The sequence below is a fragment of the Gracilinanus agilis genome, chromosome 1, assembly GCF_016433145.1.
Source record: "Gracilinanus agilis isolate LMUSP501 chromosome 1, AgileGrace, whole genome shotgun sequence".
Taxonomy (NCBI): domain Eukaryota; kingdom Metazoa; phylum Chordata; class Mammalia; order Didelphimorphia; family Didelphidae; genus Gracilinanus; species Gracilinanus agilis.
Genome location: NC_058130.1, coordinates 695,030,658 through 695,174,836, shown reverse-complemented (window position 1 = coordinate 695,174,836; position 144,179 = coordinate 695,030,658). Strand labels below are relative to the sequence as shown.

Genomic DNA, 144,179 nt, shown 5'->3' with positions numbered 1-144,179 from the left:
CTAGTTTATTTTACAGATGAGGAAACTGAGACAAACAGGTAAGTGACTTGCCCAGAGTCATACAGCTGGTGTCTGAGACCAGATATGAACTCAGAAAGGTGAATTGTCCGACTCCAGGCCCCCATCCCTCTATCTAGTGTGCCATCTAGCTGCCCTACTAAGTATGGCAAGCAACAAACAGTTATGACCAAATTTAGGAAAAATTAAATTGTAGCTTCTTCTAGCCTCATTGTATACAGAGTTAGAGTCGCCACAGATAGTTAAGAGTATTGTGTGTATTCCAGAACACTTTGAAACAATAAATAGGAAACTGATGCTCTGTTGTTGTTTTTTGCTACATAATAACATTTATGTAACTTTCCTTTTGGAACTGTTGCTATTACTTTTTTTAAAATTTATTTATTTTAAAATATTTTTCCAAGGTTACATGGTTCATGTTCTCTCCCTCCCCTTTTCCTCCCTCCCCCACTCCTGGAGATGACAAGCAATTCCACTGGGTTATACATATATTAGCACTCAATATCTATTTCCATATTACTCATTTTTTGTAAGAGAGTAATCTTTTAAAACCAAAACCTCAAATACTCTACCTATATAAACAAATGATAAATCATATATTTTCTTCTGGATTTCTACTCCCACAGTGCTTTCTCTCAATGTTTCTTTCTCAAATCCCTCGGGATTGTCCTGGATCATTGCATTGCTATTAGTTGTTGCTATTACTTTTGCTATATCTCCCTAGTACGAATTGAAGTTATTCTTTTAGAATGAGTCCTATGTGTCCAATTTGTGAGATAACAGGAATTATTATTCTGCAAGGTCAGGAGGGTTAGTTTTGGCCTATGTTGCTTTCAGAAAATAAGATCTCCATTTAAACCTCTCTTTTCTCCATCAATAATTACTTCTATATACTTGATATGCATTAATAAAAAAAAAACAACAACAGTGGAAAGCATCATTGAGACCCAGAAACTTTGATTTAAAAGTGATAAAATAATTGAAATGTAGCAACATTGTATGCACTTATTTAAATCATTCTTCCCTTCTTTGAACTATTTAAGTATATTATACCTCTGTTGCACTTAAACATTTTCTCCTATGTCACAGCTTCCCTTGAACTGGGAGCTTCAAGAAGGCAAAAAAAAAAAAAACCAAAAAAACTCTCCTATTTAATGGTTACCTGTATAACCTTGAATAAGTCACTGAGCCCTCTTCAACTTTAGATCCTTTATCTATAAAATTGAAAGAATTGGGTGAGTTAGCCCCAGAGGTCTTTTCCAAGTCTATATCTAGAATTCTTCAAAGAAACACCACAGAATCAAACCCAAAGTAATCAGAATTATTTACAGCTAAGCTCGTCTGACAGGTCTCTTATCTCCTGTGAAGCGTTACATACCAAGAGTAGACAATTCTGAACATAAATGTATTTTTTCTAAAGTGTGCCATTAATGTACTATTCTTCAATATAAACACATTTTACTTTTTTTTTTTTTAATGTATCCTCCACACTGTCTAGTCACAGTGCCATGTACATATTTGGTATTATCAAAGTTGATTAGTAAATGTACGTTGAGTGGAACTGATGCTTTGAGGATATCTCTCTCTCTCTCTCTCTCTCTCTCTTTCTCTCTCTCTCTCTCTCTCTCTCTCTCTCTCACACACACACACACACACACACACACACACACACACACACACACACACACTATCCCAAAAGTCTTAGTAAGTATAGTTGGTGTTTGGGGTTTGTTTTGGTTTGTTTTGGACTTGTGATTTCTCTGCTATAGGAATCTCCTTATGTTACTGTAGTTTTGCCAATATTCAGCGACTTTAAAGTCTCAGTTGCTTAGGACACAGAGATTCAATGACTTGCCCAAGATCATATAGCCAGTTTATGTCAGAGGTGTTACTTAGACTTAGGGCTTCCTGACTCCTAGCTAGAACCTGTAGCCTCTACTCTGAGTTACTTCTCACTTTAAAGAAAGAGAGATTGTGTGTGTATGTGTGTGTAGCTCTTTATCTAGTGAAGCCTTTGTCCCAGCTTCAGTTAGTACTATTCAATAAAAGGTAGACCCCTCTTCCAAGGATGTTTAGTTACTAGAGTACCAAAAGAATTTTGTGTATATAAGCATAGCACTTAATGTTGAATTCCTTCTAAATACTGATCTCAAAGTCTACCTAATTCAAATATTAAAATAAAATTATCACAATTTAAAAAATGTTTATGGCTCAGACCTTTAAAAAAACTACTAAGTGGTTTTCTTTGTATGAGAAAGCATTATTCTAAATAAAATATCAGTAGTTCTTTTTTTTTTTTTAAACCCTTACCTTCCGTCTAGGAGTCAATACTGTGTATTGGCTCCAAGGCAGAAGAGTGGTAAGGGTAGGCAATGGGAGTCAAGTGACTTGCCCAGGGTCACACAGCTGGGAAGTGTCTGAGGTCAGATTTGAACCTAGGACCTCCCATCTCTAGGCCTGGCTCTCAATCCACTGAGCTACCCAGCTGCCCCCAGTAGTTCTCCTTTTAAATGATTTCTGGTGGATTCTTTTTGAAGGTCTGAGTTATAACTTGAATTGGGGTATTGTTATAGTCAACTCAAATACTAAACAATTAGCCTAGAGAAACAAAGCAGACATCAGGCACCATCATGCTGAAATTCAATATTAAATGTTAATTCAAAACAGATGATAATGTATGGATGAGATTCATAACACAAGGCAGGGAAAAACACCCACAGCTAGACATGCACAAGAGAAGCTGTTGAGTATAGTGGGAAAAGCTCTGCATACAGGAGAACTATAAAGGTTTCAGCTACAAGTCAGATGGAAAAGCCCTATGGTTCTAGTCCCAAGAGTATAGTGGCAAAGCAGATAGCAATGCATCTTCTTTCATGTCATTTCCATTTATAAAAGCATATCCATTTCAGATGTTCAACTCCTTGATAGTGCCAAGGACTTTGGTGGTAAGAATTTTCTTTTCAGGGTCTTCAAAAGCTGTGACTACTAAGGAAGCAAGTGGACTCTAGCCCTGGGCTTAGAAACAGGGCCAGTGGTTTTCAGGGGGAAATTTAGATTGCCAGGAATCTTGGCATAAGCTAGCTAGACTCTCCCTTTCAGGATTCAAAGGGAAATGATGGTACTTACCCTCACCTTGTACATACTGCTTCCTCTTTCTCCCTTGGGGTCTCCTATTGCTTCAGTTAAGCTGATCTGAGGTAGTTGGTAGTAACCCCTGTTTTTTTCACCAGACTGTGTGCCATATTTCAAACTGAAAGAGACTGGGGTTGCTAACTCACACATAGGGATCCCAGTGGGCTGCATATTGACTTCAAAAATGTGTGTGTGTGTGTGTGTGTGTGTATAAAATTCAAAATCTATTTTTGAATTACAGAATATCAGAATTAGAAACAGGACCTTAGAAGATATCTAGTCCAAATCTTTTTGTATTAATGAGACTGTTGTACTTAAATCTGTATTGTTTTAATTATGCTGAAAGTGGTCTGACCTTCTGTATATGAGGAACTGAGGTATCAGTTGGCCAAACTTTTTGGTTATTAAAGTTTGCATTAAAGTTCAAACATTTATTAAGCACCTACTTTGTGTAAGGCACCAGGGATACAAAGACAAATAATTAGTTTAATATATATATTTAATTTAATCTATATATGTATATGGCCACATGAATCATAGTATCCAAATAGTGACATTTAAAATTGCATATTCAGGTAACTTGACTTAACATCTAATCACATTTCTTATTAGAGGCCTTTTCCTCAATTAATTTTGTATAGCACTTTTTTTTACTTTCCGATCTACCATTGCTTTCAGAGTTATTGTAACCTCTTTCCCTACTGATAAAACAAAGAAAAAGGCAGGGGAAAGCAAAATCTCACCTTGCAGGCAATTAATTTGGAGTTTTTAGGGAAAGAATGGAGGCAGGAGTCACATGATATTCTAGGCTATGTGTTATTGGGTAACTGGATTTTGTTTCCTATCTTTTCTTTGGAAGCACTCATTTCATGAGTAGTTGGGAATGAGATATAGAAGGGATCCAGGCCTCTCTGCCCTGCCTCATCTGAATTGAGTCTCTCCTTTTCAGATGGTAGAAATTCAAGGCAAGAAATTTGGAGTAAGCAGGTTGTAGAACAGTGGTGTCAAACTGAGATAGAGATAGGGGCCACCAAACTACATGTAAGAAGCCCAGTGTGCTGCATATTGATTTAAAAACCATAGTTTATATATTTGAGGTTTTAAAAAATTAACATTAACACATCAAAATCAGATAGGAACCTTTTTTTAAATCTTCACTTTTCATCTTAAAATCCATATTGTATATTGGTTTTAAGGCAGAAGAGTGGAACTAGCTAGGCAGTGGGGGTTAAGTGACTTGCCCAGGACCACATAGCCAGGAAGTGTCTTGAGTCCAGATTTGAACCCAGGACCACTCTAGGCCTGGTTCTCAATTGACTGAGCCACCTAGCTTCCACCAGAACTACATATTAAATTAGTTTGGCTTCACTCAATGTTATAGACTGCATGTAGCCTACATAATGGAGAGAAAGTAGGAAAGGAAGAATGGTGTCACCTTGGTCTTAGAGATGCCATTTCACTAGGATGCTATAATCCTGCCCAAGTCTCTTTAAGTTTGCTGCTTTCCATTTTCTTCCATTTGTGAAATGATGTGAACTTCATAGTTGACTTTATGATTATCTGAAAGACAGTGTGCTTCTGATCTAGAATATTATAATTTAATAGAAAAAGTCATATAGGCAAATATGTTTCTATTTAATAATTACGTTACATGTGTATATATGGCTTTCTAGTTTTATAGCACTTTTTTTGCTAATCTGTTAGTTTTTCTAATGACTCGCAAAAAGCTATTATTATTATTATTATTACTTTTTTTTTTCCAGAAGAGAAATTTGAGGCTGTAAGATTACTTGCCCAGGCTTACATGTCTAATAAGTGGAATTGCCCCAGACCCAGCTTTACTGATGTTGAGTCCAAGGCTATAATATAAACACACAAGTCCTTTGAAACAGAGGGGTGATAAATGGGCATCATTAGTGGGGGAGAATTTTTGGAGAGAGTAGACCTTTTGCTATAGCTTAGTGGGAGTCGGGGTATATATTAGCCACTGATCTAATAATTTCCTGTATGGTGATCTCCACTAGAGCTGCCAGAATTCCATTTCCCTGCTGACAGATACTGGGTAAGATTAGGATCCCATGCCTTTCCTTTAAATGCTGAAAATCATTCAGGTGATGCCCCTTCACCAAAACCCTAAAATTGATAAATAAGCCCTTACCCTTTCACTGTCCTCCCTACTCTAGGCAGAATCCTGGAAGATCCATTGTTTGAGCTGGATGACCCTGTGAGTGCTTGCTTTAGTGGGTGATCATATATTCTTGGTGTTCCAGGATGGAACTTAGAATGAGTTTTCACATAAAATAAATACTATTCATAAGTTAAGAGTCTGTACTTTACCTTAGCTACATTGTATATAGAGTAGCCTTTTGTAGGTTACCAAAAAAATTCCCAAAACAACCCAACCTTTACTTACGATACTGGAGAAATGCATTCCAACTTCCAGGAAATTCTAGAGGTCATCTAGTCCGCCTCTAAATCCTTCATTTTATAGATTTGAGCCAAGGTTAAGTGATTTGCCCAAATAGTAAGTAGCATAGCTTCTATTTAAACCCCAATCCTCTATTCTAAATATAAGACTCTTTCAGAATATTTTGGTGAAATACATTCTTTCCCCTCCCCCTATGTTCCATTTTAAACTTGAGGAAACTGAGGCCCCAAATGGGGAAGCTTGTCTCTTTGTAATTTCACATAAGTTAATCCATGGCTAATTCAAAGAAAATGTATTCGAACCATCTGGTTCAACTTTTCCTCACTGTGCCTCCCAACATGACTTAGGAGGAGGAATATAAGCATGTTGGAATTTCTGATCCAATCCTTGGCCCTTGCCCAGGAGAGGACCAGAGAAGTAGGGGGGAAAAACACCAACCACACATGCCCTGAATAATTGGATAGAGTAGAATAGTCTGAAACAAGAATCTTCTGCCCTGTATCTACTCCAACCCCTGCAATCAGTTCCTCGGAGGTATAGGTAATCTGTCCTGACTACAGGACAATTCTATCCTAATACTTCCATTCCCTAATATTCCATCTTTCCTTATCTACTGACTCCTTCCCTGCTGCATATAATTTTCTCCTATCCTAAAACAAAACCATTTCATTTGACCATATCATCCCTTCAGTATGTCCTCCTAGGTTGTCTTGTGTCTTTTATCTCTCCTCCCTCTCACTATTTACATTCATATATTACATTCATTGCCTCCCTTTCTCTCACTTCTAAACCTTTTGCACTCTGGGTTTTGGCCTCATCATCTAACTAAAACCGTTTCCTCTCAAGGTACTAATGACCTTTTCATTTCCAAATCCAGTGGCCTTTTTTGTCAGTTCTTATCTTTTTGGACTTCCATAACATTCCATATTCCTAATTATCCTGTACTCCTGCAAACTCTTTGCAGATCACTGTTCCTTCTTGGTTCTTCCTTAATGATTTGGCTACTCTTGCATCGGGTCACCCATGTTCTACACCCTACTCCTTCAAACTGTGGGTTTGCCCCCAAGGCATACCTGGGTTCTCTTTTTTTCTTTTCCTCATCCCTGAATCAAAAAGATATCCTGACGGTGAGACAAGGGGTCATGCACTTGGCAGATCAAACCACTTCCATAATTTCAACAACTGTCTTTTCTTAGACCCTAGTGGAGTGCAAGATGCTAAGCCCAAGAGCTCTGAGAATAGTAGTGCGATCACTGGTTCTACATGCAGCTTAGTCTCTTCTATAAAGAGGAAAGGTGGCTTGTCATCCTTGCCTTCACCCACATCAGTTGATGGTCAGGTAGGCCCCGTAGCTCTAGCAAGTGTCTCTTTAGGCAGTGTAGCTCCTATTTTTCTCAGCAGCTCCAAAAAAGAAAATTCTTGACCAAAAAAGGTACTTTGCACTGTCCAGTAGTTCATTAAATATAATAAGCTGATATGGTTTTGTTAGTGGAAATGACATTAAAGAAGAGACATTATGATCTTCTTTACTGCTATACTATATGAACCAAGGGATTTTTCCATCTGCTTTGCAGCTGAAACCTTCCATATATGTTGCCTCTCCTTTGAGAGCAGGGTTATCTTTTCTGTTTGTGTCTTCAATATACTTAGCACAATGCTATGTACATAGTAAGCATTTCCAAGGTGCTTTTTTCATTAATTTATTCATTCAGAGACTGTCTTTTCTGGTTTTTATCCTCAGTGCTTAAAAATGTTTTGGTTTTTTTTTTCAGAGTAATTCGCATAGCTTTTTCCATAAAGTTCATTCTACTCTGGATTAGGCAAGATTTCTTGGAAACACAAGGACAGTTTATATAGATAGAGTAAGTATAGGTTGTGGTGTGGCAGACATTCCAGGCTCTTTTGGTAGAGGTGGCTTGAAGATAATGTCCATAAATTTATATTTATTCCAGGAGGTAATATTTTGTTTCTTGATTGCTTTGAGTTGGAGATGAAACTAGATCAGAGGTTCTTAACCTGGAGTCCAAGGAACCCCTAAGAGGAGGATGAATAGATTTCAAATAGTCTGACTTTTGGAATGGGGAAACATTTGCATCATTATTTTTACTAATGTCTAACTGAAATTTAGCATTTCCTTCAATTACTTGAAAACATTATTTTGAAACCGGCTCCATTGGCTTCACCTTTATAAACTACCAAAGTGGTCTGTGATGCAAAAGAGGTGAAGAACCTCTGAGTTAGTTCATCCCTAATGTCCTTTCCAGCTTGGCAGTTCCACTGGTTCTATAATTCTAAGCTTTATTAGTTCAAGGAATGAAGATGCCCTGAATGAGGGTAGCAGGGAAGGAGCCAATAGATAAGGAGAGGTAGAAGATTAGGGAATGGAGGTTTAAGGCAGCATCTTTCTGTAGTCAGGGCAGATTTCACTGAGAAACTGAGGGCATCCCAATGCCCCCATTTCTACAGAGGTTGTTTGGGAAAACAGGAGTAGAATATTCATTAAGATGTTAAATGTTATCTATATGACAAGCACTGTGCTAAGTCCTAGGGTAGGGATAGGGATGAGATCTGCAATTTATTTTGTTGCATAGGACACTCCCAGTTGAGGAAAGTCCTTTACCTATGCCAGTCTATGCTTTCTCTACAACTTACAGACTTGGTTGCTTAGAACCAATGAGAGATTAAGATAATTGCCAGGTTCACAAGGCCAATAGGTGGAACTTAAACCTCTATTTTCCTTAGTCTAAGCTCAGCTTTTTATCTAATACCAATCTATGGTTCCTCTTTAGGGAAACAAAAACAAATTTAATAGTCTCTCCAGGAACCCAAGTACTGTAGGGAGTGTGGGGGTGGGCAGAAGGTAGAACAATGTGAACCCTTTGGTAAAATTCAAAGTAATTTTATGGGGAAAGGGCACTAGTAGATTAGGTGTGATAGTGGTGGTGAAACAGACTTAATCTAGGGGATAGATGGTGATTGACCGGAACCTTAAAGGAAGCTAGGGATTCTTAACTTGGAGTTAGGAAGGCGTGACACAGGACACCCTATGCAAAGACTTTCATAGTTAATGGGGGATAATAACACTAGAATCTTTTCCAGTAAATATGGGAGTGAAGCAAGGATGCACATTTTCCTCACTATTATTTGATAGAATGCAGGAAATGCTAGCAACAGCAATAAGCCAAGAGAAAGAAATGAAAGAGATTTAATGATGTGTATGAAGAAGAGCAGAGAAGCCAGTTTTACTGGAATTTAAAATAGGTGAAGAAAAGTAATATGCAATAACCCTGGAAAGGTAGAGTGGAGTCAGATTTTAAAGAGCTTTAAATGTAAAACAAAAGAATTTGTAATTTTTCCTAGGTCAGTAGAAGTGAACATAGTTGGACCTATGTATTAAAATTATCAAATTTAAAGCTGTATAGAAGAATGGCTCGGAGAAGAGAAAGAATGAATATAAGTGGACTAGGTAGGAAGATACTATGTCATTATCTTCAAATTCCCAAAAGTCTATTGAAAGAGGTCTTCATTTTTCATTTATTATTTTTTTTGCTTGGACCTAGAGAGAGTAGAACTGCCGAATTTGGAGTTAGAGGACTTGGATTTGAATCCCTAACTAAGCCATTTCCTATCTGTGTGGCACTGGGCAAATCATTTAACCTCTCTGGATCAGTGTCCACAACTATCACATTTTGAGGACTGGGTGACCACCTCTAAGATGTGATCTCCTCTAGTTATAAAATTGACAATCCTCTAAACTAGTATTAATGGATGGGAAGGAGCTTTAGGGAAGCAGATTTCAGTTTTAGTATTAACATTTCCTAATGCTACAAGGTAAATGGACAACTAGGTGGCAGAGTGGATAGAGTTCCAGGCTTGCAGTCAGGAAGATCTAAGATCAAATTCAGTCTCAGATATTAGCTGTGGAGCCCTAGGCAAGTAACTTAACCCCGTTTGCCTTGGTTTCCTCATCTGCAAAATGAGCTGAAGAAGGAAATGGCAAGCTACTCCAATATCTTTGCCAACAAAACCTTGAATGGGGTCACAAAGAGTTGGACATGACTGAGAAAAAGACTAAACAACCACAAAACAAGGTAAATAGACTGCATTGTGTAAAGGTGAAAATTAATGGTTGGACAATAATTTTATGAAATTATGCGGTCTCCAATATTATATCTTGAGTCAGAAATTTATTTTCAAAATAGAGGGGAAATAATAAAGTAGAGAAATATGAAAGAGGTTAGAGAAAATGCCTTTACTAATCCTCAACCAGAAGGGGTTGGTGGTGAGTAACTACTGTGGCCTCTCCTCTAAGATGAAACTAGTCTCTAAAATTCATCTTCTGGAGAGGTGAATACTCATCCTGGCTGATTGAGTTTCTGAGGGTGTGAATTCACTAAGTGGTTTGCAGCACCACTGCCTAGTTCAAGCTTATGTGGATTCAATCAAAAGGTGGGAAAAGGAGAGTTAATCTTGTCTTCACAATCTAGTGAGGTACTTAAGTTTGTGTTAACTCAGGGTAGACAATAAAGTAAAGAATTGTCTTTCACATTTGGTAGGTAGTGATTTCTGAGTCATTGGAGATGGTCAAGTAGAGTTTGGATGACCCCTTTTTGAGATGATATAAATGGATTAATGCTTCAGATACAAGTTGATGAAAAGGCTTTAATCTGAGAGTCTTATGAACCTACCAGAGGGCTATGATAAAGGGGTGTGACATGGTTCTAGTCATAGGCTATGGAAAATGAACTGCAGTGTGACAAATGTTTTGAATTGAGGAGAAGCTGAGATAATTCAGTCACAAGCTAGCCAAGTAGATAAACTTTCTTGGCTACCAAAAGAACACTTCTGATAGGACAGAAGATTGCTTTTCAGATATTTTTTCTTAATTACTCCAGTCTAGAAACCTGTTTGAATAATTCTTTGAAGTTTAAGAAAAGATGTATCACAGAGCTGAAAAAAAAAATAGCAGGATTAACTTGGCTTTGTATTACCTAATATTTTAATTAAGGAATAATAGTCAGGGGAATAGTTTATTTGAATTATATGCTATTTTGAACAAAACCTATGTTGGTTTAAGGTTTTATGTTCTATGTTACAGAGCTCATCTCTCTTTGAGTCTGGTATGTATTATAGAACTGACACTGCAGAACTTTTAACCTACTATGGGAATTGCCATTAATAATGCCTTTGCTCTCAAGTCTTACATTTTCTTAAGAGAGTCGTCCTTACCACCGATGGCTTAGAGAATATCTTCATACTGAAGGATAATGACAAAAAATTGTTCAGAGTGAGAAGAAAGAAAATAATGGCTCCTCTCAGGCTATTGGCTACCCTCTTACCACTTAACTCCTTCCCCTGTGTTGGAACAGAGAGGGTTACTTCTATTCTGGAAATGGCTTGGCAAGAAAAGATTTTTGAGAGCTTTATTTGAGGATGTTTTTTCCTCCATGGTTTAACCTTCTTTCCAAATTTCTTTCCTGTTTTATATAAAGCATGGGTTCTTAATCTTTTTGTCATAGATCCTTTTCATTCAGTATATTTTTAAATTATAAAATACATAAGATCACAGATGAAGCAGTTATCAAAATAAGTTCATTGACTCCAAGTAAATAACTATAGGCACAAGGGATTTTATTCATAAGTCCAGCTGTTGTCAGAGAAGGAAGAGACCATTTGTTTTTACCCTTAGAGTACACAAACAGGGAAACAGGTCCTTGGAGCTGAAATGACTTATCTTTTGTTTTCTGGTAGTAAGATAACTAAACTAAGACTAGAACCTAGGTTCAAATCTAACTTCAGATACTTAATGTGTGTCCTTAGGCAAATTACTTAATCTCCTTGTGCCTCCATATCCTCATCTGTAAAATGAGGCTATTGGACTCCATGATGTCTAAAAATTCCTTCCAAGACTAAATCTATGTTCTTGGGATTCTTTAAAGAAAACCACATTAATTTCAGTATGTTATTCAATGCTAAGAGCATTGTTGGTGATACTTCAGTTTATATGGCAAGCTCTGGTGAATACAATATTTTGAATTCAATGAGAGTTCTGTTCAGATTCTTTACCTTTGAATGGGTGGTGTAAGATGGATAGCTTGAACTTGAGGCTTAAAAAAAAAACAAACCTAAATAATGGTTTTGCTTGCTGCTTTCTTCATATCCTGGACTTCTGGGATTGATAAAAATATGTTCTTATCAATTATTTACTTCTGAAGGAGAAATTTGCTGTCCTATTGAAAGTGGTTTGTTTCCTCAGCTTTAGGCTTTGTTTATTTTGAAGACAGAGAATTTTTAAGCATTTGATTAAGGAGACTCTCTTTTAGACCAAGATAAGATATGTAAAGAATCTGATCTATCTGCAGAATCTCAAAATGCAGAACTAAGGGGGAGGGGTTACAAGATAGCATGTGTATGTATATATATATATACTCTTAAGTTTCTTAATTCAAGTCATGTGTCTGCATTAGATCTACTTTGAAACCACATGTTTTTTGCTTTACGATTTTATCACAGTATTATCTAGATTAACATTTTGTGGGGACTTGACAACTGTTTTGGAGTATTTGAAAGGCTGTCAGAAGGAAGAATTATGAAACATGTATTTGAAATTGTAAAAAGGTGAACAGATTTGATATTAGGAAAGGCTTCATAACAATTAGAACTTTCCAAAAGTGCCTCTCACCAGGACTGCTTTTTATGGGGTAGAAAGAATTGATGCTCAGATATTGGTTGGATTAAAATGTCCTCTGAGATTTTTAGTTGTAATCTTACGCAAAGTAAATCCATATCATCATCTGTTTGTAGCATCAGATGGAAGGAAATCTGGAATTCCTATGGTGATTTACTAAGCATGGTCTCTGTGGCTTAATAAGTCAAGTCCTACTTTAAGAAAACCCTACTATATGTAGATATACCCCTGAGGCTCTTCATTCTGATTGGATAGTAGACAGCCCTTCCCAGAACTTCCATTTAGGGAGAGTATCCTAGGCCAGACATGTCTTAATTTCCTACCTGGATGCACTCCTCTCTATCTTGGCCGAGAAGGCTCTTCATCCTGGAAGATCACTTCTGTGATAGAACTTATACCATATCAGTTTCCTATGTCCCTAGAGCCCATCCCTCTGATTGGAAAGTGAAGAGCTCCTTCCAGAACTTCCATTTAAAGAGAGTACCCAAGGCCAGACATCTCTTCATTTCCTGCCTGGGTGGTAGAAAACTCCTCCTGGAACCTCCATTTAAAGAGGGCATCCCAGGCCAACATTTATTCATTTCTCCCCTGGCTATAATCCTGGAGTTTTCCACTTCCTTTCCAGCTTCCTTTTGCTTGTTGTCTTCCATCTAATATCAGAATGACTTTTCCTTTTTTGTATCTATAATCTTAGGCTTAGCACAATGCCTGCTACATAGTAAGTGTTCAATAAATATCTGTTGAATATGAAGATCTTTGTAGGAGTTTGAAAAATATTGTTTTACAAGGTCGGGGGGAAACAAAATTGTCCATTGTCATTGCTACTATATAAAATAATCTTAGAAATGCTACCTTTAGCAATAAGTCTTAAAAAGAAATTGAGGGATAGACAAAGAACAAACTGTTATGAATAATATTGATATAGATGGATATATTCAAAAGTATTAATAGTTTTTTAAAAGCATATTGGCAATTAAGAAGGCCACTTGCCTGCTAAGATCTAATTCAAATCGCCTGCCATTATCTTCTGCCCACCTGGCTGCTTCCATATGAAAAGAGAGCTTACCAATCAAGTTCTCTCTATTTAAGCTTTGCTTTACATTGGCTCACATCACCACGTAAGAAGGAAGCCCGTTGAATCATGGGAAATGTAGTTGAAATGAGATCCAAATGTCCACAGGAAGTTTTTAGACCAGGACCTCAAAATCAGTTCGAGGGTCCCCAAATTTCCACTAACACAAAACAAAATCATAACTTTTTTTGCAGAGGATATGATATTCTTAGAGAAGCCTGAAGAGTCAATTAGAAATTAATTGAAACAATAACTTAAGTAAATTTGCAACATATATAATAAATATCAGGGTTTTTACAAATTACCACATGAATGCAAGAGGAAGAGAAATTTCATTTAATGTTACTACAGCATATAAAAAATATTCGGAAGTCTTTCTACCAAGACATCCAGAAGAATTCTGAATACAACTACAAAACACTATTTGTAAAAATGAAAACAAATGGAAATAATTGGAGAAATATTAAGTGCTCTTTGGTTAGCTGAACCAAAGTAATAAAAATTGCATTATTACCTCAGTTTACTTACTCAGGGCCATATTAATCAAACTACCATGGGATTGCTTTATAGAAAAATAATAAAATTCACCTAGAGGAATAAAAAATTGATAGATTTGAAGAAATTAGTGAAGGAAGTAGATAAAAGGTGATGTAGCACTATAAGATTTCATATTATACTACAAAGCAATAATTATCAAAACAATTTGGTTTTGATCTGGTTAAGAAAGATAGAATTGCTCATTGAAACTATAGGTTTACACTACATAAAAGCAAATGAATCTAGTATAATATGATAAACTCAAAGACTCGAACTATTTAGGTAAAGACTATTTGACAAAAATTGCTGGGATTACTGGACACAAGTCTGAAATAAAATTAAGTTTAGTTCAACACCTAATACCACATACCAAACAGGTACCAAATGTATACATCGCACAGCTATGAAAAGAGTCACTAAAGGAACAAATTTTAGGAATAAGAACAAATTATGCTTCAGCTCTGAGAAAGAGAAGAGTTCATGACAAAACAAGGGATGAAGAGGATCACAAAAGATAAAATAGAACATTTTGATATAAAATTTAATGGTGTTTGCACAAATATCTTATTGTAGTTAAGATTAAGAGGGAAACAGTAAGCTGAGGGGAAAATCTTTGTAGCAAGTTTTTCTGAAAAAGTTCACCCCCCCCAATTAATTAATTAAGAGTATTTTTCCATGGTTACATGATTCACGTTCTTTCCCCTCTCCTACCCTCCCCCTCCCAGAGCTGACAAGCAATTCTACTGGGTTATACATGTATTGTTGTTCAAAAAAAGGTCACATTTCTAAAATATACAGGGAAACAAGTAGAAAGAATAAGCCATACTCCAATTGAAAAATTGTCTCCAAGGGAAGAAATCTAAACTATAGCCTTATTATATAGCCTTATGAAAAAATGCTCCAAATTGTCAATAATGAGAAATGGAAAATATGATCATTGTACTTTTACCTCAACCTATCAGATTGGCAAAGTTGACAGTAAAAGAAAATGACAGATGCTGGAAGGGCTAGGGGAAAGCAGGTACATTGAATTATTGTTTGTAGAGCTGTAATTGTTACAGCCATTCTGGAAAACAGTTTTGAACTGTACCCAAAGTTACTAAACCTGAATACCCTTTAACCCAGTAATAACATTCATAGGCATACACTCCAGAGAGATCACAGAAAAAAGAATAGGAAACACACGATATTTGTATCAGCTCTTTTTGTGGTGGCAAAGATTTGGAAACTAAGGGGATTCTATCCATTAAATGAGAAATGTGTGTATACATCATAGTATATGAATGCAATGGAATAAAATTGTGCTAGGTAACAGTAGATAGAGAGAATGGTGGACTTGGAACCAGACCCAATTTCAAATACTGCCATAGAAACTTAATGGATATGACTGAGAAAGTCACTTAACTGCTTTTTTCCTTAGTTTCTCAATGTAAAATGAAAGTGATAATCACACTTTTTTGTCAGGGTTGTGAAGATCAAATGTAAAGTGCTTTGCAAACAGCCTAATATAAATGCTAGCTGTTCTTGTTAAGAACTGATAACCCTAAACATAACTGTTAATCTGTAAAAACTGATGTAAAGTATAAATTGATGCAGAAGGGGGTAGCTGGGTGGCTCAGTGGTTTGAGAGCTAGGCCTAGAGACCAGAGGTTCTAGGTTCAAATCTGGCCTCAGACATTTCTTAGCTGTGTGACCCTGGACAATACCACTCTTCTGCCTTGGAGTCAATTGCAGACTCTAAGAGGAGAAAGTAAGGGTTAAAAAAAAAAAGTGATAGCTAAACAAACAAACAAATGAATGAATAAGTAAGTGAACGGATGCAGGGGGAAGTTTCCAGAACTTGTTGAACAATTGATATCATTTTTTTGCTGGCAACAACAGTTATTATGGTCAGTGCATTAATCAGCTATTGGTGATGAACTAACATGAAGAATGTGAAACACATTTTGAGGATGATGCTAATGTATGGATTTGTTTTGCTTGACTGTATTTACTTGTGGGAGAGAAAAAATTCTTGATAATTGAAAAAAACAAAAGAGATTTAGTAAATTATTTCCCTCCTTACTTATGGAAATATGATCTATTGTTTGAGTGGAGCTATTTCTTCAAGATGCTCTGTCAAATAAACGTATCTTTAAAGGTCACACTGATAAGAGTGGCAATTTATTTTAATCCTGATAATTTAAGTCCTGATTGCTATTGAGAGGATAAGCATTGTGTTGTGCTTTGTTTGTATTGGACAGAGCATTTCAGTGGGAATTAATGTTCCAGTCCTGTCCTTGCCATTTGTGACAAGTTGTGTAACAAATTTGGGCTTTTAGTTCTTCTTAAATAAAATGAGAGGATTGGACTAGTTCAGATAGATAAATAGATAAAGCATTTATTAAATGCTTACTGTGTGACTGGTACTAGGCTAAGAGCAGGGGACATTAATGCAGAAAAGCAAGATGGCCCTTACTTTCATGGAGGCTATTTCCCAATTAGAGCTGGAATTCCAATCAGAGCTGTTTCTAATAAAGAGGAGCTGGAAGTGAAGTAGTTTGGAGAGGATGTTGAGCAGGGAGTGAAGTGAGCATGGCTCAAGCCTCTCATGAAATGGCTATCTGTAGATGAATAAGCAGCTCAAAGGACTTATCCATCTAAATGTATAAATCTTGGACAAATGCTGCATGAATTAGATTCATAATTGAACAGAAAGAGAGAAGACTTTTGGACAATTGCCATGTTGTCTTGAAGAGCTAATAATAACAACAAATATTTTTATAGCACTTAACTATGTGCCAGGCACTGTGTTAAGAGATTTACAGTTATTATTTCATTTTATTCTCATAACAACCTGGAAGGTAGATACTATTTTGACTTCCATTTTACATTAGAGGAAACTGGAGCAGATAGAGATAAAGTGACTTGCTTAGGGTCATAAAGCTAGTGAGTGTCTGAGAACAAATTTAACTCGGGTCTTTCAGATTCCATACCCATTGTTCTGTTTACTATGCTACCTATTTGCCCTAAACCTTCTTCCATCTTTTTAACACCATTATTCTTCCAGTAATGCATGACTACATGTAATGGAATATGATAGTCTTCAAAAAAATTAAAGATAAGGATCATCCAAAAGGCAATGGAGAGGTGGTATGTTGGATTAGCAGACTTAAATATATTACAAACAAGAAATTATTAAGGAAAGCAAGAGTAAAAGATATAAAAAGACTTTTTGATTAACAAAGTAGATGAGCCATTAATATATGTAGAGTGAGGGAATAACTCATGGACAGCTGGAATACTACCTCTGTACTTTCTGGGTATCAAAGAGAACTGAAATAGGGGTCTCAGATTTTTTTGCAAGTATTTATATGAGCACTATGATACAAGATGACTAAGGGTCTCATGAAATGTTTCTTGTTGTCTTTGAATGCACACAAAATTCTTTTTTTTTTAAACTTGTGAACAATCCTTCCATTTTTCTTCCAATTCTTTTCCATTAATATTAGATAAGGTTATCTTGTTTAGAGTAACAATAGTTACTCTAAAATTGATAGACAATCTCAAGACTGTGATTTATAGCTCCTTCTGCCCCATTTTTTTTCAGCCATCCTTACTGAAGAAGGGACCACACCAGTATTGCCTCATAAGGCCATTATGTATTTTTCTTTGTTGCATGGGTTACTTCCAAAGAATTCACCAAATGTCCAGTGTATAAGTGAGGAACCTCTTTATATTTTCTAGTCTGGTCCTTAAAAAGAAGGCAGAGTTTTTGGGATCATATGATGAAACAAAATGTTTTATCTTCTTGACAGAACAAAATAAACAAACAAAAATCCTCTATATACTCAAGATGTCCTGATGCTTTTGTGCAGATAAATATCATTTTGGCTCTATTTTTAAATTTTCATTTTTGTACTTTAAAAATGCAAATTTTAACTCAGGCATGGAAAATATAAATGGGCTGTTCTTCATATATGAAAAAGATGTAATAGGGCAGGGTTTCTTAACACTTTGCTGTGTTTTAAATTCCTTTGGCAACTTGAACCCATTCTCAGAATAATGTTTTTAAGCACATGAAAGAAAACACACAGAAAACTAATTATGTCAAAACACAGTTAACTAATTTTTAAAAAAGTTGTGGTCCTCATGTAACCATGGAAAAATATCCTAAATTAATTAATTAAATTAACTAAAAAAAAAAAGTTGTGGACCCCTTATCAGGAACCCTGAGTAGAGAGACAGGGGTCTGTGTGGCAAAAGCATATATTTACGTAATGTCTTAGGATCTCAGATTTAGAGGGGGAAAGGAAGGAACCTGATCATCTAACAATAACTAGCATTTATACAGTACTTCAAAATTTGCAAAGCAAATTTTTATTTATTTTAACTTCATAAATATCCAGTTTTATGGTCCCAACAATGCTAGGAAGTAGGTGCTATTACTGCCCGCGGGGGGTAAAAGACTCCCACAGGTCCAGGAAAATCTCAGAGGCAGGACAGATCAAATGAGACCTGCAAGAGACAGTTTGAATTTTGGCCAGGCAGGCAGCCATCATGAATACTGCTCTGTTTTGCCTTGATTAAGGTTTATTTCATATGCTTTTAGATCACACAAAATCTTGGCATGGAAATCCATTCTCACCATACATCTTTTCTTAGAGACAATGTGTTAGGTGTGTTTGACATATCTCTTGGGCTACAGTGGTGAGACAGTACAGGCTTTTTCATGGGAGACATTTTCTCCGTATTTTATTCATTGTTCTTTTATGTGTACTGTACTGAATCAGGGAAGAGGGAAACTTGGAGACTATTCTGGCCTGTTTTTGCAGGCACCTATGTATGGGAATCTAAGTTAGAGTTTTAAAATCTTTAACATTAACTCACTATATTCTGGTTTGTTGTGAAGTGGCTTCTAGGGGAATTTCTGTATTACTGTATGTAAGGGTGGGAATTTCCTAGGAGTTATAGGGTGCCTGTGGGGGGCTCTGCTATTAGCCTGTATTTTTCTGTGTTTCCCTGTGGCTGAGAAAGGACATTGATTACAATAATTCCAATAAAAGGGAATGTGAGAAAAGAGTCACAGGGGAATTTGAGTGGAATTACCATCCTTCTGTCACCTGCTGTGCAGATTCCAGAGCTCATGTTGGGTTGTGCGAACGTCATAAGCTTTGATGGCTTCCTGCAGTTGCCCCCATTTTACAGATGAGGAAACTGAGGCCAAGAGATTAAGTGACTTGACTTGTCAGCAGTACCATAGATAGTAAATATCTGAGATAGGATTTGAATTCAGGTCTGCTTGACTCTAGGTCAAGTGTTCTATCTAGCTTTGTGATACCAATGAGGGAACTAAGGCCCGAGAGTTTAAATAACTTCACTGATCCTAGATAGTAAGTGGCAAAGCTGTGATTCAAATAGGGATCCTTTGGCTACAAGTCCTGAGCTTTTTCCACACTGTATTATATTGCCTCTGTTTGGAATATGGATACAATCCATGGTCATGGGACAGGGCCAAGAGAACTAACTTTTGCAAGCCATTGCCTTGGCTGAACTAACACTTTAGATAGAATTAATATAGTTTTGGTAATACGTTTTTATTGATAATTCAAAGCCCTAAGCATTTATTAAGCACTAAGCATAGGGAATACATAGACTAAAACCCAAATAGTCTTTTCCATTTAGGAACTTACATTTTACTGAAAGGAACAACTATGAAGATAAGCAAGTATAAAATATGTACAAAGTAATTTTGTGGTGGGGAGAGAAGTTAGGAAGGATCATTAATAACTAAGTGAAGAATAAAAAGGGTACTTGTAAGAGATGGCATTTGAGCTGAGCCTTGAAGGGAGCTAGGGATTCAAAATGGTAGAGAGGAGAGGGAGTAGTACTCTAGGTTTGGAGGTGGCAGGTGTAGCCAATCAATCAATATTTGATGTAGTGTCATGTGTAAGGAAATACCAAGAAGGTCAGTTGAGGTGTAATATAGAGTATAAACCTAGAAAAGTAGATGAAAGATTTTAAATAACAAAGAAAACTTGGCAATTTGATCATTGTGAACATCAGAGCTGCTTAACTGAGGTAGAGATAGGATGCAACCTGTCTTTTAAGAATGCCACTCTGTGAGGACAAAAGATTGGAGAGAAAAGTAACAGTAAAATCAGTGAGAGAGTTGGAAAGGATCTCAGTGGTCATCTAATCAATCCTTTGGCCCAAAGGACCTCTTCCTGTAATATATCCAAGAAGTGGTCATCAAGCTTCAATTTGAAGACCCCAAGGATCCACCACTTTTGGAAGCAGTCCATATTCCTTTCGGCCAATTGAAATAGTTTTTCTTGTTATCAACCTTAAATTCTCTGATTGACCATTTCTACCCATTGCTTCTGGGTTCTACCATCTAAGGGCCAATTTAAGAAATCTAATCTCTTCTACATGACTATCCTTCAAATTCTTGAACATAGTTATCTCTTGCGCCCCACCCCCCCATCAAGTCTTTTTTTTTTTTTTTTTTCCAGTTAAAACATACCCAGTTCCTATAATGGATTCTCATTTGGCAATGACTCGTACGTGGTCCTTTTCACCAACTTCTTGCCCTTCTAGATGTACTTCAGTTTCTTTATCCTTCCTTAAGCAATATGCTAACAAGGGGCATGTAGATACTTCAATGGATTGAGAGCCAGACTTAGAATTCTGTATGTCCTGGGTTCAAATCTGACCCCAGACACTTCCTAACCTGTGTGACTCTGAACAAGTCACTTAATCCTCATTGCAGCTCTTTTGCCTTGGAACCAAGAACTTGGATTCTAAGATGGAAGGTAAGGGTTATCGTTTTTCAAAACAAAAAGCTTTATGCTAACTGTTGAACACAATGGGTGTAGATGATTGCAACGATGGTGGTTCCTTCAACAGAAATAAGGAAATTGTGTAGAGAGATCAGAGAAGGTTAAGGACTTCTCTTATGAGATAAATTTAGCTTGAGATGCTTTTGGGACATCCAGGTGGAAATATCCAATAGGCAAGTGGTAAGATAGTCTGGGATTGAGGCTAAAAGAAAAAGACTAAGGCTCTTTATCAATAGGAGTTTCATCTACATAGAAGATTACTGAACCACTGAAGGCCAATGAGAAAGTTAATAAGAAAGAGAGTATACAGATTTGAAAAAGGCTTTGGATGGAGCCTTAGGGTACTTTCTTGCAAGAGAAAGTGTTCTTAAAACCTAGAGGCAATTTTCTCTCAGTGATGGGATTAAGAAAGGCTATCACATGTAAAACCCAGTAGAATTGCTGGTGAAGGGAGGGAAAGAACATGAATCATAATCAGGGGAAAACACCCTAAATTAATTAATTAAATGAATGAATTTAAAAAAGAAAAAAGCTATCAGTTTTGGAAATTAGGAGATTTGTAATTAGGAGAAGCAGTAAATGTTGGAAAACATTTCAAGTGAATGAGAGGAGAGGAAACAGAGGCAAGGATGGTAGGTAGTTTGTTGTTTTTTTTTTTTCCCCTAGTAGTTTGCTTGTGAGGTTTTCTTGTTTTTATGAATGAGCATGGGGGACATCTAGGTAGCTCAGTGGATTGAGAGCCAGGCCTAGAGAAGGGAGGTCCTGGGTTTTAATTTTGCCTCAGACACTTCCTAGCTGTGTGACCCTGGACAGCTCACTTAAACTCCCATCACCTAGCCCAACATTGACAAAATATTGGCATGGGTGCCCCACCCCTGGCATGGTGGAGCTGCTCTGTTCCCCCACTTCCCAGCCCCTCCACCCCCACATCTTTTGCATAATCTGCCCCTTTGTCCAGCCACCCAAAGCAATCTCTGGGTATTGGGGGGTGGGGTGGGGCTCACAGACCTCTTGAAGTTGTCCTTTGGATATAGGAACCTTCTGCCAATGCTGACCTAGTCCATACTGCTCTTCTGCCTTGGAACCAATGCACTATATTGATTTTAAGATGGAAGGGTTTTAAAAAGAAAGAATTTGATTCTAGGCAGCTAGGAATGAACCAGTAAATAGGGAAGAGATTAATAGTTACATGGACAATGGATGATGGGGAGAGAGCCAACCTAGAGGAGATAGCAGGGTGTGTTGGATCAAAGTAACAAGTTGTGAGGAGTTGGCCTTGGAGAGAAGGTTCACCCTTTCAACACATATTAGAGTAAAAAAAAAAAAGAATAAAGAATAGTTTTAAAAGGTTAAACACTACAACTACCTCCACCCCTCTTCCTCTACTACTCCTCTTCCTTCTCCTTAACTGGGCTACCTAGCTGCCCCTAGAAGGACCAGGTACATCAGCTGATGCAAAAATATTTTACTTAGAAATAAAATTTTTCATCCTATTTCTTTTTTCTTTGCTTTACAAATGTAAGAATTGTAGTTGATTGAAGCAGCCTAGTGCTTTGAGGTATTCATAAATTTCTGGCCATTTGTTAAGATGCATTATTGGTTACTTTTTGTTTGTTTTTGTTGTGAATTTCTGTATATCTTAATTACTATTTTCCTTATGTTATAGCTATTCTATGTATGGTATCTAGCTTGGTCTTCATATAGGAGACAGTTTTCTTCCTCCCCAATCTTTTCCATTTAAAGCCCTTCTATTTACATTGTGAAACTCCAAGGTAATACCTTTATACCTGTGCTTCTTAGGTGCATTCCCTTTGTGGCTTGGAACTTATCATTTCTATATTTTAAAATGTGGTCCAGAAATCCAAATTCTGAAAGACCTTAGCTTCCCATGGGCACAAACAAGAATGCTTGAAGAAAGTGATAATGCATGAAGAAATGAGAAAATTAAAGTTTATGAGGTCCTCAGAAACATTTGTAGTATTCTATTAATGTGCTTTACATTTATTATTTTTAACATTTGATCCTTATAACAGTCCTGATAAGGAGAATGAATTTTCACCATCTACCTGATGTGGGAGGAATAAAGCTCACCATTATTCAACATTCTGGAGGTCACAGAATTACTACAGTTACAGTAGAAACTCAAGTTCAGGTCTATTGCCTTTGTTGCCCTGGTAACCAAGGGCATGCATTTATATGGTGAATTTGAATGAAATCCATTGGTTCTTTGCCACCATATGACACTATCTGTTACAATACCATGTTGAAGTCTTAAATTATGTGTGTGTGGGTGTATGTGTGTGTTAATATTTTAATAAAGCAATACAAAAATTTGCCATTATTGTACAAATGTAGATAAATATGTACAATAATTTCTTCAACAGACATTTGTTAAATGCCTACTATATTCAGATAATTGTACTAGGTATTTGGAGAGAAGTAATAAGATATAGTTGCCTTCATGGAGTTTACAGTTTAGTGGGGGTGATTAGGTTCCTCTTCAGCCAGATGTGATATGATAGAGTATAAGTGCAGAAGAAGAGTATCAAGTGCTCTCTTCCATCTTGGTTGGGGTGGAGGGATTGGTAAAGGCTTCTTGTAGTGTGTAGCATTTAAGTATCTTTGGTAGCTTAACTTCATTAAAGAATTATTGAGAATAAAGAGATGGCAAGGAAAGATGGAAAGAGTCATTTTTTAAAAAGAAATGTGAATGTGTGGCTAAAAAACACTGCTGAAGGAGATTTAAATTGTACATACTCTCCGACTTTGCCCAGGTTCACACAGCTAGGAAGTACCTAAGGCCAGATTTCAACCCAGGACCTCCCATCTCTGGGCCTGGCTCTCAATCCACTGAGCCACCCAGCTGCCCCCCTTTTTTTAATTTTCAAAAGTTGCTCATGATTGTACTTAGATTTGAAGTATTTAGTAGGAATATAATAACTAGTCTTTAACTCCAGCTGTATCTTTAACTGTGAAGAATACTGGAATTAGTTACATGGCTGTTGTTAAAAACTGAATGTGATATATAAATACTTTGTATCAATAAAGTTTATGTTGTTTATTATTGGTGTAATGTGCTATTGACACTGTTTTGTTTAACATTTTAATTTCATTTTTCAACATGGTACAGGGTATCCTGAAAGTCTTACTGAAGTTTTAAGAAGACTGGGAATTATTTAAACTTTAGAAATGATATCTATATTTAGGCATATCTTAGAAATGATATTGATAAATATAAATAATATATATTTAGGCATGTAAACTGTAGAAATAAAAGAATAGAAAAAATTTAAAAGCACACTTAACCTTTTTATTAAAACAAAATTTCTAATTAATTTCTAGAAATAATATTTAACAACAACACTACTGAAGTGACTTGGCATAGAAGATAAAAACTAGCTATAAAGTCAGGAAAGAAAGGGTCTTATCTCAGATACACTCCTTGGATAAGTCACAGGTATTTAGTAATCCAGATAACTCTTTAAAACAATATATTATAACTAACCCCCCCCCCCAAATAAAGGTCTGGTCAATAATAATAATGGCTGCCATTTATATGTTAGTTTATAGTCTGAAGCTTAACACTCTAAAATAGGTAATAGGAAGATTTTTGCAAATTAGAGAAGTGAAGTTTAGAGAAATGTCATTTATATAACGTCATTCAATTATAATTGGTAGAACCAGAACACACGACTTTCCACTATATTGTTTGCCTTCCATCATATATAAATGAAAATTTTATCTTCTTCAACCTTGGTATTTGATAGATCTGAGTTATTTAGCTAAGTTAACAACTCAACATGAACTCTACCTGGTACATGGGTCCCAGCCCAGTCTCCATGCTGGAAGGCTCTGCAAGGGCTTTCCAGTCTGGACTCCTCCCCTCAGTGCCCATAGACCTCTGGCTGTTTTCCCTTTGTAGACCTGGGGTGGAACAATGACTCACTGTGGTTTTTCTTTGGATTTTCCTATCACTATGTGGTCTGTTGCTTTTCATTGAGTTTTATTGGAGTAGCTGTGGGAGAGAGATCATTTATACTGCTTTTTCTACTCCATCATCTGTGCTGGTCCCTGGTATTTTGTCTGTGTAAAAATATTGACAACAAACTTTGACTTGAAAACCTAGTAAGAAGGAGACTATTTTTGGAGGCAGCTCATTTCACTTTTTGATTTCTCTGATTGTTCAAAATTAATTCCTTACATCATACTTAAACCTGCTTCTCTCCACTTTCTGCCCATTGTTCCTAGTTCTGCTTTCTGGGATTTAGGAGAAAAGTCCATGCCCTTTTTTCAAGTGATAGCCTTTCAAATACTCTAAGATAGCAATGTGGTACTCAGAACTAAATGCAAACTTCTAATGCTATAATGCTAGCTACTTAGCTAGGCTGATTCTTGGAGCCAGCCTGTAATCTACTAGTACTGTACTCAAAGCCTTTTTAGCCTGGTAGAATCTGCCAGAACTTGTGATCCTTGGGCATAGCCTTCAGGAGCCCAGGATCACTTTCATGTCAAGATGAAGCATCAGAATAGAACCTTTGGAAATAGTTAATGCAGAATTATGAAATTCATATGCCTATACACTCTATTTTCCCCCTTAATGTAGCTAATATGAAACCTGATTATAACCTATAAATAATATTAGTCAAAGAAATCTCATTTTGACTGAATTTAGACAAAAATGATATTTATTCTCTTAAATGATTACTATTTTTTTTAAAGAACTAGAATATAGTTAATACTCAGTATCTGTAACTATGCTGAAAATAACTTTTTTCATTTTAGAAGGCAGTACAGAAACCTGAGTTGACTCAATATCACCATTATATTAAATAATTATTATACTCCTAAAATTCCAATCAGTAGAAAACTTAGATGAGTATGAGATTAGATAATAATTTATTGTGATATGATACAAGTAAATTATAATATATTTCTTCTCTAAATCAAGACTATTGAAATCATTACCCAGAGCTATAACATAATTGTATACAAAAGAAAAGTAATACAAATAGGAGATACTTTGAAGATATTTCTTTGTAATTACATTGATAAATCAGTGCCCTAAATAACAGGGGCAGACTATGATCTATCTATACCTTCCCAGCAGTTTTCTCAGTGCATTTCCCATGAACCTTAAATAGAAGATTCAATAAATATGCTGAAGGCTGCCTTCTGGTTCTTTTAATATTTTGTGGAAACCTTGAAAATGGAGCCTTGGACTGTATATCTCATTGCTTACTATAACTACATTTATTTTATTCAATAAATCCAACAACTTATTAACTCCCATCTATTTGTCTAGTAGTGTGCTAGGCTTTTGGAATGTGAAGACAAAAATGAAACAGCCCTACCTTCAAAGATTTTACATTCATTAGACATATTGGACATATCTTATACAATTAGACATATCCTACATGACTTCTTTTTATTTGAATACTTGATGTATTTCTTGCCTCTTATGTGCAAGTCATTATTGGTAATAAGTTGTCAGCATTATTTAGACCCAACACTTTTGTTCACCTAGAATTTTGATTGTTTTAAGATTTTGTTATTCTTTCATTTGTTGACACTTGGCATCATTTTTCTATTTTATTTATATTCCTATCTTCTTGATATAATAAGATACATTATTTTATTAAGTCCATCATTGAATTGTGTATCAATCAGATCTATTGTGAAATGCTGTTTTGAGATCTGGGTGCCACCATTTAGTAAAAACATTGAGGAATTTGTATATCCTAAGGATAGTGACATGTTTAGGAAGCTTGAAATTCTATCCTAAACACTCATTGAAGAATCTGAGATATTTGGCTTGGAGAAGACTGAGGTAAGAATATAACTTGCTTTCAAGTATTAGTATTTGAAGAACCCTTGTGTGGAGTGGCATTAAACTTATTTTCCCTGTGTCCAGGAGGAAAAATTAGGACAGATGGCCGGCTACCAGGTACTGTGAGACACATTTTGACTCACTTAAAAAAAAATTAGAGAGAGCTCTTTACAAGTGGAATAGATTGCTTTCTGAGATGGTCACCTCTCAGTCATTTTAAGGTAGTTGATCAGAGGCTATATTTGTCATTGATATATTTAAATTTCCCATTGGAACAAAAAAGATTCCATACCTTATTTTAAGTACTTGAGTTCAAAGAGATGTGGTCCTGAAAGGTTTTTTTCTGTGGGGTGGTTAGGATGGGGAGAGGGAAAATGTACTTCTACTGTTTGATTAAGAAAATCCATTATTCATTTCTAGGGCATGAAGACATCATATCTTCATTATTATTCTTTGTATATTTAATGGTGTAACCTTAGGCAAGTAATTTAACCCTACTCAGGATTTTGCCTCAGCTGTAAAATGGGGATAATAATGGCACCTACTTCACAAGATACCAAATGAAATATGATTTATCTTTTTAAGTCAGAGGGGAACAACAAAAATAATGTGAATTAGAGTTCGTGTAAAGAAATTGAGGGAGAAAGAAAGACTGGCGCCATAAAGAGAAGGAAATAAAAATAGCAAGGTTTAGTCTTTCATCTGTTAGGAAGGTAAAAGTACAGGCTAACAGCTGAAAAAACGAATGATCACTTGTTAGGAATATTATAAAAGGGATTTTTGGTCAGGTATTAGTTGAATTAGATGGCCTTTGAGGTCCCTTCTAATTCAGCCTCTGAAGTAAATGGGGTTATCATTTATTGTCAGTGGCCTTATCCCTATATCTCACTAAAAAGCATTCAGTGAATGACTCTTGACCTGACCAAGCAACCATTACTATACATTGACATTTAAATTGAGACCATCTTGTGCCCTCTCTGAGATGCTATAAACTAGAAAACATATGTATTAAAAGGTATACATCTGCATAGAGTGAAACAAGCATACACTAGAGAAAGTACTCTGCCAAGAATGATAAAACCAGATTCAGTAGTAATTATTTCTAATTAATCTTTAGACTTCTAAGATTTTGATGTGTTTAAATGTGCTACTTCTGGGTAATTATGGGTTCAGGCATTCTGATAGAGAGCCTTATATTTTAGAGTTTGGTCATTGTGAAATTGTGCTTCAGTAGCTACTTAAAAATCTGAAGGAATAACCTATGCCTATAATTCTCCTATTCTCTTCTACCCTTCACCAGTTTTCTGTTGAAATCCTATAAGTTCTTTAGGATCCATCTTAAATACTGTCATCTCCCTTTCTATGGACAAAGAATACTTAAAATATATGCTGGGTGTTACCATTTTTCAGATCAAGAATCAAATTTGCTGATCATTTTAGCCAGATTGAACTATTCTTCCTCTTATACCTCTTCATTTTTTTTTTTTTTTTGCCTTTTAGTTGAAATTATTATTTTGCTACTTAACATCTTTGTTGGGGAGGGCTTTGAACTCTTGGTGTATTGAAACAATATTAATCAATAATCCATTCTATGAAGACTTAATTCTAGGTATCTTTGGCTATAACATTCTGAGATTCCAAAGATAGTAGTCTGAGAAATCACTACATAGGAGACTGATTGACTCTCTTTTCTCTCTGTCTCTCTGTCTCTGTCTCTGTCTCCTCCCTTTCCCTTTCCCTCTCCCTCTCCTCTACCCCTACCCTCCCACCCCCTGTCCCCTCTTTAACTAAATTTGTCTTTTGGAGCATCAGGCTGGTATATTTGCCAGAAGACAGTAGTAAGGTGCTTCTAATTCTTTCTCAATTCCTTTCCTCCTTCATTCTTCATTTTGATGGTAATGATGGCAGTATAGACTTCACTTAGCTACAATAGGGTTTATGTATACATGTATAAGCACAATTTATTAAATAATCACTGGGTAGTCCATCTCTCTCTTAAGGGCATATGCTTCTCTTATTTTCCTTCCTGGCTAGCCTTCCCCTTATTTTAGGGGCAATAACCCAGGCCAGCCTACCAGTTGCCTAACTTTTAGGATTTGGGGCAATTGGTTACTTGCTTTTTCTCCAAAATTGAGAGATAATTCAATGCAGTGATGTGAAACCTGGTGGGGTTACCAACTTAAGCAGATAAGGAGATAGATGCCTTCTGTACCATCCAGATAGTAACTTGAAATATGGATAATTTTCAGGTTAGGTAGAAAGGGTAATGCTCTACTTTGACCTGAAGCCACGCTCACATACACACATTCATTCTTTCCTTAATCTTTCTTTTACGAGGCTCTCATAATTTAAAAATGATCAATCCCTATAAGCTTAAGAATATTACCATAAGAGTGGTTTCAAATCGGTTTGAACTAGCTAAAGGAGCAGCAATGTAGTAAGGGAGGAGATTTGTATGATGACTGTGGAATTTATTAGTTATATGACTATAGTAAAATAATTTCCCCTCTAAGCCCCAGTCTCCTCAATTCTAAAATGGGCATAGTAAAATTTGTATTATTTAGCTCATAACAAGCACTGGAAATGGAAATTTATTGGTTTAGAGACAGAGATCTCCAAGTGTTTTGTCCTTTCTTTATGTCTTTCTAACCTATAAAATTTTCCCTGACCTGGAAAAGGAATAGAAGGGGACTAATATGACTCAGAACTGCCTTGAGCTAAGAAATAGTAGGCAGCTGAAGTTCTGGAATCTGGAAGACCCACCTCTTGTCCAGACCAAGGTCTCTCTCTAATCAGAGGCTTAGGAAAGGGATGTCAGGAAGACTATGAATTGGAGTAGTGGAAGGAGTAGGGCTTTTTCCTTGGAATCCCAGACTGAGGAGGCTGTTGGTCTGGCTCAGGGCTGGCGCAGATAGGTTTGGGGAGTGGTTGGTCATATGTGGTTATTAACTTTTCTTTCTGTGCCCGATTTTTATTATTTAATAAGTCATTATAAAGATAGAGTCTCAAAGAATTTGTGATCAGGACAATCTGATTTTGCTACTTACTCAAGAGCTTGAGCAGATCACTTCCTCTCCACACCTCAGTTTCCTCCTCTCTTAAAATTAGTAGATTGAACTAGATTAGACCTCTGAGGTCCCTTTCAGCTTTCAGGTATGATGCTATTCGTATTACTTTGCACAAGTAATCTCTTTGAGCCTCAGTTTCCTGACTTGTAAAAGTAGTTTAGTACTACCCAGCTCTGTGGGTTTTTGTGAGGAGATAATTTATGTGAAAACACTTTGCAACCATAAAGTACTCTCTGAATGTAAGCTAAGCTCTTAGAGAAAGTGTGGGCTCTTTCAAATTGAATCATTTCCCCAGTGCTGTCAAGAGATTGAGGTGGTGTAAGTAAATGGAATGGTTTTAATGTCTCAGAAAATGATTCAACCATGTATTCTTTAGGGAAAGAAAGATGTCATTGTGAATCAGCTATTTTAATATGGAAGGAAGGTGTCCCACATGCAATATAAATCATATTTTAATTCTACAGAATTTCAAGAACCAAGAGGACTTTAGTAATGTGAAGACACCTTTCTTTCACCAATGATAACTGTATCTTATATGTAACTTAACAGGTGGTCTTTGTGAGTTACTGCGGCAGAAAAGAATTTATCATCCAGTGACCAAATTCTTTTTTTTTTTTTAAGCCCTTAACTTCTATGTATTGGCTCATAGGTGGAAGAGTGGTAAGGGTGGGCAATGGGGGTCAAGTGACTTGCCCAGGGTCACACAGCTGGGAAGTGTCTGAGGTTGGATTTGAACCTAGGACCTCCCGTCTCTAGGCCTGACTCTCAATCCACTGAGCTACCCAGCTGCCCCCCAACCAAATCTCTTGATGAGCCTCTGCACACTTAGCTAGGCTAATTTTTGGATGGCAGTTTGCCAGACTTTTACTTGAAACCTTTCCATTTTGATAGACCATTTGAGAACTCAGGGTCAGCTCTACCCTATGGCTTAGTCGTCAAGGTATAATTTTAGGAGAAAGACATTTTGATAACAAATAATACCTTATATTTATTAGGGCTTTCTTATTTAGAAAGTGCTTTGATACCTGTTAACTGGTTTGCTCATCACAGAACCCTTAGTTGAGTAGGTAGGGCAAATATAATGGCCATTTTTCAGATAAGCAGACTGAGGATCTGAGAGTTTGTGATTTGTCCAAGGTCACATAATTTCTAAGTAGTGGAACTAGGATATAATACAAATGTTGTGGCTCCTAGCCAAATAGGCTACAAACACTGTTTGGTTGCAAATGAATTAATCATGTAGCTTAAGATAATTTCATTTTCCCCCTCCTGCACACAGTTCTTGTATATTAATTTTCTTTCGTTGTAGTATAAAGCCACGTGGTTTTCTTCAGTTGCCATATTAGTAATATGTTAATTTTTATTCCAGTTTGCTTAAATAAGGAACATTATGAATATATTATTTTGTAGCTCTCTTAATGCTTTGCAGTTCCAAACAGTAATTGAGGACCACTTTCCAAAGATTTTTTTGATTGTTTGGAATTTGGAATGCATTTTCCAATGGAAATAATGTTAACAATAGGACAGTTAGGGAGTTAAACCTGTCCTCAAGCCTATTTAATCCACAACAAACAATTACAGTGAAGAATATGAGGGAAACAATGCAGTGGTAATATTGGTAATAAAACAAAAATACATTGAATAGGGGATTTTTTTCCCATTTTATTTTGAATGCTGGTGCTTGTGTAGGTTTAATTAGATAACGTAGAAAGAGACTTATAGGAAGTTTAAAGGGTACTTGTGGGCACTATCAGGGGCTTTAGAGGATAAAGGCATCAGGTCACTGGTCTAATTTCATTTCAGAGTCCATACCAGTGATGGTGAACCTTTTAGAGATGGAGTGCTACTCTCTCCCACCCCCCTTGCCCCACACAGAGGGAGAAAGCATTCCCATTGGGCTGCTGGATGGAGGGATAGATGAAGTGAGGAATGTCCTCAGCAAGTGTAGAGAGGGGAAGGGGAGTGGCTATAGCACTCTGCTCCCCTCCAGCTCTGCCACCTGTGAGACACCCACCTTACCCTCCATTTACTCCCATTGGCCTGCTGGGCAGAGGAGTGGGTGATGTGAAAAAATGTCATCAGGCATGGTGGAGGGAGGGAGAGGAGCAACTCTACCCTTTGCCTTTTTAGTAACAAACTCTGGGGGAGAGGGGAAGGGTGGCAGTATGTCCACAGAGAGTGCTCTGTGTGCCATCTTTGGCACCTGTGCCATAGGTTCACCATCATTGGTCTATACCATTGATGGGCAATCTGTGGCCCCCTGAAATGTTCTATCCAGCCAGGCAACATTATTCCTAATCTGATGAATACAATAAGTAGGATACAATACAATGAAACTTCGAAAGAGTTGCCTTAGAAACAGACTGACAGATGGGCATTTCCTTTCCTTTGGCCCCCTCTTTAAAAAGTTTGACCATCACTGGTCTATACTATTCCTTGTTTTCCATATGCCACATATCATTTTACTAATTTTACACTTGTTGGCTATGATTAAGATGGATCTTTCACAAATGTAAGGGAGAAGAGTTATTATTAAAGGAACTGGGTAGGACTTTGAAAGGATGTATCAGTTTGGCACAAGTAAATTAGATTTAGTTGAAGAGGGTAAAGTATAAAATATGTACTATCTCCCAGAGAAGGAGCCACCTGTGTTAACCACTAAGTTTAATCACTGACTCACTTAAACTTGTTTCTTAGCTTCAGATATTTGTTTGCTAGGGTCATTTGAAAGTTAGGGATTTATAATTAGGAAAAAGTGATTATATTCATAATTGCAATATTGGTGCCTTCCCAGAGCCTCCTTTTTGTGAAGAGGCCCAGCACAGCTAGCCTTCTTTTCCTTCCTAATTCTGCTCTGACTTACAAACTATGGACTGCTTTCCTTTTAGCTCCTTTTTGTGTGTTGTTTTCACCTGTTAGAATGTATTTTCTTTAAGGGAAGGAACCATTTCTTTTTGCTTGAATTTTTGTATCTTTAGTATCTATTGCACATAGTAAGCACTTAATAGGTCTTTCTCTTTTATTCTTCCTATCTTCCATAATATTTTATAAATATAATAATTACTCTCATAATTTTTAAAGGTAAAAATACCAGTGTTGTTGGAAGTGGGATCTATGCATCAAATAACTGATGCATATCAGTGCATATGATGCACATATAAATGTGTCTGATATATAGGGGATTAAAACTTAAAAAAAGTCAATCCACAATTGATAAGCATTCAAAGCTTATGAACAGTTTTTCAAAATAAGAATTACAAACTGTCAACAGCTATATGAGCAGCTGTTTGCACATCATTAGAAATAAGAGAAATATAATTCAGAGCAACTCACCTTTTACCTCTGACTCAGCAAATTAGCAAAGATGGAAAAAAAATATGGGATTAGTCAAATGTTGGAGGGGTTGTGGAAGGACAGGCAGCACTAAAACATTGGTGGTGCTACACACTCTTTCAAGCATTCTGAAAGGCAATTTATAATTGTAACCTCCAAAAAAAGTGAGTAAAGCTTATATACCCTTTGACATAGAGCTTTCACTTCTTTGGATCTCTCTACCCCCAAAATGTCAAAGACAAAAAGAAAGGTTCTGATTTTGACCACAGCATTTTTGGTGGCAGAAAAAAAAAAACTAGAAATATGGGCTGAAGGGAAGCTAAACAAATTGTGGCATATGAATGTATGCAATGTCACTGAGTCATAAGAAATAATGGATATGAAAAATTCAGAAAAGCATTGGAAGACTTATGAATAATCAAGTGAATTAATCAGAGCCAGTAAAATAGTATACACAATGACTGCAGCAATGCAAATGGAAAGAACCTAAATGAAATGTAACACTGTTTAATTCTAATAACCAAGCTTAATTCCAGAGAGCATTTGAAAAAACAAATGTTCTCACTTAATTACAGAGGTGTAGTTGGTGTGGGGGAGAGTAGATTATGAATATTGCATATTCTGTCAGACTGTTGATAGTTGAGTTTGCAATTTTTTTCTTCTTATTTTGTTGTTGTAAGGGATGGCTTTCTTTGTAGGTTAGAAAAGAGGGATATATCCAGAAATGAATGTGATATACTTAAAAAAAAAAAAACCAACACACAACTTTTACCTTCTGTTTTAGAGTCAATACTGTGTATTGGTTCCAAGGCAGAATAGCAGTGAGGGATGGACATTTGGGTTTAAGTGACTTGCTTATGGTCATACAGCTAGGAATCATTTGAGGCCAGACATTTTGAAACCAAGACCTCCCATCTCTAGTCCTGGCTCTCAAAACGCTGAATCATCTAACGGTTCCCATGAACACTTTCTTTTTTAAAGGTGATACCAAAAGACTGAATATTAACAGCTAGATAGGATCCTTGGTTTTGCATGTATTCGTTGTCTCTCATTTTATAGATGAAGAACTGAGATCCAGGGAAATGGTGAGTTATTTGTTCCAGGGTCACACAGTATATTATTACCATAATTGAGATTGGAATAAAGTCTTTTGACCTTATAGTAATTTTTCTATCATTGTTCTTTGAAAAGCTTTGCTAGCAAAGCTATAAAAGTAGTAAGTATTAAGTTTAGAATAAAATCAATTTAATATAGATCCAAACAGAGAGTAATTGAAAGAGTTTGTTTGTTATCTTTCTGCATCTCTTCTTCCATCTTTCCAGACTGTCATACTTACCCCTTCTGAATATAGAAAAAGGCCTCTTTGATTTCAAATTTGGGACAAAACATGGAATTCTAAGAATTCCTGAAAAGTTATTGCTGTTTTGGATTCCATTACATAATTCAGAGTAATGATGAAAATTTGTTATAGGAACTTTTGTTTGAAAGTCATTGGAAAGTAGCCAATCTAAAAATTTAGTTATTTGTGATTTCAGTTTTTAGTTTGTTTTTCTTTCAGTTGACTTGGTAGATTTTACCATCTACAGGTTTCTCTGTAGACACTGTTGAATTCTCTTAATGGTATTTCCAGCTGACATAGGCAGATGTTTTATAAGTGTTCTTTTAGATACATACTGAGAATATTCCTGTTAATTATTTTACTAAACAGCTTGCTCTGATTATATGTGATATAGAGTGGGACTTGTAGTATAATAACAGTTTGAGGAGCCAGATGAATTTATACATATTAGATGAATAGGCCAGTGTTTCTCAGTTAGGGGAAATGGATTTCTGAAGTCCTTTTCAGTTCTGAAATTATTTGTGATGTGTGGTATAGCTGAACACAACTGGTGTTATAGACTTCTTTAAGGTTAGCAATTATTTATTTTTATGATTTTGTACAATGTAGGGAAAAATAATTAAATTAATTCAGTCAAATTGAGTGGACTCATGACTTCTTTTGTGTGGCAGATAAATGTCAATAGAGGTGTTAGTATAAAATTTATCAACCTTATGATTTATATCATCTTTTAAAATTTGTTTCTTTTCCCCTAATAATTTCCAGGTATAATTTTTAAAAATCAACTGAAATTGTTGATTTTTATGAGTAAAGTAGGCAATGTTTTAGACCAGTGGTTCCCAAACTTTTTGGCCTACCGCCCCCTTTCCAGAAAAAAATATTACTTAGCTCCCTGGAAATTAATTTTTTAAAAATTTTAATAGGAAAGATAAATGCACCTGTGGCCATCACCATCCCCCTGGATCGCTGCATCACCCACCAGGGGGTGGTGGCGCCCACTTTGGGAATCACTGTTTTAGACACTGTATGAATTTTCCCTACTCTTTTGGAGGGAGAAAGGAGTGCATTATAGGCATGAGAGAACTTGTAAAGACAAGTGACTTGCGAGGGATTGCTTTTACTTTTGTTGTTTTTGTTGTTCATTAATTTCAGTTGTGTCTGACTATTCTTGATCTTTTTGGGGATTTTCTTGGCAAAGATGCTGGAGTGATTTGCTATTCATTTGACAGATGTTGAAATTGGGGTAAACAGGGCTAATGTGACTTGCCCAAGACCACAAAGCTGGTGAGTATCTGAGTCAAGATTTTAATTCAGGTCTTTCTCAGTGCAGTTCTGGCACACTATTCACTTGACCACCTAGCTGCCCTTGCCTTGCACTGAAAATAGCAAGCAGGCCAATTTGCCTGAAGGGTAGAGTGGGTTCACTGGAGCCAGTCTGTGATGATCTTTCAACTACAGAGAAATTTGTAGCTTACATTAGGGGTAATAGGGAGCCACTGGAGCTTCTTGGTCATGGGAAAGACATGGTCAGTTCAGTTGATGTTTTAAGAATGCCATATTGGCTGTTGTGTAAAGGGTGGATTAAAAATGGGAGTGTTTGCAGTCAGGAAGTCCAATTCAACTCATCAATCACAGCATTTAAGCTAATGAGGCTTTTGGAAATGGTCTAAATAAGAGGTAATGGAGATCCAAACTTGGGTGCTTATGTTTAGAATGGAGATATTGGGATGGATATAAAGACATGGAAGTAAAATCATCAAGACTTGGAAAGTGATTGAATGTACATAGGTAGTGAAAACAGTAGAGAGGATCATTGTTAGATTGTGAATCAGTGTAAGTAGAAAGATAGCGATGCTCTCAATAGGGATATAAAAGTCAGGGGAAAGGTAAGGAAAGCTAATGAGCTCTGTTCTGGACTTATGTTTGTGGTATCTACTGGACATCCAGTTATAAATGTGTACAACCTTCCAGCAAAGAATATGTCACATTAGGAAGCTTTGCTTCATAAATAAAGGTATTGAGTTTGAAAATAACCTGTTGTGTTGAAGTATTTGGTGATTCTAAATCTGAACCACAGATATGTTAATGTTGATATTTTCAAGCCCCTTTGCTTTATACTTCTTATATAAAGTGCCTATATTTTAAAAAGTGAATGTTGTATGAAGAGCATAGTTTTCTTTTTTGCTTTGCTACCTCCCCCTCACACTGTATTTTTGGTTTTTAAAGAATACAAATTAAATTCATAAAATACTGGGATGCTTTGTCTTAAAGTTTAAAAATCATTTTGGAGAAACTTTATCTGATTCTACCAGGTATTACCTCCACTTTTGGCCCATGTCAGCATCCATACCAGTCTCCTTTGTTGCTAGTCCTCCCATTACTTTATTATTTGCTGTTGCTCTAGTTGTTTTCTTCATACTACCCAATTTCTCCACAATAAATATTTGTAGCCTCATTGATTTATGTATGCCCTGAGCTATCTGGGAATTGTTTTCTCCACTCCTTGCTTTCTCTGAACTCTTTTCTTGCATTTTTAGACTTAAAGGGTTTGATATCAACCTTCTGGGTTTTGCCTATTGGTATCATCCTTTAAGCAGAGTGTAAGTCCCAAGCTTTTCCTTGACACAATCTTTTGACCTTCCCTCAGGTCACAATGAGCTCTGTCTTCTCTGAATTTCAATTACATTTATTATAATTAAATTCAACAAACATATATTGAGCTCTTGGTCTGTAAGACTGTGCTGTAGGAGGATGTAAAAATTTAAGACATAGTCTTTGCCCTCAAAAAACTTATTAATTTCTGTATAGACATGCACACAAGTAATACATTACTATATGTTGAGGGGGTAGGAAGTGCTCTGAGTTCACAGGAAGGAAAGATTACTTTTTGTGAAATTAAGAAAAGGCTTCATGGAAAAAGCATCTGAAAAGGACTTTGATGGGCAGAATTTACTTTCGAATATAGTTTTTATAAATTTAACATTAAAAAAAGTTGAGTATATGTTCAGAACTATGTGACATAGTGAAACATCTGGGTTCCATTCTTAACTGTTAAAACATTGATTGTCACTTGACTTCAGTCAGCCTCAGCTTTCTCATCTATTAAATGAGGTTTTTAGTAGTGGAAGCACATATTTGCTCCTTCACATTGTGTTTCACTCTTCTGTTCTCTCTCTCCTGGAGTATACACTTGCTTCTTTTGCTCTCCAGATGCCTTTGTTCTCCAGGAATTATTCTACTGTCTCGTTTCTGCTACAGCCTTTGGTGGAGAGTTATGGCAGTACACAGGGTCATCATCCCCAGAGACCTAAATTTATTCGCTTTTTGTAGTTCCCTGTCTTTGGTCTTTGTCTGTGGTGAGCTCTCTCGGCTCTGATTCTTTCATCTTTGTCAGATCTTTCTATTTCTTTTTAAAGGACAAGTCCAAAAGTGCAGCTCAACCATAAGTTAATCATACCAAATGCCATAGATGAGTTAATCATCCCTTCAGCTGTCATGACTCAGTCATCTTGAATGGGTTAATACCTAGTACAAGAGTACTTCCTAATACCACAAAAAGCCCCAAATGAGGTGTTCATGAGAACACTGTCAGCTTGTGTAGGAAGATGTCTTCAAGGCCTGAGCAAATTAAGTTGATTTTTAGCTACTCCTGCTTACATACATCCTTGGGGAAACCCTTGTGCCCTGGTGGCAATAGCCTTTAGGAACCCAGGATCACCTTTTATCTTCACAAATTGATAAGGTATAAGAGGAAGACTTAGTAAAGTTGTGATACTCATAATTAAATATAAATTGACTAGATATCTTTTCATATAGGTCACAGCTGGATAGCACAGTGGATAGAGTGCCAGAACTCCAGGCAGGAAGACCTGCCTTCAAATCCAGCTTTATAAACCATCCCCTAAGGTTATTATAGGGATCAAATAAGATTATTTGTAAAGTGCTTAGCACAGTGCCTCGAACATATTAAATGCTTATTGCCTTCTTTCCTTATCCCTCTTGGTGTCTTATAGAATAGACACTTTACAAACATTTGTTACTTAAAGGGGGAATAGACTGGGAGAATAGAATGGGGAGGAAGTGAAGAGAGGAAGAAAGCTATAGACACTATAACACTAACAGTCCTCTTATGAAGGGGAGGGAAGTAATGGGAAGAGGGATAGAGAAGAGAATGAATACAAGGTATAAAGATTTAAAAGTTTCTTGCTTCAACACTTGCCAGCCTAAGGGCTGATAAAATATTTTTGTGAATTGGCAGTTGACATGCTGTTTTTAAAAATCTGATATAGAAATCAAAACTTTTGTGTATTTTGATGAGGCAAGTAAAACAGTGGCTTGGAATAATAAGAGTACCAGCCTAGGTTTCAGTCCTGTTGTTGGCAGGGTTATTATGGGATAGCTAGTCCCCCTTTTCTGAACCTCAGCCTCCTCATTTATAACAATGGCGATTATCCTTCTTGCCCCCACCAACTCAAGGGTAGTTGTGGATACCATGCTTTGTAAATTGTGATTTCCATACGCTATAGAGTATAGAAAAAAACAGCTCCTGCTCACTAGAGGTGGAATGGTCTACCTCAGAAAATAGTCTTCACTAATTCCCTTGAGGATTTTGAGCAGTGACTGCTGGTCAGTTTTGTTGTAGAAGGGTATTAAATAAATGTGAGTTGATTTATATTATGAACTGCAATTCATAGTAGTTAATGTATTATCTTTTAAATGTGCGTGATCTAAAATAAAAGCTGAAGAGGAGGCCATGCCTATCTTTATAGGTGTTGCTATATTGGTGCTGAGCTGATGTGGTAGAGAACTAGACCTACATAGGACTAAGTAAGTTGTATTGGTTTGATGCTGGCATCTTTGCATTTCATGCTTTCAGGAAATGGAGTACACTACAACGGTTGTACAGAGTGTTATTATGAGTGTCCCATTTCTGATTCCAGACTCAGAAACCAAGTCCATTGTAAGCCTGCTTATGTGATGAGCCAGAAATCAGGAAACAGGCCCCTCGTTGTCATGACGACCAGTAAATGCTGAACTGCTTCCTCAGAGCCAGAATCCACATTGAGATGGAAGCTACCCAGAACAGTAATTTGAAGAAGTAGTCTTATGTCAAGCTGGACAAGTAACCTTGTCAGACACATACTGAGGGGCACATAACCCCCTAACTATTACTTCCTCTTATCCAAGGCCTTTTTTTTTTTTAAATATGCTCACATTCAGGCATGTACATATACTTTTTTCTCATGTCTCCTGGTAAATCTAAAATGTGTCAGATGTTTTCCTTTGGTACAGAAGCAGGACAGACAAAATATAAAGGAAATGTATATAAAATTTTTTGTTTCCTGTTTTTGACTGGACCTGTCATTCATTTGCCTAAGGAAACTCCCACCTATACATATTAGTAGGTGAGTATAATCTTGGAGAATTTCTTATCTTTTGAGACCTGACTCACCATTTCCTTTATAAAGCACAAAACATCACAGGACTGGCTATGTGTTCGACTGTGTCTAAACTCTTGTAGGACCATGAACATTTTTGAGAATCTGGCCAGAGCCCAAGAGTGGGTGCATAAAGGTGAACAGCTTGTCTCCTAGCAAAGCATAACTACCTAACCATACCTTAATAGATAATCCTGGCCTGTCTCCAGTTCCCTAAGTATATCAGTTGATCTTGACCTTACTTTGACTTTCCTCTGACAACTGTGCCTTTAGTTTTCCCTTAGATATTTTAATTGATTCCCAACTTACATTCCAGTCTCCCTGACATTTTTAGAGCCCTGGTATAGATACCATTATTTTTCTGACTCCACTGACCCAACAATGCCTCTTTCCATGCCAGGACCTGCTCCTTCCTATTTCTGACAAACTGAGTCTTTGGGAATCTCTTTTCCTTACCTTAAAACACTAGGAACAGAGCCATTTTGATTATTGGGTTTTCAAAGATATATTCTAGACTGGAGTGCTTTTGAGATCTCTTGTGTAAAGGAACTCATGGGTCATACTGCTCTTAAGGAGGATGAATTCCAGGATCCTCATGAGGAATTAGTATTGATCTAGAAGCACAATTTAGGAGATCATATTATGAAGCATGCCTGTGACCCTCAAAATTCTTACTGTCCTTTAGGAACTCACATTGTATAGAAGAGGCAGCAGGCAAATAATTAGGGACATGGGAAGAGAACAAAAAAGAGGGAGAATATTGAATGAGAATGGGAAATAATTCCATGGGGAAGGCAGTAGCAGCTGAGAAGACTAGGAAAGAATACCTGCCAAACATGGGATTTAAAAAGTATCTTACAGGAAGCCAAGGGAACCAAGAGGTGGAGATAAGAATGCCAGAAATGGAGAGGCAGCACAAAGGTGCTGAAATGGTAGATAACTTGAGGAAAAACAAGTCACCCAGTGAAGATACATCTGGGAAGGAAGGGATTAGACTGAAAAAGTGAGAAGGGCTTAGTTATGGAGAGTTTTAAATGGCAGGGGAGTTTATATTTGATTCTGTTAACAGAGAACAGCTCTAGGTTAATTAGCAGGTAGGATGGAGATGGGCAGGGAAGGAGACATAGACCCATGCCTTGGAAAGAATTACCTTTGCAGCCTACTAGAGGGTATTTTGCAGAATGAAAAGACTGGAGAGACCTTTAAGTTTTGCATTAGACCTGTCAGGAGGTTTTGAGAGGGACTGGGTGACTAGGAGGATGATGTGTTCTGGATAGTAATATGGAAGTTTGAAAGAGGAGGGGAAGAAACTGAGTTCTGTTTTGGATATATTAAGTTTGAAGTAGCTACAGGACATTCTGTTCAAGATGTTAAAAAGGCAGTTGGTGATGTGAGACTGTAGTTCATTAGAGACCACACAACTGGACATACAGATCTAGGAATTATCTGTATAGAGATAGTAATTCAACATAGGAGAGCTGGCAAGATCATCAAGTAAGATAATATAGCATCAAAACAGGAGGCCTAGGACAGAACCTTAAGAGAAACTAGTTGCTTGGGGGGACATGGATGAAGAATCAGCAAAAGGAGATTGAGGAACAATCAGATGGATGGGGGAGAATGAGGAAAGAATAGTGTGGCAAAAATCTATAGAAGAGTATCCAGGGGGAAATGGTGAGCCACAGGGCCAAATGCTACAGAGGTAAAAAAAGAATAGGGATTGAGAAAAACTTGGCAATTAATTAATTAGATTTTGCAATTAAGATATCACTGATAATTCTGGAGAGGGCAGTTTTGTTGTATGATAAGATTGTAAGCCAGAGTGCAAAGGGGTTTCAGGAGAGAACAAGAGAAGTAAAAGCACTATATAGGTGGTTTTCTCAAGGTTAACCAAAAGAATAGGGAGTGGGTATCAAGTGAAGTTTCTTGTAGTTTTTTTTTTTTTTTTTTTTTTAAGAAAGGAGACACAGGAGTGATTGTAGGCATCAGGGAAGGAGCTGATATATAGAGAATGAAGAAAAGAGAATGGACATAATAGTAGGGGGCAATCGCCTGTATTGGAGAAATTTGCTGTAGTGGGTAAGGTTTTATGTTTATTCCCTTTTCACAGTACTATTTGTGCTAGTTTCCTCCTTTCTTGCTTCCTTCCCACCTCTGTCCTCTAAAGGCTGAAGGTCCTCTTGGCTCTTTTGTCTTCTTTTTGCTTGCATTTCCATAGATAGACCAAGGATGCCAGAGCCACAGGAAACTAGGATTCATCTAGACAATACCCTTAAAAAAAAAAAAAGATGTAGGAACTCACATTGTTATGGAAAGACAGGACCTAAATAATTAGGGAAATGGGGATTGACAGAAAAGAAATAAAGCTGCATGACCTTGACAAAGTTATTTCTTTCTTGGGGGGGGGGTGTCTGAGTATAGACTAGAGTGCCCATAGTCAGTTAATAAAAATTTATTTAGCGTGTACAAAGTGCCAAGGGGTGTATGAGGTGTTCAGAAAAGACTAGCACCTTTGGTGTGAGGGCTTGCCATGCCCTTTTCAGAGCTGCTCATCCATCTTTGGTGTCTACTTTTCACCTAGCTCTTACTTGGTTGCTCCAAGAAATTGTGCATGTGCAACAGCTACACCTCAGTAAATGCAGATGGTCTAAATCAGGTTGAGGGTAACCACAGACCTTAGGGTGAATGCCTACCCCAAGCATTCAAAAGCTTTCCCCAGCAAGATGGACGGATGAGAATAATTTGTACAAACAGCCACGAAGGCAGCTGAAGTATGTGCTGTGGATCACTTAGAACTTGGTCATACATTGAAGAATCTAATGTCATCCACTGCATCCCAGGCCACTTGTATTCACCTTGACTTTTGTCCTGCCACTGATGTTTCTGGAAGAGAGAGTTAGGCTGATGACTTTGTGCAATTGCCTCACTTAAATCCAGTTCCCATGCAAGTCAAGACATCATCGTATGGACAAATAGTAACAACAATTTGCCAGACGCTATGATAAGTGCTGAGGATACAAATAGAAAGACAGTTCCAGATTATAAAGAGATTATAATCTGATGAGGGAAAACAATATACACATAAAAGCTGAAGAGTGGCAGAGGAAGAAGGTACCAAGGTCATGATGGAAAAGGCCAGAAGCACAAAAGAATGCAGCCATTAGAAAATGAAGAGATAACTCACCCAAGTCCTTTCCTTAAATGGAGGTCTTAGAATTCTTGATTTCACTCTCCAATCAAAGGGGGAACCCCTTCCTCCCAGGGTCATGAACTTTCTGCTGAGCCAGCTCATTAGCATGGCTGGAATGCTCCAAAGAGAGACTTTGATTGGCTCCTGAGATGTGATAGACCAGTGCACAGGGAAAGGATGTAATGTGGAGAAGGAGGACTATAAAAATGAGACCATAGAGGAGATCAGGGTCTTCTCTGGAGGTCTTTGGCTGCAGGTCTTTCTGCAATTCAGCATTGGTGGCCATGGTGGAAGACACTCTTGTGGGCTGGTAACATTAGGGTGGTGACTAGGAGGAAATATGTTTATTTCCTTCCCTCCTTATTTCTTTCTTAGACTATATTTATATTAAAATTAAATTATTAAAAGCTACTTTCATCCTCATGACTTAAGGGTTATTTTATAAATGTTGACCACAACAATCTTTTTTAAAACTAATATTACATTTAGCATATTACATTTGGCATATTATTAATTTTCAATATTACACAAGGCTGATCTGAAGTTTTAAGATGATGAGACTTCCCAATAATATGGTTCCTGAAGGTATGACTAGATAAGACTAAAAGAATACAGTCAATTGGGAAATTAACATTAAGAAATGATGAGGAGAATGGTTTCAGATAAACCTAGTAAGACATATGAATTGAATACAGAGTGAAGTTTGTAGAACTAGGTGAGCAATTTATATTATAACATCATTATCGCAAAAAAGAACAATTGAGAAAGACTGAAGATCAGTTTAGATCAACCACGAATAATGAATGCACCTCAATTCATAAAAGAATTGAGGAACTAAAATGCAGAATAAAACATGTTTTTTGGATTTTTGTAGGAATATTTTTGTTTGACTTATGCTTACTTGTGGGAGAGAAAAATGAGAATGACCAAGCCTTTTATTTTTTCCCCCTTAAACTCTTATATTCTGTCTTAGAATTGATAACGAGTATTGATTCCAAGGCAGAAGAGTGGTACGGGCTAGGCAAATGGGATTAAACTGTTTGCCCAGGTCATACGGCTAGGAAGTATCTGAGGTCATATTTTAATGTAGGACCTCTCATTTCCAAGCTTGGCTCTCTCTGTCTACTGAGCCTGTTAACTGCCCACCCCTCCAATTCACTTTCAGTCATGATTGTTAACTATATATTTCCTTCCTTCCATCCTATTCTAGCTGCTCCTGGCAGGAAATACGCTGATTCATTTGTATCTGAATAGGAATCCCTTCTTCATTATCTCCAACAATTCCTTGTTCAGAGGAAATTCCCTATGTTATTGGGACCCACTGGATAGACCCCAACCTATTCTATTGGACTTCAACTCAGTAGGAATTTTTTTCTTCAGATTATGTCTATCTTAGACCTTGCAATATCTACCTGATTCCACCATATAGTTTCAAACACAACTAGCCTATTCATTTATCTATGTAACAGCTTTTCATACACTTGAATAGTTTTGTGATGTTTTCTCCCCATCCCCAAATTTTTATCCAGGAAGACTAAGTTAAATTTGATCTCCATAATATCTTGGTCTATCTTTCCCACTGTTAATACCATAACACAAGTATTCTTTTTCTCTCATCTGGAAAATTGCAATGGCCTGCAACTAAGCTCCTTGCTTCCATCCGATGTTTCACCTCATCCATCCTTTGTATCACTCCCCAACATATAACCTTGCATTCCAAAAAAAGGAGAAAGTATTTAATAAACACTGGCAATTTTCATGTCATTGTGCTATGTGCTTTGGGAAGACAAAGAAAAATATTTTAAAAAGCAGCCCGTCAGGATTTTAGGTTCTATCTATAGACTCCTTAGCCTAGCATTCAGAGACTACAAGTTTTCTTTTTTCAGTCTTATCACATGACCTCCTCATCTACTAAACATTTCCTCCTTTCTTTTTGGTCACATTATTTTCTAAAGCTATAATGCTCTCTTTCATAATCCATCTTACTAGAATCTGGTGCCATCTAATTCATCCTTCAAGATGAAGGTTGAATGGAGCCACCATTCATGAAATCTTTCCTACTCCCTTCAGTTATCATTGATTTTCTCCTTACCCGTTCATATGCAGACAAATTTGTGTTATTCTAAGGTCCATATTATTTTCTATTATGATGAACATAGTTTATCTTCCTGTCAATCAGCAGTATATATAGTATATAATAAGTAGATGTTCAATACTGCAAATCAGGCAGAGGCTTTAATCTTATATTGAGAGTTTTTATTCAGTTATATGTTTACTTAAAAGAATTCTGAGGTCCTTCTCAAATTTGAAATTCTATGATCCCCATTTGAAGATCATCTAATAAGGGCTAAGAAGATAAAAGCATTTACTGATAGGTTCTTGGTGAAATAAAGATGAATAATAAGGTATAATTCATGCCTATGGGGAGGTCATGATGTCTTTTGTTTATTATACCACAGTGATTTCCTAATATTAACTTCTCCTCCCAGAAGAGCCCTCTCTTTGGATTTGCTTTTTAACTTACATATAGTGTTTGCATCATTCTCTACTCCAAAAATGTTTTTTTTAAAAAGGAAATAAAAGAGTAAATTTTTACTTGGAGGGAAATCTGTTTTATCATCTGTCCTTGAGGCTCATATGATTGTTTATTGTATCCAGTTTGTGTTTTTCTCCACTTCTCTACTTTTACTCAGAGTACAAATACTGAAGATAATTTTTTAAATGTCTTTCATTCTATTGGGTTCACACCTCTGTTTTTGGCTAGAATCTAGTTTTTAAATTTCCTAAATCCAGGAAGTGCTATCTATAGACTGATCATGGTACCATCAAATTCCAGCACTCACTTGGTTGCAGTTATCTCTTCTCTAGATATTTGCTACACCCAGGCCACCCTATGCAACCAAGAGGTAATATAGTTTATGCTTTTTTAAAAATCTCAACCTCTTCTTTAATTTGTGTAGCTAACTTCTCTTTCTCATCTTAAGTATAGAGTGTTTATATTTCTTAGTTATTACTTAAATTTTTTTATTGCGCTTTAAAAAATCCACCTATTTCCTAGTAATATAGTGGAACTCTCCCTTCCACTATTGATTAATATTGTTTGCAGTATCCTTACGCCTATAGTTTTCCACCTTTCTGTGGAAAGAAGTTTATTTTACAGATTGCTAGTATTGCTTTTTTGCTTTTATATGTGTTTCTCTGAATTAGTTTTTAAAAAATGTTTATTAAATTTTTCTTTTCTAGATTACATGGAGATACTTTTTCTTTTTAATGTCCCAAAATCTGTCTTATCTCTTTTCTCTTCCCTCCCATCCTTTTCTCCTCCCCCCAAATATGATATAGGTTGTATATGTATTATAATATGATATTTCCCTGTTCATCATGTTCTGAAACAAGATACCTGTTGCTTACAATAGAAAAGTGGACAGAAAGGTGGCCCAGAGATATGAAGTCCTGGGTTCAAATTCGGCATCAAACACTTTCTTGCTGTGACATTGCACAAGTCACTTAAACCCCATTGCCTGGCCATTAACTTCTCTTCTGCTTTAGAACCAATATATAATATTGATTCTAAGGTAAGGGTTAGAAAAAAAGAGAATTATGTAGTGGCTTTTCTTGAATAAATCCAAATTATTAGCTTATTTAGGTCCTGTTTGTAAAGAATCAAATTCTTAGTATTGTTTCAGATAGATAGGGGAAGGTATTTTGGGGCACTGATGATGGTCTAGAATCCTTTAAATACATCATACAGATGCCTATCTACATGAATTGGTTAGAGGCCCCTTTTGGTGTAGGTTATGGAAAAACTTGAGTACTGATTATTCTATTTCCCATTATTCTGTCTCCTCTTCTTAATGACATTCTGTCCCTTTGTTTCCATCTGTCTCCTCTTATCTGGATGGAAGGGCTGGTAAATGCTTCTAGCTCTACTAATTTAGTTATTTGTATTGGACTGACTGCTGAAAACTAATGAGTTAAGAGAGCATGGCCTGGAAGAGTAAACAAAGCTTTTTTTCTGTTTCCTTTTAAAATGTTGGTAATTTTAACATATATCAAATGGATTTAATGAGGATCAACTACTGGTTATTTTTTCAGAAGACTCATCATTCAGAATTATAATGATAAATCTCCTTTTCATTTGTTAAAAATCCTGAAAAATCTCTTCATTTGACTATGGCCAGTTATGTAGTATCATTTGTGAATTACTTAGGCTTTACCTTTCCCTCTTTTACTCCACCATTTATCAGTATAAAGTAATAGATGATGTTCCTCCACATCAAATATACAAGTATTCATATATTCATATAGAAACATTGTGATCACTTTTGAAACAGTGCCCTTGTGAATTAACAGAATATGATTCTATGTTCTTACGAATTAACAGACTACTTTGTTCTATTGTTGTCTTGCTTGTTGTTTAAAATGTTTCTACAAATCCTCTAAAAATAATTGCCTTCATAGGCAATTTGAGCCACACGTGAAAATCAGGCTCATTACTTTATAGTCATATCTCCGTTTTTAGAAGTCTAGAATTCTTTTACCTACATTATTCATCACATTTTGCTCTGAATGGTGGTCAGATTTAAAAAATCATGCTTAACCTCAAAGGATGAAGATTTGTCCCTAAGGGAGAGACTTTCTGTAAGATCTGACTGCAAACTCCCTTCTTTCCACTAGGACTGCTCCATTCTGGTTCAGGCCCTTTGTAATTTTCATTAACTTTCCCTGGGGCTATTGTAGTTGCCTTCAAAATGATTCTCTTCCTCTCAAAATGAGAGAGAGGAAAGATTCCACATACCCTTGCTTTCCAATACAAATCTATGATCATGTCAACTGCCATTGCACTCTGTGCAATTCTTATGACACTTGTTGAATAAATTATTTTTATGATGTCTTTTCTATTATATTCGTTCACCACCACCCCCATTTTTGTGTATGTGCACACACCCCCACCCCAATTAGTCATTTATTGAGATTGTGAAGTTAAGACTTGGAGTAGAACAGAAAGGAAGAGAGAAGTTTACAATGACATGAGTTTTCAAGCATGGATAATTGGAAGAAGTACTGCTATTAATAGAAAAGGAGAGTTAGAAGGGGAAACAATTTAGTGATAACCGTGTTAAATTTGAGATGCCAGTGGGACACCTAGATGTAAATGATCTAAAAAGAAGAGAAAGCAAGGCTCTGACATCAGGGCTTAGGTTCAAATCCTGTCCCTGGTGCTCTTTAACTGTGTGACCTTAAATCACTTAAACTCAGTCCTCAATTTACTCAACTAAAATAAGTGTTGGACTAGATTACTTCCAAGGTCTCCTCCTGCTCTTGTTCTGTTATCCTTTGATTTTATGTTAGTTCTCAGTTCAAGAAATTTCCGTGACTGTTTATTTTCTATTGAATCAAGTACCAACTACAGAGAAGGGAAGGAGGGAGGGAGATAGGAAATGTATGAGCTGATAGACTTTAGTAGGAAGAAGATATTCTTAGATCCAGCAGGTATGGTTTTAAGTTCTGATTCTCATACTTAAAAACAAAAACAAAATCCTTACCTTCTCATTTTCAAACTTATACTGGGTATCTGTTCCAAGGCAGAAGAGAGGTAAGGGCTAGGCAAGTGAAGTTAAGTGACTTGCCCAGGATCACACAGCTAGGAAGTATCTGAGGCCAGATTTGAACCTAGGACCTCCTTTCTCCAGACCTAGCAATCTATCCACTGAGCTACCTATCTGACCCTTGGCTTTCATCTGTCACTAAACAACTTGCTGTGGTTATATGTGGTATAGAGTGGGGCATATAATAACAGTCTGAGGAGCCAGATGAATTAACACATGTTAGATGAATAGGCCAGTGTTTCTCAGTCAGAGGAAACTGATTTCTAAAGTCCTTTTCAGTTCTGAAATTATTTGTGATCTGTGTGAAATAGCTGAACACAACTGGTACTGTAGTGTAGACTACTTCAAGGTTAGCAATTATCTATCTTTATATATATATATATATATACACATATATATATGGTTTTGTACAGTGTAGATAATAAATATTGAATTAGGTCAGTCAAATTGAGTGGACTCATGACACTTGTTTGGCAGATAAATGTCAATAGAGGTATAAATATGAAATTTATCAATCCTATGTTTTTCCTTTTTTTTCCCCTAAGTTTTTTTAATCAGAAAATCTTTAATTAATTTAGAATGTTTTCCCATGGTTACCTCCCTCCCAGAGCCAATGAGCAATTCCATGTTTTTCATGTTTTTACTGCAACCATATGTTTTTCAATTGTTTTTCATTGCTTTCTTTTCCCCTAATAACTTTCAAATATAATTTTTTAAAATTAGCTAAAATTGATTTTTAAAAATAATTAATTTTATTTATGATTACTACTTGATTGTAAGTCTGTTTCTTCATCTGTAATATGAGAGTGATAATCCTGCAACCTATAAAAAACTTGAATAATTGCCACATGACAGAAGGAAGAAAGTTGTTCTCTTCCCATTGTGCAAAATAAGGAGCTATCAATAAAAGCTGTAAAGGTACAGATTTAGGCTTTAGGGGCCACTCCTAATGGTGAGGGCTAATCAAAGGTAGAATGGGTTGCCTCTGGGATAGTACTTCATAGGATATTTATGATTGGATAACCAATGATCTGATAAGTTGTATATAGGATATTTTTGTTCAAGTATTAGTGAAATGGGAAAGTTTCCCTGCTACCTTTTAACTCTTTTAAGAGTTGATTTCATGAAATATTTTTGTTAAAACTGTCAGTTATTAACTAAATGTGAATTATCTCCCACAGTCTAATGTTAATTAAATTGGGTTTGTAAGGCACACTAATATTTGTTTAGTTGGAGAAGAGGTGAGAAGGTATCTCTTAGAGGGAGAGGGTAGCATGTAAAAAGACATGGAAGACAGGAATTAGGACACTGATCTCTAAAATGGAGATAGTCTCTAGGAAGTAATGGAAGATGATATTACAGGGTCAAAGGAAGGTCATATTATATATGACTATAAAAGATAGGCTAAGAAATTTATACTTGCTTCTGTAGGCAGTCCATCTGTTGAAGGAAATGACATGTATTTTGTTTTTGTTTTTTTTACATCAACTCTTGTGCTTTTTTTCTTAAATTCATGTCTCTCAATTAGGTATGCCTATTCTTCCTCTTGTACTGTTTAGACATTTAATTTTTATCTTTGAAATTTTATGTCAATCATCACCTAATATTCTTATACACTGAGAAGATTCATAGCTGGAAGGGATAGTAAAAACTATGCCAGTAGTTCATGTTATTTTTTGTGTTATCAGTTCCTCTGGCAATCTGAAATTTGTAGACTTTTTTAGAATAATGCATAGGATTACCAAGGAAATCAATAATTTTGAAATGAAGATATAAACTTTTTTTCATCCAAGTTCTTAGAACCCCTGATGTCTCTCCATGTCCTTGTGGACTCTAGGCTTTATCAGCTTTTACAATTGAGGAGACCGAGGCCCAAAGACATGAAATGACTTAGCTAAGGATATAACTCATTACTGCAAATTTGAACCCATGTCTTCTCCCTCTGTATCTGGTGTTTTGCTATTCACTTTCTGAGGGCTGCTTCCATTTTTGTGTACCAAGCCTCCTTGTTATTCCATGAATTTCTGCTAGATTTTTTTTTATATTGATGTTTCATTGCTGTTCACATCTTGAGTTCTATTCATTCTTGTACTGTTGTTCAGTCTAGTATTTTGTTTTCCAATCTTCTTGCTTGTTTTGAGCTTTACTCTGGGGACTTTCCCTATGAAGTATAAAAATAGAACTCTTGGCTCCAAAGACCAATTTTTGGTTTTAGTATTCCCATAGTAGCACATGGAAAGTTCCCATCCTCCAGATTTAATATCTGTGGTGATCTCATATTCCTAATGTTTCTTAATAACATACATTGGGCCCATCTTATGCTAAACTGCAAGAACATGGTAAAGAATTAAATATTAGGCAAAACTTGAATATTGTAAATATGAATGTGGCCCCACGTTGAGACTAGAGATTATTAATAGGTCAGTTCCCCCCCCCCCAATTTGGTGAATATTATAGAATATTCAGGTCAAGTTGCATACTAAATTTAATTTTTTTCTGCTACATTAAATAAATGTGTACCTTTCTGTCAGATACATGCTATATAATGCCTTTGTGTTCCAATTAAAGACAACTAAGATTTTTAGAAAATAAAGTATCATCCTAAAACAGGGATTATGTGTCCTGGATTCCTTTGCATTGTGGTATAGGCTGTGGATTATTTCTCAGAATGTTGGTAAATGCCTAAAATAAAATATATAGGACCACATAGGAAATTAATCTTACTGAAATATGGTTTTCAGAATATCTTTTTAAAAAGAGTTTGTAGATCCCAGTTTAAGAAATCTTATTCTAAGGGCATTATCTAATCTAGAGTCCCTCAAAATACAATGGGAAAGCCTGTTAAGATAGTTTTTATTGCCATTTTGTGGAAGGCATTATTTAACTTTTCATATTTTTTTCTTATCTCCAATAAGTAGTACAAGGGAGGAATTTTAGAATCATAAATATTTTAGACCTTTTTTATTTCAAAATGTTAGAGATACCAACCTCTTCCTTTTACGGATATGTAAAGTGAGTCCCAGAAAACTTAAGCAACATTACTTAAATGTTTTAAATGTATAAATCATGAGAAATGTAAAATGTAAAAGAACATACATGTTTTAGATCATTTTTCTGGCCCAGTGTATTTAGTATACATATATCATTGTAGTCACATAACTAGTCATTGGTAGAGGCAGGCCTAAGAATTTTGCTCTTCCCAACACATTTCACTAGGAATTATCTGACAATAGTATCTACATAGATTCATGTAAAGTACTAGAAGACTTGAATGAAGAAAGAATGAGTGAGTGAATGCATGAATCTGTTGGTGTTAGTATCATCTAATGCAGTGTCCTTGACTGATCATCAATAAGATTGAATCATTTTTCCTTGTTAAAATTCATTTTTGAGAGAGAAATTTTACCTAGTTTTGCAACTTTCATTTCTAAGCAAATTTTTATTATAAAAAAAAGGTGACCATTGAAGAGACATGAGTTTCATTAAGACATTCACAAATGTTGTACAGTCAGTGATTCTTATAGCAAGTTTGTTCATGAACTGTAGTTTCTGGATGTCCTGTATTTGGCCAAGTCAGAACTACTGTGAGAACAGCATGTGTTATTTTTAGTACATAACTTTTGTTTCCTGTGAATACCAAGAATGCAAATGTATGAAATTAGTCTTTTCCTTAAGGCTGTTTTATTTTAAAACAGATTTCCTTAGGTTGGTTTTACTTGGTAAATTTAATTATTTGATTTACTTTCTTTTCCTTTGGAACACTGTGAAAAGTGATCAATTTAAGGTCGTCTAATTTGTATTTCATAAAACTTAGCCTGGGCTTTAGTTATGTATAGCTTCTGTATATTAGATATTAAAAAGGCTTGATGATGCAAACTAATAGTTGAAAATATGGCTATAGGACATGTGATAAAACAAGAGGTTTTTAAAAGTTAAAAAGTTTAAAGAGTTTGTTAATGTTATGAAAATGAGCTTGCTGGTAGAAAATATTACTGTAGCATTGATTTTTTTTTTAAAGTTAAAATGAACAATGAAAAGAATTAAAAGGTTTAGTATTTATGATAACCAGTGACTCTGGATATTAACTAGTAAATTAAAACCCTAAAATCTGTTATATAAGAAAGCTTTAGATACTTAACCTGGAGAAGATAAGAATTAGAGGGTGAATTTAATTACTTCCTTCTAATATTTAAAAGTTTTGTCATATTAAAAAAAAGAAAGATTTGAGTCTATGGGGTTGCTAGCTAGCTCAGTAGATAGAGAGCCAGGCCTGGAATCAGGTGGACCTGGGTTCAAATATGGCCACAGACACTTCCTAGCTGTAAAACCCTGAGCAAGTCACTTAACCCCAATTGTGTAGCCCTTATCACTCTTCTAGTTGACTCATACTAAGAAGAAAGTGGAGGTGGGAGGGAGAAGAAAGTGTCTGTATAGTTCTAGAGAAGTGATCACATTTTTTTGCTTATATATCCTGGTCAGTTAAAAAAAAAAAAGATTGAGCAGTCACCTTCCATTGTGATTATCAGTTGTGTGCATAAATTATTACTAATTACATTGTAAAACTTATAGACATTTAAAGAGGAAGAGATTAATATGATATGCTATTTTATCCTATCTTCATTTCAATATAATTGAATTCATTTGTAATATATTTGATTTTGTGCATTTAGCAACATTATTTCACTGAGGAAAGTGGTTCATTCTCTCTCTCCCTTCCCTTCTCCCTTTCTCTTTCTCTCTCTCCTCTCCCTCTATTTATGGTAATCAGTAAATTGTAACTTTGACCAAGCTGCTTCCCTTTTCTTAAAACATCTTTGGACTTCAAACCTGAGAATTCCTTGTTCAGATAAGAATTGAACTAGATAATAAATGACCCTTTCAACCCTTGAGATTGTAGAATGCTGTGAAATCAAGGATGTTATCTTTCCTTCTTTCACAAATGCGTTGATATAAATGAATTTTATATTACTAATTTGTTTTAAAAAATAATCTTATGTTAAACTTTTCCTTAATTATTTTTGTTTTTCTTTTTCTCAGCGCTTACGGCTCCTCCAACACCCCCCTCACCAATGCAGGCAACGTATACCTTTAAGCCTCCACCTAGACCGGACTTTGGGACTTCTGGAAGAACAATCAAGCTACAGGCTAATTTCTTTGAAATGGACATTCCAAAAATTGACATCTATCATTATGAATTAGATATCAAGCCAGAGAAATGCCCTAGAAGAGTTAACAGGTATTGCCATTATTAGTTTTAAAAGCAAGTGCTATAGAAATGGAGTGTGTTATATTTTTAACCAAAGCATTCTATGTAATGGGAGCAATTTCTTAGAAGACACTTCTGCTCCTTTACCAGAAAGTTTGAGTCATTCTTATAATTCCAAAATATTTCCTCATTTGTGGAAGTCCCTTTTCAATTGAATGTCTTCAGCTTTGATGATTTTTCAGTGATAAAGTATTTTGTGAAACATGTTTTAGAGGGTCCACACTGATATGATGGAACAGGACCGACCTACTTAGCAGAATTTTTCATGTAACAACACCTTAAAATTAGGAGATAAATAGTCGACAAGCATTCATTAATCAATTGTTATTTACCATTCAAGGAAAGGGAAAAAGAGTCCTCTCCTCATTCTAATAGAGTGACAAATATGAAATTAAATAGGTATATACAAGATATGTATGTCACACATGGAAAATAATCTCAGAAAAGGCGTTATTATTTGGGGTAACTGGGAATGCTCTCACCTATAGAAAGTGGGATTGAGATGGGTATTGAAGAAAATCAGAAAATAAGGGCAGTAGAGAGTGGGTTAGGCATTATAGGCAATAGGTATGGCAGAATAGTTGATACAGTCACAGAAACGGGACATACGATATCCTGTTTAAGGAGCCACAAGTAAATTAGTGTAACTGGATAGAAGAGTTTGTAGAAAAGAAGGAAGTGTAAAAAGATTAGAAAGATAGGAGGGGGCCAAATTATGAAGGGATTTATAAGCCAAACAGATGCTTTTGTATTTGGTCCTGGAAGTAATAGCAGACTGCTGGAATAACGTTTTAGTAAAATCACTTTGGCAGCTATGGGGAGAATGCATTGGATTAGGAGAAAGAATTGAATGAGAATCCTGTACTAGGCTGGTATCCATGGGACTGGAGAAAAGAGGACAAGAGATATTAGAAATGACAAGATCAAGCAATAAATTTGATATGTAGGATGTGTCAGTCAAAGTTGACACATGGGAGATATGAGCCTAGGTAATTTGGAAGGGGTGAGGAAAGCTGAGGAGTTCTGTTTGGAATATGTTGAGTTTAATATCATTACTTTCAATTTGAGATGACCAAAAGTCAGCAGGACTATAGTTCAGATAAGAAGCTACAGCTGGATATATAGATCTTGAAATCATCTGCATTTAATTGATTGTTTAACCTTATGAAATCAGCAAGTAAATATATTGGGATAAGAGAAAAAATGCGGGATAGAACTTTGAGGGACACTTGAGTTAGTGGGCATAATTGCAGATGTTATATGTGACCCAACAAAGGAGTTAAGAGGACAAGTGTTAGAGAACAGGAAAAAGGAGATCTAGGAAACAATAGTGTCAAAAAAAATTGGAAGAGAGAGTATCCGAGAAGAAATGGTGATGATGTCTGTTTTCTACCCTTTTGGATAACTTGGGCCAATTTTCCAAGACTTTATCCCTGATCATTAAAGTTCTAGATTTGCAGAACTTAGAAACCAAATCTTCTAAGAATCTAGTGTTAATGCAGCCCTGGGCAAAGAGATAAACGAGCAAAACAAAGATGAAGAACACTAACTTAATATTAGCTTTCTTACCTCACTCATTTGACAATTGGTACTTCCTACTTAAGTCATCCTTATAATTATTTGTGGAAATAGATTGAAGCCTTTCCATATAATACCTGAGTGGTGGATCTTTCTATCTTTCTCCTCTTTTTGTCTTCCTCTTTCCCTTCATTTCTTTCTCCCCTCCCTACTCCCTCTTCTTTTAATCCTCTTTTCCTCTTCTTTCTCTCCCTTTTCTTCTCTTTCTCTTCTTCCTCTATAACTTGTAAGGTAGCACACTTTTTGGTGCAAAGGAACTCATTTAATGTTGTTAAGACACTGGATATTTTGTCAATGTTCCTTCACCAAAAGCCTTTCTATGTAGGACATGTAAGCATTCTTATTTCTCTGGCTTAGTCTTTGAAATCTCAAGGCCATGACCATATCTAATAAAGAAACGTGATATACTAAATGCTTGTTGACTGATCTAAAGTCCTACTATCCTATTAGGATTTTAAAGAAGGAAAAAAAATGAAAATGACTTTAAATTGTTCTCACTTTTCTCTGCCAAATTGAGCAATATAAATAGTGTCCCATTATTACATGCATGTGTGTAATTCTTTCAATTCCTAGGACTGATACTTAGTATCAATGCTAAGACAGAAGCTAAGGGTTTTAAAAAAAAAAGGAAGATAATTGATTAGTCTTGAAGTGAATTTTTTTTCATTATTCTATCAATTCATGTTTGACCTTTCTGCCAGGAGGTTTTTTGAAAGAGTGTAGAATATAAAAAGAGTTTAGAATATAGTATCCAGGAGTTAATCTCCTTTTTAAGAAGACAGTGGAACAGTAGTTAAAAGTATATCCTTATCCCAGTCTTGTTTCTACTACTACCTGACACTCTTAAACTGAGATGCTTAGAAGAGGTGATCTCTAAGGTTCATTTAATTCTCATTTCCTGTTAATCTATTCAGCACTTCCTGTGATAAGAACTGTGGGTGATACAGAATTTATATATGATATGGTTCCTATACTCATGGATCTTACACATGGGATAAGAAACCAAATGGTTATGTGGTCTTTAACAAATCATTTACCTCTTGACTGCCTCAGTTTCCTCATATGTAAAATGGAAATAATAATAGCACTTCCTTCCAATGTTCTTGTGAGGATAAAATGAGATTTTTGCAAATCTCAAAGCATTATATAAATGCTTACTATTATTATTGTTGTTATTATTATGAATTATAATAATGATAAGTTGACTCTTATTGGAATATATCTGTATCTGAGCTTTGATTCGGTTTTATAATAAACTCTTATACACCTACTCTGAATAATTTAACATATTAGGTGATGGGGAAGACTGTGAAGATTGTTTAGACAGAGCATTGTTCCTGGCCTCAGATGTAGTAATAATAATAAAATGATGTAGTAATAATAATAAAAACAGCAACTGTCAGTTACATATTGCTTCAAGGTTTCGAAAGCATTTTACAAATAATCTAATTGTATCCTCACAACAACCCTGTAGATGTTATTACATTTTCTGCTTTATAGATGAAAGAAACTGAGACTAAGAGGTTGTGATCTGCCCAGGGTTCTACAGCTTGTATGTACCTGAAGATTTGAACTCTCAGGTTTTCCTGACTCCAGGCCTGGCACTCTTTCCATTGTGCCTTCTAGCTCCTTTAATGACATTTCCTATTTGTTCTTTAGGGAGAAAAATATTGGGATAACTATATACTGGAGTTAACATCATCAGATTTTGTTTAATATAAATTTCAAATTAGCATTTTAATCAACATTAAAATTCTTCTTTTTGGTATATAAATCTGAAAAAGTTCAATCAAGTTAGAATTTTTTTCTTTAATAAAAGAATGAACAAACATAAAGAGCTTTTGATGGAAATACAAAAAAAATTATACTTGCCCTTAAAGAGCTTATTTTCTTCTAGAAGAGAGAGACAGGGTCAGAGAGAGAGACAGACAGAGACACAGAGAGAGAGACGGAGAGAGAGAATAGTTTCCAGAAAATTATATTTTGGTTTGGAAAGTTACTGGAATAAAAGTCATTAAAAATGCATTTCTGTCAGGACTCAAAAAGGGGCAGGAGGCAGTGAAAGTGTCTGCTTAATTCCAATTCATCACTCTAAAGTTCAAAATTAAGATGGTGGAAAGAGCAAAGTTAGGTCCAAAGACTTAGTTCAGGGCTTTGAACTCAACAGTCTTTCAAAAATTGATTACTTACTGGAGTAGGTGTGAGACTGGGAAAGGGGCCAAGGGTAGGAGTAAAGCTGAAATAAATTTAGGATTTGAAGTTTAGACTAGAGCCACTACCTTAACTTGTTTGAATAGTGAGCAGAGTGTGACTCATCAGGATTCTGATTATTTTATTTCTCTACCTTTTGTTAAAAATTCATATGGACCCAGGTCACAGGCAACTCCGTGGCACAGTGAATGGAATCAGGATGAATTGAGTTCAAATCCCATCTCAGGCACTTACTAGAAGAGTAACTCTAAACAAATTATTTAACTTCTATTTGAATCCATTTCCTTTCCTACATAATGGGGATGATAATAGCATTTACCTGACAGGGTTATTGTAAGAACCAAGAAGGCTAGGAATTGGGAAGAATAGTCAAGGAATGTTTGGAGAACTGGGAATATCTATAGGCAACAGGGAAGGAGTCAATCAGTAGAGAGAGATTAGAAAGGGAAAGTGATTGTAGGGCTAAGCTGCTAAAAGAGGCAGTAGAAGAGAATAGGATCAAACATATGAGTAGAGGGGTTTTGGCCTTAGAGAGGTGGAGGACAAATGCTTAATCCAAGGATGAAGCTATGGAGAGATAGTTAAACAGGGTGTTGGACCTGAAGTCAGGAACACCCAAATTCAAAACTAGTCTCAGACTACGGTCTATATAACTAATATAACTATTGTGTGATCCTGGGTAAATTACTTACTCTGTCTGCCTTATTTTTCTCAATTATAAAATGGGGGTCATAATAGCACCTCGCTCACAGAGTGTAAAGCACTTAGCACAGTGCTTGCCACATAGTAAGCACTCATTAAATGTATCCTTCCTTCCTTTCTTCCATTCTTCCCCCCTCCCATAATGATGAAGTGTTCTAAGATAAAGAATAGAAGAGAAAATAGGGCAAATAGCCTCTATGTTCATAGTGACCTTTGAAACTAGGTCTTTTACTGAGAGTGGGAAGAAGGAATGATAAAAGAAAAATTGACCGAAGGAATGGTCAGGGGGCAGCTGAGTGGCTCAGTGGATTAAGAGCCAAGCCTAGAGACAAGAGGTCCTGGGTTTACATCTAGCCTCAGACACTCCTCTTTGACCCTGGGCGAGTCATTTATCCCCCATTGCCTCGCCCTTACTACTCTTCTGCCTTGGAACCAATACATGGTTTTGATTCTAAGATTGAAGGTAAGGGTTTTGAAGGGGAAAAAAGAAGGATTGATCAGTGAGGATTGGAGTTTGGCAAAACATGGGACAGGTTTGGAACCTATTCTAAAATAAGAGTAAATCTGAACTGGTTAATTATAGGATCAAAATTTGGAAGGGAAGAAAATAAAGTCAAACAGAAGTAATGATATGGGGAAACTTTAAGGTTGTAGAGGGATTAGTGGTCACATTGAGGAAGAGAATGACTTTGTCTACTCCTATCCCTTAAAAAAATCCTCAAAATTTTGATTAAAGCTGTTACCTATCTTGGATTTTTTTCTTCCTATTTTCAAACAAAAATGCTTCTTTTCCTCTACCTTTCCCTTCCCATCCACAAAGGGGGGGGGTGTCCTTTTAATAAATTTCCATAGTCAAAGCACAACAAGCTTCTACATTGGTTTGGTATAAAAAAATATATATATATATCTCAAGCTGTACCTTGAATCCATCTCTTCTGTAAGTTTTAATATTCTTCATTATATGTCCTCTAGAATCATAATTGTTTATTGTGTTGATTAGTATTTCTAAGTTTAGTATTTCATAGTTGTTTATCTTTAAATTTTAATTCTATAAATTATTCTTCTGGTTCTGTACCACCTCACTCTGCATCAGTTCAAAGAAGTCTTCCAAGTTTCTCTGAAACTAGTCTTTCATTGTTTTTAATGCACAAAAGTGGTCCATCACATTTCATGTGTCATAATTTCTTTAGCCATTCCCCAATTAATGAATACCTTCTCAGCCACCATAAAAAGAGCTGCTTCAAGTATATTTTGTGCATATAGATCGCTTTTCCTCTTTCTTTGATCTCTGAATTGTAAACCTAGAAGTAGGATCTTAATCAAAATATATGCATAATTTAATAGCTTTCAGGAATAATTCCTAATTGCTTTCCAGAATGGCTGAACCAGTTCACAGCTTCATCAACAGTATATTGATGTCCCTATTTTCCTATAGTCCTTCCATTATTTGTCACTTTTGACAGTCAGACTGTGATGTGAGATCCAAGAGTTGTCTTAATTTACATTTCTCTAAGAGTGATTTAGAGCAATTTTCTTAAGGCTATTGCTATCTTAGGTTTTTTTTTTCCTCTATAAACTTCTTGTTCACATTCTGAGCAATTATAAATTGGTGAATAGTTCTCATTATTTTAAATCAGTTCCCTATATATCTTAGAAATGTCTCATTGGAGATGACTCCCAGATCTGTCTTTCCAGTCACTTCACACATTAATTGTCCCTTATCATCAATTGCCTATTGAGCTTTTCAAAGTGAATGTATGATTCTCTTAAGGATTCTATTTCTATAATTTTGGATGTCAGTGGTCTAGGTCTTGTATTGGTTCAAAAACCCCTCTAGTAATCTAAACATATCTACTTATCTCAACCATTTATTTGATACTTCTTTGTTGACTTGTTATTGATTGAGCTTGTGGGCATGTCTAACCTATGGAGGAGCTTTTGGTTACACTTTTAGATCTTGGCATTTTCTTAGATTCCCTCTTTTGTGGTTTACACATGGTAAATCACTTCCACTTGTTTGACAGATCAATGCTGTTTACCTGTTGGTTTGCCTTTATTCTTACTCAGTGAAGTGATACATCTGCTTGTTGTATAAATATTTCTGTGTTTTTTGTCTGTTATGTGCTCTTAGAACATCTACTTACGCTCATTTTTTATAGAGAATGGGGAAGTGATGTTTTTTCTACAGTGACTGTAGAGTGATGGGCTTTGTGTTTCACTAATGCTATATGGTTTTTTATTAAGAAATTTTCCAAGTCAGTTATATTTTATTTTACTTTATACTTCTGAAAATGTACATTTTTTATTATTGTTACCATCATTAGTAAGTATCTGCCATGGAACAGGGAGAATGAAAAGTTAAGACTAGAATGAGTCATGGTTAGAAATCAGATCAAAGAATCAAGAATAGAACTCAAAGAATTTATTTAAAACATCGGCTGATTGCTTTCATAAGGTCTTTACTGCCTGCAGCCGTGGCATCAAGGAAATCATTTGGGGCCTGACAAGTATGTGTAGATATGTGTTTGTAAAACACAGATGACTTTAATATTCCAACACCTCCCATACTTCTACGTGGCTACAAGGCTTTGATGCTTACAAAATGGGAGACTTATCTTTTCCAAATTACTGTATAATATGACTAGCAAAGTTCATTCAGCCTTCATGCCATTTTAAGGAATCTCTCATAGGCTGGATTGCAGACAGTGAGACTTTTTAATAATACTTGCTCTTCATTGTGGAACACAATGCCTGTGGTGGAAGATATATAGAAAAGAAATTAAGGCAAGTAGCCATATTAGCTTCATTGGACTGAAAGGAAGTAGGGTGGCCATGAGCATTGTAGGTAGAATAAATTGATTTGAAGCTTTCCTGAAGCTCAACTCAAAATGTCACAGAGTCACCATGGACTTGTGAAGAAATACCTGCCTCTCTATTATTGACATTGTTTTTGTGCCACATATTCCTTTCTAAATATGTTCCTGCAATACCACCATTGCCCAGAGGGCCATTTCTTGTAATAAAGTACAAAAAGTTGGGATAGGGGTAATGATAATTCAGCAAAAGTAATGAACACATCCCCCTATATCTAACAATATGTGCAGTCTTTGGGGTAAAATATGTAATTTTTTCCCCTCAGTAATGTACATTTATAAAGTCAGTATCTTTCAAAGGCATAAAGAAGTGTTTATATTCCTAGAAGGCTGGCACTTTTCAAACTTCCTGATTCTCACCCCCAACAAATGAACTCAAATAATACCCCTTTAAAGCTATTCATTGTACTCTGTGGAATGTTTGTTCCATAAGTAATGAACTAGCTTTCATCTTTTCTTTTGTTGCTCTCTCCAACTTCTTGCACTGTGATAACAAGATTTTTTTAAGCCTACTCTCCCAGAAATTGTGGTACTTTGACTTATATTGCCAAGAACATGGTAAGAGAGATGGGAGAGTACTTGCTCCCCATTGCTGCTTCCAAGCTCTCTCTCTTACCACTGCCATTTCATAATTATTCTCCTTTGAGATTCATTCAATGAAGATTGATCAAATGAGATAATATTTATAAAGTACTTAGCACATTGACAAAGTAGACACTACATAAATACTCGGGTGACTATTGTCTACTTTCAGGACATTCTTCTTCTTTCTTCAACAAGTTCAGTTCCTGACTCATCATCTTTCTCTTTTTTCTTTTTCTAACTCTGACCTCTCTGATGACCTCCAGCATCACTTCTCCTACTGTCTATCCATCATATATTGGCTGTCCATAAAAATCTTAAATTCTACGTGTCTATAACTGAACACATTCTCCCCCTGCCTCCCAAATTCTTCTTTCTTCATTACTTGTCTTTTACTCTCAAGAGTACCATTATCTTCTCAGTTATCCAGCCTGGCAATCTAGGGCCACCCTAAACTCTATATTTACAATTTGCTGCCAAATAGTCTTGATTTTATCTTCTTAATATATCTTGTATAACCCTCCCATCTTCTCTCCACTGCCACTGCCACTTGGTGCAAGCCTTCATCATCAAATTCCTGGATTGTTGACATAGCTTATTGTGTCTTACAAGACTATCCCCTACTATAGTCCATACTCTATTCATCTATCAAATTGATCTTCCTAAAATATGTATCTTACCCTGTCACCCACTTCCTCATTCAATTCCAGTGGTTCCCTGTTAGCCCTAAGATTGAATATAAAATCCTCTGTTTGTTTTTTTATGTCTTTCATAACATTTTCTCTAGCTACCTTTCAATCTTCTTACATCTTATTATCACCCACATTCATTGCAATCCAATGACATTGGCCTTCTTGCTGTTTCCTTACCAAGACACTCCATAGGCATTTTCTCTGACTATTGCCATTCATGGAATGCTGTCCATCCTTGTCCCTACCTCCCTGAAGGAAGCTTCCCTAGCTTCCTTCAAGACTCAGCTAATGTCATGCTTTTTAAAAGAAGTCTTTTCCTCAAGTCCTCTCTAATCTAAGTTCTTCACCTCTTGCACTAGCTTCCATTTTTGTCTATTGTTATTTTCATATTGACTGTAACACTTAACCATGACCTCCTTGAGAGTAGGAATTGTGTTTTTTTGCCTTTCTCTGTAACCAACAGTGCCCAGCACATAATTGGTACTGAACAAGTGTTTGCTAACTGACTGACATTAAAACAGTACTGGCCAATTGAAGAGGTTTGTTTGGTTTTTTAAAATAACAAAATTGTAATTATAAGAAGATGTCACTTTACTTTGCTATTGGGAGTGAGAGGGCATGCTACTCATATTTTTATTGACATTTTACCTGAATTCTGTTTTTGTTTCAGAGAAATTGTGGAGCATATGGTCCAGCACTTTAAAACACAGATCTTTGGGGATCGTAAACCAGTATTTGATGGAAGAAAAAACCTCTATACAGCAATGCCTCTTCCCATTGGGAGGGATAAAGTAAGTTTTCTTAAAAGTGAGTTTTTAATAAATAGCTAAATGACATTATGAAATCAATCAATCAATAAGCATTTATTAAGGTCCTATTATGTACTTAGAATTGGGGATGCAAAAAAAAGGCAAACACAGTCTCTGTTCTTAAGGAGATCATAAAATGGAAATATTTTGAAGTAGGGATAGATTTGCTTTTAATAGTTTCTGTAGAATGGAATGGTATACCCAACTTCTATGCTAATAATATTGACAAATTTTCATTGTTTTTTAATGCTTTAAAACATCCTAGATTTTGATGAGCTCCCACATTTTTATTGTGTTATATGTTGTGCCTTGTCCCATTCTCCATTGAACACATAAAATGTTCTAACTGGAGATATAAGCACTAGTACTTTCTGATAAGGTCATGCTTTGTACTTGAACTAACTTCTTTAAGGTGAAGGCTTTGTCTTAGTTATAGGGCTTTACATGTCATGTGTCCTTCATTAACAATTAGTGAGAGGCAACTAGGTAGCTCAGTGGATAAAGAGTCAGGCCTGGATTTGGGAGGACTTGAGTTTAAATTTGACCTCCAACACTTCCTAGCTGTGTGACCCTGGTCAAATCATTTAACCCTAATTGCCTAGTCCTTCTGCTCTTTTGTCTTGGAACTGATACTTAGTATTGCTTCTAAGACAGAAGCTAAGGGTTGGGTTTTGTTGTTATTTGTTTGTTTTTTAAACAAATAGTGGATTGGGTTGAATTGCACTGGGAACATGTAAGTAGACCATGACAATGTAGCTAGAGTGAATATGAACGTATGTTTTAGGATGAGGAGGAGTGAAGTGTTCACCAAATTGATATTTCCATACAGAAACTAAAAGCATTAAAAAAAAAAAAAAAGTTCCTCAAATGCAGAAAGCAAGCATTTATACAGAAGACAATTTGAAATGCCCAGCCCAAAGGGATGCCTAGCCAACTAAAATTTTTTTTCAGGGTAGCATTATCCCAATTAAAATTTCGAAGCCCTTTAGAGTTTCTGTGAGGGACATAGTAAACAGAATAGCTAATGGAAAGAGAATCAAGTTGGAACCTGTAGACTAGGATTCCAGTCTTACTCCATATCATACATGGTGATGGATAAATTCTGAGCTTCCATTTCCTTATTTATAAAATGATGATAATAAAGTGTGTACATCTACCTTACAGCATATTGATGAATATCAAGTGAGAAAATATGTATCCTTTTTTAAAAATGACAATCCACCTTTTCTCCTTCCTCACCTTTGCTCCCATTTCCCACTGAAAAGGCAAGAAAACAAGTACTCAAATTACCAGCTTGTATAGTCAAGCAAAGGATATTCTGAAATCATTCATATTTTAATCTGTACTCTCAAATCCATCCCTTTTCTATCAGGAGGTGGGTAACTTTGTTTCATGAGTCTTCTGGAATCACGGTCAGTTTATTGTTGCAAAGATTTTCAAAGTTGTCTTTACAGTGTTGTTGTTACTACATTAATTATTCTTGTGCTCAGTTATCTTGGCATCATTTTATGCAGTTCTTCCTAGGTTTCTCTGAAATGCCATGCCTTTCATTTCTTTTATTATAATAAAAAATACATATATTTAAAAGGAAATAAAAACAGTGATGTGCAATACAGTTGTAAGATTGTAGTTATTTTCTAAGAACTGCTGAGAGACCCACCTGATTAGAGAGATGCAGATTAAAACAGCTCTGAGGTCCCATCTCACACCTAGCAGATTGGCCAATATGACAGCAAAGGAAAGCAATAAATGTTGGAAGGAGTGTGGCAAAATTGGGACATTACTGCATTGCTGGTGGAGTTATGAATTGGTCCAACCATTCTGGAAGGCAATTTGGAACTATGCACAAAAGGCTTTAAATGAATGCCTGCCCTTTGATCCAGCCATACCACTCCTAGGTTTGTACCCCAAAGAGATAATAAGGAAAAAGACTTGTAAAAAAATATTTATAGCTGCACACTTTGTGGTGGCAAAAAATTGGAAAATGAGGGGGTGTCCATCGATTGGGGAATGGCTGAACAAATTGTGGTATATGTTGGTGATGGAATACTATTGTGCTAAAAGGAATAAAGAACTGGAGGAATTCCATGTGAACTGGAATAACCTCTAGGAATTGATGCAGAGCGAAAGGAGCAGAACCAGGAGAACTTTGAACACAGAGACTGATATTTTATGGCACAATCGAATGTAATGGACTTTTCTACCAGTAGCAATGTAATGACCCAGGACAATCCAGAGGAACTCAGGAGAAAGAATGCTATCCATATCTAGAGAAAGAACTGTAGAACCAGAAATGCACTAGAAAAATATAAGATTGACTACATAGTGTGATAGGGATGTGATTAGGGTTTTGATGTTAAAGAATCGTTCTACTGCAAATATGAATAACACGAAAATAGGTTTTGAACAACAAGACTGTATAACCCAGTGGAACTGCTTGTTTGCTTTGCGGGGGAAGTGGAGGGGTCATGAATCATGTAACGATGGAAAAATATTCTAAACAAAAAGTAACAAAAAAAAAAAACTACTGAGAGGGCAGGGAAAAACTGATGAGAGGGAGAGAAAAGCAGTTTTATTTCAGATTTAACAATAATAATAATAATAATAGCTAATGTTTATATAGCACTTACTATATGCCAGGAACTATGCTATGGGATTTATACTTATTATCTTATTTGGTCTTCACACCAATCCTGGGAGTAGGTACTATTTATTGATCCCATTTTACATATGAGGAAACTAAGGGGAAAAGACATTAGTTCACATAGCTAGCAAGTATCTACAGTCATAGTTGAACTCAAATCTTCCTAAGTCCATATTTGATGTTTTATCCACTGTACCACATGGGTCTAGAAAAAAATGTAGGTTTCAGTACTGGAGACTGTTGGAGACTGATAGCCTTCTTCTCTTAACTCTACCTGGAGGAGGGAGGGTAGATATCTGGGAGCTCCTCCTAAAGTTTCCATTTGACAAGGGCACTCAGGGCACTTAATTATTTCCTAACCAGCTGCTCTCTCTTGAATTCTGTAATTCATTTCCTAGGACTTTTTCCTGCCCCTATACTGGTTATCCTCTCCCCTTTCCTTTTCAGCTTCTTTTTAGGAATTGTCTTGGTCTATCAGATTATAAGTTCCATGAGGACAGGGACTGTCTTATTCCTTTTTTTATATTCCCAATGCTTAGTACAGTGCCTGGCACATAGCATATGCTTAATTTTTTTGACTGACTCTGATTCACTCTACTTCATCTTGCTACCATAAGAGCTTTTAAAACCTATAAACTGCTGTTAAGTCAACAAGCATTTATTCAGAACCTACTGTGTACCAGGCACTGATAAATACTGGGCTACAAAGAAAGGCACAAAACTGTTCCTGCTGTGAGGGAACTCTAAGTCTGATGTGAATAAATGTGAGTTGCTATTGTTGTAGGAGAAATATACCCAAGTTTGTAGCAGGGTCTCACCCCAAGAATAAGAGGCTCAAACTCTGTTCAATCTAGAAGTAAGAAAAGTTTTATTTGAAGAAGAGGTTTTTGGTGGTATAATCGCCTAATAGCTGGTAGAATTGTCTTTTGGCTAATCAGATAGCTTTAGGGCTGATGGTAGAGTAGCCTCTTTGGAGCTAATAGAATAGTAGCTCTTCAGTGTGGAGTATCAGCTTTTTCTGTATAGTAACAGCTTCCATGCTCTGTGGATCAGGTTTGATATATTTATTAGGGTCTAAGGATTTCCAGAGAAATCTTCACATCTTCTGAAAACCCTGGAAAATAGGCATGACCAAATTCAGGTAGAGGCATGTTTTTCGGTTTGACATATATATCATAAGGAGCATGTGTTGTGCATGTCCCCTGTTCCCTGTTGTCCTTGTCATTATTAGTCAATGTAGGAATGGTCTTGCTGCCCTTCTAGAATGTGGTGGGGGGAGAATGTGGTACATTGGAGGACCACTATAGGTAATTAATCATACCTTAGAGTTCTGGCTAGCTCTAATCTAAAGTAAGTATAGAACAATCTAAGTAATTAATAAAACAGACAAAGCACAAAGCTGATGCCCAGTATAGAATATTACAGATCCAGTACACAGAATGGGTAAGATTGATCAATCTATAATTAACGCTTGACTAATGCCAAAACTGCAGCTTATGTTTAACCAGTGCTAACTGGTGAAAAATGCAAGATTTCAGAGTATGAAGGTCTTGTTCCTATTATGACTCCTCCCCTGTCTCCATCACTTATCTCTAGGCTAATGGGGAGGCATAGTCTATCTCTATCATCCTGGTACTATCTTGAAAGTACAGGTAAAAATCCCAGAGGACTCAAGGGACCTATATTTCCATACTCTTTGGAAAGCACTTTATTGTAAAGGACAATCCAAATGTAAGATATTATTCTTATTATTTATATTTTGGGACAATGTAGATAATCTTGGGGTTGGGGAATATAATTGGTTTGCAATACCCATAAACATAAGATTATTAGGGCACAGGACAACCAGGAAGCTTAGTGTTCTTTGATCTGGGTGGTAATAATGTATTTGATTTCTAGTTAATCTTCAAGTATAACTTCTTTTTTGGATTGGAGCAATATATATGCTAGTTCTCAGTTGTATACCACTCCTAAGATAATCACATTTTAAAAATAAGAACCTTTAATTCTAGTTACCTTAAATCTGAGATTTGAAACCTGGAGTCTACCCTAAAGGGATCCAGAGATGGATGGGAAGAGGGATGTCTGAGGACTTAGATGAGGGGGAAAATGACTATTTCAATATAATTGGCTTTCTTTGTAGTCCTATGTATTTTATGCATTAAATAAATGCATGCATATTTATTTATATGTACATATAAATATGTGCAATATAAAAAAAAACTATTCAAAGAAGGAGTCCATAAGTTTTACCAGATGGCCCTAGGGGCCCATGATACCCAAAAAAGGGCAGATGGTTTTCAGATGAGAGGAGAATTGGGTTCTTTTCTGTGCTATAGTGATTGAATTTTTTGCATGGACCTTTTCCTACATTTTTCAATCCTAAAGCTAAATCCTATTTGTCACTATTGTTAATGAACTCTCTTTTAAAATAGACTTATCACGTCATAGAATGAGATGACATGAATTAATTAATGAATAGAATGCCACCACTGTTACCCCCAGCCTTCTCCTCTTCCTAACTTTCCTTCTGGTATCCTCCATTCACCCAAGCTTACACCTAAAGAATAATCATCCTCAACTTTGTACTATCTCACTACCCCACAATATTCAGTCTGTTGCCAATTTTTGTCAATTTCTAGCTTAGTAGCATCTCTCATGGCAGTTAGGTGGCACAGTTCTGGACTTGTAGATAAGAAGACCTGAGTTCAACTATACCATGGATATTTATTAGTTATGTGGCCCTGTGCAAGTTACTTAAGGTCCCACCTTGTTTCCTTGTCTGGATCTCTTCCTACCTTTTTAACTACTTATCAGTTTCCTTTGATGAAGCTTGAATCATGTCAGTTGCCCACTGATACACTGGTGGACACTCACAGTTAACTATCATTGTCTATCAAGGCTCTGTCCTAGGCTTTCTTCTCTTCTCCCTCCATACTGTTTTATTTAGTGATTTCATTAGTTCCCATAGATTCAACGTTCATCTCAATGCAAATGATTTTTAGATCTATTCTTGCAACCTCTGCTGACCTCCATTTTTACATCTCCTACTGCCTATCCATCATAAATTAGACATCCCATAACCTTTTAAAAGGATCTTATCATGCCTTCAAACTATTGTCTTGGGTTATTCTTTTTCAAGGACAGCTAGGTGGAGCAGGATAGAGTGCCTGGGCTAGTCAAGAAGACTTAAGTTCAAGTCCAGCCTCAAATACTTATTAGCTCTGCAATTGGGCAAGTCACTTGATCGAGAAAACACTGTAGAAGGAAAAAGCAAACCACTCTGGTATCTTTATCAAGAAAATGCCTAATGGGCCATGAAAAGTTGGACACAACTGAATAACAGCCTTCTTTTTCATCTCCAACTTCCTAGAAAAAAAAACTTATCTGTTTCCTGATCCTATCATTGAACTGAACCTTCTGTCTTGTTCTGAAAACAAAATGTAAAATGAATAAAAGAACAGAAAGCAAGTTGGGAAGGAAAAACAAATCAGTTTTGAAAGTAACTTGCAGAATTAAATACTTTTTTAAGAAAATGATATGAAAGGGAGACAGTTTCTTGTATAAATCTATTTTTTGTATGTGTGGCAATGATTGTGTATGTATATGTGTTAAAGAACAGAATAACTTGTTTCTCAAGAAAAAAACCAAATATTTTGCTAAAAGAAAAACATTCTAGGAATAATTTAAAAAATTTTAATTGAAATTCTTTAATCCTAGGTAACTCAACTCCACTCCCCCCTCCTTAAACCAAAGGGTACTCAATAAAAAAGTATATATAAATTATGTCTTTCATATTTTTGTTTGTCAGTTCTTTCTCTAGAGGTGGACATTCACACCTCTTCAAATTATTCTTCAAATATTAATTTTGTAGCTGTATATATTGTTCTCTGGGTGCCTTCCTATTTTGCTCTTTATTGTTTCATGTAGGTCTTTCCAAGTTTTTAAAAGATTTACCTGCTCATCATTTCTTGTGATGTAGTATTATTCCATCACAATCAGATACCACAACTTATTCAGCCATTTCCTAGTTGGAAATAATTTATTTTTAAAAATATAGTGCAGTCTTTTATAGTTATTCAAATGATTTTATAAACATTAACCTAGTGTTTCTGTTACATGGAATGAAATCTGATAAAACTTTTGGGTCAATTAAATTCTGCAGCTTAAACCAAATAACTATAAAATTAGCAAAAAAATCATATATCTAGAACTGAAAAGGAACTCAAAACCCATTTAGTCCAAATCTCGAGCTCCAGAGAGATTAGATGAATTGTCTAAGGTTATAGGGACAATAAGTAGCAAAGCCCAATTTTTGAACTGAGTTACTTTGACTCCAACTGTGTAGCATGCTTTCTTTTGTACCATGCTGCTCTTCATTTCAATTGGACAGCTCAGTAGTACAATGGATAGAGTTCAGGACCTAGAGTCCTGAGTTCCAATCCTACTTCTGACACTTACTAACTCCTGTGATTCTGGGCAAATTATTTCATGTCTCTCAGCCTTGACTTCCTAATCATAAAATAGTGATGACCACCACCTACCTAAAAGGATAGTTGTGAAGATTAAATTACACAATATATGTAAAGCTCTTTACAAACCTTAAAGTATTATGTAAATGCTAGCAAATGTTGTTATTTATTGTCATCATTTATATTATTATGTTTAATTTGGATATTTCTCCCCATCTTGCATTTCTCCTTTTCAAATTCTACACAGCTAGTATGTGACAAGGATGGAATTTAAATCCAGGTTCCCTGACTCCAAATATTGTACTTTCTCCCACTGGTTCATACTATTTCTTAAGCAGCTATATTATAAGTGCTTAATAAATACATGCCAGTTGATTCACATAAGGGGTGGCATGTGAGCTAGACTGGGATTTAAAGCAGCAGAACTTAGGAAAAAATCAAAGAAAACAACATAAAAACAGTATATAGGCAAGAAGCTCAGGATTATTTCTAGGCAATAATTTGACTAACCTTATTGTTTAAATTTTTTTAATTCACCCCTGATATCTATATATTTATTATACATTGTACTTTTGTGCTAATTTATTTAAAACATATACAAATACATTTTTTAATGATACAAAATGTTTTGTGAGATTAATATTGAGCATTTTTGGTTTTGTTTTTTAAATCTTAGTTTAATACAATTTGTTTAGAAAATTTCTAAATGGGTTAGATAATTATAAAGTGGCACATCATTTCTGGCAACAAAAGTTAAAATGTCTTGCTAATCATAATGACTCCATACCATCATTACCTAATATGTCATGACCCAATTTATGTTCAGAGCAAGATTCATTGTTAACAGTTATGACTATAAACCCACATTTCAAGTAATCTTGATAATTGTGTATTTTTTTTGCTGTCTTACTATTTGATTAGAACTTCATTTTTTCCTTAGAATAAAGCTGACAGAGAACTCATACTGAAATTACTAAAATAGTATAGTTCAATTGTCAGCTCTGCCATTTTTTTATTATTCACTTGTGCCTGCATTATTAATAATATCCTTAATTCATGGTTTCTTTGCAAGAATGTTTTTAGGCCACTTCTCCATGTTTTAGTTAAAATGAGATAATGCAATCCAAAATCCACTGAATCAATAACATACATATAAGCTGTAATATATCACAATAGGCTAAAAGAAAATCAAATAAGAGAACTATCATTTCTTATGGAATTCTCTTTTTTCAGCATACTTTGTATATCATAAGTGATGTGTGACGTGATATGAGTGAAGGTTTCAGCATCAAACTACATATCAAAGTTTATAAATTGTAATTTATTATTTTAGATAAAAATAAATAGCTACAATATTTTCTTCTTGTACCTTGATCAATATCTTGTCTGCCTTGTTGTGCATATTCACCCCAATATGGAGAACACTGGGTATATGAAGATTGGACATATAGATTAAACAGTGCACAAATTGTGAAGGACATTGAATATTCAGCAAAAGGACATCATCATGTTTTCCTTTCCTCATTTGGAAATAGTTTGAGATGAGCAAGAATCACTTATCAACTTAATTATATTTCATTTTTCACATTTAAATTCTTAGCATCATATATTTAGAAGTAGAAGACCTCAGGCTTTCTAATCCACTTATTTTACAGATGAGGAAACTGAGGTTCATTGAGTTATTTGTTCTAAGGTTACACAAGTAATTAGTAGTAGAGCTGGGATTCGAGTCAAAATATTCTTAACTATAAATCCAACATTTGTTCCATGACACCACACTAACTCTTGAATTTGTCCTTGTATCTTTCTTAAATGAAGATCTTATTAACCAAGTTAATCTTTCAGTCACTGTCCACACAGCCTATGTTAGACTGCATAAGACCATAGAACACAATTTAAAAGAAAGTATCTATATAAGTTCTTTTAAACTTAAGAATTTTCTTTTGAAACTCTATCCTAGCCAAGGGAAGATTGCTTCATATATCAATGGCAGACAAAAGCCCCCTGTTGGTTGTTATACTTCATTTGCAGATTTGAGGTTTCTAATATTTTCCCAAATAGAAAATCCTAAATTAATTAAAATCAACCACAGAATTAACCCTGCCCTGCATTTTCATGTTCCATTGGGCTTAAAACAGCACTGTTTAGATAAAGAGTGCACCAAGTGTTCCTGGAAAAGTTTAAATAAGAAATGAGTCAGTATCTTTTTCAAAAGCCTTCTCCAGTCCACCTTTAAACAGAAGCATGATCAGTGCTGGTTGGCAATATTATAGGTAGTCTTAGTATTTTGCATGAGGTTTGAACCAGATGACTTCCTGATTATTTTTCTAATCTCCACATTCCTAGATGTGATGGAGAAAAATATCAGAATCACAAGAACTATGCATTATTAACTGCATTAGAAGTTTATATTTACTGATCAAGAAATCAAATATCACTAGTTTGCTTCCACTAAGTGACCCTTCTTCCACAATCACCTAAGGAGTTGGGCTTTCTTTTCATTCTTAGCCTTCTTATTCTTTAATCAACAGCTAAGTTTTATGCTTTTGACGGGATTCAGAAATGCCTTAAAAGTGAATTCCATCTGCAGGCCCTATTCTACAGCCTCCTTATAGACTTCAGACAATTCTCAAGCTATAGGGGCTCAAATTTTGCTGTCTTATGATTACATTGTAAGAGCTCTCTTGGAAATATTATTAAAAATATATTCTCTTGAGCTTGAAATGTCTTCAACTGTTCTCTCTTTTATCTAGAAGTTATCCCACATATCCAAAGCAGTGGGGGATGATAGAAGAGGACCAGATTTGTAGTCAGGAGACAAATTAGGTATATCAGGGAAATGCTAGACATGCTATATATATATATGAACTATTTGGATGATTAGACCCCATAACTTCTCATGACTTTTTTAAAATTAAAAAAAAATTTTAAATTTGGGTCTAACATTTTTGCAACCCACCTCACTGATTTATTGTGCAGGTAGTATTGAATTACTCAGCAGTTCAGTGGAATCGAGTTTTAGGCTTGGAGTTGGGAAGACAAGTGCAAATCCAACTTTAGATACTTCTCAACTGTTTGAGTCACTTCGTTCTTAGCCTCAGTTTCTTTAGAATGTGGATAATTAGAGTATCTTCAAGAATCAAATAAGATAACATCTAAACCTTAAAATTGTATGAGACCTGTGGGGAGGGTCATCATATTCTTGTGAAAGTTCACTTTTATGGATCTGTAAAGTGTTTTGCAAACCTCAAAGCCCTATAAAATGTTAACCAAAGCCACAAATGAGATGAGGTGCATAAAACACTTTGTTAATTACAAAACCCTTTAGATCAGTGGTCTCTAATCCAAAAGAAAGGGGGCTACATATTAACTTAGAAAAGCATAAAATAACATTATATGTTTTCTTGTATTTTTAAATTTGTGTTAAATATTTCTCAATTACATTTTAATGTGATTCTGACTTACTTGGGCAACATCTGTGGGTTGTGTATTTGAAACCTCTTTGGTAGATGCTGCTGCTGTTATGATCATTAAGCATTTCTAAGCACTGTGCCTGACACACAGTGGGCACTTAATAAATATTTGTTGACTGATTACTGTAAATCACATCAATATCTCGCTCCTTTCTCTGAATTTAGAAATGTAAAGATGCTAGTTTTATTCCCTCCCTTTAAGGTCCCATGAGAAAGTAATGGCTCCTATTATATATGTTGTCCATTTTAGTATATAATCATTATCTTCATCAGATCACTGTTTTCCCAGTGATGTTATAAATTCTCTTCGGACTCTGCTCATTTTTTTACTATCTCCTGAAAGGTGAGTACAGTGTCAGGAAGGCCTGTTATGGCCACTCAGTAAAGATGTATCCCAGTTGAATTTAGTTACCTTAATTCTGGATTCAAATCTAGCGTGCTTCCTTCAGTAGCTTCAACTACCATCACTATTTTGATATGGAAAGAATCATCTTGTCTGATTTTAATATTGTTGCAGGTGGAGTTGGAGGTCACATTGCCTGGAGAAGGAAAAGACAGGATATTTAAGGTGGCCATAAAGTGGATGTCATGTGTGAGTCTCCAGGCTTTGCATGATGCACTCTCTGGTCGCCTGCCAAGCGTCCCTTTTGAAACCATCCAGGCTCTGGATGTAGTGATGAGGCATTTACCATCCATGAGGTAAGGAGACCTAGTGGGACTTTGTATATTAACCAGTTGATCAGTACCTGAAAGAAATCCATCTCCAAACTAGAATGTTGCCCAAGAATTTTCAAACTGAAAAAAATTGCAAATTAGATGAAATATTTATTTGTCTAGTCTAATTAGTCTGGATACCTTTGAAGTACTTAGAACTTGGTCAGACCTTGAGATTGCCTTTACTTGTCATCCTGATTTTTGTCTTGCCACTGTATTTCCATGGCTCTGGAAGAGAGAGTGAAGCTGAGAACTTTATGCAACTCTTTCTCATGTAAGTCCAGTTTACCCACAAGTCAAGCCATCAGCCCATGATATCATTGGTCCTCTTCAAAAAATGAATGGACAAATGAATGGACAAAAAATGAAGGACAAGCAACATCACTTTTGTTCATTCCAACAACTAAAACTAGAGAGATCTTCCCTTATGAAAATTCTTTTTAATGCTTCTCAACAGGAAGAGTGGATGAATGAAAGCTTTGGTTATACAGAAAGGTACTTTTTAGGAATTAGGGATTACTCTTTCATCTAAACATCTCTTATTTATCTTTAAAGGCCAAATAAAGCCATGATCTCTACCCCCTAAAGGGCATTTGATAATAAGAGTATATTGATATCTTAAATATATACTCCAAATGATAGATTATCTACAAATATATGGAAAGAATAATAATCACTGGAACTTCAACCCTCCATCTTACACACACTACAAACACAGAACCAATACTGCAATTCAAGTGAGTATTTGACAACAGATAGCCTTGGATATGCTTAAGGAGATAAACCATCTTACACTTCTACATATATGAAAGAATGGTGTTTTTTAAAATTTCCACATCTACATTCTGTTTGTCCTTTGGTTTAGTAGATTGCTGGCAGATGGTCCTTGTGTGTTGCTTCAGGAAGGGTAACCATGGTTCCAACAAGTGTGATGCATCTAAGACATACAGTCAAAACTGATATCAAAAGCTGTGAGCTTTTATTATTCCCTGAAAATTTTTCATATGCAAGTGGTTGTCACCAGGCAGTGTAACAAGTCATGATTGGAATTGATATTGTCATAAAGACCTGGCATAATCTTAAAATAGAAGACTGCTTTATATCAAACTTTTCAACCCCAAAAATGTTAATATGAAGAACTTATGTTCAAACACATTCAGTCCTGATTAGTGCAAATAATGAATCCTAGGAAGTGTTCAAATTCACACAGCATATTTCCTTTAACGTGTGTTGTCAGTGACTCTGTGAATGGAATCTACTCATTGGGGCTGTACTTGAAAATGCTCTCAAAGTACCTATCATGATTTCATTTGAGAGTTACAGTAATTCTGAAGTAGGCATTACAAGTATTATCCCCATTTTACCAATGAGGATATAAGTTTAAAGAACTTGCCCTTTTTCACAGAGTATCACAAGTGGGATTTGAACCATGGTCTTCCTACTATAAATCTTATTACTTTTCTTCCTTAATTCAATTTGGAGAATGTTTCCTGTTCTTTCCTTTAACTCAGCTGTACCCTTTTCTTCTCTACTCTACCAGAGGTGCTTAATGGTTTGAGATCTAGGTACTAGAGGCTCCTATATATAGTACAAGTATCCCAAGATAGAGATAGGCTGCCTTGATGAGTTCTTCAGTGATTAGAGATCTCTAAACGGAGGCATTTTAGGGTGAACATTGCTTGGAGAGATTGAAGAGGGGAATCTGTTGTCGAGTATGTATTGATCCCTGATTTCAAACATTTTCCACTATGATTCTTAATCATTCAGTCATCTATAGGCTATTCATACTGGCTCATAATATGCAACTGTTAAGATTACAGTATTAACATTTATACTTTGGAAATCAACACATGGCTACAAATTAGGACTTTTGTCATTTTACTAAATTATTTGTTGATTGCCTAGACTTAAAAAAGTAATGAGAAGATATGAATAATATAGATTATACTTAAAAGTGTGTTGCATTTTTACATTTTTGGGAGCTATTTGTCAAATGTTTATTAGCATATCGTCTCTAGTCTCCTCTATAATATTTCCAACAAGTAAATAGATATTTATTAAGTGACTACTCAATGCCTATCCCATGGTGAGAGCTAATTCTTTAGGAATTTACATATTCCGGCTATGACGGAAAAATAATAATAAAAAAATAAGTCTTTTGGGGAGATAGTTTTACATGGTGGATAAAATTGCAGGTCTTGGAGTCAAAGACTTGCATTTAGATTCCTTCTAACTCACTAGTGGTGTTACCTTGGGTAAGTCGCTGTTTCTAAACTCCAGATTTCCCCTTTTTAAAGTAAAAAATAATAATAGGACTTACCTCACAGGATTGTTCAATTGAGATAATATATGAGGTGCTTTGCAAACCTTAAAGCAATATCTCAATATGTGCTATTAACTGTTAGATTATATTTTGTCAGTCAGGGAGTCCTTGAAGTGTTTTATATCTGAGGTTACCTTTGATTATCCCTCATGATTCTGCACATGAAATTGCTAGAAAATAATACAAGGAGCTATCCAAAAGCAGATGTGTGCATGGACTTTAGGTGCTGGAGGGAATTGCCAAGTGGAAAAAGGATAGGTTGTTTTGCTTGATTCCAGAGTATAGCTTTAGGTTGAAGGGCTGTGTTAGTTTCAGAGAGACTGATTTTAAAAACTCAATATAACAAAAGCCAATTAAAGCTTTCTAGAAATGGAAGGAGCTACCTCTTGGAGGATTTCAAGGAAAGGATTAAGACACATAATAGATTCCCACATCAGAAAGGTATTGTAATTCTTGACTCCTGGGGACTCTTCCTTCTTGGAAGATTCTTATGATCTGATTCTGTGATATCAGTGCAGGCAGAAGTAGTTTCATGGCTTCTTGGAGAATATAGGATTTGAATATGTTGGACCTACTGCCATTTTTATCCAATTCTCTACTTCCTCCTAGAGCTTGCCTTTCCTGTTAGTGTGGCCAATAGAGAGTCTCCCCATTTCCCAGTTTTTAGTCATTTGTAGCTACTTAAGTCAGTCTCAGTTCCATTAAGAGGAATACTGAGATAATTTGTCATGTTAACTCAACTCAAACACTTGAAAATTTAAACAGCCAAAATTCTTGGAGTCTTCATAATGCCAGGTATCCCAGTATGCCTATCCATAACTTTCCACTCCAACAAAATTGGTTGTTAAGTAGATATTGTCACGTAGGAGTCAGAGGAATAAAGCTAAGATTCTTCCTTTGTCAAATGACTATTCATTGGAAGAGCATGCCTTTGAACTTCATTTTTCTGATGCTGATTCCATCTTTCTTTCATGCTCCTTGTCTTTTATCATCTCTGCAGGTTAATTTGACTTCTATTGATTCTATGCTGTAGCTTGGCGTAAGGTACAACTTAGGGGTGCTGTGTACTAGCCATGGTTCTAGTATTTTAAAGAAAAATTATGATAGCACTTGATTATCTTTACATTCACTACATAAGAACTATCTTGAGGTGAGGGATCATGTCTTATTAAAGTTTAAGACCCAAAATTAATCTGCGCCACAGGCTGGCTTCATAGAACATGCTAAATAAATACTTGTTGACAGATAATTATTTTGCTTTTTTATACTTTTTAAAGTTGGTGTTGTCAAATTATTTGACAAGTAATTTGTACTTAGTAATGACTTGATTTCTTGAATCTAGGTACACACCTGTGGGGCGATCATTTTTTACTGCATCAGAGGGATGCTCAAACCCTCTTGGTGGGGGAAGGGAAGTTTGGTTTGGATTTCATCAATCAGTCCGACCATCACTTTGGAAAATGATGTTGAACATTGATGGTAAGGGTTTCTTTTTGGTTTTCATGGAGTGTTGATTACCAAAGTGCTCACCAAACATGGTTTTGTGTGTTGAAAAGGCATTGTTGCTCAAATTGGACCATTTAGCTTCTAGTGCTGGTTCTGTAGGGAACATGTTGAATGACCTGGACTAGATGATCTCCATATACCTTCTAGACTTAAATTGTATAGTGAACTAGGTGGAGCAATACATAACAGCAGAGGACTTGGACTCAATAGAATCTCATTACCCTTTAAAAAAAACCCTTATATTCTGTCTTAGAATCAATACTTTGTATTGGTTCCAATGCAGAAGAGCAAAAAGGGTTAGGCAATGGGAATTAATTGTCCAGGGTCACACATTTAGGAAGTATCTGAGGCCAAATATGAACCCAGGACCTTCCATCTCTAGGCTTGGCTTTCAGTCCACTGAGTCACATAGCTCCTATCCTCTCATTAGCTTTTGACCTTAGGCAAGTCATTTAACCTTTATCTTCCCCAGTATCCTTATCTACAGAGTAAGAATGATAGCATCCTCCTCTCAGGATTATTATGAAAATATGAGATACCATATGTACAACAAGTTTGAAATCTTGAAGCACTATTTGAATACTATATTATTATTATAAATGAGGTTATGGTTATAGTATGGTTGTAGGTTTGATCTCCACAGTGTTTTTTAAAATTAAATTTTATTTTTTGAAATATTTTTCCATGGTTATATGATTCATGTTCTCTCCCTTCCCTCTTCTTCTCCCCCCTCCCAGAACTGATAAGCAATTCCACCTCTAATAGTATGTTAAATGCAATATTATTTGTGACTTATTAATTGGTTCTCTTCTTCATGACTCAATTGAACAAATATTTCTATAATACCTAATATATGCAATGCACTATGAGAGTATAAAGGTGAATAAGAGTAGATTCCTAACCAAGAGTATAAGGAGTTTACTATCTAGTATGAGAGTTAAGACATAAACATCTTCCTCTTTCCACATTATGTGTTCTAGTTATATGCCATAAAAAAGCTAATCTTAATATACAGATATGACATTATTATGAAATGTTAAGAGCTGAAGACCTTAGAGATCTTAAAGACCTGGTGTTCTGCTATCCACCAGTCCCATAGATGTTGGGGGTGGGTAATCTCTGAGTTTAAAGAGAAAAAATGTTACATTTTTGTTTTTACGAACTTTTAATTGAAATTTAACATTTCCTTCAGTTACTTTTTTTAAAAGATCTTTTAGTATGAGAAGAGGTTCTTAGAATTCACTAGAATGTCAGAGGAACTCATGACACAAAAAAACCTGTTAAGAATCCTTGGTCTAAACTAGTAAAGGTGAACCTTTTAGAGGGGAGAGTGATGTGAGAAGCGTCCCTTAGGTGCCTATGGAGAGGGGGAGGGTAGCAGTCTGGCCCCACATCCCTCTGACTTTCTAGTAATGAACCCTGGTGAACTTTGTGCTGGGGTGACAGTGCATGTGCCCTGAGTCCCCCTCCTCTGGCATGCGTGCCGTAGGTTTGCCACCAGGGGGTCTACACCAACCCATTCTATTCAGGGCAATGAAACAAAGAGAGAAATAAATAACTTGCCCAAAATGGCACAACTATTATTACCTCCTTTATATAAAGTGAAGGTTTTTGTGGTATAGAAAAACACCAATTAGGAATTTCATTACATTTTTGTATAAATATCCAGTTAACACTATAACCTAGGCCATGCCTTTCATATTTCTTTCTCTATAGTCTCAGCAACGGCCTTTTACAAGGCACAGCCAGTTATTGAATTTGTTTGTGAAGTTTTGGATTTCAAAAGTATTGAAGAGCAACAGAAACCTCTGACAGATTCCCAAAGGGTAAAGTTTACCAAAGAAATCAAAGGTAAGGGTTCATATATGGAGAGTACAATGCTCTTGGGAAGTGTCACTTTTATCTTTTGTTGGGATTTTGGTCTTATTCTGCTGAATTAGAATGTGAGGCATGTTCTCTATTGTGTTGAGGTTAAAATGTTCTAATTCTGCCAAACTTGACAGGCTCTGCTTATCACTACTTTATGCAAGCTATTATTCATTTATATGTTTTTACAGGGAAGTGGGGGTGGCAGTAGGAATTAATTGCCTTTCCTTGAAGATTAAATGAAATGCATTTCACAGGTTATGAGAGCTATGTACCCAGTCATTTTCTGAATAATCAAGTCTTTTGGGGCAGGCAACTGAGAGATAGAGGACTTTCCAACTTCCTTGACAATGACCTACAAACCAGTCATTTAGGGAGAAAATGTATTTCTATATGAGTTAATAGATTGTAAGTCTTCCCTTTAGAACTAAGTCTCTTCATGGCAATCTTTTGTGGTTGCGGTTCAATTCTTATGATATTAACAATTTGTTTTTGTTTTATGTCTACAAGACAAAGAGTATGAGACATCCATACTGTAGTTAGAGATCAGATAATATAGGCAGACTTTATATCTCCCCTCATTTTTTTCCATTTCTTTTTGTAATAGTTCTTTACTTGATGTTTTCATATTTACGTGGTCATCTGTTGGGCAAAGAGAAGTGAGAAAGAAATTTAAAGTAAGTTATAATATAGAGCATCTTAAGACTGGATAGTAAATTGATATTACTTAGTTTCAGCCTATCATTGAGGGTTTGCCCTATTTTTCACAGTGGAAAAGCAACTCATCCAATCCCTGAAAATATTTTTTGCTTGTTTCTAAAGTCATCACAACTGAATTTCTATTCCAATTTCCATTTTGGTATGAAAGGTGACCATGAGTTCTTGAATGATTTGTGTTTCTAAAGTACAATCTCTAGCAGGTTCTTATGCTGGAAAGTTTTAAGTACAGGCATGCTGATACATGGTGTGTGTATTGCCTGGGGGCCCTTCAAAGTGGCAGATCATATCTCAAACAGAATCTCTGCACTTATAAAGAAAAATGGTTTCTCTCTCTCTCTGCAGAGGGGTCACCACAAAAACATGAATATGCCTTGTAGACTGGGAATAATTTCAAAGGGACCTAGAAGTATGGAATTTTTGTTTTATTAGGTCTAAAGGTAGAGATAACACACTGTGGGCAGATGAAGAGAAAGTACCGGGTGTGTAATGTCACCAGAAGACCAGCAAGTCACCAAACGTAAGACTTATTCCTTTTATCTCTACAGATCTTAAAATGAAAGGTGATTATTATTGCATAGATTTAGGAGTGCTTCTGAAATTAAAAAATTCTGCTTGTTTTTACTCATAGCATACTTTGACCATGCCTAATATTCATCATAGATTCCAAATTTTGGATAATAAATCCATGTGAAACAAAAGACCAATGTATATATGTGTTTATACACATACATGGAAGGAAAATTTCCTAAACCTTATAAAATTAATAAAACATAATAGACACATTAAGACTTTGCTTTAAATGAACTCAACACTTTAGAATTCAGGTGTCAGCAGTCAAAAAAATTTAAGACAGAATAATACATAAAATAAAATTGTTTAATTATGTGCTAAGTCCATGCAATTTTCTCAGGCAGCATAAAGACTCACTACAGTTTGCCTAATCATGTTCATTCTCACTCAGAGTAGCATTAGTGTGAGTCATTACATTGTCCTCCACCAAACATTAGCTCCTGCAACAGCCTTTGTCACAAGCAAGTGGTGTTCATGTTGTAGCAGTGCTCTTTGTTTCATTAACACTAGTTATTAATATTTCCCCAAAGTATAAGAGTAATGATGCAGATTACTCTGACAAGCCTAAGAAAAGTTGTAAAGTGCATAGGTATATTCATATAAGAAATAATCTATTAAATAATGGAGTTCACTATTAAGCACAATTTTCAACTTAGTGAAGGATTTTGGAACATATATTGATCATGTAAAACAAGGTACCCTACTTGCATGTGTTTATTCAGTATAAGTATATAATATTACATATTTATCTCCATTTTCCTTTTTGTCGATTTTATAGATGTAATGAATTTTCTTCATTGGCAAAATGAAAAGGTTATTACTAGTGCCCTTTAATAGCATTAGTGTTGCCATAAAGGCCATACACTCTTATATCAAGCTTTTAGGCTCTGTAGTAAGGTTCATGTTATAATCTGAGTTTTGAATATTGAGTATTTGAGTTTTGAAGTATTGAGGTGTGTGTATGTGTGTGTGTGTGTGTGTGTGTGTGTGTGTTTCCATTGTAAATTTTGCCTTTGATGTTGACCTTAAGCATTTTCTGTCCATCCATTACACAATATTTATGCCAGTATTGGGGAGCTTGTCTTCATTTTGAGACAGCCCAGTTCATTGTTCAAAAGCTCTGATTAAGAATTTCTTCCTTATATTGAACTGACTTACCTCCCTGTAATTTTCACCTATGATTCCTAGTTTGCCTTTAAGTTAAGCAGAATAAATTGTATCTGTATCTTTTAGGTATTTGAAAATACAATGTTTATCATTTTTGGCTAAAAGTTCCTCAACTGATCTTTATATGTGATGACATCTAGGCCCGCACTACTGAGGTAGCTAGGTTGTGTAGTGGGCATCTAGGTGCTATAGTGCATCAAGCCCTGGACCTAGAGTCTGGAAGAATCATCTTCCTAAATTCTAATCTGAGTGTAGACACTTAGTAGTTGTGTAGGACCCTGGGCAAGTCACTTAACCCTGTTTGCCACAGTTTCCTCAACTGTTATATGGATTGGGGAAGGAAATGGCAAACTGCCCCAGTATTTTTGCCAAGAAAACTCCAAGTGGGATAACAGAGTCAGACTCTACTGAGCAACAAAAGATTACATGGTGGTTAATGAGTTGGATTTGAGAGTCAGGAAGGATCTGAGTCTGAAATCTGCCTTTCATACATACATACCAGATTATAACTTTGAGCAAGTCACTTAATCTCTCTCACCCTTAGTTTCCAAATCTATAAAATGGAACTCCTATCTGAATAGCACCTACCTGAAAGGACTATTAATATCAAATGAGATGTGATATTAATATATATATTTCTTTATAAGCTTTAAAGTACTAAATAAATGCTAGCCATTGTTGTTATTGTTATTACTTATTCATTATTATCCTGATTAGTTAACTGGATGATATATGACTTGCTAATGAAGAGCTCAAAATTAGACACAATTCCCAATATTTAGCTTGACCAAGAAACAGTATCATGGGACTATCACCTCTCTCATTCTGGCCATAGGATATGACCTTTCATGTATTCTAAAATCCTATCAAATCTCTTGCCATTATGGGAACATTCTCAAGGTTGAAGAGTGTAGAAATAAAAGATATTCAAGTAGGTCTAGTTCATTTTGTTGTCTTTGAATCTCCAAAAATTAGCACAATGCTTGGTATGTAGTAAATACTTATTGATTAACTTGTTGATTGAAAACTACTGTGGCCTTGGAGCAAGAAGACCTTGTTTTGAATCCCAGTTCTGCCACTCTTAGCTCTGTGACCCAGCACAAGTTGCTGTGATATGGTGGAAGAGCCTTAGTTTTGAATCTACTTACCATTCAGTCAGTCAATCAGCAGGTATTTTGTCCTTGGGCACATGATACAACATCTCTGGGCTTTAGTTTATTCATAAAATGAAGTGTACTGGATAATCTCCAATTCTCTGTCTTTCTCTAAATCTGATTATAAGGTATGATGAATCATTTAGTTTCTGGAAAATCATAATATACTTTGCTACATGCCTCCTAAAGTCACTCTGAAAGACCCTTTTTATAGACTTCTTATATATGCTCCTAAAATAGGATTTGTTTAGCTTTTGTTGTTGAGTCATTCAAACATGTCCAACTTTTCATGACATTGTGGACTAACTATTCATGGGGTCTTCTTGGCAAAGATAGTAGAGTGGCTTACCATTTCCATGTCCAGTTTTATGCAGGCAGGGATTGAGTGACTTGCCCAGGTTCACACAGCTAGTCAGTGTCTGAGGTCAGATCCAAACTCTGGTCTCTTTGGTACCAGGCCCAGTGTTCTATCCACTTTGGCAGCACTGAGCTCAACAATAAGCCTCTATATCCCCTCAGCTCTTACTGGTTCTCTTTTCCTTGTTACCACATTTTAAGCAACATAAGAGTTGAAAGGTACTTTGGTAGCCATTTAGCTCAACTTTTTCATTTTACTGATAAGGAAACTTGAAGGAAGTTAGATTACTTGCTCAGGCCTATGGCTGAAGTCAAAAGTGGGATTTGAACTCAGGTCCTCTGCTTCCAGAGCGAGTATTCTTTGCACTGTGCACCATATCATGCAATGAACCTACTCCAAAAAGACACTACAATCCTTGTTTTTTCTTCACCCTGTTATTCTTTCTTTGATCTAAGATTTCAATGCCAAGAATTTTCTAGTATTCTGGCTGCAATGAATGAATGGTTGAAATAAAAGTAATCTTTACTCAGCAATAGTAACTATTCTACTAAGAAGTAACTTCCAGTGGCACAACTTTGTTACAGCCACACTATAAACAGTGCCTCCCTTCTTGGCTCTTTTTCACTTGTGTCTGAATAGGACACAGTGTTATACCCTTTGCAGTATATTGGATGACGTTTTTTTCCTTTGGCTGGGAAACACTGCACCTCAAATACAGTTGTCTGCTACCATAAAATTCATTGGGATCATGGTTTTTTACCCGAGGCATATTAGATCCTCCTTTCACAGGAACCATCTTAGTTATTTTAATTATTTCTTGTTGTTGGAACTAGAGGTCCTGTATAAAAATATTTCCCCAATAAATGATTTACAAGACTATAAAGTATTTCCTACTAGAAAAATTAATGAAGTTTCCAATGTGGCTTCCTTATGTAGTTCCATCTGCCCTGGATCTCTGTGTGTATATTAGTGATTTCCCTAGCTCATAAGGCCTGAGATCTGTCAGTCTAATCCAAAGGCCTAATTCCAGAATAGTTTGCTTAAGATGTTTTATCCCCATTTGTGACTTCCCAACTCTTTCTTGTCTTAATCTTCCAATCCCTACCTTTTTAAAAAAATTAGAAAGTAGTTCATCAATGCCTAGAACATAGGAGACCCTTAATAAGTTTTTATTGAATTATTGCCTTGAATGTCAGTAAAATATTTTCTCACAAGCCAATTTTAATTCATCCAGGGAATCATGTGTAAGTTTATAACATGAACCTCTATATTCTCTAGATTCCCACTTCAGCAAGAGAGTGGCCAGACTGTTGAATGTACGGTGGCACAGTATTTTAAAGACAGGCATAAGTTGGTTCTACGTTATCCTCACCTTCCATGTTTACAAGTTGGACAGGAGCAAAAGCATACATACCTTCCCCTTGAGGCAAGTAATTTCCCAATTTACTTACACATATTGTTCTCTAGAGTCTACAGCAACTAGTTATTCTTTTAGATATCAAAAAATACAGGTCTTTCCATTTTTTGTTTCAACCTCTGACTTGACTTTGCAGTACATCAAAATCTTTGACCTAAGACACAGTAAATATTGAAAATGAAAAATGGAGTGGGGTTGGGGGGTGTTGACTTGTTTTATGATTTTAGTTGTTCTTTTTCAGGGCTGGGCAGAAACTTCAGATTCCTAGAGTTCCTAGAGCCTTAGGCCTTTGGAGATGATGGTCCAAAGGAAGGATATAAATATTTATTGAGATAGCAACTATTTATTGAGCTTCAATGTACTTTATATTATACCAAATGCCAAGATAAGCTCTAGAAAAGTAGAGAGATTTCAGTGTAAGAGAATTAGACTACAAACCCAGCAGAAATAACATGAAGGAAACTTAGGTGAACTGCTATAAGCAATTTATATATTCCTGGAAAATGAGTCAAAATTTATAGATCGGCTCAGTTTTAAAATGTACTAGGAAAATTATTATAATTTAAATTTCTTAACAACAGACCTGTGGTTTTATATTTATGCACCTCATAGTGCTTCATGAGAATGTTTATTGAGCATAATTAGTTTGTAATAGAATCTCAGTGCTAGAACCACTTTGACACTGTGTTCCCCTTCTCAGAATTATGTTCTAAAATACATAGAACTACAAAGGAAATCAATTCTTCAAAATACAGTAATTAAATCTGGGTTCACAAATTCCAGGTTAAGAGGCCCTAGAATTATACTAACTCACTTATTTTAAAGGTGGACAAATGGGCTCAGAGTTCTAAAGAAATAGATGGAGCCTAGGACTAATCTCATAAAATTCCTAGAATTAAGTAAATTAGTCTCATCCAATTAAGGTATGAATTTGAAGCACCCAACCCCTCTCTATCATCTTCCTGACAGGTGGTCATCTGTTCCCTGCTCGACCTCCTCTGAGAGGAAATTCACTATTTTATATAGTAGCTCATTTAATTTGGGGAAAACGCTGATTGTTAAAATTCTTCCTTATTTTGAAGTTTCTCAAGTTTGATACCCCATACACTCCAGAAATAGACTGAATGCCTGTACTGTTGTTTTGTTTTAATTTTTAAAAAACCTTCATAGGTATGCAACATAGTGGCAGGACAGAGATGTATAAAGAAACTGACTGACAATCAAACTTCTACTATGATTCGGGCAACTGCAAGATCAGCACCTGATCGGCAAGAAGAGATCAGCAAATTGGTGAGTGATTATTTGCTTGCTACATGGGTCCAGAGTAGGGCCCTGTCAACTCTGTCTAGTTATTCAGTCTGCTGCAACAAAACCCTCTGTACAGTTATGCATGGACATGCTCTCAAGAAGAAATTTAAGCCCACATTTGACCCTTTGTTTACTGTTTTCTTTTTAAGATGCGAAGTGCAAGTTTCAATACAGACCCTTATGTTCGTGAGTTTGGCATAATGGTTAAAGATGAAATGACAGATGTCACTGGCCGGGTCTTGCAGCCACCATCAATCCTCTATGGAGGCAGGGTATGTGACAGAACATAACTTGTGCATTATCTGGTCTTATTGGTATTTTAAGTGCATGCTTCAGGGCTCTTGGAGGTTATGATAGCATAGTTTGACCTCTAATATAATTCTGTCTCTCCTAGCAAAGAAATGAATCTGACCACCATCAATGATGACTAGTGTCTTTTCTCATAGTTAAAGTAATGCTTCCAAATTTTTGAGCCAATCCATGAAGTTGGAAATTAGAAATGCCTCTATGGAACATTACCAAGAAAGAAGGGATTTTTCTTTGCAATGTGAATATTAAATTTCAGAAAAGGCTTTTGTGGGAGAGAAAGTTCTGTAGTATATCAGGTTAATTTTGATCCTCTTCCCCAAAATACAAAATTGAAAAGTATCTCGTATTGTCCAATTTGTCCTCTTCCTAGGTAGAAGCGTATTCTTCAGAAGTATAAATGCTTTCATCTTTATTCTTCCAAGAACTCATTTTGTCACTTCAGAATATGGGTTCAAATTATTCCACCAGTATTTAAAAGCTGTGTGAATATGGAAACATCTAAGCCTCAGTTTCCCCATACAGGATAATTCCTATCCTTATAGTGATGTTGTAATGATTGCTATGAAAGTCCTTAATAAAGTGTAAATGATGAGATTTCTGTTTCATTATGCTTAAATATAAGGTTTAGGAACAGTAGTGTTCTCTTGCTCTAATAATTTACTTCACATCCGATACCACTTTAATACTTTAAAATTTTACAAAGCTTTATAAAACCATGTAACTAAGAAAAGCATTGGTGGGGGTCTTTTTTCTTTCTCTTTTACAAACTTCCTCCCACCTTTTCCTTGACAGAATAAAGCAATTGCTACACCTGTCCAGGGGGTTTGGGATATGAGGAATAAGCAGTTCCACACTGGAATTGAAATCAAGGTCTGGGCGATTGCTTGCTTTGCTCCTCAACGGCAGTGTACTGAAGTCCATCTAAAGTAAGTCTCCTTGACAGAACTAAAGTGATGATCACTCATTATTCATGCTCAAGGGATGCAGAGCTAACTTGGTCAATTTTCTCTGTGTGTTTCTTGGTCCTTATCAAGGGTGGTCAGAGGTGAGTCAGAGAAGCACACTAAACCACTTTGTGTAGACTGTGAGGGAAGCCTTTCTTTTAAGGGTTGTTATCACAGAGGGGAGTAGAAAGCATGTGTAGGCCATTTGATTAAGGAGCAATTTTCATTGAAGTCACCAATTTTATATAGTTAGCAGTTAGGTTTGAAATGGGCTTTTTTTCTTTAAGCAACCTGAAGGGTAAATGGAAAATAAGTTATAAATAATTAAGAAGGAAAAAAATACAATTTTATTCCTTAAGCAGAGAATGAGGGTAAAGCGTTGATAGAAAATAAGGGAAAAACAATGAAGACTGAAGCAACAGAGAAAGACATTCTTCTACTATTAGCCAAAATTTTTTATTTCATCTAAATTTGGCCTTATTTCACTTTTATCCTTCTATCAATTGGGCAAGGTCTCTTGTAACCCCACCATGTTCTGACAAAACTATCTATAGGGAAACTAGCACTGGCCACCTGCCTAGATGATCTAGCCCTCCTATGGTGAAACTTCCTAAGGCAAGCTCCCACCTTGATGTCAAACATAAGGGCCACCATCTTATTTGACTCTTTCAGGTACACAGTTTGGCTGCCTTTAATGGCATGTTTTGAAAAGTAGAGTAATTATTTCTTAAGACATTTTATCAACTCAAACTAGCTTCTTATTCATCTACTGACTAGTGATTGTGATAATCAGAATTTTAAAGCACTCTGAAGAAGATAAAAATTTTGTTGTCTAAAATGGTTTTTTAAAATTTTTAATTTAATTAATTAATTTAGAATGTTTTTCCATGGTTACATGATTCATGTTCTTTCCCTTCCCCCCTCCTGTAGTCAATGTGCAATTCATCTGGGTTTTGCAAGTGTCTCAAATGGTTTGCAGCTGAGCAGAATAAATCTAGAAATCCTGACCTACCAACCCTGGTTGAATACCAGTATTCAATAGACTGATATGTATTTCAAAAACTACTTCTGATATTTTCAGAGAAAATTTTTCCTTTAAGACTATGTTCTAGTCCTTAGCTATATCTCAGAAATTCTAGGCTATTCTCATTGTTATTCTCTCTCACATGCTTATTGTTTCTATTTATTCTTTGACACAGTCCCAGACATTTATTCAATATGTAATTAAATCATTTAAGTCTGTACTTCTTGCCTAAATTCATACTACTCTTTAAAGAGTATGTTGAATAGTTCACTTTTTTATATTTTTTCTAAATTTCTTTGACCCTAGCACATGGTCTGTTTTTGTAAAGGTGCCATTTGTTCCTGGAAAATATGTATATTCTTTAATGCTCCTATTCAGAAAACATGTCTTTAGCTCTAAATTCTCCCATAAAAGTTTTTTTGTATTTCATTTAACTTGTGTGTTGAACAGGGATTTTTTAAAAAGACTTTAAAAGTTGTTGTTTTTTTCTACTTGTGCTCATTTTGCTCTGCATCGATTAATAGAAAAACTTCCCAGTGTCCTCTAAAACACTTCCTTTTTATAATTTCGTATAGCACAACAATATCCCACATCACTGGGACTTGAGTCAGAAGCTAAATTTGTTGAGGTTATAAAGTTGAATTTCTAGTTTAGATAGCACTAGACTTTGGGGCCTCTGTGTCCCTTCCCACTCTGTGAGTATGTAATATGATAATTAGGCAGATCAAAGAGTGAGATAATAATTTTTTTTAAGTTAGATAATATAATTTACAAAGTTATTTTTAATCCCTGGGTTGGTCAAAACTTAAGTACCCTCAAGTGGATACTGTTTAGGGTGGATGCTTCCGTCTTCTCAAACTACTGTCCCAGCTAGGTCTTTCTAAAAAGAAATTGCTTGGTGTTTAATGAAACGTGAAAGGAAATACCTTTGATTTTAAAACTATATATCATCATTTTGATCTAGTTTTTAAGTATTATTCTTCTCCTTTAGGTCCTTCACAGAACAACTCAGAAAGATTTCAAGAGACGCAGGAATGCCAATCCAGGGTCAACCATGTTTCTGCAAATATGCCCAAGGAGCTGATAGTGTTGAGCCTATGTTCAGGCACTTAAAGAACACATATGCTGGGCTGCAGCTAGTAGTGGTCATTCTGCCTGGAAAAACCCCTGTTTATGGTGAGTATTTAGGGATCATCCACCCTTGCCTTTCAAAAATATTTTACCTGTTTTAACTATCCTCTAAAGCAGTGGTTCCCAAACTTTTTTGGCCTACTGCTCCCTTTCCAGAAAAAAAAAGTTACTTAGTACCCCCTGTCACATACTATCACCGCCCCCTTAAAGTTATTCACCACCCCCAAATGCACTTGTGGCCATCACCGCTCTCCTGGATTGCTGCAGCACCCACCAGGGGGCAGTGGCGCCCACTTTGGGAATCACTGCTTTAAAGCAATAACTTGTTGCTATGTATTTCTAAAGGGACGTGGTGTTGGTTAAAGGAAAAGGTCATAAAATCATTCAATTTCAAATCCTATGATAATATACGTTAATATGGGGTAAGAGAGGATTAATAAAGTGAATATGCATTTTTTTTTAAATTAAGAACCCAATAAACGCAAAATAAACACAAAAGATGTAATCTTGAAAATTAAAGGAAATAAAAATTTGGCAACCAAAAACAATACAAATGATAAACAACTAAAAGCTTTGACTAAAGACTGGAAGTCTTTCAAGACTAACAAAATTGATAAAACTTTAGCCAACATGATTAAAAAGAAGACAGCAGGAAATCACATCAATAAAATAAATAAGCCTGGTAAAATCACAAACTAGAAAACATAAAAAAAAAATTTATCAGAGCCTATGACTGAGAACACATTAACTTTAAAAGCATAAAATTCCCAAACTAACACTATCAAATAAAGATCAAAAAAAGCATAAAAGAGCATTAACTTTAAAAGTATAAAATTCCCAAACTAACACTATCAAATAAAGATCTTCAATATAATTATGTCTTAGAAAAGGAATGCACTCAATAGAAAAGAATTAGCAAAAGAAAAACTCCGAGTTTTGTTGAATTTACTGGATAATTTTTAACAAACTTTTGAAAAGAAAAGTTAATAATCATAATACTTTTCAATTATATTGTAAAAATTGTTAGTGTGAAGAAAGAAGAGAGTTGTCCCTCTCTGGTAAATGAGCCTTAGGAAAGCCAAGTATTTTTGTTTCAGGACACTTGTATAAAAAGCCTAGTAAAGAACAAGTCCGAGGGAGAAGAATCTGATAATAATAGTTAACATTTAGATAAGGTGTTAAGATTTACAAAGCTCTTTCTTGGTAACAACCTACTGCTAGCAGGACAAAAGCTACCATACCTAGCATGTGTCAGAGAGAGAACTTATATGTAGGTCTTCTAACTCTTACATCATTCTTTCACTCTACCTCTCAATTCTAAAAGGTTCTCTGACCCAGTATAACAAGGCCAAAGCAAAATAGTATAGATCTAAGTTTGAGTTCTGACTCTGCTGCCAAGGCCATTGTGACCTTAAAAGATTGCTTCTCTGTGATCCTCAGTTGCTTCTATAAAATGGGAAGGGAAGGAGTTGACCTCTAATATGCATTTTTAACTTGGAATTTATGAACTTAAAAAAAAAATTTTTATAACTATTTCAATATAATTGACTTGGTAATGCTTAAGTGTTTTATTTTTCTATTTAAAGATACAATTCTAGAGCAGATTGCCATAGGCTTTACCATATTCATTGCTCAGGGGTCTTACGGAACCATGACATAAAACATTTTAAAAACCTCTCAACTAGATGATACATATCTAGGCCCATTCTGCTTCTAATATGCTCTTGGTATAGAATGTGCAGCATTAGGTTTAGGTTGGTATCATCTGAAGACTTTCTAACCATAAAGGATGAGTTTTTAGAGGGTTATCCCTAACTAAAAGCTTTCATACAGAGGATGGTATCTACTTGTAGGATAAGCCCTTTTAAAAATTTTTTAATGTTATTTTAAAAAATTATATTTTCCCAATTCCAGGTAGTAACAATTTTTAACATGTTTTTCAAAATTATAAGATCCAAATTGCCTCCTTTCCTTCCTCATCCTTTTGCATATTTCTTCAGCTGACTTCTTATTCAGGTATAAGTTTGATTGGATAGCCTCTGAGAGATTCTGTGATTCTTAGATTCAATAGGAGAACATTTCCCATAAAGTTTAGTCACATGCAGCAGAATCCCCCATCTCACTCTGGGTATAGTCCTAAACTAGGTGACTTGATTCAGGCACAAAAGTATTTGCCATTATTTTATTTGGGCATCAAATAAGAGCCACTCCAAGAAGTAGTGTTAGTTCCAGCTGTCATTTAATTTGAGCTCTATATTCTCTTAGCCTTGCTTCACTCTCCCTTTTTTAAATGAGAATTGGTAGAAAGGTGATATGAAAAGAGATGAAGGCTAGGACTCAGAAGACATGTATTTACTATATTTGTTCTGTCATTGACCAGCTGTGTTAACTTCCTTGTTTCTCAGTTTTCTGATCTATAAAATTGGTATAATAATCACATACTCCCTTCCTCACAGTGTTGTTCTGAGGAGAAAATGAGAGTAATGTATGTGAGAGCATTACATAAACGTAAACTTTAATTATCATGGTTGTGCTGAAGGAGACTGGGAATTGAGCAGCAGGTAAATGAATTCCTTTAGGGCAAGAAGCAAATATGTCTTATTTAGGCTGTCTTTGCTATTTGTCTGCCATCATCCTCAAAGAACTTGTTTGCCAGATGTTTCATGGGGAAAGGCAGAAGTCGTTTACAGGAGAATGAATGGTACATATATAGCTCTTTTTAAGTCTTGACTAATGCTTTGTTTTCATGCTCTTATTTCAAGAGTGATGTTATTTTTTTCTTGGTATTTAAGCATTTGATTGTAATTAGGCTTCAAGTGTAGAAAATAAAACCAGTATTAGTTTTGACTAACCTTTATATCTATATCTTTTCTATCTATCTGTATTAATAATGCAATGATAGAGTTGGGTTGCAGTTGTTAAATGGAGTAGAAAGACACCCCCCATTTAAATCAGGCAATCTGGATTTACCTTGAATCCCAGCCCTGCCTTTTGTCAGTCCTACAACTTTAACCAGTTTACTTCCTCTGGGCCTCAGTTTACTTATCTGTAAAATGAGCATGGTAGATTTAGCATTAATTAGAAGTCTCTTCCAGTACTAAGTGTCTGAGTCTACTTTATATTTATTGTAGATAAAACTAATGAAGTGATTTGAAGAGATAACTAGTAGTGCGCACTTTTTCCTTTAACAGCGGAAGTGAAACGTGTTGGGGATACTGTTCTTGGCATGGCCACACAGTGTGTTCAGATGAAAAATGTGCAGAGAACCACACCACAGACCCTGTCGAATCTTTGCTTAAAGATCAATGTCAAGCTAGGAGGAGTAAACAACATCTTACTGCCCCAGGGAAGGTAAGCTAAATTTTTTAAAATGTCATTTGCATGAATATCCTCATTTCTCTTGATGTGGACAAGGCTCTAGTAGCAATAGAATGCAAGCTCTAGTAATTCCTACTTGCCAGTTAGAAAACCTTCAAGGACTTTGAATTTTATTAGTACCATTGGCTATTCTGTGGGGATTATTTTTGGCCATATCCTTTCTCAAAGACTGTCCTCTAGAATGCTGAAGGGCTTCTACACTATGTCATAGGTAGTTGAGCTTGGGTGAGGGTTGACTCTTGAAGAATGTGTCATGTCTTACCCAAATTTTGCATTTTTCCCAATGTTAAGCACAGTGTTCTATATATATGTTATGTATAAACATAGTGCTTAGTAAATGTTAATTTTGTGATCCTGTATGTTTTTAGTCATGCTTTAGTGTTTCCTAGAATGTTATTTCAAGATTGTAGGTAGGTTGGTAGAATTGATGGTAGGTAGAGACAGGAAGGTAAAATTAGAACAAAAGGTTAAAATAATAGCTTGAAATTAATCATAGAATTTTATGGATCTAGTCCAACCCATTCCCAGAAAGAATCTCCTCAGTATAATATATTCTACAAAAAGACATTCAGCCTTTCCTTCAAGATCTCAAGGAGGAAGGACTTGACTCTTCTAAAGCATCCAATTCTTCACTTTTACCTGACTATAATCATTAGGAATTTTTTTTTCTAAAATCTCACATAAATTTTTATCTTGGTAACTTCTACGAACCATTGCTTCTTGTTCTACTGGAACCCAACCAAAGAAGTCTGATGTCTCTTCCACAGACCTTCATATACTTGAAGACAACTCTTGTGTTTCCCAGAGTTTGCTCATCTCTGGGCTGAACATACCTTTTTCAGCTTCTGTTGATCTTAATGTCATTCTTAAATGGTATTGCCTAGAATTGGACAGAGTACTCTAAATATGGACTTGCCTAGGTAGGGTACAAAGCTGTCATTTCTTATTCCTCGAAGCTGTTGTTTTCTTAATGGATTCCAAAATCCAATTAGCTATTTTTGCTAACCCATCATTTTGTTAATTCACGTTGAACTCTCTGTCCACTAACATCCCTACATCTCTTTCAAACTACTGTCTCATCAGGTTTTTCTGAAATCATTCCCTTTATCATTAACTCTAGCACAATTTCCATCATATTCATGTGCCATAACTTTTTTAGTCATTCCCCAATTGATAGGCACCCCCTCAGTTTCCAGTTGTTTGCTACCACAAAAAGAGCTGCTCTGATAATTATTTTTGTGTATTTGGAGCTTTTTACTTTGGAGTATAGTCCTTGGGATATAGACCTAGTAGAGGTATTGCTGGGTCATCAGGTATATACAATTTTGTAATATTTTCAGCATCATTCTGAATTGTTCTCTAGAATATCGGTCCAGTTAACAACTCCATCAACAATACGTTAGCATATCTGTTTTTCCATTCCCCTCTAGCATTTATTTTCCTTTTCTGTCATCTCAGATGTTTTTTCTAAAATCTAGGTAAATGGTATCTACTGAATTACTCTCCTTTAATTGAGTAATCCTATTAAAAATATATAGTTTGGCTTGACCTATTCTTTTTTTTTTTTTAAACCCTTGTACTTCGGTGTATTGTCTCATAGGTGGAAGATTGGTAAGGGTGGCAATGGGGGTCAAGCGACTTGCCCAGGGTCACACAGCTGGGAAGTGGCTAAGGCCGGGTTTGAACCTAGGACCTCCTGTCTCTAGGCCTGACTCTTACTCCACTGAGCTACCCAGCTGCCCCCGGCTTGACCTATTCTTGATGAAACCATGTTCTTTATTAACACTGCTTCCTTTTGTGAGAAATATCCACTCATCATCTCTTTCTTAATCTAATCTCTAAATTTTCTGGAAACTGAATTCAAGCTCACTGGGATATAGATAAAAGGCTCTGCTCTCTTTCTTTGAAAATCATATCTTATGTTTCAGAATTCAAGGACTGATGAGGTGTCTTGAAGGGTGATCAGATGCTATTTTTATTATTATAAATAATGACTGTATTACATAAAAATATTGCTATTTTCTTACATATCTGGTGTAGCAGTTGTTTTCTATTTATTTTTTTGGTCATTTCCAATTCAAAGGCAATTATCCTTGCCATGGAAGAAGAGCAAAAATAACTTAAATAGGGCTTCCTTTTCTCTGTTGTCAGTTATCACATAATCAACCCTAGGAAATGTTTCTCCTTTGAATTGTCTCTTTTTCTTATTATAGACTTTTTTTCATTTTTTCATTTGTATTTTTTATTTTAGTAACATTTTTCCACATAAGCTCTCTGAAGTTATATTGATACATATTGTTGTTTTCTCTTCTCCCCTCCCCTTCCCAGAGTTGACAATCAATTCAATCTGGGCTATACATGCATTACCACACAAAACACATTTTCACATTATTCACTTCTGTAAATGAATAATCTTATAAAACCAAAACTCCAAAACATACATCCAAATAAACAAGTGATAAATCATGTTTTCATCTGCACAGTTCTTTCTCTGGAAGTGGATAGCATTTTTTTAAATAAATCCCTCAGAATTGCCCTGGATTATTGTATCATCACCTACCTCAAGTTAACCTGACCTTAGTCTTCCTGATACTGTTTTTACAGTACTATGGTACATTGTTTTTGACCAGTGGCCTTGATCTTATACTTGTTACCTAACTTAACTTTCAACTTTATCTTTAAAAAATATAATTTGGCTAATGAATTCCCTATATCACCACCATTTCAAGCAGCTCAAGTTTTCTTCTTTTTGCATTTATTTTATTTTTGTCTTCAAAATTTCATTCTTGAGTTTTCTATCCATTGTAGATTAAATTTTCCTGTGGAATTTTAGTCTCTCGGTTAATTTCTACTCTAGAATTTTAGTTTATGAAGGTCTAGACCAGTGATGGCAAATATTTGACATGTGTGTCAGCACTGACATGTGTGGTCATTTTTGATGACACATGGCTGCATACAGAGAAGTATGGGGTTGCATGCCGAGGATAAAACATTTGCTGTAGTGTAGTGTAGACACTCTGTGCACTATAGATGACAATTCTACCTATATTAGTTTACCTATTTTGGTTTATTAAATACTTTGTATATTGTATATTATTTTATTATATATTACAGTTATACATTTTTGATATTTAAACTATAAATATCATGAAATTATGATTCTTTTCTCAAAGTGACATACCACCCGAGTTATGCTTGATTTTTTTGGTGAATTTTGACATACCAAGTTCAAAAGGTTGCCCATCACTGGTCTAGACACTTACACTTCCTCTGAACCTTTTAAAACCTTCCTTAACAAAATCTGGGGTTTTTCTTTCTCACTCTGTCATAAATCCTGGGAGATGATGCTTGCTGGTCCACAGAAGAACTTCATAAATACTTATTCATTGATTGCTTCCCAATTATCATTCATTTGTACTCCAGCAGTGTCTCCTTGTAAGTGGGGATGAAATCCACCATAGAACTTCTTATTATCATTATTTCCTTCACCTTTTTTGAAGGATGAAATTTTTTTTTATAATAAAACTCTTGCCTTCCATTTTAGAATTAATGTAGTATATTGGGCAGAAGAGGGTAAGGGTTAAGCAATGGGGATTAAATTGCTTGCCCATGGTCACACAGCTAAGAAATAACTGAGGCCAGATTTGAACACTAGGACTTCCCATCTCTAGGCCTGGCTCTCAAACCCCTGAGCCACCTAGCTGTCAGTGGGCAGCTTGGTGACTCAGTGGATAGAGAGCCTGACCTGGAATCAGAAAGACTCATCTTGCTAAGTTCAAATCTAGTCTCAGACACTTAGCTGCATGAGTTCTGGCAAGTCATTTAACCCTGTTTGCTTCAGTTTTCTCATCTGGAAAATGAATTGGAGAAGTAAATGGCAGACCACTACAGTATCTTTGCAAAAACATCCCAAAAGAGGTCATAAAGAGTCAGACATGACTGAATAACAACAAAGTGTATGTTATCACTCTAAATCTCTTCTTCCTATGTTATATCTATTTTCTCATTCCTCAATTTCCTCCCAGGAGTATTAACTTCTTCATATACAATGATACCCTAAACGGGACCCTTTTTGCCAAACTTGTTTGTTTCTAATAAAGTACATCCATTAAGAACCTTATTTTACTAATGAGATTCTTCTTGCCAAGCCTCAGTGATTAACCATGAGATCAAATTTGCCTCCTTGTTCCTTTTGTTTATTGCCTAAACTTTCGGCATTTCTTTATAGACATAAAGTGGCCGTGGATTTTACTACTGGTTCCTGTCTTTGCTTTTATCTCTCTCTTTTTTTAAACATTTATTAATATTTATTTTTTAGAAAAGTTAACATGGTTACATAATTCATGCTCTTACTTTCCCCTTCACCCCCTGAGCTCCCCACCCCCACCCCCCTATGGCTGATGCGCATTTCCACTGGTTTTAACATGTGTCATTGATCAAGACCTATTTCCAAATTGTTGATATGGTGTGGTAGTTTCGGGTCTACATCCCCAACCATGTTTGCATCAACCCATGTATTCATGGGTTGTTTTTCTTCTGTGTTTCCTCTCCTGCAGTTCTTTCTTTGAATGTGGCTAGTTTTCTTTCTCATAAGTCCCTCAGAATTGTCCTGGATCATTGCATGCTAGTACAGAAGTCCATTACATTCTATTTTATCACAGTGTATCAGTCTCTGTGTACAATGTTCTTCTGGCTCTGCTCCTTTCACTCTGCATCAATTCCTGGAGGTCTTTCCAGTTCACATGGAATTCCTCCAGTCTATTATTCCTTTGAGCACGTATTCCATCATCAGCATATACCACAATTTGTTCAGCCATTCCCCAATTGAAGGATATACCCTCATTTTCCAGTTTTTTGCCACCACAAAAAGCGCGGCTATAAATATTTTTGTACAAGTCTGTTTCTCTGTGATTTCTTTGGGATACAAACCCAACAATGGTATGGCCGGATCAAAGGGCAGGCATTCTTTTATAGCCCTTTGAGCATAGCTTTTATCTCTTTTGAGTAGGTGTTTCAGTTGCTATTCTTCCATTGTAGCTACTCTAGGTAGAAGTAGTCCCTTCCTCCTTCATTTTGTAGCTTGAAATGCTTTTGGTTAAATATGGAAAATCCGGGCAAAAACATTCATACCACTGATTATTAGGTGTAAACTTTGAGCTGCCATGAACCTCATTCTCAGATACCACCCTCTAAGCCAATTGTTCACTTCTCAAATCAGTTTTTCTCTTCTCTATCCTTAGCTTTCAGTGGCCAGTTGTAAGGAAGACATTCTAATTATGTAAAAATGCTTAGAGATTATCAGAGTCCACTTTCCTCAAGTGAGAATTGCCTGTATTTGTAAAGCATTTAAGCTTAGTGCCTGACACGTAGTAGATATTATGTGATATTAGTTATCATTATTATCCTTACTATGATTATTGAGCAAGATATAATAGCAATACATTTTGATAACTCTTGGGAGGTTCTCTATTATTATATCTTGAATGCATACCCTGGAAAGACAACAGACTTCTTTTGATATTTGATAGGCAAATAGCTGTCTTCCTTTTGTAATTCCTTTAAGAAGGAATCATCCACTGTCTCTCTTTGCTTCTTCCTCTGATCTGTGGCTTCTATGATTTTAATTATATTTTATTATTCTTTGAATGACAAGCTGCCTTTTTTTCTCAGATAATTTTCTCTTCTTCAGGAAGAACCTCAAATCTTTTGTTCAACTTTTAGTCATAGTTATCCTTTTCCCTTCCTTCTCTATTTAACAGGCTTAACCCTCTTACAAGGGCCAAATTATTGATGTAAAATATTCTCCTGGTTCTACCCATTTCACTTTCATTAGTTCATAAAAGCCTTTGCAGGTTCCAAAACCATTCCATTTCTCATAGCAAAATAGTATTCCATCACAATAATATATCACAACTTGTTTAGCCTTAAGTAATGAGCATCTCCACAATTTCCAACATTTTGCCACCACAAAGTGGATTGGTGGGTGAAGTGTATTATAATTGTGGAGTGGTAATGACAAATGAGTGGAAGTTAAGTAGTCTTCTAGGTAATTAAAAGATGATACAGGTAGTAAATGTCTTAATGAGGCACTTATGGGTAATATATTTTGGTTAGAGTTAGTTCCAAATTGTTAACATATAGTTAAAAAAAAAATCAAGGCTGAAAATTTCAAGCAGAATGGAGAGCAAGGAGAATTTGAATTATATTAGGTATGTAAAAAATAACATTCCTGCTATTTCCAAGTCACTACAATCTACATTCCAAATAGATGGAGGCAGTTTCTTCTTAGAAGCTCAAGAGAAGGGACTCTATATCTCTCCACAATCTAGGTTGTTAGGGACAATAAAATATTCCTTAAGGAAATGGAAGGGATCCCTTCTACAGGGTAGAAGAGGGACCTGAGGTAGAGAAAATTTGGCATCTCCACAATTTCCAACATTTTGCCACCACAAAGTGAGCTATTATAAATATTTTTGTTCACATGGGTCTTTTTTCTTTACTCTCTTTGGGTTACCAACCTGGTAATAGTATTGTTGGATCACAATGTATGCATGGTTTAAAGCTCTTTGGGAAGAGTTCTGAGTTATTTTCTAGAATAGCTGGGCCATTTCACAATTCCATCAGTGTATAAATGTATAGAATTTTCCACAGTCCCTCTAGCATTTGTCATTTTCCTTTTCTATTTTAGCCAATCTGATGAGTATAGGATGGTATTTCAGAGTTTTAAAATTTGTGTTTCTCTGATTACTGCTACTTTATTTTCTAAAGGAGGAAACCAAAGCCCCAAGTTGGATACTGATTTCCTCAAGATCACACAGGTTCAGACTATGTAGTTCAAAAACAGGGACCCAATATTTGGACTCCCAGTCCATTGTTCTGTTTATTTTATTTTGTTTTGTTTTACATTTAAACATCCCTTATACCTCCACCTCTCTTCACAAAAAGAAAAACCTTGTAATAAATATGCAGTGAAGCAAAACAAATTCCCACACTGACCATGTCCAAAAATATATGTCTCATTTCGAATCTGGAGTCTTATCGTCTTTGTCAGGAAGTGGGTAGCGACATTTAAGTGCCTAATATGTGCATCATCTTGACATTACAGAGGTAAAAATGAAATAGTACCTGCTTCCAAGGGTTTAACTAAGGGATGAGGTAGGGAATAATACTAATTTATGTGTATCACTTAATGTCAAAGTCAACAGTGTAAAATCCATGCCATTTTTCATAAGGAATATCTCAATGTGTTACTGTAGCTTACATTTTAAGTGACTTAAATCTTACAAAGTATTTCACAAAAGTAGTTCCTAAAATGAAAATACTTAAATGATAAAAATTGATGAATCTTTGTAAGCACATTGGCTCCTAGTAATTCATCTGGAAGGATCTAGCTTTTCCAAATGTATGTTACCCGTTTGCAATCAAGCCTGTACTAGGGGGACAGCTGGGTAGCTCAGTGGATTGAGAGCCAGTCCTGGAGACAGGAGGTCCTAGATTCAAATCTGGCCTTAGATGCTTCCTAGCTATGTGACCCTGGATAAGTCACTTAATCCCCATTGCCTAGCCCTTACCACTCTTCTGCCTTGGAACTAATACATAGTATTAATTCTAAGGTGGAAGGTAAGGGCCACTAAAAACAAATAGATAGATAGATAGATAGATAGATAGATAGATAGATAGATAGATAGATAGATAGATAGATAGATAGATAGATAGATAGATAAAAGACAGTACTACATTTCCTTTTGCAGTATATGTGGGTAGTATAATGGGAAGAGCCCTTATTGGCTTTAGAATTATAAGACCTTCTGACAATGGCTTTTTAGTTCCTTTCTACTAAGAGAGATTTGTACTGACAAGAGTCTTTTAAATCTTTTCTGTCCTATGTGCCTCCAATCAGGATGGAGAAAATTAATGGAATTAAAGTACTTGAGGGCTTGTTAAATGCTCCAGAAAAGAAATGGGATTCACTTCATAATATCAGTTAATCTTCCAGAGCTGCTAGGAGAACCTAGTTTCTTTTCTATTAAATTTAGGCAACTGAAAAATAATCAAGATATTGATGGAAGAGCACATTTTAAAAAAAATATTTCTCTCATCTCCTTTCTCCTCTATTCTTCCCTCCCTTATGTATATGCATCTTTTTCTCTGACTTCTTTTCTCCCATATGTGTGGGTATGTTTCTCTGTCTTCTATTTATTTTTTTCTGTCTTCTCTCATATATATAAAACTCATGCATACACAGAGGAAAATAATTTCAATTTTCATATTTACTATTCTAGCCAAAACTCAGAGCCACTTTCCACCCCTGAAAAATCTGGCTTTTGGTTGCATTCATAGGTTCCTTTCCAAGATGGTTTCAAATTAATACATGGAGTTTATTAAATACAAAAACCTCTATGATGGCTCTTCTTTTGAATTAATCTGCTGACTGAATCTGCAGTCATCACTCTACTTCCAAACTGAGCCAGCTTCCTGTCTTACCCAGATAAGCAGTTTTTACTTGACTGAGTTTCAGCTGAACCAAGAGCAGTTGTCAGGACACATGATTAATGTGTAGGAAACGTGTTGCATAGACATGGAACTCATTTTCCCTTCTCCATTTGATGTTGTGCATAATATCATCATTTTGAATGAATCAATTGCTTTCTCAAACTTGGAAGGGTCTATAATTTATGAAATTAATAAAAGAAAGAAAATTTTTTTGTTTTTATATACCGTGTATAAATTTTTTTTAAATGACTGTCATGAGAGTGATGAACAATGAGGTCTGGAAATATTACCTTCTGAATGGGTTCTGTAGATTTTATGTGTTGCCAGAGTCATATAACTTTGGAAAACTTGGTGAAATAATTATCTATGATGCATTATTGCATTCTCTATTGGAGCCATGAAAAACCTTTCTCATTACCAATCTTTAAGGCAAACATTCTTGACCTGGCATGTGTTAACTTAAAAAAATGTGATAGCCTTTTTAATCCTAGTTGTCTTATTTTATGTATTTAAAAGCATTCTAAGAAGATATCCTTAGACTTTATAAGACAGCCAAAGAGAGAGATTCATGACACAAAAAAGGTTAAGAAATCTTTGCTAGGAGATCATCAGGGAACTCAGCTTAAATGAACAATCAGTACTAAGGAAATAACAAAGTTCTTTAGTGAAAGGAATGACTCAGATTCCTCATACTGCCATAGCTGTTAGGGAAAGCTTTGACATTGTTGCTTAGATACATTATTTCCTGGAGTTTAGTACAGGTATTAGCAATAAATAGTACTGGTACATTTTAATTAACATAGATTGGGCTTTACTTTCTGCCATCCAACTATCTGAAATTCTGTTTTTTTGTGTGTGTGATCTGAAATTTTTATTTAATTATTTAATTTAGATTATTTTCCGGTGGTTACATGATTCATGTTCTTTCCTTCCCCTCCTCCCACCCCCCTCCCATGGGCAACAAGTAATTCCACTGGGTTTTATATGTGTCATTGATATCTGAAATTCTTTTAAAGATTTTTTTAAAATTTACCCTTAAATATTAAGTAGTAAAACTGCCCTAACCATCATTCCATAGTACCTTATCAGTTCAATTTTAATGATCACCCTGGGTATTCAGCTATTGTTTTTGGCCTGTTTGTTAGATTGGAACAATCATAATATTATCTTATCATAATAAGTTAATTTTCTTTAGTGTTTTAAGGTTTTATAAAATCACTTTCCCCATAGTGATCTCACAAGTGTAGTCATTATCCTCATCAGGGAGACCATTGAGTTTTAGAGGTTAAATTATTTGCCCAGATTAACCTAACTAGTTATATTTGAGTCTGGATTGGAACCCAGATCTTATAACAACAAATCTAGCTCTCTTATCATCATATTATATTTTTTTTCCTAAATACAATTTCTATGTGTCTTTCTTTTAATGGTGCATGAATTCCTTTTGGTTTGTATATCATAATTTCTCAATATTTCATCCTTTTCCCAATGACCCTTCTATTGGTCAGAGAAGAACAGTTTCATAGGAGGAAAGGGAACAAACATTTATTTATTACCTGCTATGTGCCAGATATTGTGTTAAGCCCTTTACAGATGTAATCTTAAAAGTTGATCAATAAAGCAGCAGATTCTGTTTCCATAGTTCCCTTATCTATGCTAAAAGTGGGGAATTGTGTTATATTGTCTGTTCTTTGGAAGAAAGGTGGTCATTATAATTAACCAGAATTCAGTGTTGTTTTCATTTATATTATTAGTTATTTTTTTATTGTCTTGGTTCTACATTCTTTGCATCACTTCATACAAGCCTTACTGTGTTTCATTGAGGATAGTCTTGAAGAATAATTTTTTCACTGACACATGAAAGATAGTCCCCAGTTCCTGAAAGGGTAGTCATTAAGTGTTATGTTTATTGAATTAAGCTTTGACAGAGACACGGCTTCATATGTGGCCAAAGACTATGCTAGGTCCCTGGTTTGGATGTAGACGGAGATCACAAGAACTTTTGAGATTGGGTCAGACTGTGGTCTGATGGAAAGAACAATAAACTAACTGCTGGTCAAAGACCTAACTAATGTCAAGGTTACCTTCCACTTTTGCTGTGCGTGATCTTTAGGCAAATCACTTTTCTTCAAAAGAACTCTTCTGAACCCAGCTTCCTGTTCTTTTAAATAGGGAGAACCACTTGCAGTCTCTACCATCTAGGCATGTTGTGATAATCAAACAAGGTAGCATACATAAAGCACTTGGCACCTATAAATAAGGTGGTGGTTCACGGATTATGCCCTTTGTAAACTAGACATTCTATGTCTTGCTTTCATCAAGAAAAGGGAGTGGTCTATTGATCACCAGCTGGCCCAGGGATTTCCTCAGAAGTTTCAAGTATCCCAAACACCAGATAAGTTCCCGGTATTGCAGCAGAATGAACACTAAAGTTGCACTTGGTATTTCCTTAGTGGGAATTCTTAACCTTCAGGCATCTTTCTGCATGCATTTTGTAGATAGAAGTTATGATGATCCGGAGAAAGTACTCTTCCGTGTACCACTATGTAGTGGGTATGGTCAGACAATTAACATGTATTTTAGGGTTTATTTTAATGGCATCACATTCTTTTTCATTAGACCTCCAGTATTTCAACAGCCTGTCATCTTTCTGGGTGCAGATGTCACTCACCCCCCAGCAGGAGATGGAAAAAAGCCTTCTATTGCTGCAGTAAGTCCCCTTATATTTTCTCTTTCTCTCCACTTCTCAGTTGGAAAGACGACTTCTTAAATCATCCTACTAGTTTTATTATGTCTATTGCATTATTTTCTGTAATCTTGCAGTTATGCATATGTTATGCCCTATTGATCTGAATACTTATTGCATGTTTTCATCTAATCTGAATTTAAAACTCACTTGGAAGCCATAATCACACAAAATTTTGAAAGGTCAGAAAAAAAATAGAAACATCAACTATGATAAGAAAATTTTACTTTAATTAAAAAATAATTTTCAAAAAATTTTAACTCCCTGTAAATATATAGTTTTCTATAACTAGCAGTAAATATATGTATATATTTTGTTTTCTTTTCAGAAAGAGCACATTTTAATGATATGGCCACTATTTAGGTCAAAGTAGTTTTTGCATTTTGGTGATTTCTTTGTAGCAAGGAGTGAGATATATTTATTCATTAAGTGGATCATTATAAAATTATCAAAGTATCAAAAATTTCTTAGTAGTGACCAACAGGATATAGATCTGTCAGTGGATTGGCCTAGGTAGGTCTTAAAGGCCTTTTTGATACCCAGATTCTCTGACTTTTGTAATTTTGCTGGTTAAGAATCTCAATCTGTTACCTAGAAATTGACTTCTTTACGAATTCAGATTCAGACAGTAATTATCAAACTACATGGCCACTATCTGCTTCTATTGTTTTAAGTTATTGCTATTAGTCTTATAGCAATGAAACATTTAAATGACATTTGTCAGGATGAGCCTTTTAACTTTTCAGGTGGTCTCTATAATGAATTTCAGAAGTTTATCCAAAGGAAGGTCATTCACTTTATAATGTCAGTGATGCTGCCAGAAGAAACTATATATCTTTATCTTATACATAGGCAAGAATTTTCAAGTCTCAGGGAAAAATACTAATGACAAGAGAGGCACAGATTATACTTATATCAGTGCTGACCACTGAGGCAAAGGATGCAGAAGAGAAACTGAATTGAGAAATAAACACTTGGCTAAGAATATGGTATGCAGTTAGGTGGCACAGTGGATAGAAAACTGGATCTGGAGTCAGGAAGGTCTGAGTTCATATTTAATTTCAAACACTTAGTAGTTATCTGGGCAAGTCATTTAATTCTATTTGCCTTAGTTTCCTCATCTATCAAATGAGCTAGAGAAGGAAATGGCAATCCACTCAAGTATTTTTGCCAAGAAAACCCCAAATGGGATCATGAAGAGCCAAAAGTCATACACAACTGAAAAATAGCAAGATGAAGCCTAGAAACAGATAAGTAACTTGACCAAAGGTCAGCCATTACATTTTGCAGGCAGAATCAAGACTAGAACTCAAGTCTTAGGATAATGTTGTTTTCACTACACAATTATTTATTTTACTGAACCCTCAGTTGTGTTTTTTTTTTTAATAGACAGAAATTTTGAGAATACTTGACTATGAAGTTTTTCTTGATTATTATTTTTGAGTCAATAATTACCGAAGTCCAGATTTTTGATAATGTGGGTAATTATATATTTTTAACCCTCTTTTCTAATTCAAAGTTGCAAGAAATAGGTTTTTTAAATCTAGTGGCATTGTATTCATCCAAACATGAGCACTATGAGCCTCAAAGTCTTTTTTTTGAACCTTGACTAATGGTTTTTTAACAGGTGCTAATGAGTTAACATTAGCAGTTTTTTTTTTCAAGTTTGAATTCAGAAAACCTCATGAATAGTCCTGTAGATTCTCTCATTATCACCTGGAAATAAGGAAGGGGAAACAATGAACTCAAACTGATTTGGGAAGATTTTCCAAAAAGATGTAGTAATTAAGGTCCTAATTTTGTTGGGGAAGTTTTTTTTCTAAAAAGAAAAAAGTATTTCTAGGAGTTGGTCTATTTTTATTATATTTGTTGGTTAGGTCTCCATGATATAATAATATTTTCTTTTTCCTGAATAGCTCTCAAAAATTAAAAAAATAGAAAGATAGCATATGAACTTTAGAATCAGGAAGACCTAGTTTCAAGTCTTGCCTCTGTCATATGGCATCGACTTTTTTTTTTTTAACTTCTAAATTTTAATTTTTTAGAAAAATTTTCCATGGTTCCATGATTCATGTTCTTTCCCTCCCCTCCACCCCACTCCCCCCACCCCCCAAGATATGGCATCAACTTTAGACCTAGATAGTTGATTGTGCTTGTCAGTGCCACTTGGAAATATAACATAACTTTTCTACCCCGAATTACCAAAGAGTTGCTAATCTCCATCATTAGGGAGATTTTACACCCTAAGAATTCTATACACTTATGATATCACACACCTGTCTCAGCTCTCCTATCCTCACCCCCAAAATGTATGTTTACCATCCCTACCCAGTATGGAAGAAAAAATTGTCACTTCACGGACATACACACACACATCACTATGCTCAATACCAAATAGAGATCCATGAAGTATATTACACAGGCATGTTCAGATGCCTAAAGAAACATTTCTCTCTTTTGCAATAGTCTATCACTCTTGGGGTCAGGGAGAACTTCTGAATTTTGGGTTAATTTAACAAAACATTCAGTGTGTAATGGCAATAATTTTGTGCACATATTTAAATGTGGAAGTAAAAAAAAACAAACTTTTAAGTTGTTCCATTGGTGAACAGGTTGGTATATATGACCAAAAAGCCCATTTTCAATATTATGATCCAACAATTCTTTGCAAAATTTGTGAGTTCTTGTTGACGACATGAAGTTAGCATCCTTTTCTGGGATCTTTTATAGCATGGCAATTTTAAGAAATCTCTGTTTTTCAACAGGTTGTAGGGAGCATGGATGCACACCCTAATCGTTACTGTGCAACTGTGAGAGTTCAACAGCACCGGCAAGAGATCATCCAAGATTTGGCTGCAATGGTCCGAGAACTCCTTATTCAGTTCTACAAGTCAACACGCTTCAAACCAACTCGCATCATCTTTTATAGAGATGGTGTTTCTGAGGGACAGTTTCAACAGGTTGGAATGGTTTTTCTTCTCCACTGCTCCAACCCTTTTCATTTTTTTATTGACTTTTCATGACTAATTTAACAATTTGGGTAGTTTTCTTCATTTAACTATTATTATCTCCATTTACTCTTGCTCAGAAAGGTATAGGTTACACAGCTTCCCCATAGTCACAAAGCTAGAAGGTGGTAGAATTGGGAATCATTGAGGGTAGTATAATATTTCTTATTTATTCCTCTTAGACTCATTTCTTTGGTGGAGCCAAGGCAGACTAAACCTACTTCCTTTAAGCTCTCCATCCTTCTTGCTATCCAAATGATCTGTCATTTGGGACAACTAATCCTCAGAATACTAATGAGCCAATGGCCATCACTCCTTCCTGGTGAATATTATGAGCAATGATGCTTATTCTCACATTTCTATCACACTTAAAAGGTTTATAGAACATCTTATCCTCTTTCCCAGGGGTCAGCAACCTTTTTGGCTGTGAGAGCCATAAACATCACATTTTTTTAAATGTAATTTTGTGAGAGCCGTACAGTACTCCCAGTGCGTGCTCCTGTAACAGTGCCTGAAAAAAAATTGACTTTATGGCTCCTGCAGAAAGAGCCATATCTGGGGGCAGCTGGGTAGCTTAGTGGATTTGAGAGTCAGACCTAGAGATGGGAGGTTCTAGGTTCAAATCTGGCCTCAGACACTTCCCAGCTGTGTGACCCTGGGCAAGTCACTTGACCCTCGTTGCCCACCCTTACCACTCTTCCACCAAGGAGCCAATACACAGAAGTTAAGGGTTTAAAAAAAAAAAGAAAAGAAAAGAAAGAGCCATATCTGGCCCTCAAGAGAGCCATACATTGCTGACCCCTGCTCTACCCTGTGAGACAAGTATTATACAGATATTCCAAATGAGGAAACTGAATTGAGAGACCTGTCACCATTTTGGTTGCTCTCCCATGTCAGTGTCTTCCTTAAGATGTGATCTCTAGAACTTAATTCAACCGTGATGTTGATCACAATAATCCCTATACAAGCTTATAATCTTCAAGAGTTGTTGGAAACAAAAAAAATCATCACCCTTGGACCAAATTAGTGGGGAGTCTCTTCTAGTACTTTTTATGTGATGAGTTCAGTTTTGGACATTTTGGGTTTGGGATGGCATTGAGATATCCTCTACAAAATGGAGTAACAGAATCTGATCTAATGGAGAGATATAGTTTTAATTTTAAAATTCCTCTGTAGCTCCTGGAATTTTAACCACTAAATGATATGAGGCCATTTCTCCCAGAAATAATATCATTTATTAGTGGGACATGCTGTCCATTAACCAAAGGTGGATCCTTGCAACTGCTTCTGATGCAAAAGACTCTTTGAGTGACTCCTCACTCTCTTTTATTAGGAGATTTGTCCTCTTTCTAATTAGCCTGACAGTTTACCCTTGAACCTCTCCCGGCAGTCCCCATTGATGGATATTTCAAAAGAAGAGGTAGACTTAAGAGATCTCAACTCCTCCCTTATTACTTCATCACAGAGGAGATGGATCTTTACCAAATTAGGCAAATGCTGAACCACCCTACTTTAAAATGCCTGGGAGAGAGTGTTCTTATTTACTGATAAATAAAGCCTAATCCTTTCAAAGCTTTAAGGAAAAACAAACAGTCCCAGTCTTAGATGCCTTGAAGCCTGGGAGTAAACTACTTTAGCTTGGGCAAAGGCCAATTTTATATTTATCATGCATATTTCTAAGTAATACAATTTAATATTAACTTTCCTCATCCCCACAAGTGACTAGCTCTTGTTTGTAACTTTAGTAAATATTGACCACTGCTTCTATTGTTTCATTCATATGCATCATTTATTGATATTGAGAGCACAGGCACACTGAACTTCAAAATCAATGATGCTGCCCCATGAAAAGTTGTTCTGGAACAATGACCTTCACTGATCATATGCATTTAGGAAACTCTTGAAGTAATCTAGACAAGAGTTGAGGAGGATCTGAACTAAGCTAGTAGTCGAATAAGTGGAGAGAAGGTTCATATACACGTGATGCAATGAAAGAAAAGGCAAGATAGGGCAATTAATTGGATATATGGAATGAGAGAGAAAGAGAGAGAATGAGGAGTCCAGGATGATGCCAAGATTATAAACCTGAGAGACTAGAGGAATGGTTGTACCTTTTATAGAAGTGGAGAAGTTTGGAAGAGGGGATGATTTAGGTGGAAAGATAATGAGTTCAATTTTGGATATCATTATTTTCTCATAGAGCCATTCACTATCAAGTTTCCCCTGCCTGTAATTCTGATTCTTCAATAGACTATAAATTTATGCACATACTTGCATTTCATTTTCAAGTTTATATCTTTTCTTTTTAGTGAGGTGCATTTGGTTGGTTTGTTGTTCCTTATCATTAATTCACTGCTTCAATTTTCTTCCTTGCAAAATGGGAACAACAGAATATTGTCTAATGAGGGCTAGACACTGTTAATTTTACCCCACCTTCCAAATTCAGATTTTAAGTATTCTCAACAATAAAAGATCCTTTAAGTACTATTATTTCACTAGTACTTGGTGAGTGAGGCCTTGCAAATAATCCTTTTTCAAAATGTGTTCACTTTTTTAACAGATTTTTCTTAATATTTTTCCATTTGAGATAAGGATTGATTAGCCCATTTACAAATAGAGGTATTTTTATATGTAGTCATGTATAGCCTCCAGTTATCCCCAGAACCATACTCGGAGATTTTCTATCTTGAACTTTCAGGATTTCCATGCTCCTGGCATAGTCTTCAAGAACCCAGAGTCACCTCTGTGTAATGTTGAAGCACCGGAAGGGAACTTGATTAAGAGACTGTTGCTAATAATCTGTCTATTTGATATCTCTTGATACTTACCCTTCTATAGATGTGTATATATCTATATGTGTGTTTATATAAAATATAGATAGATATCAGGTGTTCAAAGTGCAGTTTCAAGCTTTATAACTTTTAAACTATTATAGCTTAAAACTACATTAAGATTTGGGTCACTTCTCATTTGTGTGTGTAAAACATTACATGTATTCTTACATTTAATCTTCATAATGATTCTATAGTAAACTGTGTAAGTATTATTCCCATTTTACAGATAAGTAAATTAAGTCCCAGAGAGTAGTGAAATGATTTGTTCAAAGCCATACAACCAAAAAGTAAATGAACCAGGAATCACTGAATTCATAACCTCTCTGATTTGGAAAAGATAACCGAAATTACCTTGTTCAACCTTTACAGGAATTAGATATCCTCTTTACAACATTTAGCCACCACCTGAAGATTTCCAATAATGTCAGATTCATTTCAACCACCCAAACCTCACCCCAAAGTACCATGTAATTGTTAGAACATTTTTCCATAAGTGATATTGAAACCTGTTTCTCTGCAACTTCTGTTACTCATTATTCCTAGTTCTACCCTTTGGAGGCCAAAAAAGCAAATCTTATTTCCTCTTCTCAATGGCAGGCTTTCAAATTCTTGAAGAAGGCTGTCATATTCACCAAATCTTCTCCAGGTTAATAGCTCCTTCAAACAAACTTCATGGTATGATTTTAAGACCTTTCATTGTCCCTATTGCCCTCCTATGTATTATTCAGTAAATCATTGTTCTTCCTAAGATATGGTCCCTAGAACTGAACATAGTACTCTAGATCACAAGTATCAAACTTGAAGTACAGGTGAACCAGATTAAAAAGTAATGTCAGTGAGAGGAGGAGTATCTAGGTGACTCAGTGGATTGGCCATACACAATTCTTAATTGTGTGACCCTGAGAAAGTCACTTAAGCGCCACCCCCATCCACCCACCCCACTCACCCCACCTTTACCACCCTTCTGTCTGGGAACCAATTCACAGTATTGATTCTAAGATGGAAGAGGGTTTTGGGTATTTTTTTTATTATAATTGAATATTTTAGCAAAATATAATACAATATAGATGATGTTCATTTGTGATTTTCTAAGGCCACAAGAATACATTTCTATTTATGTTTGACACCACTATTAAATATGTAGGCTTAGAGAAGGAATTCCCAAGTCATCATATTTGAGCAACCAGTCCAGCCCAGATGTCCTCCATTTATACTTTGTCCAATCAGAATCCCTTTTCTATCTTTTGTTTTCCCTTTATTATCAGTTAACCCCCACCCACCCCTGTAAAATTCTAAGCAGTATGGTTCCATTGTCTTCAGTTGTGAAAAGTTCTTTACTAATCTTTGTAGATCTTTTCTATTTTTCTTCTGCTTGTTGTCCTCCCATCAAACATCCTTGTAATGACTTTGTTTAATTGAGTCTTCTCAACCTTTTTTAAAAATTGAGTTTACCCTCCAGTGCTTCTCTGGTTTATGAGATAATGCTCTTTATAATCTTTATTATCTTTTGGCTACATTCTTTGTCTAGCAAGAAAGTCATGTGTTTCTGTTTGATGGCTAAGGCACTTTCTGTACTTTTGTAGTCTTGTGGTAGCAAAAGATTTATTTTAAAACTTCAATGTAAAAGTATTATAGTTGATATTGATGTTATTTCTATAATGTATTTCCCATTTTTTATTGTCAGGATTGACTTTTCAGTTGTATGGCATGTCTCTTTTTTTTTTCCTTTTAGCTGGAGTTCACATTATTAACATATTTAACGTGGGTTCTAGGAGTCACTTTAAAAGCTCAAGAATATCTAATTCTGCTTTTTTCCCCCCCTTTTTTACCTAGGTTCTTCATCATGAGCTGTTGGCCATCCGAGAGGCATGCATTAAACTAGAAAAAGACTACCAGCCTGGAATTACATTTATAGTTGTTCAGAAAAGGCACCACACCAGGCTTTTCTGTACTGACAAAAATGAACGTGTAAGTTGTAGCAATTCATCAGTGAAGAATTGGCATTGCTCCTGAGCTCACCAAATAAGGATAGATCAGATTTTCCACAAGTATAAGACTTAGGAAATGTGAATCATCCATAATTTCATGTGGTTTCCAGATTTTTTTTCTTAGACCAACATGCCCTTATCTCTCTAGCCTTAAAATTGATGACACACTTTTCATTTGTACCTCTGCCCTACCCCTAGGCAGTGTATCACCCCTGCACAGAATGAACTCTTTCCATATCATTGAAGAAAAACTATTATTGTATGATATTACTAAATGAGCTCTGTATATCTACTTGCCAAAAATCTGACCTTTAAAAATTAGAGAGGATTCAGGTTGGAATGGATCCATCAGTTTATGAATACCTGGTTTTCTAGAAGGATAATGTCAGTTTGTGTTGGATTTTTTCAAATTGCAGGCATCAAGAATCTACTAGGCCTACTATTTCACAGAACTGTTAAATGTTCAAATTTAAAATACAGCTGCCAACTCTGTTCCATTTCTTTCACTCTTATGGTTCACTATTTGGGATTTCATGGCTAACTGTGCCTCTAATTACTTAATTAGAGCTATATACGTTTCTGTTGTCTATTCCCAAAAAGTATGTCCTACTGCTATGCCATCTCTTGAGTTATAATGTCAGTGATAGAGGTTATTTTGTAATTTATATACAAGGTATAATGTAGCTAAAATCAAATGATTAACAAAACATAGCATTAGACTGGGAAGAGTTATAAATAATGATATATAATATCAATGTAGCATACTGGATAGAACACTGAAAAGCTAGATCTGAAATTTGTTTGATCAAGGAAATAAGCCACTTCACCTCTGTGCCTCAGTTTCTACCTGTATAAAACTGTAAATGATTTTCTCTTCCCTGGTTACTTTAGTAGATAGTTATGAGTAAAACCTTAGTTCTTCTCATAGAATACTGCTGTTAAGAATTTTAATTTCAGTTTTGTGGAGAAATTTGTGATCCTCGAAAGCACTATTCAATTGCCCATACACAGACCAAACCACTCCTGTCTGTTTTACATCTGAGGCTGTATACAGCATATTTCCCTATTCATTCTATTGGGAAACAAGACACATTACCATACCAGAGAAAAATTCATAGAGGAAATAAAATGAAGAATGATATGTTTCACATACTAAAAAAAAGAATGAAACATTGATTTTTATATAGCTAATGTGAAAATTTGTTTCTCTTAGATGAGCATATTTATTATAATTTATTACATATTTATTAGGAATCATATATTGTCATATTTTATGGGTTTTTTTTAATGGTAACCCCACCCCCACCCCCACAAAAAGGAATGCTTGTTTACTAACCAAAAGAAAATAATCTGGGCCCAGCTGATTATCTATGTACATTCAGTTTAAATTCTGTGTAGTGATGGACCAGTTCATATGGCTGACCATCCAATTACACATTATAGCCTATACAATAGAAATTCTTCATCTACTTGATTTTTTTCTATATGGATTTCTAGGCCAAATTTCTGAGTGGTTCAGAATCTTATTTAGGAGCTTATGAAGATGGATTTCAGAGTATAAACTGTAGAATACAAAAGGCCTTTTAAAGAAATGCTGAAAAATAGTTATAGGCTCTGGATATCACTATAATTTTTAACATTTATATGGATCACATTCAATCTGTTCTGCTTTTGTTTGAAAGTCTTTAAGAGTAAACTATTTAGGGGAAGCTAGGTGGCTCAGTGGATTGAAATTGCACCAGACCTAGAGATGGGAAGTCCTGGGTTCAAATTTGGCCTCATACTTCCTAGCTAGGTGACCCGTGGCAAGTCACTTAACCCTAATTGCCTAGCCCTTACCACTCTTTTTTCCTTGGAACCAATACTTAGTATTGATTCTAAGCCTGAAGATAAGAGTTTTTAAAAATAAAAAAGTAAATCATTTGATACTAGAAGTAATTTGATATATCCTAAAAATTTTTTTTAGTGTATGAATAAACCTTCTGTCCACTTGCATTACTTAATATTACTTCTCTTTTATTATAGGTTGGAAAGAGTGGAAATATTCCAGCAGGGACAACAGTAGACACCAAAATTACCCACCCATCTGAATTTGACTTTTACCTGTGCAGCCATGCTGGGATTCAGGTAGAGCCAAGCGTTTCTGACTTTTCAAGTGATGAGAACTACAGTGTTTAACAATGAGCACTTCTGTATGGCAGCTCTGGCTTAATTGTTCAGTTCCATGACCAAATTATTGTTGAATGCCAATACCATAAGAGACATGGTTCTAGCTGTCAAATAACTAATTGAGATCTTCTTTGGACAGTCAGGGAGTGTTGAGAGACTAGTGCTTACTCATTATAAATATGAATTACAGACTATCTTCTTTTAAAAAATGAAAAGAAAACTTTGTCATTGGAAGTCTAGGAAGTCAGGTAGCTATTATTTCTGAAATACTAAATTAGGTCCCAGCCCATGTTAATTATTTGCCCTGTGGATTGCCTGAGGAGCATGATGAAGTGGACAGGATACCACAAGTCTCAGCTCTGCCATTTATTAGCATTGTGAACTTTGGTAAGAAACTTCCCTTTCTCTATGCCTCAGTTTGCTCCTCTGTAACATAAGAGTAAATCTTACTAGCATAGATGCTATTGTATTTTTAGGAAATGTAACAAATTCATCTTTGTGGCTTATATATAACTTGAACCCTTTCCCTTTTCTCATCAAAAAGTCTTACCAGACTTGAAGTCTTTTATTTGGTAATTCCATCATGAAATTTAAAGGAAATTTCCTGATGAAAAAGTCATTTTATTTAATCAATATTTATTCTGCAATTAGTGCCTTGTACTAGCCAACTTGATGGAAACAAATAAGAACAGGGCACCATCCCTAACTTTCAGGAACTTTTACAATCTAGTTGAGAAGGCGAGAAGTATTAAATTATAAATTAATAGTAAGGACAAGAATTGCTAAAGGGCAGGAATAATGAAGACAAATTCTGCATTCCCCGTTATATAATCATGAAGGAATTCTGAAGAAGAGAAGATTTCAGGAGGATTACCTAGCTATTTAAAAAAAGGGGAGAAGGGATGAATGAAGTAGGCTTGTTCTATGTGGCCTTCTAGAGCAGTCATACTATGGACAGATAGATGGCAAGATGGGCAGAGATAAAGAGCCCACCTTCCAAATAATTTATATTTCAGCTCAGCCAAAGGAAGTGTTTTCCCAACAGTGATATTGGCTACCTCAAACAAAAAAATTGAGTAATGGCTAGATGTCCATTTGTCATGGGTCTGGTTAGAACAAATTGATGGTTCCTAGAAAGACAGTAAGTCATATCTTTTCCCACACATCCACCTACCCCAGTAGAATATTTACTCTTTGAGGTCAGGGAGAGTTTTATTTTTTACTTTGTATCACCAGCACCTGAGATGGTGCCTTTTATAATGTATAATTTACACTTAAATTTTATTGAATTTTTTCTTCCCAATAAGGTAGGAGGCAAGATCATTTTATGATAATTAAGTTGATATAAATGGATTAAAGAGAAAAGAGAAGGCATGGAATTGCTGATGTGGAAAAGGTGATAAGGTGGAGTAATAATATAAGGATTACTAGGCAGCAGTGATGTCCCAATTAAAATGAAATAACATATTTGATAAGGAACCAGTTGGCATGTTTTCATTACTTTTTCCAGCAGTGCTATGATATGGTGCTCCAAGGGATAGGCAGAGTAGAGACAGTAGATTATGGTAAAGGAAGTTGGGTGGTGGGGTGTTTAGCAACATGTGAGTGGCAAAAGGATGAGGGTTTTAAGAATAGCAGATATTGAAGAGTTGTTCTTGTTAAGATAGTGTAAAGAAAAAGTGAGACCAGAAAAGGAGTAGTGAGTTGTTCAAGGTAGGGCTTCTTAACTTTTTGTGTGTCGTAGACCCCTTTGGCAGTGTGGTGAAGCCAATGGACCCCTTCTCAGGATAATAATCTTAAAATTCCTAAAATAAAATACATAGTATTGCCAAGGTAACATAGTATCATAAAAATAAAATACGTAGTATTGCAAAAGTAATTATGTTAACATTTCAGTTATTTAAAAATTCATAAAAATAAATCAATGGACCTGGGCCAAGTTAAGAACTCATGGTTTAGGGAGCAGCTAGATAGATTGAAAGCCAGGCCTAGAAATGGTCTTGGATTTGAATGTGACCTCAGATACTTTCTGGCTTTGTGCTTAGCCCCCACTGCCCAGCCCTTACCATTCTTTTGCCTTGGAATCAATACATAGTATTAATTCTAAGACAAATTGTAAGGGTTGTGTTTTTTTTGTTTTTTTTTGTTCGTTTGTTTGTTTTTTAATTTAAAAGAACAATTCTTGGTTTAAGAGAATAATTTCTATGGGGATTAAAGTTCATAGTAAAATCATAGAATCTCTATAGGATTTGAGGGGCAGGGATAAATAAATTATAGATGTAGATAAACAAAGACAGATGATAAATGGATGGATGGATGGATGGATGGATTAGTTAGTAGAGGATGATACAGAGAGGAATTTCAGAATTCTACATGACAGTTGCAATCTAGCCATGGTTGGTGGTGAAATCAAAGGGCATGTTCACCTGTATGAGTGAGTGAGTGATAAAGAATTTGGTTTGATGTTCTCAAGGCGTTTGTAGAGCGAGGTTGTGTATCCTGAGAATTGAAACAATGAACTCAGAATCAGAGTAGGTTATTGAAGGTGATGAATCAACTTTTATATAGGAGTCCCCATGCATGAAGCTGGAATTGGGGAAGAGAGGAAGGCTTAACCAGGCACTGAATTGTTTGATGATAAAGGAAGGAAAATGATCTAGATTCCAAAGGATGACTGCCTCAAGTATCTAAAGCAAGTAATATAGTCCAGTTGATATAAATTGTATAAACTGGATGATGGTTGCTAAGTAAGGTGTCAAAAGAATGGTCTGGAAATGTCGTGAAGGAGGAAAGCGTATGTCTACTCCTCTTCTCAGTCCAGTATGTAATAATAGTAAGATAATTGTTTCTTACCTGGACAGTTGCTTTTTGCTTTGTTTTCTAAGAAGAATTTGACTTGACAAACATACTTTTAATTTTTAGGGAACAAGCAGGCCTTCCCACTATCATGTCCTTTGGGATGACAATCGTTTTTCTTCAGATGAACTACAGATTTTGACTTATCAACTATGTCATACCTATGTGCGCTGTACACGCTCTGTCTCTATCCCAGCACCAGCCTACTATGCGCACCTGGTGGCCTTCAGGGCCAGGTATCATCTGGTGGATAAAGAACACGATAGGTAAGTAAAATTCCCCTCCCCATTTAGTCAGAAATACCCCACGGCTGTACATTTTTTGGCTCTTGGTCAGAACCTATGGCTGAGTTCTAAGGGGAAATGAGAATCAAAATTCACTTTTCTTTATGATCACTGGAGTGACATCAATTTAAAACCGTGAATTTGGCAACTCCTTTTTGGAATGGCTATTAACCACCTCCTCAATTATCTATGTCTACAAAGTTAGGAGAGCTAATCCAACTAATTTTAAAATATCTTGAAAATCTTATTAAAAGAAGTGATTCAACACAACATTATCTGGATTATTTCCTTGATTCCTAAACATATAGTTTTCATTATTCCTTTTCTACATCTATATTTTCCCAATTACATGTAATAATCATTTTTAACATGCATTTTCCAAAATTATAAAATCCAGATTGTCTCCCTCTCTCCCTTCCCCTCTTCAGTATTCCTTTTTTTTTTTTTAAACCCTTGTACTTCGGTGTATTGTCTCATAGGTGGAAGAGTGGTAAGAGTGGGCAATGGGGGTCAAGTGACTTGCCCAGGGTCAAACAGCTGGGAAGTGGCTGAGGCCGGATTTGAACCTAGGACCTCCTGTCTCTAGGCCTGACTCTCACTCCACTGAGCTACCCAGCTGCCCCTTCAGTATTCCTTTTGAGAAATTAAATCGACATGCAGTGGGAAGAGCTCTGAACCAGGATTCAAAGAGATCCAAGTTCACAGCCCAGCTCTGCTATCAATTGTGGCCTTGGGCAAATCATTTTCTTATCTAGTTCCCATATGTATAAATGTGAAGTGGCTGGACTAGATGATCTTTCAGTTCTGATTTATGAGCCTGCTCATAGTAACCTTTAACACTAGCTTTATTTCCCAAATTTACCAAATTCAGTTCAAGTCTTGATGTTACATATGTCATTCTTTTAAGTATTCTTTAAGCCTTCATTTTTTTTTTTTAGGCTTTTCTGAATTTGAGACCTTTAGACCTGTGCTAATTTTCATGGCTATCAGAGAGAGGGAGAGTGTATTCATCTATGGATTTTTTTTTGCTATTTTTTTTTAACCTTTACCTTCCATCTTAGAATCAATACTTGGGACTGGCTGCAAGGCAGAAGAGGAGCAAGGGCTAGAGAGTGGAGGTTAAGGTCATGCAGCCAGGGAGTTTCTAAGTCCAGATTTGAACTTAGGTCTACAGGTCTGGTTGCCCCTTTGCTATTGTTATTGGTTCTTTGTTTAATTTTAGTCTAAGGCAAAGATGAGTATCAAGACTCAATGCAACAGATTAAAATGTAATTGGAAAATGATTGATAAAATAAATAAAAATAAAATACAACCATAGATAATGGTTAATTTGTGGTTTTCTAAGTCAATGTGCCAGCCAGCAGGGATCTTTTTCTATTTTGAGTCAGACACTCCAGTCTAAGGAATGACTTTTCTTAGTTCTTATGGTCTTGGGCCAGAGAATTCAGTGTCATTTATAAATATATAACAGCAGAGCAGAAAGGAAGTCATCTAGCCTAACCCTGCCCCGGTTTACAGATAGGGATACTTGAGACTTAGCAAGGTGAGCCGACCTAATCCATGGTCACAAATTTGATTTGTGGCAAAGGGAAGACTAGACCCTAAGACTTCTGATCCTCAGACCAGTGCCCTCCCCACTACTAAGTACATTTTTTCCCCTCAATTCTCTTATACCTCTCAACCCTTCACTCTGATAAAGTTTCTCCATGTCACTTGTTATTTAGGTTCCTTTTTTTTTTAACAGCACAGAAAATTCCTCTTCAAATTAGACTGATTGTTTATCTGTTTCCTCCCCTTTAGTGCCGAAGGAAGCCACACGTCTGGTCAGAGTAATGGCAGAGACCACCAAGCACTTGCAAAAGCAGTACAGGTTCATCAGGACACGCTGCGTACCATGTACTTTGCTTGACATGTTTTAGTGTTTAGCGATTTAGTACAGAGTTGGATTCACATGAGACCAGCTACACTCAGACCAACTGTTGCCCAGCCCTCCCATGACAGCCAGCAAGGAGCAGGATGCATCTAGGTTCTTTTCCATGTGCAAGAAAGAAAGCCGTCCCTGAATTAAAACTTGGATTTTGAGCTGCAGACCTGTAAAACTCCCTGGCCCCCTGCCCTTCACCCCACCCTACCCCTGCCACTGTTGGAAATGTGGTTTGCCAAAATCTATAGGCTGCTTTTCAGAATACAGACCCAAGTTTCCTAAAATTAATTCAAGAGCTATTATCTCAGGGCTTTAAAAACAAACAAAAAAAAAACCACACACAAACAGACTTTATTTTATCTGTCATTCAATTTACTTGTGAACAATCTAATGCACCACAAAATTGATGGAATTCAAAAGCTGTGACTTTCCTTAAAGAATACAAAGGAACAAAAACACAAAACACTATTCTGGTTTTAAAGCCTTGGCTATTCTGTATGCATCCACTAGTTTTATTTTCAAAGGCAAACTAGTTTGCTCCCATTGTAACTTATAACCAACTTTCTACTAAGCAAATGGCAAATTTATTTTCTGAGCTTTGTTCTCCAATGCCTCCTTTTCTCCTGCGATATTGATGTTTTTTATTAGATTAAAAGATGAAACTCTTGCCGGAAATAGGACATGTTGAAAATTTTTAAAGAGGTCAGAGCAATTGGCAGATAAGTGCCATTTTAATAAAATTTTGTAGGAAAAGAAAAAAGAAAAAAAGTACCGAAAACTAGTCATAAGATTTGTCCTCTAGGACTGTGATACTTACTTTCCAAAGTCTCTAAAGAATACGGGTCTGTGGTGATAAATACAGTACAATCCTTTTTCACTGTTAAGTCTTTAATGTAAAAAAAGATTATATATGGTTAGCAGTATTAATGTGATAGGTTAGGCGCTGTTATTTTATTTGCCAAGGGGTGCTCCTCATTTTCTGTTTTAACATATCAAGAGCATTTGGGATTCTAGAGATGAAAACCACATCATGTGGATTCTAATGTTTAAGTACAGGAATATGCAATTGACTTTAATGTGACAGAGATCAGAGAGGCATATAATTAGTTTGGATAGTTTAACCTGCAGTTCCAGAAATAACAAGTGTGCCCACAACACAGCAAGAGGTGTTGTTTCCAGGAGCAGTTCTGATGGGCACATGCCCTCCCTTCTCCATGGGTTTAAGCACAAAATGGAGTTTATTCTTTTGATTATTGGGAAGCAGGAAGATGTTGCTGTTCAGGAAAGCAGTTTGGTTTTCTGGTTTTGTTTTGGAAGTGTCATGGAATCTATGCAGTAAAATATCTAGGAAATCATTGACGTTTACTTATGGAGAAAGATTCATCTCTCTGTTATGCATTAAGTCAATAGTGAGAGAGATTTGGCCATTCTCTTAAGAGAAGCATTAAAATTGATAAGTACAAGGCATGTATATTTCTGTCAGGATTTGCACACTGGGGTCATTTACATTTATTATATGTATAAACCCTTGCACTAATAGCGATATACCGTGGACAATTTTGAGGGGATACAAACAAGAACACTGTTTTGTGCTGGTTTGATTTGATTTTGTTTTTTTCTGTGCGATATTTTAAAACAACTGATCCATGTTAAATGTGTAGACGTAGGAGAAAAGTAACCTTTGCTTCTTCACCCATTAAGCTTTCTCATTTTATTCTATCATTGAACCACATTTACCTCCAGCCAAGATGGCAGGCAACCAGCTTATTTGGAGCTATGGACTGGACTGTGGTGTGTAGGCTCCTAAGTTCTCTATATTTGTTATTTTACTGGCTATGAGTTTGGGGGATTTAACCACACTTCAAGTTATACCGAACACCTTGCCCATGTTATTTTGGCTGAAATAACAAATGGATGAGTGTTATTTACCTATCTATGTATGTATATGTGTGTGTGTTTGTGTGTAGTGTGTGTGCTTATCTTCCTAATGGCATTAGTCTTATCTTGCTGTTTTAAGTCATTCGCTGTATCATTTTCATTTTATAAAAAAAAAAAAAAAAAAAAAATTGTTCCAGAAGGTTCTACAGGAAACGTTGCCATTCTCCTTCCCTTTTTAATGGTGTGTGGCACTTTACCGATTTTCAGAGGGGTAAAAATTCACTCTTGGCTCAAGTTTTAACTTGAGTTAGAGCCTAAGAGATAATCCTTTTTCATACCAAACTGGTGGGAACCAAAATCAAATTAGTCCCACCCTTTTCTGAAAGCACCTGTGGGCTCTATTGAAGTTTATTAGGTTTAGGAAGAAACCTGCTTTTCGCACTGATTGGAACCACAAGGGAATATTGAGAGAAATGGACAACAGAAAAAGGGGGATGGGGGATGCCTTTCTAAGCTAGAAGTACATTTATAATTGCCAATCAAGCACAGACTCATAGAGACTTCTTCTAGGATGTTCCTGTCAGTATTTCAATGGGAAGAATATTTTCTTAAAAGTGGGCCTAAAGGACTTTGAGAATTACTCTATAGGTCTGTGCTATAACTGCTTTTGTAAGACTTTTTAATATACAAAGCATTAATAGACCAAAATATCTCCAGTATGTTTGTAATCCTTTGGTTTTACAAAATTAGAATGGCTCTAACTAGAACAGTCTCTCAGGTAATAGTTTGTTTTGTAAAAGTTCACCAGTTAGGGGTTTTTTGAGGGGAAGGGAGGGAATATAAAATTTTTAAAATAATTCATTTCTCCTATAAACCACAAAGAAAAAAAATTCAAAACTAGTAATGAATTTCATGGCTGTATATAGAATTTTTGGAGATGAAATTCAAAGTTAAGACCCTATTCACATGGTGGCCAAAAGGTATTCCTTTCCAAACAGTTATTTCTGATTGCTTTTGTACACAAAATGCCCCCAAGATATTGTGAACAGGTGAACTGTGCTGTACCCAAAGTGGTGTTGCTGGTGAGCACACCCAACCATCAGTTTCCTTAAAGTGAATATTCCCCTGTTCCCATCATTTGTGATTGTTTTTCATTTGGCAGGGGCTCCCGATACTTATTGTCTGCTTTTTTTTTTTTTTTTTTCCCTGCCAGTCTCAAAAAGGTGTACCTCACTTTAGGTAAACTGGGTATGTGAACAGTGAAAAAATTCCCAGTATATATATATATAAAAGATAAGGTTTATCTGATTGCTTTAAAAAGGTTTCACAAGAGAGTTCTTTTTACTGTTCACAATAAGATTCCTTTTAAGCGTTTGAAATGTTTTGGTTTACATTCTTATTTACACACATTAATGATGGTGATACCTCACACTTATATAGTGCTTTACAGTTTACAGAAGTGCTTTCACATCCATCTCATTTAATCCTCACAGCAGCCTAGTGAGGTAGATAAGGACAGGTATTATTATACCCATATTGCATATGAAGAAGCTTATATCTATAAATAGCTGTGTGAAATGACTTGCCCAAGATCAGTAGAGCCAAACTCTTTTAAGTCCAGGTCTCCTGACTCTATAGTGCTCTTTGCAGGAATGTGTTGTTTCCTTCTACTGCCTACCATTCATAGTTAATGATCTGTAAACCAAGACTTAAAGTTGACTTGGGAAGCCTATTTAAAGGAGCCATTTGGGGCTGGGGATGAGGGGATGAATTCTTTTGTCATACAAAAATATTATCCCTTATTTGACTTTGGTAAGTCTGGGTTTCCCTAGTCCAGATTTTATAAAGCTAAACTAATTTTTGGCATTTTTCAGGATCATGAGTTACTTTCTATCTGAAGGCATGTTTTGGCATGTAAACTTGTGACTCCTTGAACCTGGTGTCTCCATTTTTCCATTAAAAATCACATTGCCTTTACATACTTTTCCCAAACTCACTTTTGAGGGGGGGAAAAATCAAATCTCCCTTGGAAAGCATCTTTGCACCCAGTCAGAACCACAAGGGCACTTGGAGCTAAAACTATTTATATCATAGCCTCAATGTGCACTTTGGTAACATGGCTTAAAATCATGACTATCTGGTCCCAACTCTGGCCAGTAGTAATTACTAATATTTACCCAAGCTTTTTGAGTATTCAGAACTCAAGAGACCTGTTAGATTTTGCTCCTGTTTTGTTTTGTTTTGTTTTGTTTTGTTTTTTAGAAAAAAAGATGTTTTTAATTAAATGCAAAAATTGTAACTTATTTCAATATAATGCCCCAGTTTGATTTGGCCGAAGCCTCTATTCCATTTCTCAGCACCTAAGTTATTATAATATAAATTTTTATCCCAAACTTTATAGTTTAGCATGGATTCTTTTAACTTTTGCTATAATGAAAGGAAACACCATAAGTGTAATTTTGCTAGGACAGAGCACTAAACATTGCTGTTTTTCTTACCTACTTGGAGTTGTGATTTTTCATCAGTCTCTAATGATTTAAATTTCCCTTCTGAAATATTTGGATGTGCTTGATCTAAGTCATGCTAAATTTAGACCAGCCTTTTTCCAGTAGAGACAGTGTTACATTGAATGTTCTTTTAAGCATTTGTCATAAAGTGGAAAGAAGGAACCTGGATCAATTTCTCATTTGACAGATGAGGAAACAGCCTCAAAGAGGGAAAATGATGTGATCCAAAATACACTGTGAGGATGGCAGAACCAGAATACCAACCCAGGTCTCCTGATTTTATCTTAGTTCCATTCTTTTACTACTACATTAATGAGACTCAATTAGAGGGTGTCTGGTGCTAAGTACCACATATCTTGGATAGTTGCTTTTTCACATTATCATAGGATTAGAACTGGAAGAGAACATAAAGATCACTTAGATCAACTCTCTTCTCTCCCTTGAGCAATTGGGACTGTTCCATGGTCACACCAATAGCAAGTAGCAGAATCAAAATTCTAACCTAGGTCTTTTCTCAGAATCCAGTATTTCCCTCCTCTTCCCAACGATATCATGCTATAAAGACTAGGATCTCGACACTTTTCATCATAGTTTCAGATCTCTTTGATGGTAGCAGTGAATTTTTTTTTAATGGGCATTTCCCTGCGTTTAGCATAATTCATTTAGTGAATGTATGTGGAAAAGTTTGGTTACTGACTTAATACAGAGGGCCATTCTGGTGGCCTAGACAAGCCATAAGAAATTTTTATGTGATCTCTTCTGAACTTATATCTTTCTCCCACAAGACAAGGAATGTACATCAAATAGAAAATTTCTCTCTCTTCAGGCTATTCCCTTTCAGAATACAGCTTGCATTTATATTTAGGTCCTTCCCAAAGCAAACTGCCCCCTAGTAATTTCACTGGCTGTTTAGGCTGGCATAACTTTTTTTTTTTCAATTTAAACAGTACACTTCTGACTTTTATATTGTAGATGTTTCTCCATGTGCCCCCAAATGTCTGTTTTATAAGCAAACCTTCAACTCAAAATAATTGCACTGATTTTTTGGGGAACTTCCTTTTTACTTGTGTCAGATCTTTTGTCATCTGCTGTAGCTGTTTGGAAAAGACTGTATATAATGTTATGATTAGCAGAAATAGAAATACTATCATTGATGTACTTTGTTTTTGTGATACTGCCACATTTACAGTATTAAGATGTTAGAACCATATGGGTTAAAATTCCTTTAATTTCTTCCATTTGTGTCTGGTGACATTTCATGAAGGATGGATTAGCTTGTTTCTCTAGGAGGTTGTTTTTCAGTTTTCTTTTCTAATACATTTTCTTCATAAGTTTTTAAAGATTATAAAAATTTTAAACTTTTTTCCTTTTATGCTTCCTTCAATACTCTCTGTGGCTCCAAAGCTTTTCTTCTTCAAGCACTTGGTCAAATTTTATAGGAAGGCAACGTTCACAAAAAACTGGGCAGCTCTCTTTTACATTATTTTGAGTCAGTCATAATCAAAAGCTATGGGCTTAGCATTCTATTCAAATTGTTTTTTTATTTAACCTGTAGGTGCTAGAGATCTCAGAATTACAGTATTGTTCATATATGGCATATGGTTTGATAGCTACATAAATATTTATTCTAGGTCTAAGAGGTTAACCAATAAGTTTGTAATTATGTTGGGATGTCTCAGAAACCTGAGTGGTTTTTGAATCCTAAAGTTTTTATTTCTTTTGCTTTTTTTGGGGGGGGGGCATATATTGATGTGACATGGACTCCGTTATGTTCCATATAGTCCTGCGCCTTTTGGATATGTTTTTGCCATTTAATTGTCAAAAGTGAATGTATTGGTTTGGCCAAATCACTACAGTTGGTGGTTTCCAAATATCTCTTAGAAGGCAGATGCAGATAAAGGCTACCTCTGAATTCTTAGATTCATATTTGCTCTTCAAAAATATAGCTCTCAACACTGAAAATAGCCAAATTATTGCCTAAATAAACTGAATTATGATCATTCAGTCCTGACTTGCAAACTCATGTGCCATACTGTGACCCTTCAGTAAGCACTCATCATCTCTCCAGCTGCCTCAGAAAGCAGGAACGAATTGTGTTGAAGCCTTTTCTGTCCAAGCTTTTCTCCCAGAAATCAGAGCAGCTGCCCTTGCAAGGCTGACACATTTGTTTGGATTCAGGCTTCCATGTGGCAATATTGTGAAACAGCCAGCACTCTCCTGATTAGGGTTCATTTTCCTGTTTCAAACACAAAAGCACTTTTTCTCCATTCCACACTTGTGAGTGGGTCGACAATTGTTCCCAATCTCAGCCCTCCCTCACCAGCTCCCCCCTACTCAATACATATGCCCTCAAGTCAGATGTTTTTAAAAAAATTTTTAATAGCATTTATTTTAAAAAATAAGACAGACAATTGATATTGCATGTTATAAGTTTAAAGTTACCTTGCTTACTATTCAAATCGAACCTAATAGGAATTTCAGCTATGAAAATATCTTTATTTTCCTGTCCTACCTCTGCTTAGAGTCAGGCATCTTTATTTAAAGGAATGGGATTGAGGGGAATAAGGGGAGATGGTGAGTAGTCAATATAGGGAAAGGCCTTTAGGGCCTTTGCTCAAATCTTGAAATAATGTGCGTGTACCCTAACGGTGCTTTGAACACTCAGAAGCAAAACTCTAGAAAATCTGTGCTAGTACAATATATTCCTTTGTTTACAGTAATCCTAAAGCTTCCCCTATATTAACATTCTCATTTATCTGTACATAGAATTCTAGCTCAGTATTTTTAATAAAATTTCCTTCTCATAATCAGCTAAGTATAAAGTGGAATTTCATAATTTTTCTCCTAATTTTGTGGACTTGAATGGTCATTTAAACGTATGAACAGAGCAATCTGTTCATGAAGAAGTTTGGTTGGGTAGTATGGCTCTGATCTGATGAAGGATGATGAATAGAGAAATCTCCTTTGTTTAGAAGCTCTTAATGCTCTGTTGACATTTTGAAAGAGACTCCGGGAAGTCCCAAGTATATTATTAGCTTACTTTTTTGAAACCAATTCTTTTTCATGCTTTTATTACTCACTTTGGCCACGCATGCACACATCATGATCCTGAAAGAGATGTGGCATCTTTCGTATGTGCATCACATGTTTCTTTTGCCTGTCCTAGAACATGGTGGTGGCACTATAATATCTTAATGTAGACTATCATGTAAAGAATTTAGACTTTTTTTTAACATGGACCCCAGGGCATTTCTCTTCAAGGCCTTTTTGAGTGGTACTTGTTAACTTTTGCTCCTTTGTCTCTGTGGCTTAGAAGGCCAGAGAGGACTAGATGATGTTTCAAGGAGACAAAATTTTTTCTTTGTTTTATAAATGTGGATTTTTTTTTCCCAAACCCAGGTGTCAGCTTGTTGCAAAGGTCTGCCTTTGGAAAGGCCACCTATCAGGAACTCTGAAATTGGCCTTTCTCATTTTTCTTTTTGTAGGGGTTTGACATATTAGAATATCCATTCGATTCAATATGTACAAGGCACCTACTCAGTCAAGCATTTTACCAAGCACTTACTATGTGCCAAGCCCTTTGCACAAGGCTTTGTGCCCAGCACTGGGAAGAATAATAATAATAATAATAATAATAAGTCCAGGATGAAGAGTAAAGAATGCTGATTTCATTTATTTGGCTATCAGTATAACTGCACCTTAGGAGAGAATGGGTATAAATTGTAGGGGTATGAAGGGGTGGAGAGGAAAAGGAAAGTTATTACTTTGAACATTGTGTTCAACTAAGTCAGAATCATTTCTTCGGTGGGGTGGATGGTGAGCACCTCCTCCTAAGGCCTTAGGTGAGTACCACTATCATTTCTCCTCCATGGTGTTCTAAGACCTAAACTAAACAAAGTAGGATTCAAGCCTTGGCTTTCCATCACCATGCCTTTCAAAACTGGGCCCATGATGTCCTTTCCAAGAAAAAAATTTTTTGGAGGGATGCAAGAAGTGTTGCATAGAGTAGGAAACTACCGATAGGAAGGGAAAGCGCCAGTGTCCAAAATGGTCAGCTCATGTTTGAACAGACTTGCCTCCTAGCTTTGTGAAAATATGGTCCTACAGAGGCTCCAGCTCTGTGAATTTGGGATAATGCTAGCTGTTTCACAATTGGAATTTCCGAGTACTTGTTTCTTTCAGTCCTTTTGCCAAAGCCCAGGTTCAGTGGGTTTCCAGGATATTTATGGCCCATCTTTTAGCCAGGTATTGACCAATAGTCACCAGTGATTCCATCTCCAGGCCAACTAGAGGTTGTTTTTGTTCTCATACCTAGATGAGTCATGGAAGAAGCAAATGAAATTATCTTTATTTTACACAGAAGGGCAGGTACATTACCCTGAGTGCTGAACTTGGAGTCAATGAGCTTGGAGTTAAAATTCTGCCTCTGACACTTATTATGCACCCAAATGACACTTGGGCAAGTTACTTAAACTCTATGTATGTGCTTCAGGCAACTCCCTAGGACGTATATATGAAACTATTGGTGGAGGTAGTTCCCTTTGTTGTGGAATTCAAAAATCCTATAGATATTCTTGTTTTTATATATATATATATATGTATATGTGTGTGTGTATACTAATGAACACACTCCTTTGTGTCTTTGTAAAATGCTTTTGAAGACCTCAGCTGTAAGGTGCTATTTGAGTATGTACTAAATATTATAATTCTTTACTGTTTGGGGTTTAACTCAGTTATTGTTTATCTTGCTAATGGTGAATGTTTTTTAAATTACTTATTTACTTTAAGTGTGGCAGTGATAACTGAGGAGTTCCAAAAGAGCTCCATTTTTTCACATCTGAAATCCGAATTGTGTTTAAATTTTTAAATTCAAGTATTAGCTAGTTCTTGGCTCTGGGGCTAATTAAAATTCAAAATTGACCAATTTTAATCTGGCTTAGTTCATTTAAGGGAATAAAGTGTTTAGTTTGCTTATAAAAAGGACTAATGATGTTCATTCTTTTCTATCTCTTGCCCCTCCTTTCTACCAGAACCCCTCACCCCCAAAGGCCTTTTGGCTCTTAAGTCATTTGTTAATTAATTTAGTGACCCTTCGTTCAAAGCAGAATGTACAAGTATGACCAAAAGCTTACAGGGCAGCTGACTAACTATATACATGGCTCTCTTCCTGGCAAGAGTTAGTATGTGTATATATGAGATTTGAGTCCGGGACTGATAGGGAATTTTAATATAGCTGAGGAAAGTATAAAGGGATAGTGTTTTATAATTAAAGTGGAAAATGGGTTTTTATGAAAAGTTATTATTTAAGTTTACAGTTAAGAGAATAATTATGTTTCTGTGCAACAAAGTGGTTAATTACTCATGCAAAAAAAAAAAAGAATGTAGTATTTTAAAATCCAGACTTTTCTTACCTCTAGTACACTTCAGGTTACTTAACTGACATGTACTGAGGGGGTTTAACCCTTAGTTTTAACAGGTTTTCTAGTTTTATTTTATTTTTATAAAATAATCTAAAAAGAACCAAAAATTAAACACTTTCGTATGTGGCTCTAATACCCCACACCCCCACACCCCACCTCACCACCACCCAGGAAACATTTTAGACAACATTTTGAATCAAAATGTTTTCTCACCATTTAAGGTTTACTATTTTCTAAAGAATTGAGCAGCTAAAAGGCCTCATTTCAAGTGGTACTAAATAAATATGGATTAGTTTCTACCTGTTCCGTAGATCTATATGAAGATGTCTTGTGCTTGCAATATAGAGACCATACAGTGCTGTTTTGTAAAACTGACAGTTCTTCTATAAATTGCTTTATTTATATGCATTTGCTTTCGTGTATACTTTTTCATTTACTACATGGATTGTAAAAGTTAAGTGTAGCATATTACAGTACACGTTGAATAGAATTGAGACTTCATGTAGTTGAATACATTGTATGTATCCGAAACATGTTAAATGCTTGCATGATGCTTATGTGGTGACCCCACTTTAAATTAAGCCTTAATATGATATTAGGTTTGTAAGCTTCAGAGTATGCAAAAATACTAGAATGAGGGAATTCGCCTGTTCAAACCAAGTTGATAACAGACAGAAATTCAGAGAGGCTTCTCACCCAAGATGTAAAGGGAAACGTGTAGGCCTAGAGCTTTCTCTCTACAAATACTGTGACCGACCTAGCTAGCCACTGGCTATTGTCATCCTTAGATCTGTGTAAAATGGGCCATTGGGCTTTTTTCTCGGACAGTCCAAATAGAATGTCATGTTCTGAAAATTCTTGGAATTTCTTTCAGGGTTTTTCTTTTCTTCCTTTGGGTCTCATTTTGCTTTTGTCTTTCCATCGAGAGCTTTATTTATGCCTGCAGTTCTGATTTAGCGTAGAAACCCCTTTTGCAAACTGCTCAAGTTCTAAGCTTTCTTCAGATAGTGCCATCTGTCCTCACTTCTGCATACAATTTTACACTGAATTTTTTTTTTCTTAATGAAACATTTTCAACTTGAGGTAAACAAAGTGGAGGGGACCCAGCTTTCTTTCCAATGTGGATCTACCTCAGTTAAACAGTTGGGTGCTATTTAAGAAGTGTGGCAATGAGATTGGAAAAAGTGACCAAACAGTAAGGTATGACTGTACATATACATCTTGACAGTTCTCTGGAAGCCAGACTTTCTGTTTAATAACTATCTCATGTTTGAGTTCTCTATTCTTTGTGCCTTTTGGTTTGAGTCCCAATGCATTTTTCAAAATCAACATAAGACATAAACTTTATTGCCAGTGAGGGAAAACAAGCCAAACTGGCTGCAACATTTAGCTATTTTCCCCCCTCTCCAAACCATAGACTTTTTATACAAAGAAAAAAAAATCAAGAAGCAAAATTCACATTTCTCTAACAATAAAATCCCCAACTCTTCTATGCATATGTTTAAAGCAAACTTTTGATTTTCAGTTGTATTGGATTCATTTTTTTAGTCAGATCATCTGATATAGATAAATGTCAACCTCTTAACTCTGGTAGACCTTAGAAGAACCCTTACTTAAGGAGTAATACGTGGCCTGATTGAAATTTTTTCTCCTCCTTTCCCTGCCCTCTGGAAGCTCTGATAGTGATGGAAGAGAATGAAAGAATATAGAGCTGGGTTGGACATCAAAAATCATTTTTTTCCACCCTCTCATTTTACAAATGAGGAAACTGAGGCCCAAGGAAGTTAGAATGACTTGTCCCTAAGTTATACAGATGACAGTTGATGGACCTGAGATTTGAACTCAGTTTCCGGATTTCCAATCCAGGGCTTTTTGCCTGGAGAAGCAGGGTGGAAGTTGGGGGGGGGGGGGACCTGATTAAAAAAAAAATTGGGGAAACTGGCTCTAGGTAACAGGTGACACCAAGAGTTGGTGTGTGTATATGTACATATGTAAGAAAAGGTGAGAATCAAACATAAGGAAGAATAAACTTTCCACATTTTTATATTCAACAATCTACAACTCTCCTTTTTTTCTATAATGTATATCTTTTTTACTTAATTCTTTTGGGGAAAACTTTTAAGTTGTAATATACAAGTTATCAAGCCTTTTACTAATTCGACTTTATACCAGTAACAAATCCAGAGTAGGAAACTTTCCTGTAGCAGTTAGTTTTACAATTTTTAAAAGGTCTACATCAGAGTTGTAAGAGAACCGACATTCCTTAGTGGCAGAACTTCACTTGGTTCTGTAAGGCTTTTTGCTGCAGAGACTCAGTGGGTCAATTCCTCTGTTAGTGTTTTTATAAAGAAAAAAAAAAAACTCCATCAGGTCTATACTTAAGCTATATTTTATAAAGAGTAAATCATCCTTTAATATGCTGCGTGTAAATGTTCAGCATTATTGCACTTTCTCAGTAATAATGTATGCCCTACAATTGGCTCCTAGACAAGGACTTTAAAATTAACTTGTTTTGTGTGTTTGTGCGCGTGTATGTTGTGTGTGTGTGTACGTGGGTGTGCGCGCGTTTTTTAACATAACAGTAGTGCTTTGGGGCAGATGATAAAATTTATAGGTACCTCAAGAAATTAAGAGCCTGAATATGCTGCATTTTTTTCTTTCACTTTTACATGTAGCAATGTGTTTCGCCTTCATTACCTTGTTTAGTCTATGAATTGCTAACTGTGTTGCTTTTAGGATCCCCAGAGGATGTTGCAAGGCTTTTTAAAAGTTCATCTTGCAGGATGTAGTATCCTTTTCAGTTTATTCAAATGCAGTCGCTGGTTCAAAGATGTCACCCTGCATTTTGTAGTGTAGCAAAAAGATGTTTGACACAAACGGACTTGGGCAAAAGGATACTACATTTGTAAACAGACAATAATGTTCCTAATCCTTTCTGCTCATGCTGCTTTCTTGATTCTTTTCTCAATATCATCAAGAGGTTGGTAGCTGGTTTCTAAATTCAAAAATTAGAACACAACTATTTTGAGATACACATACATTCACACACACACACACACACACACACACACACACACACACACACACACACAAACACACGCATCCTATGGTTCAAAGTTTCAAAAGAGCCCTTGCAAAATTTCTATTTGAGCAAGTAGCCCCAAAGGTCAATGCTGCCATTAGATTGCCTCATCAGCCTAATTAATCTAAAGACCTAGTTTCCTATGTGGTCCTCCTTCAATCGTGTTCCATTAAATTCAACCAACATTTATTAAGTGTCTATCATGTGCAAAGCATTGTGCTAGTAGACGCTGGGGATACAGAGACAAAAAAAAAAAAGAAACAAAACCCCCAGTTTCTGCCCTGAAGGAGCTTACATTTTACTTCCCTGCATCTAGTAGTCCCCTGCCTCCAAAGTCCTCACCTCAAGAAAAAGTGAATCCAAAATAAGTAGAGATGGGGAATTGTCTGGGTTGAGAAAAGAGAAACTGGTGAAGAAAGCTATAAGGCTGTGAAATTGAGCATCTATTGTCATGTTTAAGCTTTGATGGGTCCTTTCAAGCTTGTTTTTCGCTTCCTAGGTTAAATAGTTTGCACTACTTTTGCAATAAATTCATGGAAAAACTAACAGTTAACTTTGTTTTGTTTCTTACTGTGTGTGTGTATATAAACTAATCCTAAAGAGTTAGCATAGTGTTTTTTCCACCTCCGTACATAATTCTTAATATTCGCAGAATGCTGTAAATCTGATAAAAAAAATATGATGTGAATGATATTTTATAAAGTTATTTTGTATGGTGTCAATTTTGTTTTGCCTCATAGTACGTCAGCAAAAAATAAAACTCCTCATATTTACGACTATTTGTTCGAAAGATCTTGAATTATTCACATATTCACTTGGGTACTTTCACATAGGTGGATTTTGAGAAATTTAAAGAATTGTGTTAAGCAAGCATAAATTTCCTGGGCTAACAACTCTAATGTTTAAGAATATACCCAAAAGGGGGGCAGCTAGGTGGCTCAGTGGATTGATAACCAGGATTAGAGATGGGAGGTCCTGGGTTCAAATCTGGCCTCAGACACTTCCTAGCTGTGTGACCTTGGGCAAGTCACTTAACCCCCATTGCCTAACCCTTACTCTTTTGCCTTGGAACATAGTATTAATTCTAAGATGGGAGGTATGGGTTTAAAATAAAATTTTAATTGTATTATTAATTATATTAAAATTAATTTATTAATTAATAAAAATATATGTGTGTATATATCCAAAAGCCAGGAGTCACCTGTGAAAAGCAAAAAGGTTTTCTATTAATATATGGGCTAAGACTGAGATGGAATAAAATGGGAAGAACTGGGATCACATCTAGGAAGATTTCAGAAAGAAGTACCTTTGAAGAGAGACACACAAGATATAATTTCAGTCTGTTTTAAGTCATGTAGTGTCCACACAGTTAACTAGCCCACTGTTTCCCAATTCATATGTTTGGACACTTAAACTTGTTGACGTCTCTTAAATCTTTAACATAAATTTATTTTTTTAACATAAAATTGGTCAATGCAATATTATGGCAGAGAGGAGGGTAAAAACATTAAGTGAAACAATGCTAATGAGTATAATGCTAATTAATCAAGTTTTGAACTGAGTGCAGCACAGAATAAATAAACCTTAAAAGAACAGGATGCCATTGTCTCCCATCAACCCTTAATTTTTTTATAGAGAATGAATGGGGAAAAAAAATGTAGGGGCCATAGTATGTGCTTAGCATTATGGATACAAATCGACATGAGAACAGAAAACAGGTTTTGTGCCCAGAGTTTCTTTAAAGGAAAGTTCCTTTAAAGGAAAAGGAGATTTCAGCAGTAAATCATTTGGAAAGGTCAAGTGGTCCTTAGGATACAACAATAAAATAAAAGCGGATAGTAATGTATCTATAAAGTATCTCTTTTCCGCTAACAAATCCAGTTGTTGACTAACGTTGAACCATTTGATAATACCAAGGACTTCAATGGTAAGAACTGGCTTTCCTGGGTCTTCAGAAATAATTGCTAAGTTACAAATCTACAGGGGTCAATTCCCTGGAATATGGCTTGGGGGGGGGGGGTTGCTAGGCTGGAACCAGGACCCTCGTTAAAGAACTGCTGCTATTCCCAGAGCTCCTGGGCTCTGGATGTGACTACATAGCCCATTTTCCATTAAAAATGAGGAAAGATGTGTGGGATCTGTTTTAAGTCCCAGCTCTGAATTTAACTAGATGTTTCACTTTGGGCAAATTATTTCACCTTTGATTCTGTTACCTCAATTAGAAAATGAGATGGTTAGATCAATTTCTTACTTCCTCTCAAGTTGACATTCCATGAACCCAGGTCTGACCCAAGGGTAAGATTCTTTACCATTTTGCCTCATCTGTCCATTTCCTTGCACTCAGATGATCACCCGTCCTCCACTGCTAATTTTACCCAGTTAATTTATTGATAACATTTATCAACAATAACAATAAACATTTGTTAAGTTCCTACTATGTGCCCAGCACTGGGTAAGTGCCATCTTACTCATTTTTAGCCATTGGACACATGGAAATAATAACAGATTCAACAAATCCACAAAAACCATCATCCTAAAAGAAAGAATAACTCAAAATATTTCCTACTGTTTATGGATCCATATTGTTATCTGTTTATTAATGTAGGAGTGCCATCAATTAAGTGATCATCTTGATAGTTAAATTTAATATACTATACCATTTCACATCATCTGGTAATTTTCAGTGAGGAATGTGGAAACCACAAAGAAACAGATGCTTTCCAAAAGCTCATCAGTTGGGAAGATGACACAAAAAAACAGTCTATAGCTTTCAAGCAGCACTTAAGGGTGTTAGAGGAAGTAATCGCTGAAACTTAACAAAAGGTAAAAGTTTGAGGATTTAAAAAAAATCACTGAAGGAGAAAGGTCTAGACAATAGTTCCCATGAAAAAGTCTCAGGGGTATTTCTGACTGAAAACTGAATAAATCAATGGTATAAAAAAATGTGAGGGTCAAAGGAATCAAAAATCTTTTAAGTACTTTTCTTACCAACAGAATGTCTTTGGACCACTCAATCTCTTGTTTTTCCCTAGTTAAAGGGGAATAAGTAGCATCTACCAACCAGGGTTATTATGAGGATCAAAAAATGTTATGTACAATGTGCAGCCCACTATAGAAATGCTAACTATTATTGCTTCCTAAGTGCCAAGTTCCTTACCAAGTGCTAACAATACAAAGAGAAAAAGTACGATAGTCTGCTGTCAAGAAGCTCACATTCTAAATAAGGGAGAGAACATATAGGAGTTCTGCTGGAGGGCAAATAGAGAAGCCTTGGAAGGCACTGATCATGCCTTGATATGCTTCAGGTTTTCAAGGCACCATTCACCCATCTGATTGCACCACCTCTGCCTCCTTTGCTGGATCACACCCTCTAACCATGGGTGTTCCTCAGGGTTCTGTCCTCCACCATCTTCTCTTCTTCTATATGACTTGGTTTGGTAATCTCATAGCTCCCATGGAGTTCATTACCATTCCTATACTGATGATTCTCCAGTCTACCTAGCCTACTCCCCATGCCTCTGCTGAGGACCTGTCTCACATCGCCAGCCGCCATTCAGACATCCATCTCAAGCTGGATGACATGGTATGTTCGGTATGTCCAAAACTGAACTCATTATCTTTCCATTCTACTTCCCACCTTCTCTATTACTTTGGAGAACACCATTCTCCCAGTCCTTGGGCTCCCAAATGAGGAGTCAGCCTGTATTCCTCACTCACCCTCCAAATCCAATCTGTTGCTAAAACATTTTCACCTTGGCAACATCTCTCCCAATATCCTCCCACCCCACCTCTCTTCTGCCACTACTCTGGTAGACCCTCATCCCCTCCCTCCTGGGTTCAGGTGGTGGGTCTGTCTGCCTCATCTCTCCAATCCATCCTCCTTTCAGTCACTAAAGTGATCCTGTCAAAGCACAGATCAACCTTATCATGCCCACTTCTCAATAAGCTCCAATGTTTTATTGCTAATAAATAAATATTAAATTTTATTTTTATTTTGTAAATTAAATTTTTATTTTTTATTTTTAATGTTCATTTATTTTTATTTATTTAAAAGCAAATAAAAATAAGTATATATTATTCATTGTTTTTTGTCTTTAATAACCTATTTTAAAAATTAAATTAATAATAAATCCATTTATTGAAATGAAAATGCTCCACTTGGCATTCAAAGTCTGCCCAACCTTCCCACCTCCTAGTCTTACACCCTTCTTTCTCTCCACCACTCTTTGATCCACTGAGATTGGCTTCTTGGCTGTTCCAAAAACAAGACACTCCATTTCTCAGGCATTTTCTCTGTCTCCCAAGCCTAGAAGTTCTCTCCTCTGCCCCAACTGCTGACCTCCCTGGCTTCTTCTAAATCCCAACTAAAATCCCTTCTTTTACTGGAACCCCTCAATTCCAATGTCTTCTGTGCATTAATGATCTCCTAATTATCTTGTATATTGCTTGCTTTGTTTATGTTTGTGTGTGTGTTGTCTCCCCCATTAGAATGTAAGCCTCTTGAAGGCAGGGACTCTCTTTTGCCTTTTTTTGTATCCAGAGGGGTTAGTGCAGTGCCTGGCTCAAAGTAGGTGCTTAACAAATGTTTATTAATTGATTGCAGCATTTGAGCAAATGACAAAGTCCAGGAGTCCAATGGCAGGTCAGATGGCAAAACCTATGGGTCCAGAGGACATCAAGCCTAATATGAACAAAGAATCCTAGGTTTACTTCTGAGTGTTCAGAGAGCTTATTGTCCAGGTTTGTTTTTACACTAGCAATATCTACAACAAAGTATGGCATAGTCTTCTGGTGTTCTGATTTCATATGACGGTATTTGGAATGCTTTGCCAATATTAAGCAAGAAACTGCTAAAATGAAGAATGTCAGAGAAAGCCAACCAGAAAGGATGGAGAGGTGGCCCTTCTGGCCCAGCCCAACTACTCTTCATGTCCCCTTGATTCTATTTTCTCCAGCAAAATGTCCCCAGAATTGTCTCCTCTTCTCCTTTGCTTTCTCCATTAGTTCTTTTTCTGTTTACTACAAACACATTCATGTTTCCTCCATTGTTAAGTCTCAGTGGGCATCTAATCCAATGCATGGCTGAAAGGATTCTCTATTATAACATACCTGACAAGTGGTCATCCAGCCTTGACTTGAAAACTTCCCATGAGAAGCCATAACCTTTTGGTGTAATCTATTCCCACTTTGGATAGCCTAATTATCAACAAGTTTTTCTTGATATTTTACTTCTGCAGCTCCTGGTTCTTCCTTCTGAAGCCAAAGAGAACAAATCTAATCTCTCTTCTACCTGAGAGCTGATCAAATGCTTGAAAAGTTATTTCCACCTTCTCTCCTCCTGTTTCCATCTCAAAGCTAAATATTCCCAGTTATTTCAACAGATGTTTGCGTGGCATGGCCTCAAATCCCTTCATGATCCTGGTTGCCTTCTGGATTGTCTCCAGCTTTTTAATGTTGAGAATTAAACAGTGCTCAAGATGGGGTCTAACAAGGGTGGTAGCAAAGGAACTATCACCTTAATTTTGGAAGCTGTGTCTCAATGTGGCCCAAGATGGCATTGGGTTCTTCATGCTGCTTACTTATTGGGTTTGCAATTCACTAAAATTCCCAGATTTTTTTCCAAACTATCTATGCATGCCTCTCATCTTATATTTGTAAAAATGATTACAGCCAGGATTCTCTACTTGTGAAACAGAAACGAAGGCAAATGAGTTGTAAGAATTAAGAGACTGGCTGTAGATTAAGAACTTTATTAAATTAAAAGTAGTAGGAGGGAAAGAATAGGTATTTAGCTGGCTAGTCTGTGGCTGCCATTTTGGGACTCCTTGCTACACTCGCCACTGAGTCCGGTCAGCATCATCAGCACACACGCCAAGACCCCATTTCCTCCTCGTTCATCTTTATAAAGTCTTTTCTCTGCCCACTATCACCTGTCACATCTCAGGAGCCAACCATAGTTTTCTAATTTGCCCGGGTCGCCCGGGGGGCAGTGCCTGGGAAATCCGCTCTGCTATCTCGAGATATTCTTGGCTGCCTTGCTCCATTTTTCTGGCTGTTGTTCTGCCCTCATGACGAAATTTATCCAATGATTTTCCTCACATAGTCTTTGCTTTTGGCCCAAGTTCAAACTCATGCTAGGTATCCGTAGTCAAAAAGGGGGAAAGGATAAATTCCCTTTTCACCGAGTGGAAGTGACAATGCAGCTTTCAATTGGATTCCCCCATCGCTAGAGGTATTTAAACACAGTGGGATATTTTAGATTACTTATAAAGGAAAATTTAATCTAGCTCCGAGTTCTAGCATTATAGTCTTCTTTGGGACCAAACTCCTTTAAAGGACATAACACAAAGGTAGAAACAAAGGCATTGTTCACTAACTGGATATTTGTAGAGGCTTAGAGCAAAGCCTGGGGGTTAGCAAAAAAACCCCAAAAAAAGGGCATTTTTACTCTAGGAATTTATGGTGGAAAATAAATACTCTAGATATAGTCATCTGCAGTAAAAAATATGCTGAAAGTTGCACAATTCTGTAGAGAAAGCCTGGGCATAGTTCTCAATTGTGTGTCCAATATGAAAGAAGAGGACCTGATGGGATTTGTTTTCAGTATACAAAAGCGTAAGTCCTTCCATAACCTCTGCCCAAAGAGAGGAAAATAGTTTTAATTTTTTAAATTACTAAATTCTGTTTTTTCTCTTTCCCTCCTGAAAAAAGAAAAGAAAAACAAAAAACTTTATTTCAACAATGCATAGACAAGAAAAACACATTTCTACAATGGCCATGTCCAAAAAATACGTCTCATTCGAATGCTGAGTGTATCACCATTGTCAGGAGGAAAACCATTGCATGGTTCATCTGAAATTGTTCACTTGAGCTGTAAGAAGGAAAATTAAGAGGCTGGCTGTAAATTAATAATTTTATTAATCAAAAGTAATAGGGGGAAAAGATGGAAAAAATAAGAGAGAGATGGAAAAGATACTTTCCCTATTGCTCCATTTAGCTTGCTATTCTGTGGTGGCCATTAGGGCCCCCAAGCCATGCTCACCAGGAAATTCAGTCAGCAACAAGCAAGAAAGAGAAGAGCCTGAAATCCGCTCTTTTCTCAGTTTATCAAACCTTTTCTCCACCCACTAACTCTCATGCATCACATCTCAGGAACCATCTCAGGATCTCTCTACTGTTTTGCTACCCTTTCCCAGCTGCCATTCTATCCTCGGGACTCAATTTACCTAATGATTTCCTTCACACAATAGAGTTTAGGCTCACTGCAGTTAGTCAACAGGAGTTGATGACACTTGTGTGTGTGGGGGAAGAATCTCCTTCACACAGAACACTGCATTGATTAGCATTCTTGAAAAATATTTTTTAATGTCTTTTAGAACTAGGATTTGAAGTTTCCCCCAAAGAACCTGTTGGAAATCCTCCGGCTATTTCTTGATTCTACATTTAGGGTTCTCTAGCAAGTGGGCCTACTGAAAAAAAAAATCAAAAGAAGCATAGTATGACAGTAGCCCAGGCTTGTTCTGATTTATGGACCATTTTATTGAGGGAAAAATTATGTACATTTTTTAAAAATACAGAATGGAAAAATCTTTTACAGTAAAAAAAATAAGCACTCTTTTATCAAATAGTAAAAATTTTTTGCTATACAGAAATTAATATGTAATATGCTATATACTACATATTTAACCAAAAATAAACTAAATGTTCAACTGAAAATGAGTATGGTCCACAAGTAAAATAATTTCATAATATACATATATTAATTTACATTTACTATCACTAGACCTTAAATCTATATCAATTAAAAAGATAAGCATTTCATGTTTATTTCCCTTAAGGATGTAGAAGTTCAATGTTTAATAAGACAAATAAGATATTAGAATAAATACGCAGCTTAGTGATACCTTCAAATGTAATGCAAACCAAGTAAATTTTCCTCAGGCTGAAATGGATTAATGGACTGGATATAAAATTCTGTATGGGGATGAAATGGAACAGCTCTGTACTTTATTTAGGAGAAAGGGGCCTGAGTAGGGTTGGTAGCACAATTTAGGCTAATTATAATATTGCTTTTATGTTTTAAGATTCAGCTTCTTCATCCTCACTCTCATCGTCTTCTTCCTCCTCCTCTTCTTCCTCTTCTTCATCTTCTTCTCCTTCCCCCTTCTCTTCCTTAAGCATTTTCAGGTATTTGCTGGCTAAAATCTTCTTTGGTAATATATCTTGAAACAAAAATTATTGTATCAGCAAACTGTTGTAATAGACAACCACAAATATATCTTTCAAAGACTACCAACTCATGCTAGAAATGCCTGTTTCTATCACCTTGTAAAGAATGAAAGAATTAAGGACAGGCTTTTGGAAAATATCAGAAAAACAAATGATAAAAGATATGCCTGTCACTGATTGCAGATTAAACTGAATTGCCAGACAAGCTACTCTCACCACTTTTAAAACTGACAAGATACGGACTACCTTTGGACAACTGTAGCAATGGGCACGAAACTAAAATATTTTTCATTGTGATGCTATCCCATAACAACAGGCGAAAGCCTTGCTTTTTCTAGAGCTGCAAAGACTAGTTTTGATCTTTGTTTTCAGAGTAGGGGCTGAATCCCCGATCTGATGAAATCCCTGTTATTCTTGCCAAACCTGCCAAGCATTCATCTACCTGCATACATGCTATATTTAGAAACCTGAGGCAATTTCAATCAGGGAGGGTTCTATTTTCATGACTGCAATATGAAACCCAAACTACAAACTACCAGGCATGTTTACAGGCTGTTTGAAAAGCTAAGTACCTGAAAGAAATTGAAAGGTTTCCGACTCTTCTGCAGTATTTGATAAATCACTGTAAATAAGTGCTTTCTTCTCCTTTCCACTGCCATGTTTATAGGAATAGGTGGCTAGATACTGAACAAAGAGTTCCTAAAATAAGATGGAAAAAGATGAAAATTCAGGAAACATTCTGGTACTTTGTTTAATTTAAATTCATACCAAGTTTGAATAATTTCAAGTTTAAATTGCATTATAGGCTTTAAGATCACTCCAGGAGGTATAATGACAACATTACATGTAGTTATCAGTTTAATGCTAGGGGAAGGGTAGCAAATGGTCATTCTACAAAAATTTATTTTAGATTTACTACTTTTATAAATTTATCAACGATTGATAGGGCAATGAATCAGTAACTCAGCCAATGATCAGTTACCTATAGTAATGGAGGAGAAAAGTAATGTAGATTATCCAAAAAAAAAAATCACATTTGGCTCTAGAGATGCAATTTTTTTACCTTCCATTTGAATATGGTTATATCTGAAGTTCTGGTAATTCACACCACTGCAAACCAGATAATGAAGCCAATGAGTTGGGAGTTTGTAAAGCTGGCCAGACTTCTTGCTCCCAGCTCAACTCCTCCATGCTGAGGATAGACAAAAATATCTCTTAAACTGATGCAAAGCACCAGACTGGACTGTGTTGCGGTCCCCAAAGTTTGGCTTGTCTAGTCCATACTTTTTCAGTCAAGGAGGTAATTGTTTTCCAGTTGCTGCTGGATTGGAGGATACTTCCAGGGATGAGGTGATATCAGCAAAGGAGTTGGAAAAAGTCTCTAGCCCAAACCTACATGATGAGGCCTTAAAAAATAACACAAGTAAACCCTATGACTATCTTGAGAAATGGCAACATCTTGAGAAACTTTTTGCTATGATGAGCTCCAACCAAGAAGACCACAAGTCCACTAGGAATCAATTCAGAAATATTTCAGTTTTAAAAAAAAGTGTCAACAATCATAAAACACTGTAAAATGTACTTTATTCAACTCTAGGCAAGCATTTTGTGTTTAGTTTTGAAACCCATTAAAGGAAAGAGTTCAGGAGAAAAAAAGTGCTCGTTGGCTGAGGTACATTTTAACGAAGATTAAAAGTTATTATGAGGAGCCAGAATGTTTAAAGCAACCACTATATGCAAAATTATTACAACTAGTTCCTCTTCTTTTAAACTCAAAATAGAATTACATCAGGAGGGATTTGGAGACTATACAATCATCTGAAATGTAAAGATTGTCAGTCACTGTCATTGGTTAGGAAGGGACCTTGAAAAGCATAATGGGTAATAGATTGCTTACTAACTCTGTGACCAGACAAGTCACTTAACTTCTGTGCCTCAGGTTCCTCATTTGTAAAATGGGGAAAATAACAATGCCTATCTCTTAGGGTTGGTGTGAGAACAAAATTAGATAATATTTGTAAAGCATCTGCAAATCTTAAAAGTACTTTTTAAATGCTAGTCGTCTTGCTATGTCTACTAGATGATCTCTTGTTTTTTTTTTTTTTACAACTGTCTTAAGGTCCAGTCTCTATCCAAAATCACAGAAAAAGCACATTCCTTCTCTCAACTCTACAGTTCAGATTTGTTCTCTAGATTGATTCCGTTCTGCTGAGCGCCTTGGAATAGAATTTGCGAGGAAGACATAACACAGCTGCAATGTCTCATATTGCATTTGGCCAGGAGAGTCAAGGGCACTTCCAACCAGTGCTGGGGAAGAAGAGAACCTTAGTAAAAGGTCACTTACCCCCACCCCCACCCCCAAAACCACCCACACAAATCAAAAATAACCCATGGACCGAAAAATGCGGGCTGGATTTTTTGGAAAGCTTTTACTTTTAAAATCCTATTATCCTCTTCAATTTCCTTTATTAATATGTCACTGTCTTCCTAACGGCCTTTATGTTTAAGATGATCTTACTCTAAATCCCTCTCGCTGTAATTAAGTTCATCTTTTCTGATGAACTAAACGGGGTGGAAGGAGAACCAATCATAGAACTTTGTACAGAATGGTTTCCATCCGACGTCCCGAACTTTTCTCCCTAGCCTGGCTGTCACGTTTCCTTTGCGTTTTGTCGCGCCAGCATAGGGGTTTTTAGGGTTGTTCCGCGCTAGTCAATTGCAACATAGGGGTTGGGGTGCCCTGGAACCTACAATTCTGCACCCACGAGGGCTACCACGCGGGATCAGTCTCCGCCAAGACTGCGCTCTCTGCGAGTCCCATTGGACGTCTTCTTTTTTTTTTCTTTTTGAAGAGTGTCCCTTCCCGAGGCTTCCAAAGACAGCAGCCAAAGGGCCAGCGGCGCGGGCTCGTGCTCGCGCCAGGACAGGCAGCGCGTGCGCACGGGGCAGCAGCGGCTCCCAGGGGGCGGCGCGCGGGACGCGGCCGTTGGGGGAAGCTTGGACACCTCCCCTTCTCCCCCTCCCCCTCATTTCCCCTCCCTCTGTCCTCTCCCCGTCTCTGCTCCTTCGA

The 144,179-nt window shown here is 36.0% G+C and overlaps 2 protein-coding genes across 2 annotated transcripts in view; one reads left to right on the top strand and one right to left on the bottom strand.

The window, feature by feature from the left end:
* The first annotated feature begins 53,554 nt into the window (after positions 1 to 53,554).
* Positions 53,555 to 120,458, top strand: AGO2 (argonaute RISC catalytic component 2). Its single transcript, XM_044669256.1, has 18 exons — positions 53,555 to 53,736; positions 63,075 to 63,195; positions 74,320 to 74,501; positions 78,182 to 78,318; positions 80,062 to 80,196; positions 81,361 to 81,448; positions 85,459 to 85,606; positions 86,768 to 86,887; positions 87,055 to 87,177; positions 88,007 to 88,140; positions 90,174 to 90,358; positions 93,505 to 93,664; positions 104,804 to 104,894; positions 107,696 to 107,890; positions 112,606 to 112,740; positions 114,786 to 114,887; positions 117,852 to 118,051; positions 119,870 to 120,458. Exons 1-18 carry the CDS (start codon positions 53,570 to 53,572, stop codon positions 119,976 to 119,978), a joined length of 2,532 nt encoding a protein of 843 aa, XP_044525191.1. The 5' UTR covers positions 53,555 to 53,569; the 3' UTR covers positions 119,979 to 120,458.
* Positions 120,459 to 140,589: 20,131 nt separating this feature from the next.
* CHRAC1 (chromatin accessibility complex subunit 1) overlaps positions 140,590 to 144,179 on the bottom strand; it is a 3,818-nt gene continuing 228 nt past the window's right edge. Inside the window, exons 2-3 of the mRNA XM_044658297.1 lie at positions 141,682 to 141,808; positions 140,590 to 141,102 (exon numbers count right to left, since the gene is read on the bottom strand). Of these exons, the coding sequence (XP_044514232.1) occupies positions 140,960 to 141,102; positions 141,682 to 141,808 (270 nt within the window). The 3' untranslated portion in view covers positions 140,590 to 140,959. The remainder of the gene's footprint in view (positions 141,103 to 141,681; positions 141,809 to 144,179) is intronic.

Coding starts and splice junctions, on each gene's coding strand:
- AGO2 (XM_044669256.1), top strand. CDS start 53,570: ATGCAGGCAACGTATACCTTTAAGCCTCCACCTAGACCGGACTTTGGG. Junction 81,449..85,458: donor AGACCAGCAAGTCACCAAAC/GTAAGACTTATT, acceptor TATATTCTCTAG/ATTCCCACTTCAGCAAGAGA. Junction 112,741..114,785: donor GTACTGACAAAAATGAACGT/GTAAGTTGTAGC, acceptor CTTTTATTATAG/GTTGGAAAGAGTGGAAATAT.